Source organism: Apus apus, chromosome Z (assembly GCF_020740795.1).
Source record: "Apus apus isolate bApuApu2 chromosome Z, bApuApu2.pri.cur, whole genome shotgun sequence".
Classification (NCBI taxonomy): domain Eukaryota; kingdom Metazoa; phylum Chordata; class Aves; order Apodiformes; family Apodidae; genus Apus; species Apus apus.
Window position 1 is genome coordinate 27,331,328 of NC_067312.1, and position 117,674 is coordinate 27,449,001.

General features: G+C 38.1%; 2 protein-coding genes and 1 long non-coding RNA gene across 10 annotated transcripts in view; 1 reads left to right on the forward strand and 2 right to left on the reverse strand.

The window, feature by feature from the left end:
• TMEM171 (transmembrane protein 171) overlaps positions 1-3,017 on the reverse strand; it is a 14,186-nt gene extending 11,169 nt beyond the window's left edge. Inside the window, exons 1-2 of one of the 5 annotated variants that reach the window (XM_051643230.1) lie at positions 2,660-2,702; positions 1,021-2,153 (exon numbers count right to left, since the gene is read on the reverse strand). The gene's annotated coding sequence lies outside the window, so the exon portion shown is untranslated. Of the gene's footprint in view, positions 1-1,020; positions 2,523-2,659; positions 2,703-2,875 lie in introns of those variants that run through there. The other 4 variants (XM_051643233.1, XM_051643234.1, XM_051643235.1 and 1 more) reach the window with 4 other exon arrangements.
• Positions 3,018-3,060: 43 nt separating this feature from the next.
• Positions 3,061-4,597, forward strand: LOC127395820 (uncharacterized). 2 transcript variants are annotated; one of them, XR_007891855.1, is made up of 2 exons: positions 3,061-3,462; positions 4,263-4,597. It is a non-coding gene; the product is annotated as an uncharacterized LOC127395820 (long non-coding RNA). The 2 variants fall into 2 exon arrangements; XR_007891854.1 differs by having other exon boundaries at positions 3,061-3,324.
• Positions 4,598-22,136: 17,539 nt separating this feature from the next.
• FCHO2 (FCH and mu domain containing endocytic adaptor 2) lies at positions 22,137-111,052 on the reverse strand. Of its 3 annotated transcripts, XM_051642292.1 has the most exons (27): positions 110,930-111,052; positions 103,617-103,708; positions 100,039-100,113; positions 98,782-98,923; positions 98,535-98,687; positions 93,644-93,748; positions 86,686-86,784; positions 85,493-85,589; positions 67,097-67,141; positions 65,283-65,355; positions 61,679-61,703; positions 53,977-54,034; positions 51,607-51,782; positions 50,568-50,592; positions 49,789-49,831; positions 49,009-49,103; positions 44,864-45,373; positions 43,234-43,337; positions 41,165-41,294; positions 39,612-39,671; positions 36,635-36,746; positions 35,868-36,023; positions 33,244-33,376; positions 29,598-29,797; positions 27,790-27,854; positions 25,362-25,526; positions 22,137-25,145 (listed from the first exon to the last, which is right to left on the reverse strand). In XM_051642292.1, the coding sequence occupies exons 1-27, from the start codon at positions 110,954-110,956 to the stop codon at positions 25,123-25,125; spliced, it is 2,988 nt and encodes a 995-aa protein (XP_051498252.1). In that variant the 5' UTR covers positions 110,957-111,052; the 3' UTR covers positions 22,137-25,122. The 3 variants fall into 3 exon arrangements, with proteins under 3 accessions (XP_051498252.1, XP_051498254.1, XP_051498253.1); XM_051642294.1 differs by lacking the exons at positions 39,612-39,671; positions 44,864-45,373 and adding an exon at positions 51,004-51,015; XM_051642293.1 differs by lacking the exons at positions 39,612-39,671; positions 44,864-45,373 and adding an exon at positions 51,004-51,018.
• Between the last annotated feature and the right edge of the window lie 6,622 nt (positions 111,053-117,674).

The following is a 117,674-nucleotide window of genomic DNA, read 5'->3' on the forward strand; positions in this document are numbered from 1 at the left end:
CAGGAAATAACATCACAACTTCTTGTCCTTCTTCTGTGTAACACTTGTAATACAACTTTCACATTTTGCATGACTCCAAGAATTTTAAAATGCAAGTTTTAATGATGAAACTAGGACTTCTTGACTTCTGTTTCAACTTTCAGAGTTCATATTGCCCAAGATTTCCACTGCAAACACCAGGGCTATAAATTTACTCTGCCTTACTCATATGAAATTTGATAGCCTCATGCAGTCAAATGAAGTTAGGAACTGAAGATTAAAAAAGTAATGGGAGAATTCAAATACTGCTGTCTGTCTGTTTTATGTTTCCCAGACTAGGCCCCATTCCTGCTCTTTTGCTTGCCAAAGCACCCAAACCACTTAATGAAGAAGTATCAGGTCTAGCATGTGTGTTATTTCAAGAACTACAACACTCTGTCACTTTGTGGTCCACAATGGAAACCCCAATAGAAGTAACAAGCCCTCCTTTTCAGGAGTTTTCTGTTTAAGTGTTTTCACTCATACTTCCAATTTTGAACAGCTACTGGGAAGTTGCCACTGTAACTGTGTGATTTTTATTTTTTCTTCTTCTTCTTCCCAGGTTTCAAACTAAATCACAACTCCTGACAGAACTAGCTACCAGGAAGAAATAGTCCTCTCAGCTTGATTCATTTTAACTTCCACATCAAAACATTAAATGGCTCTCCACATACTCTCACTCCCTGTATCTAATTTCCCCCTCCATTTACATCTGCCATGGCAGGCATACCATTTTCTGTTATTTCTCATATCAAAGATGTCCTGCTGGATTGAACTCTTAACTTGACATTCAGCAGAAGAACCTACCCATCCGCACTGCAGGTTAAACTAAGGTGAAACCATTGTCCGCTGTCATTCCCACACTTTCGCCTGCCTGTGGATTTTTTAATCACTTCTATTAAGAGCTTCGGGGAAAAGCCCACCAGGATGCACTTTCAGTTTTCTACTTTCAAGTACCATTAGATCTACAAGCATTGACAAGTTCTGAGATGCTAAACTTACCCAGTTTGACCTTTGTGTATGCAGTCTCTGAATGCCTGACAGTGCTCTCATCTCAGAGCATACAACTCTGGTATCCCAGGAGGAGGATTTCCAAGACTTGCTCCCTAAGCAGGGAGCAGATGCCACAAAGAAAACCTGTCCATATGTGTCAACAAACTGATTGTGTTAGCTCACAGTATAACAAAGGTAATGCTAGCCTGTTCTTTACAACCACTGCAGATGGGGCAGGAGTCAGTGAAGAAGTGCTGGAAATCATCAGCAGTATCAGTTTCCAGAAAACTGGATGAATTCTGCCAGTCTTCAGACATTTGTGCAAAGGGATCCTTCTCGCCACAAACCAACAGAGTCAGGGATTTTGATGAGTACCAGACAACTGCACCCTGTGAAGAAGCTGCAACTACTATCCCTGTGGGTTTCAAGAGAAAAAAAGCTAGAGTAAGAGTTGGTCCACAAATGTTTCCCACTCAGTTTGGCAGGGAAGAGAGGCCTCAAGTCACCACAGGATGTGAAAACCCTGAAAGGTCTGGACACAGAGAGGAACTTGCAAAGCAAAGCTTGGTAGCCCATTGGCTGGATGTCATGCAGGCAACTAGGACAACAACTGAATTCAACAACAGGTTCTGAAGGGTCCCATGCACATGGGTGGGATGCTTTTTACATGACACACTGGTAGCACACAACAGCTAAGACAAATCAGCTCCTATTTTCTGCAGTACCTGCAGGGAGACTGAGGAGAAGGTAGACAACATAGTTAAAGCCATTTTTCAACCAGGTAACAAGACAGAGCAATTTCTGGGAAGGCCTGGGAAGGTCTGTCCCATGGGGTTAATGTATTTCAAAGCAGCAAAAGGCACAGAAAAAGAGACTTACAGATCTATGACAGGATACAACTGTGACCATCAGGAAGATGCAGGACTTCAAAAGCTGCCAAAAGCTTTCCTGACCCAGTTTCTTGAGGTTGTACAGAGCATTAAACCACAGCCAACGCATGGACTAACAACTAACCTCTAATCCACCTGGGAAAGGCAGCATCCTATGCCATACCCGTCCTCACGCACGAGCCCATCAGGCATGCTCTCTTCTAAGACACACCGAGGTCTTCAACACGACGCAGTGCCTGAAAAGCACAGCTCCTGTGCGGGAGTGGGGAAGGGCAGCCAGTCCACCACCTCTCTGCGAGGAAGCAGCTCCTGACTCGCAGGGGTCAGCCCTTCACCCCAGCCCGTGCCTCCTCTGCTGTATGCCACCAGCAGCAACTGGAGCCTCCTATGGCAGCAGAATGACCTGTAGAGGCTCCCCCAGGGACACCCCACCCTCTCACCGGGATGGCACAAAGATCGCTGCCACGAAGCAGCGTGGCAGAGGTGGGATCTCCAGGAAGGAGATGAAGAGGCTCTTTTCACCCCAGGACATTTATGCCCTAGATCAGCAACACGCAGAGGCACATCCCTAGCCTCCACCGGGACGGGGAATGAGACAGACGGCAACGACCGCGGCCCAGCCAGCCGCGCCGGCCCGCCCGCCGCAGCCCCCTCCGGGAGCGCTGGACGAGCGGCCCTCCAGGCCGCGCCCGCCGCCCGACACAAAAGCTGCCCATCCGAGGTGGCCCCTCTGCCCCCCGCACCCTGCCTCCCCTCACAGGCTTCCCCTCCACCCCTGCAGGAGCAGCCGGGACCGCCCGCCATCTCCGCGCCCTCCTCCTCCCAGCGGCGGCGGGAGCTGCGGGGAAGCGGCCCCGCCAGCGGCGGCCCGGCCTGGGGCCCGGCCTGGGGCCCCGCCAGCGCCAGCGCCCGCCCCCGCGGGCAGGCAGGGGGAAAAAGCCGGTGCCGCGGAGCCCGCAGCGCACACCCCTTACCTGCCGCGGGGCCAGGCGCTGCCCCGGCGCGGCCGCTATTTAACCACCCGCGCCAGCACCCGGGCGGCAGCGGCGCGGGCGGGGCGGGGCAGGGCCGGGCAGGGCCGAGCCAGGCCAGGCCAGGCCAGGCCAGGCCGCCCGGGGGCCAGGGCCGCGGCGGCACCGCCTCCCCCGCTGCCCAGCGCCCCGCCCGGCAGCGGCCTGGGCCGCTCGGCTTCGCCGCTGGGCAGCCCCGCCCGCCCCGCGGAGTTCCGGGCGCTCCTCGCCCTCCCGCGGCCCACGGGCCCGGCCCGCTGGGGCGCTGTGCCGGCGGCCGGGTCCTCGCTGGGGGCCTGCCCTGGCAGCCGGGAGGAGGTGGGAGGCCGGGCCGCGCCAGGGCCCCCGTTCGGGGCGGCGGGGCGGTCGCTGGGCGCTGGAGGCCGGGCTGAGGAGGCCCGGCCGGCTGGGCGGTAAGCTGGCCGTGCGGGCGGGTCTGCCGCCCGGCCCGGCTGGGGATCTCCGAGCGGAGGGGCTGGAATGCAGGCACAGGCCTGTGTGCGTGGCCGGGGTCTAGTGTGCACCTGAAATGCCGGCGTCCTGGGGGTGAGGTGGGTGAGCAGCCTTGTCAGGGAGGTTGTGCCGCGTCTCCCGGGTCAGGAGCCCTTCTTCTTGTGGTCAGGTTAGCCTTACTAACTTCAGCCGTGCTTTGGCACACTTGGGAGCTTGATAGGCGTTAAAGACAGGCCAAGCTTAGATGGGACCCACGTCCTTCAGCGGTGAGCCCGTTCAGCCAGTGGAAATGGGAGAAGACCGTTTTGTCTCTTGCTTGGTTGGTGCGAGCGGCGTGGAGGAATAAGCTGGCTTTGGCAGCAGGAATGAGAGCTGCAAAGTGCAAGGAGCAGCTGAGCAAGAGGCTGAGGAGCCAGGGAGGAAGGTCATGATGTGCCGCCTGTGAGTGGGTGTAGTAGCAGTAGAACCTGAATGACAGCGGGACTAAAGCTTCCCTGCTGGTGAGGCACAGCCTGGTAGCTAGTGAGATGCGAGGGAAACGGCCTGAGTGTGAGAGTGTCAAAATGAGAGGAGCCAGAACAGGGATGAAAGGTGGAGTGATACTGAAGAAGCAGGTGGCAGGAGGAAAAGGGAGTGGATTAAAGTCTTGCTGGACAGAGATTGGTGAGACAATGGCAGTGGGGGAAAGTGGGACATACAGGTTTTCAAGGGGATCTGAGTTTGGTTGGAGAGCTAGGGAGAACTTGGAATTGAATGAAGAACCAGAGTTAAAAGAAAATACATCTGGGATATAGGAAGGAGGGTGTGTTGGGGTAAAAGGCTTTAGTCTTTCCAGAGTTGTAGGTTCCTGAATGTTAGTTACCCTTTTCTGTCTCGACTGTTTCATGCCCTTACTCAGCTACCACTAACGGCTGTGAAGAGTCTCGCAGTAACGAGAGACTGGGATGTAATGATTCCTGTATTCTGTGAAGTGTTTCTGTGAAGAAAAATAGCAGGGAATTAAAAAAGAGCCTGAAGAGAACAAAAGAAGATGGATGCTGTTTGTTATGAACAAAAACTGAAGTCTTGCGAAGAGTGAAAGAGCATAAAAATTTGTATCGGATTATTTTATTATGTGAACTTATGATGTAATGACAGTGACACCAGGAGATTAAATTCTGTTTATATGGTAGTTTTGCAGTGTTTGATTCTGGTTCTGTTGTTCTTTCAATATAGACCTTCAATAATTAAAGAACAAACATTTCTGTGGTGCTCATTTCTGTACATAGTATTTTGTCAGGCTAAACTTTCTGATACTGTATGATTGAACCACTGCTCTGATACATGTTCTTTTTTCTGTTATGTAAATACTTTTTTTCCTTTTATGTAAATATTTCTTGTACTAAGCATAACAGGTCCTAAGAATTTAAGTTGGTTTGTTTGTTGTTTGTTTTAAATCAGTCTTCACTGAAGTTAACAAGCTTGTTGGTAAGCATCTGCATGCAAATTATTTGTCTGTCCCGATCTTGTCATCAACTTCTCTCCCCCATCCACTGACTGGGTTTCTTACAGTGTAGAGCTTCAATATTTGATTCATAGATGATGAAAGAAAGGCTTTCAGGAATGTCATTCTTCAGTTTGTGAGATTCTGACTCAGCCTGGTGAGAGTTTTTGATGGATTAAAGTGGATGTTGATTCCTGTCTTATGACTGCAATCATAAAACACTAATTTTGACACATATTTTGTTATTTAAGAAACCACTTTAAACTTTTTTAAAAAAACTTTTAATACAGTAAATGTTTAACTATGACTAATGTGTACTTTAATTGCAGACCATAATTGGTAGTATTTGGCAAAAACTGAGTTGAAGTGTTTTTCGCCATACAGGAAAGTGCTGAGACAGCTTTTTGTGTCAGGTGTGTACATAATTGTATGACAGTGCTTTTTGGATGTTGATGCTAGTAGAGAAGATAAAGTCTTTTGGACTGGCATGGGAAACAGTCCTAGAGCTGTGGGAAGCTACAGTGCATTTGCACTTGGAGTATGATAGGGAATCCAAAACTACCAAGAAATAATTGCTTTTCAGGTTATTTCTGGAGTCTCAGTGAGTAGCACTTGTGAAGACACTGACAAGATTCCCATTTGGGATCATGAGCAGAGAAATACAGTTGCTGATATTTTATTCGTTGAGAATTAGTCAAGGCTGTTTTGCTGTAAGCCACTACTTATAGCAATAATCTGATTAAATTTAAATTAAAAAAATCCTAGCTTTGCATTATTTTTTTTTTTTCCTTCTTTAGTTAGCAAACATGTTTATAAGTGGCAAAGCCATTTATGTGGTTTAGATTTAATTTAATTAGATTTAATTATCATCATTAATCATGATGTTCTCCAGAAACAAGGGCACAACTGCAGTAACTTAAGACAAAATGCCGGTCATTTCTAGCATAAAATTCCGCTATGCAGAAGATGTTAATCTGTTACAAGCAATATGAAACTGGTCAATAGAATCAGAGCTGCTAGAGTGATTTTTCTTGTTTGAGATTAGGCATGTGAAACACTGAGTGATGCTTCAGATCAAAAACACTAAATGTGATCTGCAGGAAATGTTGAGATGTTTGAAAACATGGTGAGAGAATCCAGACCGTCTTGATGAGAATGCAAGCTCTAGAGAAATATCTAGTGTTTGTAATTCACAGCATACTTGGAAGATTTTCTGTTGTGTTTTTCTGAAGTGCTACAAGATCCTTGAGTCAAGGCTTATGGCTACTTGCTTTGTTTCAGAGAGAGCTTGACCTTTTATTAGTATGCTTTGAAGCAACAGCTGCTGAAGAATGCCTGGCAGTAATGCGTAGTATGTTTTATTTTATGAGAGAATGGCTCAGAAGTTAAGAGTGGCCCAGTTCTCTAATTCCCATTAAGTTCTGTACACAGCACGCTTGCACAGCAAGCACTTGGTGTGCATAGAAACTGCAAAGCTCAGCTGAATAGCTAAGAATTGTGTGGTTTGATTTATTTAAGTTTTGGTAGACTCAAAAAAGCTACACTTAGAAATATCAGGATATAAAAATGTTTGTCTTATTAGAATCACCAGTTAGTTCATAGGCTCAGAAATTACAGAAGCATCGCTGCCAACATTCAGTAAGCTTTTGAACCAACCTTAATTAACCCTGAAATAGTTCTTTGCAGCTTGGCAGATAGCTACAAAAGAGCCACAGAGAAGGGTATCATACTGGCTGTACTGGAAGGGAGGGTGAGCTATGCATTGACACCCTCCCCCCAGCAGAGCAGCTGCTGGGGCAATGGCATGGTGCTCATGCATCATATGCTAGTGACCTGTGAAGATCCCTCCTCCAGGAGAAACTGCCAATAACAAAGACCCAATAACAAACCCAGGAGGACTTCTTGCTTCAGGGCCTGACCATGCCAGGACTATTTATGGCTTGGCTGGTGGTCACTGTCTACTCTTCCTAAATCTTCTTTCCCACCTTTCCCCCCATCCCTCTCAAAAGTGTGTGAATGCAACAGTCTCTTTTGAAGGTCATCCAGTCCAGCCCTTCAGCAATGAGCAGGGGCATCTTCAAAGAGATGGGGTTGCTGAGAGAGAGTCCTGTCCAACCTGACCTTCAATGTTTCTGGCACAGGACATCTACCACCTCTCTGGGCAACCTGTTCCAAGGTTTCACCACCCTCATCATAAAAAAACCTCTTATATCTACTCTGAGGAGTACCTACCCTCCTTTAATTTAAAACTCTTACCCCTTGTCCTGTTGCAACAGCACCTACTGACAAGTTTGTCACATCTTTCTACTAAGCCCCCTTTAAATATTGAAAGGAAGTTAAGACGTTTAGAGAGAAGTGATTAAAAATTAATAAAATTCAAAGAGGTTATGCATTAACCCTAATAAAAACCAAATAGTTTTGTTTTGGCCAGGAGAGGTAGACTCGTATCTCACATCTGCATCTTAATTTGTTGGGTTTGCTTATTGTGCTTGCATTTGATTTTTAAGAGGAAGGCGTAACAGGTACTTCAGCTGGTGGCGCTGGTGGCCCGTAACCTGTAGCACTGCACTGTGATGCCGCTGGGAGCAGGAAACAAAGGTGAGGCCTGCGAGTGCTCCTGCGTGCTGCAGCTGCCCGTGTGGGGGCTGCAGTGCACACCCCTCCCCGGGTGGAAGGCTCGGCTGCCTCTCGAGGGGAGGAATTGAAGCCTGGAAAAAGCCAGCTTGGTCGTGCTAAGGAAGGACACAAAAAGGGATGCAAAGCTCTTCTAGTTCTTCTCATCCAGTGCACACAGAGACCTAGTTTGTACTTGATGAAACCTTTCTCTGTGAAAGCTGCACATTTCTAAAGCAATTAAAGTGCCTGTAATTTTCTTCTCAAGAGTTCATCATCAGTTCCCTTATTTAAAAGGAACAAAAGGCCAGTAGGTTGAGTATACGCTCAACCAAGAGAAAATGCATGTGGATGATGTGTCATTGACTGAGTCCAATTAACTTCTAAATGTGAGTAAGCAAGTGGCCTCAGTCGAGGAGAAAGGACTCCAAGGGCTGAATGTTTATTTCTAGGCTACAAGATCAGACTGCTTGCTTTCTGTGACCTGGGAGCCTTCTGTTTTGGTTTGCCAGAGGTCTGCATCTGTGTGTTTCTGTCCTTTCATCCTACTATATTTCCCAGAGCTGTAGGTGCTGGTTTTGCGTTTGTCCAAATGACATCAGAGCTTGAGCAGAAGAGAAATACTCACCTTCTCAGACTGAGCACAAGTCCCAGATGGGAGGTTATTTGCAGGTGAGGATCTGTTTGGAAGTACACAGTGAGGTTCACACTGCCAAAAATGCTTGAACTGAGTGGCCAAAATGTGTCGCTTTACATCTATCTCAGTGAAAGGACCAATATTTATATGAGAGAGATGATGACACTATGTCATCAGTGTGTGACACCAAATCTAAGGATGCTATACTGAGCCCTTTCGGATTGACATGTGCTGAATGGAAAATAACACATCTTTTAAGGCTACAGAGCAAAACCTTGCCACGTTGTGTGCCAGATATTATCGGCTGGAGGAATATTTTGAGCACTCTTTTAATTAATCTTCTGTGGTTAGTATTAACCAAAATTACATTCTGAGTACAGTGTTAGAAAATACTTTTTGTGCTCAGACATTCAAGTGGTGATGCATAGCTGATCATACTGTACTTTGTTTCTTCGTCTGTCAGTAGAGCATTGAAATTATTACTAAACTTTTGAGTTACAATCTGTAACATATACCTGTGCAGGGTTTTGGCTGGAAAATAATCTGTAAAGGTAAAATTTTGTGTTGAGGTATCAAAAGTGCAGGACTTGCTGTTTATAACACATTGGAGGCTTTCTGCACATCTGGCACATTTCTTAGCTGAGACCAAATACTTTATCAGAGAAAAAAAAAATAGTGCATTTAATTTGATGTTGTGGTGCTGCAACTTGAAGAAGTACAGACTTCCTGGAGTGTAAAAATTCTTTCCTGGGGGAAGGAAAGATCAAGTCTTAATGAACTGTGATTAGTTCAGCAGCTTTTTTCCTCCCTTTTTTTACTTCTTTCCTTTTTTTTTTTTTTTTCCCTTTTGTAACATTTGTAATGATATCTAATTTCTTTTTCGACAGAAGTTACTGGGCTATTAGATCATCAGCTTTTACTACTTTTACCACAATTGGCCTGGCATTTTCCATTTAGATCTCACAGTTTTGGTGTTCAATCAGTTCTTGCACTTTCCAAGCAACTTCTAAGTTCTGAGCATGATGATATTTTAGCTTTGTTTTCATACTTCCACTTATACAGGGGAAAATCCACTTGGCTTTTTGTTTCACTTCTCTTGAAGATTTGGGCTTGGGTATATTTGAAAAGACAAACCTGGCTAGCAGTGAACTGTGGTGGGCGAGGTTATCAGGTTGCTGTTGAACCTGTGTTCTCCAGCCGTCTCCCCGTAGCTGCAGTAAGTGCCCTTTACATGCCTAGAGGTCGTAACAGCCAGGTAAGTCAAACAAAACTTTTAGGTGTTCCAGGAGTATAGCATGTGAGTGGGACTTGAAGGAGGTGCAGTCTTTTGACACATGAACAATTTTTTCTGCAGTCCTTTAATGGACTACTCCTTTTAAAACCTACTTTTAAGTAGAACATACAGAATATACTGGGGGCATGTCAGTGTAGGCTATGATTACAGAGCTCTTCTTGCTTCCAGCTGCTTATACTTAGGAAGTTCCTGAGAGCACAGGCTTTTGCATGAAATTCACTGCTTCATGAACTTACCAAACAGTTAAGTGATGCATGTAGATGGGTTGCTTTCAAGCAATACATTTCCTTTTAACCAGCCTGCTTAGTATTTAGAGAGGAGGACTTCTGTGAAATTCAAATTTCATTATGTTTTGTTGATCAAGTTTAATTGATTTTTATGGATCAATAAAATGAGTTATACAAAGTTTAGTTTGCCTGCTGAAAACGCCAGGTGACATATCAAATGAAGGCTTCATCATACCAGGCATGCTTTCATGTAGAACATATCCCTGAAAAGGTTTAATGATTCTTCTAATTAGATATATAGACAGCTGAAGGAAAAGTAGGAATTCTGCAAGAAAAGTATTCTTTATGGTGCCTTAGTAATGCAATTTTCACATACTATGTCCTTCTCTTCAGGTTTGTTTTTTTTAAAGGAGGCATGCGTAGAGTGTTGTTTCTGTTGTGTAGGTTACTGATCCAAACTTAGGGCAATGCTTTCTAATATTGTTTATGTCAGCTTACAAATTAATATTTAAAGGATACACATCTCCAGTTTCAAAATAAATATGAACTGCATTCCAATGGATTAGCAAATGAAGAAAAAACCCAACAACAAACAAACCAAAACCAAACTACAAAGAATCTACAGATGTTTTTCTGATCCTTCAATAAAGAAGTTGTAGTCTTGGAAGGATTGTTTATTGGAATTGTATGTAAGGTGGTTCTCAATAACTGTTGTTCAAACATACAGCTCATAAAGCACCCCAATTTCCTAGTACAGCCTGTGAAATGCAGGCTGTGGAACATTCCTGTATCACCTCCACCTTGAATTAGAGCATGTCTTGAACAGTTACACAGTCTTTGTTTTAAAATCAAGTAGCTAAAGAATCTAGCACAAACCCTGTTAGTTATACACATGTATAGTTCACCTTTCCCTGACAGTGCTGTTGCCACACGCAGAGTGCAAGTGCTGTTTTTCTGACTGTGTCTGCTTCAGCCGTGATGAAGTCTGTGCTTAGACTTTGATAGTATAAAATCAGCTGTGATCACTGGTCTCCTCTTCCACTTATTTTGCAAGTCCCAAAGCTTTTTATTTAATACTTTCCATATTCACTTTGAAGTAAGTTAAATGGAGTGATACTAAGATTATTTTTCATGTCTATACCTTTGCTTTTTACATTTTAGTGCATCTTGTTTAAAAAAAAACAAACCACAACAAACAAAAAACCAAGAAACAAGGAGTGATAGCTTAATCATTGCCAGTAATTTCACATATGATTATAGATGAAATATTTGGGTTTTCTAGAGAATTTTTTAGGGGTTTTTTGTTTTGTTTTGTTTTTTGTTTGTTTTATGTAGAGGCACCTTGCCTAAGCTGATTTTTTTGGTACTGTTTTGCTTGCTTTATCTAATTATTTTGCCATTATAGATGATGAGACACTATTTCTGTGCAATCTCAAGGATTTTTCTCCTATACTGTGGAATTAATCACTATAGAAGAGAGGCTGGCTACTGAGTATTCTGAGTGCTATAAGTGCATGCCTGTGCAGGATGTATCAAGGCACAGGAGCTGAAAGCCTTTCTCCAGCTGATGTTACCTATAGGATGCTACTGCCAGAAATAAGATTCTTGTCTTTCATTGTGAAAAGTGATTTAAATTGCTGTGTGACCCCACAGTCTGTTGAATTCTCAAACTCAGATTTCTTCTACTTGTTCAGGAAGCTTGTATCCACAGCTAATTTCTGAAATGCTTGAGAGAGAAAAAGGAGAGGGCTGGGTTATGTGCCACAAAGAAGTGTTTCAAAATATTTCTCATATGCTTTTTCTGGTATACTGTCTAAAGGCCTTTTTATACCATGAGTGACTGCAAGCAGAAAGTCACTGATAACCTTGGATTATCTGGATAAAGATTCCAGAAACAGAATAAAAAAGTAACTGGGAGACTGTTGTATCTTCTCTCTATGGTACCTCGCTATATCATGCTGTATAAAATTTAGATCAGCTTTGTGGCTAGAGCTGCTATTTAAGGAGATAAACATGTTTGACTTGATCCTTTACTCTTGGTAAAGAGTGTTGCTTCTGTTGCAGTTGGACAAGATCTGGGACAGGATCTGTGGAGATGTGGTTTGGACAAAGTGAAGCTCAGAAATTGTGTTTCAGTAGGAGCTTTTGGTCAGTCTGGAGAGAACCTTGACTCCAAAAGTCTTGTATAGGCAGATCTGTCACATTGGCCTACAACTTTTCCAGTAATTCTAGTGGAAGTAAAAGGTGCCAGATAGCGAGTTTTACTGAGGTGGAAAAAAGTAAATTAAAACAGAGACTTACCTCATTATTCCATTGAAGTCAAGAGAGTAAAATCAGCGTTTCTTCGGGGGTCTTGTTTCTTCATAGAAGAAAACCTTGAAGAAAGATGCTGAGAATGGAGCTTCAATCAAGTGGCTGTGAATAAAACGAGGAAAAGCCTAAGGTAAGAGTGGTAGTTAAATAGATGTTCACTGAACTAATGGACCAGAAAGCCAATATAGCCTGGAGAAGGTTGTATGGTCAAATGGGGGAATATTAGTTCCACAGAAATCACTCTTTGTTTTTGGACATTTTTGTTTTTAAAAACACATTTTGATCTCTGAAGAGATCTCTCTCCTTAGTTTGATGAAACTTCAGGTCTTTGTCCTTGTTTTGAGTGGGGGAAATGCCTAATCTCCAATGGTCCCTTCTAGACTCAGATCTCTGTGATCCCATTAAGATCTACAGATTTGTTGCTACCTGTTCTAGCCCTGGATGTCTTTAAAGAATATTTCAGAAAAGTCACAGAATCATAGAATACTAGGTTGAAAGGGACCTCAAGGATCATCTAGTCCAACCGTTCTCAGTAATACTATAGTTTATATGAGATGGCTCAGCATCCTGTCAAGCTGAGACTTAAAAATGTCCAGTGTGGGGGAATCTACCATTTCCTTTGGGAGACTATTCCAATGGTTGATTGTCCTCATGGTGAAAATTTACCTCATGTGTCCAATCAGAATCTCCCCAGGAACAACTTGTGCCCATTACCCCTTGTCTTTTTCATGTGACTCCTTGTAAATAGGGAGTCTCCATCTTCTTGGTAGCCACCCTTTAAGTACTGGAATGTTGTTAATAAGGTCTCCCTGAAGTCTTCTCTTCTCAAGGCTGAACAAACCCAGTTTTCTCAGCCGCTCCTCATATGGTAGGTCCTCCCGTCCTCTGATCATCCTTGTGGCCCTTCTCTGGGCCCTCCAGCCTGTCCACATCCTTTCTGTAGAGCAGGGACCAAAACTGAACACAATACTCCAGGTGTGGTCTGACCAGTGCCGAGTAGAGTGGGATGATGACTTCTTCATCTCTGCTGGTGATGCCCTTGTTGATGCAGCCCAGCACCCTGGTGGCTTTCTTTGCTGCTGCAGCTCACTGCTCACTCATGTTGAGCCTGTTATCCACCAAGATCTCCAGGTCCCTTTCCACAGGCTGTTCTCCAGCCAGGTGGGTCCCAGTCTGAACTGTGCTCCTGGGTTACGTGTTCCCAGGTGCAAGACCTTACACTTCTCCCTGTTGAACTTCATAAGGTTCCTGCTAGCCCAGTCCTCCAGCCTGTCTAGGTCATCCTGGAAGGTGGCCTTCCTTTCTGGTGTGTCAGCCTCAACACTCATCTTGGTGTTGTCAGCAAACTTCCTCAGGGTGCTCTTGATCCCAACATCCAGGTCAGTTACTAAGATGTTAAACACCATTGGGCCCACTATCAATCCCTGGTGGACCCCACTTGTGACTGGTTGCCAGTTGGAGGAGCAACTGTTTACTGTCACGTTCTGGATATGGTCTGTCAGCCCCTTCCCCACCCATGACACAGACCACTTGTCAAGGCCATAACAAGTCTATTTCTCCAGGAGGAGGCTGTGTGGGACCATATCAAAAGTCTTGGAGAAGTCCAGGTAGATGATGCCCACCTCTCACCCTGCATCAGCTGAGCAGGTTACTTTGTCATAAGCCATCAGCTTTGTCAGGCACAATTTGCCCCTAGTAAATCCATGTTGCCTTCCTCCAATCACATGCTTCAGTTGACTTGTGACAGTCCCCAGGAGGATTTGCTCCATGACCTTTCCAGGGACTGAAGTGAGGCTTAATGGGTCTGTAATTACCTGGGTCCTCCTTTGAACCCTTCTTATAGATGGGGGTGACATTTGCCGTCCTCCAGTCTTCAGGGACCTCTCCTGATCTCCATGACTCCTCAAAGATTATGGAGAGCAGCTTTGCAATGACATCAGCAGCTCTCTCACCACCCTAGGGTGGATGGCAGCTGGACCCACTGATTTGTACAGGCCAGGCTCCTGCAATAGTTGACACATCAAATGTTCTTTCACTGACAGCAGGTGGGTGTCTTAGTCAACCGGGACCTTTATTCCTATGGCCTGGGACCCAACAGCACTGGTAAAGACAGAGGTGAAGAAGGTGTTGAGGACCTCTGCCTTTTCAGCATTGTTGGTGACTAGTTCACCTCTCCTGTTTATTAGTGGGCCAATATTATTCCTCTGTTTCTGCTTGTGGTTAATGTATCTGAAGAACCCTTTCTTGAAGTTTTTGACATCTCTGGCCAATGTCAGCTCAGGCTGAGCTTTTGCTTTCCTGACTCTCCATCTCTGCATACCCTGGCAATGCCTTTGTAATTTGCAGTTGGTAATGCTAGACATTTCCACTTCTGCTACATTTCCCTTTTGGTTCTGAGCAGACCCAGAAGCTCGCAGTTAAGCCAAGGGGGTCTTTTGTCCAACCTGCTTCCTTTGTCTTTAGAGGGGATTAATTGTTTTTGTGCATCTAGGAGAGTGTTCTTGAAAAACTCCCGGCACTGACTTGCTCCTTTACCCTCCATGGAAGTTTCCCATAGGATCCCTTCCATCTGAGCCCTGAGTGAGCTGGAGTTAGCTCTTCTGAAATCTAAAATGTTTGTCCCAGAATGAACCTTCATCATGCTCAGCAGGATTCCAAACTCCACAATATTGTGGTCACTGCAGCCAAGTCTGTCACTGTCGTGAGCCCCGTTATCCCACTTCTGACACCAGATGTCGCGAGCCGGTACTGGGGGCTACCGGCTGTCAGGTGCTTTTGCGACTGCCCCTCCCAATGTGGTTTTTGAATAAGACCGAGGGTCACACGCGGCGCTGCCTCTCACAGAGGAACGGCCACCGCGGGACCATATTTCAGGGTGGTAGTTAGAAAGCACCCCCACCCCACCCTGCTCAGAAATTGCCTCTAAAGCCAAGGTTTACTCCACAAACTGATTGGTTTATTAAGGGTTAACACAAGCTGAGGGATGATGTTTTGGGACAATGTAAATGGCGACCAGGGATATAAATATGTATGCAGTGAGAAAGTGTCCTTTAGGGAGGCAATGCAAAAGGTCCAGTGCTTTTGAGGGAGAGGGTTAAGGACCAAAGGGAGGAGGGAAGGAGGGAAGGAAGCCTGACGCCGGTCCTCCTTAAGAGGTCACGCTGTGTGTGCGAGTATGAGGGGAGGAGTGTGTGTGTGTGTGTGTGTGTGTGTGTGTGTGTGTGAGGTGGTGTTACCCTCCGGCAACTTGTCCAGCGTCAGTCGGTGGCCGGAAGGCAGGGCGGCAGGTCCGTGGTGTCGGAGGGGCGGCCTCTCGGCAGCGGGTGCAGCGCCCGTTGGTTTCCTCTCAACTGGCAGCAACATGGGGAGGGGCCTCCAGCCCCGGCCCCAGGGCTCGGGACCCCGGCACGCTCGGTGCTGAGGCTCAGGCTGGACCCGGGGCAGGCAGGCAGGCAGGGTCCCAGCACCAGTGCCCGCAGCAGGGGGGTGTCCCACGCAGAAAGCGTCCGAATGGGCCTCAGGGAGGAGGGAAGGGCCCACCTGCTACCCTCGCCCCTTTGATACCCCCTGACCCACCTGTCCCCTCAGTGTCACTGCCCAGAGCCAGTGAGCGTCCATGAGCCCCACGTTAGGGTGGTGACTGCCAGGGGCACAGGATGGCTTGTCATCCATCCTTTCTGTCCTGGATCACATCTGTTGTTTTGGGTTCAGTTGTCCTTGAGAAGCAAGTCTGTTTTAGTCCGTTAGCTGAGGATAATCAGGAGAGGCCTTCGCTGGCTTAAAAGGCATTTTGTTTAGACTTATGTGGGGAAGAAGAGAACAGTTTCCCACCGTCACTAACTGAGATATTGCAGAGCAGGTTTCCTTGGTTAGTGAGCAGTAAATCCAGCTGTGCCCCATTCCTGGTTGGCACATTCAACATTTGTGTGAGGCAACAGTCTTCTACACAGTCCAGGATGATGGATGTCAGGTGAGCTGGAGCGTTGTTCATCCTGCAAATGTCTGGGTAGTAAAAGTCTCCCATAAGGTTCTGTTGACCCAAAGCTTGTCTGAGCTACCCCAGTGTTGCTTCATTGGTCATGTTGTCTTGGTCTGGGGCTCGGTAACAGATGCCTACTGCAAGGTCACCCTTGGAGACAACGCCTTTAATTTTGACCCAGAGGCATTCAGCAGGGCTACCACAACTACCATAGCTGACTTCTATACATTCAAGGTTTTCCTTAACAGACCATGACTCCACCACCTCTGCCTTGCCTGTCTTTACAAAACAGCCTATAGCCATCAATCACGGTCCTCCAGTTGTGTGATTATTCCTATTATCTAATAGTAATCTGACTGGACACAGAGCTCCAGTTACTGCTCTTTATTTCCCAGGCTGCATGTGTTAGCATATGTACACTTCAGGTGGCTGATCTTTTAGTTCTCATTTAAGAAGACAGCTGAGGCACATTTAACACTACTGTGGTTGGCCTGGTTTATTCCCCAATCGGTTGTAGTGGCGATGGTGGAATGATCATTGCCATTTTGGATCCCACCCCCCAGGTCCTTCAGTTTAAAGCCTGCCTCACCAAGTTGGTGAGCCTGTTGCTAAAGATTCCCCTGCCTCTCTTAGAGAGGTGGATTCCATCCCTTTCCAGCAGGCTGTAGTCATTGTAGAAGGTCCCGTTATCCTAAAAGCCAAACCCTCTTGGATACACCAGCCTCCTAGCTGACCTGCACTATGTGGCTGTTTCTGATTGCCCCCAGTCCTCGAACCAGAAATATTGAAGAAAAAGTAAGTTGGGCACCATAATTCTTGACCTTCTCCTCCAGAGCCTTAAAGTCTTTCTTGATGCTGCCTAAGTTTGGCCTTATGGTGCTGTTTGTGCCCACATGAAAGAGTAATAGGGGATTGTAGTCTGTGGTCTTGAGAAATTGTGGCACTGTCTCGGCAACATCATGGACCTTAGTTATCCCAAAGTGATAGGTTATTTTGTCCTTATTTATTTGATCCTAAAATCTCTTTCTGCTATTTTGTGTGTTGATGGTAAAAAACTGTTTATACATGAGATCGAGCTTATTTTTTTCCTTGTCCTGTCTTTTTTCATCTGGAAAACTTCCAATTTGTAATATCAGGTAACTGGAAAAATATTAAAAATATTGAATACTATGGAGTCTGCAGAAATCAACCAGAAATGTGCTTGAAGTTGATTCCAGTTTAGCTACATCTTTTTAATCTAAATTTTTAATCTATCATGTTCTTGCATTGCTCTGGTTATAAACCAAGGTGTTGTGTACTGCTAAATCAGGTACCTTACATAAATCTTTTTTCTTTGACCCTGTTACTCTTATGAGGTTTTTTGTTTGGTTTTTTTTTTGTTTTTAATGATGCAGTGTTAGGTTCCTTCTAACCTTTCAATACGTTCCAGCATTTTAAGATTAACTGAAATAAAAACTAATGGTCCGCAGTATGGCTTATTCAACTTATTAAATTCTTGGATGGTGTTTATCTGATCTGCTGGTTTAAAAATATTTAGCTTAAGTAGATGATGCGTAAACATCTCTCTTTAGATACTGTTGGATTGCAAAGAATTTTCACCATGCGACTACATGATCTAGATAATCGTTAAGAAACATGTCAAAATATTTGTCAAACACATTTCTCTCTCCCTGTTCTGTGTTCTTACTCATTCTGGTATTTCCAGCTAGTAAGGGTCCTGTAACACAGGGGAAGTCAAAGAGGTTTTGTTGTTGCTTTTTGGACCAAACTCCTTTCTGTCACTCTGTTAAACTATTACATGGACTTCCCAACCCCCTGTCTTTATTTGCTTTCTTTATCATTCTTTTAGAGCTTATGATTTCCGGGTTTATAGCCACCATTAAGAGAACTCTTCCATTACATCACTGGAGCCACCTGCTTTTAGTTCCCTTGTCTGGCTGTGGTTTAGTTAGCAGCTGAGCTGGGCCAATCATGTTTTGCTGACAATAGGGGGAGATTTCATTCCCTACCTCTTCCCTGCTCTTAGTTTGGGAATTCCTATGCCTGATGTTTGCCAAACCCTGCCACAAGCTGGCTCAGTTGGCTTAGTTTAGCATAAATCTTAGGATAATTTCCCCCCCACCCCTGGTTTGATGTATGTCTGCTTGCTGAGTTGACTCATAAACATGTATGATGCATGCTAGAGCTGGTTTAAGGTGTGGTGGAGGATGGACAGTATGGCTTATGTCTATTGGCAATATTGAACTCTTCAACTACGTCATAATGAAGCTGTATCCTAAGCCAGTTTGGTTGTTTTCAATTAGTGTAGGCATCTCAACCGTAGGATTATTGCTTTATGAGCAATGAGAAAATGTAGAAGTTGAGCTTTTGAAGTACCACCTGCCCATACTATTTATATAACATGATTATAAGCAACAAATGCAATCAAGTATTCATGACTTGGTTGACACTAATACTTGGCTGTGCAATCCAGCCGGGCAGCTTAAGATGAGGCATAATTTATGGTTCTTTTTTTGGCGACTCCATCAGAATGTTTAATTTCTTTTTTTCCACATTCTCCATGCTCCAAGCTCCAGTTCTGAGCTCAGTTTGAGACACTATAAATGCTCATAACCTGCTCACAACCAGGAAGAGTGGGGGCTTCTGAAGAGTTTAGGACCCTCCTGGAGGAAAGGAGCTGCTGTAAAAAATTAGCAGAGCATGGAGTTTCTTAACTCAGGAAAGTGACAGGCCAAAGGCAATTTCCAAGATTAGACATGGCTGACAGCAGATTACTCAAATGCTAAGAGTATCTCTCTAAATCAAGGAGTTATCTCTCTATATCAAACTGTGAGCAGACCAGTAGTTCCAATATGGTCACCAGCAGCCCTGTGTGTTTCTGATTTAGAAGTACATTTAGACTACAGCAAGAAGGTCTCTTGAGTCTCAGTACAGTGTGCTTCATTCTGGAAGGATGGCACCAGTTTATTCACTATATAAATATTCCAACATTATTTTTAACATATTCCTTGCCTTGACCTCATTGCTGCTATTTCCATAGTTGGGTTACAGAGATGACCGTGGACTGTGCTGAAAGTATGCTCTGTAGAGCCGGTAATGTCTGGGGACAACGCTGGAAAGATGTAGCTGATGTGATCTAACATCCGTTTTAATCATTGTTTGCAAATGTCTGGTTAGATCTTGTTGTGTATCTATTGCAAACATCCAATTAATTTGTGTCTTTAAATATAGCTAATGGCAGCAATAACAATAAAAAACACTACCTTGCTGGGAGAGAGGCGAGGTTTTGCCAAACATTCATGGTGGAGATCCAGAGGCAGGCACAGAGTGCTTTAAAATGTCTAAGGGAATAGAAAAGCCTTTAACTAAAGTGTCCAGAAGAGACTTAAAAAGAATTCTAAAGCAGTTGGAGAACTCTGGACTGGACACATGGGTGATGGCATATTGTTCACTATGAACACTACCCAAGTTCTTAAAAATATTCTACTGGTTTCATAATTCCAGAAAAATAAAAAAAGGGAGGGCCGGGGGTGGAGGGGAGAAAAAGATCATGGGGGTTTGAATATAGTAGCAAGAGATTTCAAATGTTACCAGTTACCTTTTACAGGATTGATGTAGAAACCAATCTTGTGTCCAGACTGTGTTGTATACAGGCACAGTATGCTGTGAATGCCTTACAGCTTCTGTGACGAGGACACAGTGGGCTACTGGTACAGTTGGACATCGGAGCAAGGTCTTAAGATTTGCTCTGGATGCTAAAATAATGGCTTGTAAACTGTTGTGAGTAGTTGAAATAGTGCACATGGTTTCTGGATTGACAGCTCCTGCTATGTGTCAGTACAAAAACATACTTGCCTTTACTGGTGATGTGAATAGGAGGTATAGTTGACAATGATTCTTGAAGGGTAAAATTCAGCACAATTTTTGCTTATAAACTGGTGTCCAGGTAACAGTCACCACTTTAAGAAAGATGCAACAGTTTTCAAAAGCTTCTTTTCAATGTGTAGCAACTGTTGGCTCTTGCTAACCATCAATAACGTGAAAAGCAGGAGGCTGAGGTGAACTGTGCTCCCCATGCTCAGCCAGCACTGGGGGCAGTAATGACAAGTTCTAGCTCATAGCTACAGGGACAGCACAGCACTTCTTGAAGGAAAGGACATCCTACATGCTTGCCCACGGTATTAAAGACACAACTTCAGTTTTGAGAAGGTTGAGGGTCTCCTCAAATATCTTGCAAAATGACATGAGAATAGCTGTAATGGCCCATCACCTTGAATGTTTTGGGGTTTTTTTGCTGTTTTTGTTTTGTTTTGTTTTTCAATTTTCTGCTCCTTTATGTGTAAGTTGTATCAAATACATATTCTCCCCCTTAATCTAAAGGGAGCACTGGAGCCCTCATTTGTTTTCCCACGTAATTTCCTTACTCTGTTTCCCTTGAGGGTAGTGTTTGCTCTATCTTAACTAGAGAAGTTATGACAGAGTTAACAGTGTGTTCATCTGAGGCCAGCTTTCTGGTTCTATATGTACAGGATGCAATGCTTAGAAGCAAGAAGCGACTCATGCAGAGGTTGAGGGATGCTGAGATGTGGAGGAGGAACTTGTGTTCAAGAATGAGGTCAGATGCTTAGTCAGGGGCTGAAGGTTGTGTGTCTTGATTCTCTGTCAAAATCCACAGTCCTGTAAGGCTCCAGAGAAATGCAGCAACACAAGTGGAAGGGAATAGTGTTTGAGCTTCGTTTTTTGTAGTTTGGGTTTTTGTTGTTGTTGTTTGGTTTTTTGTGGGTTTTTTTTGGTGTGTTTTGTTGTTTTTGTTGTGGTTTTTTTTTTGTTTATTTGGGTTTTTTCCTTCTCAAGTTGTGTTGATGCATCTTGTCTGCAATGCCTTTTAAGTGCTAATGCTGGAACAGCTTTAATATTTCTGAATTACTGATGGCTATTCATCTAGCCTACCAGTGACAATATTGGGAAGCGGAAGGGGAGGCTGTGGATATTATGTAAGGACTTTATCTAATTACAAAGCAGGAGGGAACACCTGAAAGGGAGACCCTGCAATTGTTCTAAAAATGGTCTGCTTCATTCAACCCCAATGATGAACATTTTACCACTGCCAACTTCCTGGAGCATAAAACATGACTTAGGAAATAAGAACTTCAAGAGGCAGATTAGGTGATGCTGAGAGGAAAAGCTGACTTTGGTAATCATAGTGGTGAAGTTAGCCTGAATTATGTCTTGTGATTATTAACCTATTTAAAAAAAAACAAAATGTTGAGCTTTAACAATAGAGGAAAAAACCAGCTAAGTTACAGAACAAGGCTTTTTAAAAGAAATATAGCTGGGACAACGCCAAACAAAGTAACACTTTAGGTTACAATAATTAAAATAGCCATCCCAGATTTAAATGCAGAAAGAATGGATTCTAAGGGAAGCAAAAGCAGCCATAGAAAATACAGAATTTGAGTATTAAATGTTTAATAAGTAATCCAGAAGAGGGTTCTTGTGTTTTTAAGATTATTTTATTCCTTAAAGACTGTATGTTTTCTATTGGTTATTGAATGAACTATGGGAGAACTTAGAAGTCAACATGTCAGTAAACACAGAGGTCAAACTGAGCTGAGAAGGAATCCTTGGTAGTGTAGTAATATGCAGAATTGAAGATAAACAGTAAGTTTTCAATTAAGAAGCCTGGTAATCAGTCCAATCAAGGGCACTGTACAGTAAACATGTTAATAGATTCTTTAATATCTTGAACTGTTTTTAGCTTTCTCTACCCTTGGAGGAATTTCTGAGGTTTTTTTCTTGCATGCTTTAAAGTAAAATTGCCATTTCATGACATCTGAAATGGAAACCAATTATCTAGCAATTCTAAGAAAACGAAAGGTACACAGGCATTAAGATGCCTATCTTAAGCTTCTCAAACACACAAGACTTGAAATGTGATCCTTTTTGGCATGATGCAAGCCCTTTCTTTTTAGTTAGATAGCAAAACCCACCACACTTCTAACTCCCATACTGTTCCAGTTGATAATCAAATATCTTAACTCCTTCAAATACTTCACATAAATATAATATGGCAGTGGTAGAGGCAGTCAGTTATCCCTGAAAAACTATCTGATCATGTACTTAGATAATCACAAACCTGCTTAAGCAGTATAAATCCAGTTTGTATTAGCTGTGAGTAGTACATGGGCACTGGCTTACAATAACAAAAGTCAAATGTTAACAGAAGTGCCAGAGCAGTGGTCTCTTTTATTCTTCCAAGTACAGTAAAGACTAGAATAACTGAGCAGTGCTTTTACATTGCTAAGCAGAAAATGAGGATGCTGGCAGCATGGAAGGGAATTGGCCTGTGAACTCTCAATGCCACAGTCTGTTGTTTGGCCACTGTTGAAGCCAGACTGCTGGGCTAGGTGGACCATTCAGTCTGACAGTTGTTCTTCCTGCCTTGCAGCAGAAGCATCATGCCCTTGGACTGTTGCTTTCCAGCCTGACAAGAATGGTACTTACTGCAAAGATACCCAGCCAGCTGAGAAAATAAATTTAGTAAGTCATAACACAGGCTGTGGAATTAGTAGGAAAGAAACAGATTCAGACACATTTGTTCATCTTTTGTTTCTGTGCTTGTAGCTTAGAGATTTTTCTGATAAACACCCCACAGTTTTGCTTAATGCAAGTAACTAGTGAAGCACATTAGTAAAGACATTAGCCATTGCAGACACCTCAGGCACTCCTGTTTAGTAAAGATGCAACTCTTTGCAGAAGTTACCTTTCCACCCACCTTCTCTGTAGTGCTTTTTAAGTATCTAACAAAGTTTGTATATCCTCTCTATCCTTATATTTTTAAAGTCAAATAACACTTGAAAAATGTTCAACACAGGCATATTTTTGCTGTATTATCTTATTGCTTAGAAGCTCTGTGAGGCTACCTGCAAAAGTATAGGCAATATAAATCGATATTTAAATTATATATTACATGTTTATTATGGGTGCAATTTTTTAAAAAATTTACATTTTATGAAAAATCAGAACTATTTACAATTTTTGTAAGATAAAATTGTATGCTCTAATTTACAGTTTGACGTAGTAACAATTCACAAAGATTAAGATCCTTTAGAGTTGTGTTTACAAATTAACTTTCTTAGGAGGCAGCTACAATGGATATTGCTGTATACACAAGCAAGAACCAGCTTGCTACATATATTTGTTCCTTTCTTTATCAGATGCTACACATTTTTTACATTGTTTTTGAATTTCTTTACAAAACTTGTATATAAACTTGTATGGCTTCAAAATTGTAACCTGCACCCAATGCAAATGTATGTATAATCACCTGAATGAAGGCTAGTTTAAAAGTGCTGAAACATAACTACTTCATTTAAATCAGAAATGAAAGTAATATTTGATAAAAAATAGCAATACATTTTGGGTTTTCATTAATAAAATATTGTCATGTTAAACACAGGTTGATAGCAAAGCAGATTACAATTAAAATTCCAGTAAACAAGACTGTATCATTTTTTGAATTAGAAATTTACCATTCAGTAAGATTAGCAAATTAAGAGCCACATACACTCTTCAATCAAATCTACACTACAGTATGTGCTTAGTACTAACAATGGAACTCTTGTCTGCAAAAGTGTGTAGTATACAGTGGAATTTATGAAGCCTCTACCAAGCTTTATTTCTTGTAAAGCTTCAGCAGTCCGCTTTATTTACTGGTTTTGCATTAATTAGTTCAAGCACATTTTATTGTTTTAATAGAGCAATTGAGACACCAGTATTCAAAATAGTCATATGAAATCCCCATGTGCAGGTTATTCAATTACTCTGCCCCAAATACTTTTGATTTCAGCATTGAAAAAACAATTGATAATACAAATACACAGAAGATTTTCTAAATTAGTTACTAGCATTAAAAAAAGTCACTTCTCTGTGCTTAGGCTGTAGCAAGCAGATTAGATGACAATACACATATTAAAAATGGTGGTTATAGAAAAAAATTAAACTAACAGAAATGGAAGTACTTGTCATCTTGCTGCTAAAAAAAACCCTTCCAAAATGCTATTCCTCCCAAAGCACTATGTTTACATTCACATCACACAACTCCAAAAGCACTCAAAGACCAAAGACTTGCAGTCAAAGTGAAGGGAAATGCTGTTTGCTTTTAAAAGTTTACTTTTACCATCTTCAGTGATTTTTCAGGATTCTCATCTTTGGAGACATTACAGTTAACTATCTCAAAGTTTCCAAGTTCTGTATGATGCATCTCCCTTTACTACAGCTGCATTTATTGCCATTACCCCATGAGGAAGTAATCCAGTATTTTAAACGTCTTTTAAAATGATCCCCAGTTTTTGCAAATCTGCCTTGTAAATAATTCCCAGTCAAGGGAATTTTTGTGAAGTTGTTTGTATTACAGTCACCGTGCTTTTGTGATTAAGAGCTCAATTTTTAAAAAGGAAGTGAGGCACGTGAATGACAAATTCAATAGGCACAGGCTTTTTAAAAGGCACAAATGTTATGCAATTCATATAAAAATAAATTAAATCTACAGCATTAATTCAAACAATCACAACGCCCATAGAATTTACTAACTGCAGAAGTAAATCTCTGCTGTGTTTTGCAATTTTGTAACACATTGCACTTAGGAAAAAAAAACCCTATATAAACCAACTTATGTGTTAATAATATATGATACGTGGGCATGAAGGTACATATTTTTATACATCTCTAACTCAGCTGGTTTTGTGGCAAGAGTAGATAGAAGAACTACATGAAACTTTGCCTCTGCTTTCTTTAAAAACTGGCAATTAAAGAATCTGACAAATGAATATTACTTATAAAAAGCTCAAATATTTCTTACTCGCTCTCCTACATTTTTAGGTTTAATGTTTACAGTATAGCATACCATTTCATACTTTCATTACAACTATTGGTTAATATTTTGACTTCATCTATATAAATTTACTAACATTTCAACAAATTTTCCCAAATATTGCAGTTGATCATTTACAGACAGTGTTGAAGTTAACTTCAGTGCTATTATAAAGTAATAAAAAGTTTGCAAAATGACTTTTAAAAGTGCATTTTCTGTTCTGTAGTTCAGACTCAAAGTAGGTCAACATATTGAAAAAATTAATGCATGTTAAAATAGTGTTTGTAGTAGAGAGTGAGCTTCTTGCACTCCCTTTGATCCAATGACTTTCACAGGTACATCAGCAGTCTGCCATATACCATCCTGAAAAATAAACACAGCTTTTTTTCAGTCAGAAGACAAAACAGATTTTGTCAGTATTTTCCTGGAAAACCAAAAAGTCAGTGCAACAGCTTTTGGCCATGTTTTAATGCAAAGTAACTATTTATGCATTACTTATTTAACAGTTTACTATTTTATAACTTAACAGTATAGAGTATACCATATTAATTTGAATATATAAGCTTGTCAGTGTCTTACCAGTGGCAAACCTCTTTTTGAGGAGGGAAAGCCGATAGCCAGTGCCTACGAGCTCTACATCTACTCCTGAAAGGGTGCTTCCTTCACTAATGAATTGCACTGCAAGTGTTGCTGGTATACTGGGTCCCTCTGAAAGTTCAAATTTCGCCCTGAGGGACCCAGAACCTGTAAAAATAACAAAAGTGAAAAGTTGGTTGTTTTGCAAGATTAAGACGATCTCCTGATATTTTTAGTAATAAGAAGTGAAACTAAGATGGTGACCTTTGCCATCTATTCCTAGCAGCAGTCCTACATACATATTCAGAATAAATTGTTTTTTTCCAATAACAATGACAAGTGAATGATTTAAAGAGAAACTATAATAATTTCTGCAAGATTATACAGAATGTGTATCAGACAGCCTGGTAATCTCTTACTACTTGAAATATCTGATTGGTCCCAGTAATCATCACTTATGCTTGCTGGTCTGTAGGTACTTCATACCACCTATCTCATATGTCATACTTTTCATTAGCAGACCTGAAAGTACATCAGAATATTCAAATGTTGTCATGATCTGTCTGTCTGGACGAATGTACAAGAACAAAACCATTGGAAGAAATGCTGCTGTACAGTAATGTATGTACCCAGAGGAAAGATAGTCTTATTTTTCTAATAAAGACAGGGTCAGATTAAATACTTTCCCCCAGAAAGTTCAGCTGATTTTTCAGAGACAGTGATGATGTCATCACTTCAATGCTATTATAAAGCAGTACTAGTTAAAAATTACTTTAAGAACATTTCTGTGGTTAATGGAAGGCATTAAAAAAACAACTTGCTGTTCCTAGTAAACAGAATTGTTAAATGACAAGGAAAGTTAGTTACTGGAGTACAAGTGGGAACTAATGAAATTATTTTATGCAGTGGCTTGCTCTTGGTAAATTTGGCTTAGAATCCATTTAATTTCTTCAGTAGGCCTGTCACAGTTTGGGTGAAATGGAACTTCGTTCCGTTTTAAGTATGGAAACTCATACATCCAAGTGCTTTGAAAGTTTGTTATATGATTTATCGCTGTCTGCAGTCGACAGCTCTCATAATGTGTTGGACCATAAAAAAACCCCCATAAAATTTTACCACCCTGTATGCAAGAATAAAGAAGACTTCAATAATTTGCCCTAATATTAACAGTGTGTGTGTAGCTTCTCCCTTTGCTTCTCCCTTTGCAAGTGTAAGACCTGCATAGTATTACTTTTTCTTAAACACTGAATTGTGAGTACTATGTGTTTATACTCCAAGAAGAGGGGAAGAGAGATGTGGGAAAAGAAGGGAATATAGCAGAAGCAGTGGGGTATGTGCAAGTCTGCTGAACCCACACAAGATGCAAATCTGCATCACTGGCAGCCCATTTTATACCGCTCTGCAGGTATACAGTAGCCCTCCATCTAGCTGTATTTGTGTTTTAACACATTTTTTCTTTTGAAAGAAGCTCCACAGTGTGGAAAACAAAGCAACAACAAAAACCAACCAACAAAAAAAACCCAACAAACCACAACAAACAAAAAACAAACACAAAACAAAACAAACAAAAAACCCCAAAAAACCACAAATGAATTAGGGCTATTCCTGCATAATCATAATGGAACACAGATGGCAAAGAACTGTGAGGTCAGTGGAGGACAAAGTACACCAGACTACAGCAACAACCTCTGGCAGATAAAACTCTCTTAGTTTGAATGATGACCACAGCTTTGCAGCCTTTGAGGAACAAAAGGGCGTTCCCTTTCCAGGCATATTTAAATGCAAGTATGTGTTTTCATAATGCCCTTCACTAAATTCTTAAGAGGGCGAACAGCCCTCAAAGCTAGAGGCTTGGAGAATGAGAGGCCTCCCTTTGGCTCCTGTTTTTCTGTGTCAGAAAAATATTGCACCTGGAGAGGCTGCAAGGGCTGTGCCACCATCTGGATCTCAGGGAAAGATAGCTGGGCAGAGGACACCGGTACGTTACAAAATGCTATATAAATTACAACACAAAATGTTGGTCAAGAATCATCTTCCCCCCAGTTCTTCCACTTACCATTTTCTACTTCTTTTCAAAGGTCAGCATGAGGAATGACACAGATATCAAACATATTTTCCTTTGAATAACTGCTCATATCCAAATACCATTGACATAATAATTTCCTACCCAGTCTAGACTCTAATTTAGACCTACTAATTGCTTTCAGGGGGCTTACTATTTTTCATTTTATAGCTAATTAATAAATCTATGTTTTGACATCTTACTGTTAATGCAATCTCTCAGGTGGAAATCAAGTGAGAAGAAGGTGAACTGGTCAACATGATACAGCATGAGAGGTAGTGTAAACAGGCATGAGGGCATAGAGACTACATTATAACCTTTCTACTGTTAAAATTTTTCTGTACAAGAAAACAAAAGAGTTCAACTTGCCTCCATTCTCAGACTTCTCTGAGATACTAGATATTTTCCAATACGCTTTCATATGGTCTGCATTCCTGTAAGAGAATGGTAGGTTAGTTACAAGCACCAGTTAGTATATTATTTCCCTAAATTTACATGGTATATTACTCTCTAAATGGAGGTTTATAAAAATACTTGATCATTTTAAGGTCAGTTTGTGGAAAACTATACAAAGCAAACAGGAAAAGAGAAGAGCGTGTCTGCATTGCCCCAGTGCAGCAAGAGTTCAGAAATACACACTACCTCTTATAGAGTTAACACTGTCCTGTGCCACAGAGCTAGCTACACAACTCAAAACCTTGTGTAGTCTCAAAGGGTGAGGACAACCCTGGAAGCAGTTTGAAAGCTATGTCCTTATGCCTCATGACAACAGTATGAGGGAGTATGTTGGTTCCTCTCCCCTATGTGAGACTCTTGGCAGCATTCACTTTATTTTGTTTCCATTCTAGTAAAACAAGTAACATTTGGCACACAGGGTTCAAGCTAACATCTCATGCTGCAAAGGGGCAGAAAGGGCACCAAGCACCAGAGTCTCTATGCTGACAGTGCATTTTGACTCCTGGAATGGTTTTTAGCAATTCCATCAAAGGAAAGTCAACACCCTAAAGCTGTGAGCAGCATGAAGTGCTGATGGGTTTGAAATTGCTTTTGGTATTGGTGTATCATAAGTGAAATGCTCATGCAAGTAACAGAGGTGGTAGCAGTTACTTGCAGGATACCAAGGTATAAAACATCTATTTTTACAAAAACAAAACCCCACCACCCAATCCACTAGACCAAACAGGTAGCACAACAGAAATACTAGAGGTGCCTGGGACATTACTATTTTTAGGTTTGTTTGTTTGGTTTTTTTTTCTTGTTTTCTTTTGGTCAGTTTTCCAGGCTCAGGTATCTGGCTTGGGTCATTGCATAGGTGAAAGACAGAATCTGGACTCAAGTCCCTTATTCTGATGGATCTGTAATGAAACTCAGATTTGAGTATTCCTAGCTAACACCAGGTGTTCAGGGTGGTGTTTCTGCTCCTGCTCAGGCTTTCTTACAGAGGAGTCTGTGAAAGAACGCTTCACCAGATGTTCTAGTCTTGTTGTTCAGATCAAACCACAGGTGCAGTGATTTAATTCTGCTCAGTGCTTGCTCCATGGATGTGCTGCTCTGCCTAGTCCCACTACCCTCTCCTTTTTTTCACTAACTTGTAGAAACACAATTGCCTGAGACCTGTGTCTCACTTTCAAGTGCTCCTGTAATTGCAAGCTTGGAAAGTGGTGCCAAGTAGTTGTTAAGTCAGGTAATGATCTGCATAGTGCTTCAATTGAGAAACAATGCTACCTGGATTATAAAGAACTCCTCAGTTACAGAATCACAGAATTATTATTGAGGCTGGAAAAGACCTCTGAGATCATTAAGTTCCTTCTACTCTCTCTGTGTAATTCATATATATCGATTTATTTATAGCCTTATACAAAATGTTTTTTAACAGTTATGATAATTTGGTTTCAATTTACTATCCTGTTGGCCAAAACAAAACAAACACTGGAAGTTTCACAAAGGCTTATATTATTTCACAGTTGGAATGGGTGCATTTTGTCTCATTTTAGTTCATGTGAATTGGTTCCACATGATCTGTTTGGGACAGAAAATGTCCTAAACATCTGATACTACACATTTTATCAAGACAAAAAAATTTAGCTGTTTCTTTCAGTGAATTTTTTCAGGCTGTGACACTAATGAATACACTGTAAATGAATCTGAAACAATAAAAAGGAAAGTATTAATACTACCATTTTGCAGGTGGGAGTGATTGCATGTTTGTTACTCCACCATCTACTGGAACCACAACCTGGACATTAGACAGTATACTAGGCACATTCATAGACTCTGGATTGTATTTATAATCCACTCGCACATCAGTAGTGCTAGCACTACATTTCCAGTAGGTTGCAAGATTCAAGGGAGTGGACTGGATGCCATTTGAAGATACCTGTAAAAGAATAAACCATTGAAAGAAGCTTAATTAAAATATTCCTCTTCTGACAAGAATTATGGAATGATGGCAAAGAATATATCTTTAAATCCTGACAAAATATCAAGTGAAAAATTGACTTCTGATTTCTTAATTCTGAAGACTGCTGCAGCGTAAAGCAATTCCTGTTCTTTTAATTTTAAATTAAAATAATTACAAGAAAAGATTTAAAATCCATGTGACCCCCAAGGGTCCTTCCTGTTCTGGCATTTTATAGGTCAAAACAGTTTCATTTTAGTCTCATGTTCTGCCTCCCATCATAAGCATGCTTGTGCTAAGATGGCTTCAACCTTAGCAGCTGTGTGCCAGTTCAGCTGCCCCAGCAGACAGCAGCAGAGGGCAATACCTGTCATTATGGGACAGGCAGCCAACAAAACAGTTCTCATCTATTCAAAGCATTATTTTCCTGCTGCAGGAGGCTTGCTCCTGTAGCCGAGCTGGTGCTACTGCCCTGCTGAATCTCTACCACCTTCCTAGCCTAGCTGAGGAACATTCCAAGTCTTGGTGCCCACAGCACAGAGATTTTTCTCTCTACCAAGGTGTCTGCATGCCAATGCCTCATTTTCCCTGATGGTAAAGATCTCAAATAGACACCATTATTCCACAATACTAATTTCTGCAATCCAAAGTAATGTTTTGTTCTTTCCATCTTTCTCAGGAATTCTGTGTGCCTTACAGGCATTTTCTAGAACCAGTATGCCAAGATATTAAACTATAGCGAGAGGATGTGGAAACTACAATGGTATTAATAACTGGATGGACAGGTTATTTTGTCCTTTGATAGAATCACAGAATGCCAGGTTGGAAGGGACCTCAAGGATCATCTAGTCCAACCTTTCTCAGTAATACTATAGTTTATATGAGATGGCTCAGCACCCTGTCAAGCTGAGACTTAAAAATGTCCAATGTGGGGGAATCTACCACTTCCCTTGGGGGAATATTCCAATGGTTGATTGTCCTCATGGTGAAAATTTACCTCATGTGTCCAATCAGAATCTCCCCAGGAACAACTTGTGCCCATTACCCCTTGTCTTTTCTGTGTCTTCCCTCCTTTTAAATAGGGAGTCTCCATCTTCTTGGTAGCCACCCTTTAAGTACTGGAACATGGTAATAAGGTCTCCCCAAAGCCTTCTTTTCTCAAGGCTGAACAAACCCAGTTTTCTCAGCCACTCCTCATATGGCAGGTCTTCAGTCCTCTGATCATCCTTGTGGCCCTTCACTGGACCCTCTCCAGCCTGTCCGCATCCTCTTTGTAGAGCAGAGACCAAAACTGAACACAATACTCCAGGTGTGGTCTGACCAGTGCCGAGTAGAGTGGGATGATGACTTCTTCATCTCTGCTGGTGATGCCCTTGTTGATGCAGCCCAGCACCCTGGTGGCTTTCTTTGCTGCTGCAGCTCACTGCTCACTCACGTTGAGCCTGTTATCCACCAAGATCTCCAGGTCCCTTTCCACAGGGCTGTTCTCCAGCCAGGTGGGTCCCAGTCTGAACTGTGCTCCTGGGTTACACATTTCCAGATGCAAGACCTTACACTTCTCCTTGTTGAACTTCATAAGGTTCCTGCTAGCCCAGTCCTCCAGCCTGTCTAGGTCATCCTGGAGGGTGGCCCTCCCTTCTGGAGTGTCAACCTCAACACTCATTTTGGTGTTGTCAGCAAACTTCCTCAGGGTGCTCTTGATCCCAACATCCAGGTCAGTTACTAAGATGTTAAACACCATTGGGCCCACTATTGGGCCCGCTATCAATCCCTGGGGGACCCCACTTGTGACTGGTTGCCAGTTGAAGGAGGAAGTGTTTACTGTCACGTTCTGGATATGGTCTGTCAGCCCCTTCCCCACCCATGACACAGACCACTTGTCAAGGCTGTCAACGAGTCAAGTTCTCCAGGAAGAGGCTGTGTGGGACCATATCAAAAGTCTTGGAGAAGTCCAGGTAGATGATGCCCACCTCTCACCCTGCATCAGCTGAGCAGGTTACTTTGTCATAGGCCATCAGCTTTGTCAGGCACAATTTGACCCTAGTAAATCCATGTTGCCTTTCTCCAATCACATGCTTCAGTTGACTTGTGACAGTCCCCAGGAGGATTTGTTCCATGACCTTTCCAGGGACTGAAGTGAGACTGATTTAGACAGTTGTTCCAGGTGTTCACCCATTTCAATGCAGACCTAGTAAATCCCTGTTCTCCATCTGAGGTGAGTTTATGCACCTTGAATTTTTGTGAAGATTTTTCATTGACTGCCATAACATCTTCTTAGAGATTCCCCAAAATAGTTCGAGTCAGATGGTACCTCTGGAGGCCATCCAGTCCAACCTCCTGGTTCAAGCAGGTCTACCTTAAGGCAGCTGCCCAGGACCATGTCCAGATGGCTTTTGAGTATCTCCAAGGATGGAGACTCTACCACCGTTCTGGGTGATCTGCTCCACTGCTTGGCCACCTTCACAAGTGTTTCCTAATGTTTAGAAGGAACTTTTTGTGTTTCCATTTGTGCCCATTGCCTCTGGTCCTGCCACTGAGCACCACTGGAAAGAGCCTGGCTCCAGCCTCTTTATATCCTCCTTTCAGGTGTTCTGTGTACATTAGTAAGATCCTCTGTGAGTATTTTCCAGGCTGAAGTCCCAGCTCTCTCAGCCTTTCCACCATCATCTTTGTGGCCCATTACTGGACTCTCTCGAGTATGTCCATGTCTCTCTTGCAATAGACAACACAGAACTGGACACATTACCCCAGGTATGGCCTCACCAGTTCTGAGCAGAGGGAAAGGATCACCTCCCTTGACCTACTACCAATACCTTGCTCAATGCAGCACAGATCATTTACTGCCTTTGCACAATGGCATGTTGTTGGCTCATGTTCACCAAAGCGTCCCCCAGGTCCTTTTCTGCCAAGGTGATTTCCAGCTGGATGGCCCCCAGCATATATTGGTGCATGGGGTTGTTCCCCCACAGGTGCACCTCTTCTTGTTGAACTTTATGAGGTTCCTGTCAGTCTGTTTCTGCAGCTGGTCAAGGTTTCTCTGGAGGGCAAAATGACCCTGTAGTGTATGCAGAGGGTCCTCTCAGTATGGTGTCGTCAGCAAACCCACTTAAGGGTGCTCTGCCCCACTATCCAGATCATTAATGAAGCTGTTAAACAGGACGGTAAACTCAGTATTAACCCCTGGGGTATACTGCTCTCCAACTAGACATTCCACTGACCATCACCTTCTGGGCCTGGCCATTCAGCCAGTTTTCAATCCACCTTGTCCAGCCTGTACTTCACCAGTTTCTCTACAAGGATGCTAGATGAAGAATGACACTTCATCTGCATGCCAGCAGGCAAGGAACAATTCTTTTAATTTCTGTGTAGATATCAAATCTTTCAGAGTTCCTTAAAAATTTCCTAAGGTAAAAAAAAATGTTTACCTGATACTTTAAAACATCCACATTGTAATAGGATGCAGATGGATTCTGCTCTGATAATTTCTTGAGGTAGACAGTTATAGCTTGCATGTTCATCCAAAAATCCTTAGTACTGGAGTCACTTTGTGACTGATCACTACAAAGAAAAATAAAGGTAGGAGTCAGAAGGCAGTGAGTTTTATTAGTTCAGATACCTAAAAGATAAAATTAGACCTCTCCCCTTATTCACTATTTCAAGCAAGGATTTATTCTAATGCTGTATAACTGTCCTGGTTTGAGCCAGGATTAAGCCAATTTTCCTTTTTACTGATTTTTTTTTCCTTCAGTGAGCTTTCTTTTAACTAGCAACACTCTGTTCTAGCTAGCCTGATAAGACATTGGAATGTTTTTCTAACTGCTGGGGCTTCAAGGTCGCACCTTCACTCTGCCGGCTCAGACACTACGGGGAGATCTGTGACCCCCCACAGGAGGCTGAATTAGACAGACAGCAAAGTTGGCCAGAGATATTCCATTCCATATATCTACGTAAGCTCCTTCCTGCTTCTTCTTCCCTTCTCTTCCATCCATGGCCGGTGTCCGGGGAGGACTCCGTCCATCCATCACCATTGACCCCCAGGCTCGAGCTCTCCTGACCCTCCTCACTCTCTGCTCTCTCCAGCAGCAGCTCCGGGATTTCTTGGAACTGTTCCAGCTCAGGAGATGCTGTGGGAGTTGCTGGGGGTGGGGGGGAGGCGAAAGGCTCTTGCATATACCTGAACAGATCTGTATATAATTGTATAGATTTTCTTTTATCATTGGTGTTTAATTAAAGCTGTGTAGTTTAGTTTTCAATCCAGCCAAGTCTCTCTCTTTTTCTCTCTCTCCTTCCCTACCTGGGTGGGAGGGGGAGGGGATCGAGAGCGTTGTTGTCGGACCTGAGTCAAACATTAACAATAACATATGATTGTACCATTTTAAGTATTAAGATAAAATTAACTGCTTGTTTTATCTAGCAAAATTCTCCTTCCAGGTTGTGGAGTAGTGATGAACTGCATCACAAGATGGAGTTAATGCTGATTTTGGATTTTACCTTCAATAAAACACAATTTTAGGAAAATTAGGTGCCATGAGGAAGCATGGGAGATGGGGATGAAAGTGGTATTTGAAAAGGTATGTTACCCAATTTAGAATAAATGCTAAAATCATAGTTAGCTTTGGTTATGACATAACTTCACTAATACACTAAAATAAGAACTGTGCTTACCATACTTTCATATATTTGCAGAGAGTGTAAGCTTTCACATTTTTTTCCATTAAAAGTGATTTTCAAATTATTAAAACACCTGTCTCTCGGATACGTACAGTTGCATTCATTTTAAGTAACAATTTATTAGATGTTTTATATATAGTATATACTATTTTATATGTAGATAAGGGCACACGTGACTGCAGAAGCAAAATCCTGTTTGGGACCTACTGGAACATGGTCTGCAGATAAAGAATATTTGCAGCTCTGGTCAAAAGATTATTTTGAATAACGATGAAGCTTTTAAGGTCTGGTTAAAACCAAAATTGACATAACTTAAGATTCAAAGACCTCCTCTGAATGTCTGTGGATACAGTAAACAACTGCATCCATCTCTAAGGAGGAGTGTGGAGTGTGCCCGCAGAGTGAAAGCTGACAATGAGCAGCTGGAACACAGTAATTATGACTGCAGTGGTTTGAATGTCCTAGAACAGTGACTTACGTACCAGTAGTCTATCCAATCTACTTAAAGTTTGGATCTCAGTACACTCTTGTCATTCATTAAAATTTCATTTTCAGTAAAATATATAAACACTTGCTTATCACTACAGAGACATTCCACAATTTAAATAAAGGAAAGCAGAAATAAAATCTTTCTGCTGCTCCACAACAAATTCAAATCAGAAATTCTGACATCACTGCAAATATCACTTTATAAATACCAAGCAAGTTATACCCTTTGCAGTATATGATGAAAAGTAAAATTATTACTATATAGGTTTAGCTTCACAAACATCCATTTACAATTATGCATCCTTTCCAATAAACAAAAGTGTTCAGCTGAAACAGATCTCTGCTGAGTAACTACAGCTTTCATATATTTTTAAAAAAGAATTCCAAGTGCTATGATTTCAACTATTATCCTGCTCAATCAGCAGCCTTTTTTCTTAAGAATTCTCTCAAGCATGTTGCTACATATCTGAGACTTACAGTTATGTAAAGGATATGATCTATGGTAGAAATGACACGGCTTCAAAATGCACTGAGAGTGAAAAATGAGACTGTGTGTAGCTCCTACTACTTGTTTTCTATTTGAGGCTCATGTTTCATCACTTATTACTGAATAAAGAAATAATTTATAAATGCATGTAAAAACACAGCTACATTTACTAATTTTTATGTCTCATGTTATATTCAGCATGTGTTTTGAGTCCAGTAATCACTGAGATTTTAACAGTGGCAGTGGAGAGAACTGAGCTGAACAAGATTATCTTGAGAAATTAAATTAGGTGTAAGCAAATCAACACGACAGCAGTGAATTCTCATTTACATACACACATACAACACTCATATTTTACAAATCATGCAGTTTAGTATTATATATTAAGAAAAAATACAAAACCTGTATACAAGTTGTGCATTTGGAAGAATCTGCTGCAGTTTGCTTGTGTTTTTTACCCTAAAGCAGAGCACAGCTGGAGATGGGTTGCTGGTGAAGACTTTAATAATCCCACTTGGGAATGACACTGTCATATCACCAGTAATCTTCACAATACATCTAGAAGAGAATGAAAAACGTAAGTTCATTGCAACTCATTAACTGCCTAGTCTTAATACTAATTTTAAAGCAATGACTGTACTTTCATAATCTGATCAATGGAATTAAAAACAGAAAATTGATGTTGAATGAGGTTAATGTGACAATGAACTGTCACTTTCAATTTGGAAGTCAGATGAAATAAGTAAAGAAAAAACGTTTAAGCTGGTTAAGCATACAGTAGTCTTGGTGAATATTTTTCAGACTTTGGAAATATGGCACAACTATGCTTAGGCAAGGCCTAAGTAGCATAGCATAGGATACAACAGAAGGAATGAGGTGCTTTTAGCTGCTCAAATTTACATGTAGCACCTATCTGACTATGATAAAAACCCTTATCTTTTTCAGTGCTCACACTTAACACCTTTTTGTAAAGCAGGGATATATGAACTTCCACAGGATGCAAGCCAATAGAGGGCAATAAGCCACTGTTGTCACTTATAGCAGGGAAAAACATCCTTTGAATCCCCCTTGTAACGTATAAACATTTTCCCCCAGAATATTAAAAGTAAACCCAGCAATTTTTGTTATTGTAATTTATTACATTCAAAACAATTCACTATTTAACTAACTTCATGGGATCTGCTCCTTTAAAGTAGGCGTTAACAGATTCAGTTAGGGCTACTGCAACAGGCAAGGTGTCCTGGTTTCCAAGGCTGACAGGGCTGGGACCACGTGAAACACCTAGAATACATACAGTGTATAGGTTTAATTCTCAAAAAGCTTAGTAGTAGATTTCAGAACGGTTGATTACATCTGTAATTTTCACAAGAGGTGACTACCATCAAGGTCACAGTAGTGTCTGAACATACCATCAAAAAGCACTACTTAGCAGCCTAAGAAAACAGGACTATCAGTCTGACATTATGTAAATGGACAGACACAAGGAAATACGTATGATACAGAGGAACACTGCATTAAAATGGCACCTGATGAAAGTGAAGCCAACAGATCCAAAGGAAATTAGACACTGACTAGAATACTAAAAAAGCCATACATATAATCCCTACTGTATGCTTTAAATGGTCACAGGAAATGCAAAAAATTCACTTACAGCATGCATGAACTTCAAGGCAAATACATTATTATCACCCTACATAAGTGAACTGTTTAACATTCTTTTAATTATTTCAGCCAACAATTAGCCAAGTATTTCCCAAGCAGAAACTACTGGAGAAGCCTTCAGAGATGCCTGTGCCAACACAACACAGTTCCAATGCATAGCTATAAAAATAAACTCAGACCTCATGCTATGGCTTTTTTAAACGTGTCTGTACAATTGATGAAATCAGTTGTCACTGGATTTTACTTTTCAACAATTTTTTTTCATGTGTATTAACTACAAAAGAAAATACTGGAAGTATTTCAGTATCTTACCGATTTTTTGTACCACTGCTGAAATGGCCTGTATCGCATAATACTACCTATCACAAAGGAGGCACAATCTTTCTCATTCCATGAGTAAAATGAGAATTTTTCTTTCATACCTTAAAGTTGAAAGAGAATGCTTCTTTATAGTATTGCTCATAGCGAACTAAACCTATTTACTCTAAAACAGTAGCTGTACCTTTTGAACTCTTTCAGAAGCAAAAAGGAAGTTGGAATCTTGTTTTTCACAGGAAGCCTAATATCACCTGTCTTCAATTCAGAGGTAAGTGAAAGGCGTAGTAACAATAAGTGAGTAGAAGACAGGATTTGGTCTAATTCTGCTACTTCATACATCACCTGCCATCATGATTTCTTGCCTAAGGCAGTAAAATGTTCAGAATACTTCTCAGCACCACAGAAAAAAATCTTAGTGCAACATTTAGGCCTCCTTAGATAGAAAATTATACTCTAGTCACAAGTGCTTAAAACAAATAAATTCTTAGATTAATTAAATTATAAAATTGGCTACAAAACATCATTTGATTTATTTTTTCAATATGAACAGTAGGGTGGTTTTATATATTCTTTCAAGACAATACATAGTGTTGCTTCCAAAGTTTTATTTCTTGCTCTGAAAACTACCAATAAAAGCTGTAAATCTCAATAGTCTCAGGAATCCAGAAATCATTATTTCCAAGCACCAAATGTGTAATAAAATAGTGAGTTAAGAACCAGAAATTATATTTGGTGAAACACTGAGCTCCAGAAGTATCCTCTGCTAAAGCCAAAATATGCACACAATATATATGGCACTATGGTTGCCAAAGAAATTTCTTGCCCTTTTTCCCCAGATTACTAAGGTAGAAAAAATAACTGCAGGGCTGGTAGGAGGTGATTACCTTCTATTAATCACACCAGATTGTTTACAGATGTATACATTACTTTAAAATCTTTTACTTATAGTGGTCTTGTGCATTTTTTTGTATTGATATTTGAAATAATGAAAAGTAATGTAAATATATAAATTATATTCCTATCGGTAAAAGCCAAATACTGATTTATTGACTGAGGAGTGAAATGCATTAGGAACAATACTATTTTTACTTTTTTTGGAAGGAACAGTAGAATAAATAAATAAATAAATAAATAAGTATGTATATACATGTCTCTGAGATGTATTGGAGTGACCACAAATGAGACACTGTCTTTATTTGTTCTGCCCCCACTGTTAATCACCCTGTCATTAATAAAAATCTATGCCTTCTCCTAAAACAAATAAATTGAGACTAACATAACTGGGTATCCTATGGAAGTCATGGTTTTGTTGCCTGGCTGCTGAAGATACAATGCAGTGCAGTAACACACAGACTTAGGGTCTTCCACACCTGCTGCGAGCTCCCACAGGGATGGGACATCACAGAGCTGCACCAAGGCAGCCTCACTGCATCCTAGGATGCAGTCCAGCTCAAGACTTCAGTTCTAGCAATTTCAGCGGTGACAGCAGAGTCAGCTTTCATGCTCTGTCACCTGCCTCAGCCCTTGCTGCCATTAGCAGCAAGCAACAGCCTTGAGCTGTGCTGACACAACCATGCAAACAGTTGCACTGACACACTCAAGAGGTTGCCAAACTGCAGAAGAAAAGACTGCAGCATTGGTCATAAAAAGGGGCAAATAAATAAACCTGATCAAATGGGCTTAGTTTAGTTTGGTTTAGGAACAAACTTTCAGACAGTTTCAATATTAGCTAAACAGCTGTCATGAAAGTAAAATTTATTTTAAAAAATATTACTTCATTTTTTTGTATCTTCAAAGATTTGTATTATGTGTAGATATCAAAACATTTTTACCTGCTGGTCTTAGGAGAATGAGGATTGTCAAAGTAAAAATGTATTCACTTGAAATAAAGTAGTAACCAGAAACCCATGGAACAAACCCAAGTTTCAGCCTGTTTGGGTGGGGCAGGGGGGACAGACAGGAGATTACATTAAAAAGAAGTGGTTATATCAAGTTTTGGTGATTTTAACAACATATAGCTTGTTCAGTAATTGACTTTTCAGGCTACTTGTATCTGCCAGATACCAGACATAGGTAAAGAAACTTATTTAAAAAGAAATACCATTTTATTAGGTGTAGTGTATTAGGATGATTAGTTAACATGTAAATCTGCTTTGTGTACAATACCTGCTGGTGGTTCACAAAGCTTTCCAATTGTAGGAAGATTTCCAATCAAATGATCATCTTCTATTACATTTAAACAAAACATTGCAAGAAAACAAAATATTTCAAGCAAAAATAGATGTTAAAAAATAAATAAAAATACTTTGCAAATTAAAATAAGGCTAAAGCATAAAAGAAATTTTCAATTATGCATGCCTTAAAATTCAGTTTGAAAAATATAGATAAGAGTCAGCTCTCCATCACTGAGAACAAATGGGGTAAGGGAAACACTGGATTGTGCAAAAGTCAAAAGAATACAGACAGCAGCATAGAGTATATCCTCATGCCCCATTGTCATTCAGTCATCTGCACTGTCCTTCCCAGCTCCCCAGGACTATTTAATTCCTACAGCCAGTGCAGATGGAACTGGCTTTGGTGTCAGCACACACCTCCTTTCCTCATCCTTCACCTCATGACTTCACTCTTACTGTCTCAAGCAACATACATGCTCAGAACTGGGGCTATTGATGCTGCTACCAGCTTTTGGTTCCTGCGCACTAGTGCTGAGGCCTGAGGATGTGAGTCTGGATGGGCTTTGGCAACCAAAATAACACTTCTCTTTCTGTGATGCTACTCAGCATTTGGGAAACTGGTGGATACTGAGCTGTAGCAGCTAATGCTGAGTCCGGCATAGGGTGGAAACAGCTGCACTGCTTTCAGTGCAGAACTCTTGCTAGAAGATGCACACATGCTCCCCTTAACTGATGAGCCTGGAATCCCTGGCATCCTTAGATAATTAACTCAAGAATCTGATTTAACTTGAGACTAAGGTGGTAGTAGAGTCCAGGAATGAAATACTTCAATTCTGCTAAAGAAAAAAGTTAAAATGTCTTTTAAAAAATACAAAACAACCCAAAAAACCCCATACAAGTCTCCTTTTCATTTGTTTTAACCAAATGTAAAAACCAAAGAACCTTCTTTTAAAAATATAAGAAAACATTTTGAAATTAGTAGCAATACATGAAGGCTAATTTGCTTTTCATCTTCATGTTATTGTTTGTTTTGCTTTTACTAAAGACTTCTATTCAGCTTATGTACTTCACTAACTTAAAGAAAAAGATGCATTAATTATTTTGGAAACTGCAATTAAGGACAGCAAGCAAAATAAAATAACATGATAATACTCAATCTTGTGTACATTTAAATTAATTCAAATTGATCAGTATCCCAAAATATTTCTGCACTTACACAGTAACATCTTCTGAATAAATACTTGATTACACAATGTGTTTGATGAATGTATATACATGCATAGCAAGTAAGAATTCATGGGATAATAATTTTGAAAAATATTTCCTAAAAGAACATACCATAATTTGAACTGTGGTCTAATACAATTAAATCCACTGTCCTGCCTCTCAATGTCATTTCGAAACAGGTATTACAAAGCATGCTTGAAGTACCTGGACTGGACTCATGGAGCAACTAACTCCAACGAATGGTTTTCCTAACAGGTGGAACCTAGTGACAGGAGTATGCTATTTCTAAAACAAGTTAAAATGCTTAATTTAACTTACCAACTGTAGGTGTGTTTGCTGCACTGAGGGAAGCAGAAGAGGATATTGAGGAAATGCTCTCTGCACGTGCCAAGGGTGCTGCAGGAGGGGGACTGGAGTTAGAGGTCAGTGGAGGGCTGAATGGCCTAGGCTGAACAAAAGAGATTAAAAGAGTATTACATAGAGTGGTTTTAAAGAAATGGAAAAAGAAGAGTTTTTCATTTCATGTCCCAGTAAATTTCAGTATTTCTTAACATAGTTCCTTTACTGCTTTATCTACTCTAGTTTGTATTGTAAAACAGAGAACCCATATTTTCCTTTGGAACAAATTCCATTATTTCATAGATTAGAACTATTAATTTTTTACCTGGGTAGTTAAGTCTAATATATTTAATTATGTAGCCTGCCAATAGTTTGCTATAACACAGTAGCAGAACATAAGCCTACAGCCCTTTGTAGGATGTGGAATTACAGGGCTAAAGGAGAGCTGCTATTAAAATGGAAGTGAGTCCAGCAGAGGGCAACTAAAATAGCTGGGACTGAAGTAGTGGAGAGGGACAGGCTGAAGAAGGACCTGGTTTTCTTCAGCCTGTAGAACAGAAGCCTGAGCAAGCCACCTACTAGAAGGTTTTTACTAACTAAAAGAAGACAGAAGCAGAGTCAGGATATTCTCAGAGATGCAAGAACTACAGCAAAGGAAATTTCAGCTGAATTTAGGAAAAAAAAAAAAAATCTTTCTTGTAACCTCATGGTCAAAACCTGAGACAGGTTGCCCAAAGAGACTCTAAGATGTGCCTATCTGAATATTTTCAAAAGTCAGCCTATCTCTAAGCAACCTGATGCGATTTTGAAGTCGGTCCTTCTTTGAGCAGGAGATTGGCCTACAGATCTTAAAAAATTCCTTCAATCCTAAATCTCTGGATGGCTTTATGAATCACTTATCTGTTAAGTTATTTAATTGACTGATGATAATTTTGGAATTAACCTATCCAAAATGTACTGGAACAAATGAAGCATCTGTTTTGGCTGGCTAACTGTCTAGCTTTTTAATTTTGGTTCTATCACACTTGTCACTGAGTATGTGGCTTTTATACAGACTATGTGAATCCTAAAATGACTTGATGTATATTGAGAACAACTGTCAGTCTCCCACTTGCAGAAATCATACTTTGTGATGCAGAACAGCACCAACTAAATTCTTCTTTTGAATTATTATGACATTAAGAACAGAACCTTTAGTCTAAGACCAATTACTACAACTTCATATTGGGACTAGAAAAGAATTTCAAAACAAAGCCTATTCTGACCTTACAGAAATGCAGAAGTTTAAAAATATTTCAGTTTGTCAAAGCACAGGACCAGAATTTTTTGTGTAAAAAGAATATGGCAAAAAGAAGATCATACCACAGTAAATTTTTCCAAGTCAGTAAGTCAAATGAAACTCAAAGAATTCTAATATTCACAGAGGAGATTAAGCATGGCTTGCTCTGCTGTGCTGTCTGGGTATTTGCATTCTTTGCCACATTCCTTATCGGCAGGTGGACCTGCACTGCAGGCAGTGAGCAAAGACCAGGCACTGTGCAACCTCTCGATATCTTGACGGGCAGCTGCTGCAATCTGCCACCTCCCTTTTCCACCAACCAGCACCAAGGGCAGGGAGAAGTCACAGCAGGGCTACTTGTGTCAACACATGGCTGATAAGGATCAACTTAATACCATTCATTCCCCAAAGCTTTGGTGATATTCCTAAATCAATGGAGCTTTGTTAATAACTTCACTAGTAATTCACATTTTGAAAACTTCCATCTCATACACATGCTACCCTTTAATTATCTAATTATTGATTCGTTCAATTAAAAACATTCAGCCAATGCAAAAATTATGTTTTGGACCTTTGTAGTTTTACTAAGATTTATTTTGTTACATTGATATTGTTATCAGGAACAACTTCCATGCCTATCTGGCAACAGTGAAAACTGTATATGTGACTCCTTGAACACTGGCTGGCAAGTATCTCCACTGTAACAGTGTAAATTAATGATATATATGAAATCAATGGAAAACTAAAAAAAATAAAAAACAATACATACTATTTCATTAATCCCACTAAGTTTCCCGGTAGACAGCTTTGGTCTTGAAGCAGGCCTTGGAGGGGGTACAATGGTGCCTACAGAAAGAGGAGTAGTGGGCCTTGCTGAAAGAAAGCAAATTTAAGAACAGAAATATTATCAAAGTCACACTGAACATAAACACGTACTTTCTTTAGCAGAATACTTGGAAGTTATGTTTCTATGAAAAGTTCCTATTTTACAAGTTCAATTTTGTAAGATGCACCACTAATCATAAATGCATTTAAAATAGGGCGATGTGATACCCTGAAAAGTGACTCTAAAAATGGCACCATGGGCTTCCTCCTTTCTCTTAAATATGTTTATACTAGTTATTCTTGGAGGTTTGTTTGTAAAAAGATGGTTTTACCAGAGTTTCCTTTTGTGTATAAACTGTATAGATTCAGAAAACAGGACAGTCTTTTATGTCTCACCACAAATTCAGCAGAAATTCATATTTGGTCTGGCTGACAATGGCATAACTGTTTACACCAAATTTTGCCCTCTGAAATCCCATTTACTTCAATAAGTATACACCAGTATAACAGATAAATGACACTTGATTGTAAGAGCACGCCAACTCATTATATTTTAACTGAGCCATTAGAAGTAAAAAGCAATAAAAAACATAAGACAGCCCTCCTTTTCTTCCAAACTTAAAAGAAACAAGTAAGAGATGGTGGCAGCAGTACTAAGATGCCAGTTTTACGAAGTCACTTTTCTGAACATAACAAATAGAACTGTGTTTCAAAATAAATGTTAGATGCCAATGAGTATGCCAGATCTAAAATTGACTTCAAAACAGATTGAAATCCTAGTATTTGATTATGTTGTTCCAGCACATCTTATTATCTCCCTCAAATTATTCCCAATGGCTCTTTTTTATTTAAATCAGTTTATATTATTTAAAATGCAACTTTTAAGTATGCAGTCTTCTCAGGCATTCAGCGTAACTCGGCTGTTTAAGTACATGAGTTTCATCACTGACTTGGGAAGACAGAAGTTAGGCTAATACCAATTACATGCACCTTAAGAGTTGCAAAATCAAATGTCCCCAGATAAATTAATTTCTAAAATACCCGTAATTCTTTTAAAATTCTTAGTATGCTGCAAGAAAACAATGCATGCTAAAAACAGAGTAGTCTGCTGCAGTACCACAGGTATTCGGTGAGTCATGTTATACTTGCCCAAATGTGCTTTTATTTGTGCTTTTAGTATGTAGCATTACCATGATACTTATCCACATTTTAAAACATTGTGTGTTTAGAAGGAACAGTTTTAAATAAAATTATTTAACTTTACTTAATCTGAAAATATCTATACAAAGCCATTTGGGAATAGAAGTCTTTTTGCAAATGCAATCACTTAATCTTCAAGAGCTCACTACTCTCAAATTCTTTTAGTTCTTCTAATTTCAAGCTGAATATTTTCTTAATTGTCTTAACTTCCAAGGAAATTGGTGCCATCAGGCAGTTTAGTACATTCTAAGTAAGAAGATGAGTTAAATTTAACATCAGGTGAACGATAATAACAAAAAGAAAAATGAGTCCAAAGCTTGATTTTTAGAGTCAGTTATTAGCAAAGAGCAATACACAATGCATGCTTGCCATACCCTTATTTGTATGAGCACAAGAAGACACTAAGCTATATTCCAGTAGGGTTGAAGATGATGCAGAAGAAGTTTCAGCAGCATTGCCAGTTTCTTCAATGAATAATTGTTCATGACATACAGTATTATTGAAAAGGTCACTTTGATCCTCAGAAGCACAGCTGTTGGAAGAATTCCCAAGCAAAGCAGAAGAGGCAAGGCAGGCATTTTCACTTTTAAAATGCAATCTCTGGGGCTCCTTCTTGTTTGCACTTGTGTGTCTAACTGTAAGAAGTTCATCAGCAAAGGAAATCCACTGACTCTGAGACTGTGAAACACAGGATAAAGGACTGGTGCTCCCTGATGGAGCTTCTGTAACACCAGATTTGCACAAAGTGCTAATGATAAAGTCTGGTGAGGATGGGCTTGTAGACCCAGAATCTGTCTGGTGAACAAGCAAAGACTGAGATACTCTATACCCCAGCAAATCAGTGGTAGATGAGGAGGAGCTCCTATTGTGGTCTTTCAGTGTAGCTGAAGGAAAAGGGAAGAATTGAAACTAAGACCAACACTGAAAAGACAGAAATTTCAGTATTAAAAATATATTAAATATCCACTGCAGGAGGGTTACTAACCAGCATAAAAACCAACTTCTCTCCTCAGCTGACAATATCACCACTTACCAGTAAAAGAAAAAAACAAACCAGCCTACATGTACTCCATTCATACAGCCAGTCACGGCACTTTCCATTTCTAGTAAGCCAAAAATAATGTGTTTCTCTCCATTTAAGGCCTACTTCTTATGATTTTCCTTGACTTCCTATCATGGTTTAACTCCCTCACATCTTTGTCTTTCCTTTTGTGTGTCCTACTCCATTTTTGTTTCCTCTCCACAGATTTCTGTTTTGAATTAATTTAATCAGACCTATCCTATCCTGTTCCTTCCAAACATTTCGATCTTCTTATCCTTCTGTAATGGAAAGGTCCAACATAAAGGGCTGTTCAGTGAATGAATGAAGACTGCAGTAATGAGATCCTGTTTGATACTCCTCTGTCTGTATCAACCTGTATCTAGTGAGTAACTGTGTATAAGGCATCACATCATCCAACCCAGTAGATTTCCTCTCTCATCCTATAGTGATAAGGCTGCTGGAAAACAGTAGTTTTCCACAAATATTCCCTGCATTTGGTGGTTGCTTTTTGGAGTAAATGACAACAGAAGCAGAAAATGCAAGGTTAGTAAACTCTCAACATCTTGTACATTGTCAAAGCTAGGAGCAACAGCAGAATGACATACAGAACAAAAAATGAGAACAACACATTTAAAAGTCTGGATCTAAAGTAGAGGTGTCCCCTCTATGGTGGTCCTTTTGCCACAGACAAGTACATTCTCTAAGCCTACATAAACAGAGTTTTGCCTGTTTATGTAGGCTTAGCTTTACCATTCTAACAGATATTTTGCATATCATTCACAGGCTTTAAAATATTACTATAAATCCTATCCAAAAACCGATGCGGAAAATTTAAAAACTATTTTAAAAATACATATGGATGAAAATGAGGAAGAGAAATGAAAATAAGCATTCTTACAATATCAATAGCTGGCTAAAAAATGTCTGTTGTGTTTGTTCAAGATAACAAAGTCATCTTAAATGTCTAATAAAGCAAGATTATTCACGGATGACCAAAGTTTACTTCTGTGCTGCATAAACCGCTTATTTACACCACGATTGCTCAAATACCATAGTAGTTTAAGTGTCTAATGATTAATACAGAGTTATGAAACAATAGCTAAAGAAATTTTTTAACAGTAAAAAGAAAAAAGGTAATGTGGGACATGATACATCATGATATGCAGATATACTGTATGAAATCCAACTAATTATGTAACTTCACTTTTTGATTAAGATTTTCAAAAGCTTTAAGCATTAGCTTACCTACATAAACCTTCAAGTTGAAGATAAAAAAACTGATTTAAAGGAAAATACAATTAGATCAAAGTAGTAAGAAGTCTTTAGAATGAAGCTGCAGGTTAGTGAGCATCAGAACTTGATTTAAACAACACTATGACCTACAAGTCGGACTACATTGATCCATACTTTTTTTTTTAATTAGTAATTTGTTATACTTTTGAACACTCACTTTTACTTAACTCCATGGATCATTTCACAAATGCAAATATTTTAATTAACTCCTAGAACAACAGTCCTTTAAACACCTTTAAACAATTATCTGGCAGAAACACTTTGCCAAATCACAGATACATTTCAAATTGATTTATGCCCTCAGGACACTATATTGCACCAATTTCAATGAAATGCAGGGCTCTGTGCATGAACTTCTTTTGGTTATGAGAGCTCAGGTAGATTACTACCCCCCAGATATGGCTACAAAGGATGTTATGGATTCCAAATACCTGTCACTACTCATCAACCAGAGACTACTCTCTCCCCAGTTCTACTGCTAGAAGGGACCCTGAACATTTCCTAACCTGCTTTGGCTGCTCATCCAGATGTAGTAATAAACAACTGGATACAACAACAACCACCAGCACAACAAATCAAGTATTTTCTGCCTTCCTCTACACACTCCCAACACGAGACCAAAGCTAGCAAAACAGACTATTTTGAGAAAGCACCACTTCTTTTTAGCATATTCCAGCAATACATATCTCTATATAATTTATCTTTAAATATGTTAAAAATTTGGGTCCACTAGCCAATAATCTTGCCTGGTTATCTAAGTGAGGAAGAGACAATCTAATTATTTCCATAAGCTAGATTTGTTAAAAACCTACCTTTTAAAGAACACAAATTTGTAGGAAAAGAGTAAGTTCCACGAAAAACCTGAGGGGTTACATAGCAATGCTGGTTGCTGCCAAAAGGACATTACCAAGGCCAAGAATTAACACTAGTTCTGCTGAATTCTGCTGTTGTGCTGAATTTCCCTGTTGTACCCTTCCTTACTGTTTTATGATCAAGCACACAAAACATCTAGGAAGCTATGACTGGGAAAAAAGAAGTGAGGTCTATTACAATTTTTGGAATATGAATAGCTAAAAGAAACAGTTTACACTTTCTTTTTCAGGCATATGGAAGAAGTGTCTCTACATTAAGACAGAAGAAGTTGGAAAATACACAGTAGGAAGCCTAAAAAGAACTACGGAAACAGCGTATCTCCCAATGTCAGTAAACAGTAGATAATCAATGCAAATACTAAATCATTTACATAATTACATTAATAAGCAGGTCCCAATAGCCATAGTATCTGTTTTTGTTTTGGACTCTCCTTCCTTTTTCTGAACTAGTTTCTTAACATCTCCTGCTCTCAGCCTCTTCAACACACATACTCACTCATTTTATTATTTATTTTGCCTCCCTCTCCTTCACTGCCTTTTCAATTTAACAATCAAGATTGACTCTTTCTATGATTTTTTAATTTAATTCAATTTCCTCAAAGACCAGGTTTCAGGAAAGCAGTGTCCTGCCCACACTAATATGCTGCAGAATTCTGCATCCCAAAATTCTCATGCATCACCTGCCCATACTCCTGAGCTTACCCTTTTCCTCCAAATGCTCCTGCTCTCAGGTGGTGCCAGGAAGTCCCCCTTAATTCTAATCTCAGTTAGAGATCCTGCCATTTTTATCCAGTTCCCTGTGGATTATGGCTGCAAATCTCCTATTAGAATCCTAGTTTCTTACAGGAAAAAATTTCCTCACAGCAAAGCTCCAAGGTGCCTTTTTACTACACAGATCAACAGGCTTTCATGGAATGAAGAAACCGATCCCTACTCAGAGTGCAAGCTCACTTTGTCTCACTGATGCTGGGACAACATCCATTTCATCTCCCAGGCCTAGCAGCTGAAAAAATAGGATTATATTGCAGATAGTGACAGTTCTTTTGAAAAGTGTGACAAGGTGATAAAAAAAGGCAGAAGCAAGACAGAATTCTCCTAAAGTTTCTAGTGTTCCCCCTCCCCCTTGCTCTCTAGCTTGAAACCCTGGCATATGGCACCCTCAGTCGGGTACTACTTATAAGACTTTATACGGCTTCACAAAAGTTTTTCAATAGTCAAAGCACATAATCTTGCAATAACTAAAAAAAAAAAAGCAACAACAGAACATCCTGAAGAATACAGAGAAAACATTTTCTACTATTAGATTTTTTACCTGAGGAGGATGAGGATGCCAAGGAAGCTGAAGAAGAAGATTCAAGAGAACTGTTGAAGAGTGGATCCCATGCCAGGAGGTCACTGTTCCCCTTTCTATATTAAGAGTCAGAATTGGAATATAAACAAAAGACACATATATTCATAAAAATCAAACTACAACTTCAGTAGTAGTTTGATAATATAAAAATATGATACATAAATATGATACATTAATCTTGTTAGTCTTTGCATCAAAAAAAAAAAAGTACTTACAAATTGGAGGTCAAGGAACTGATTTACACATGAGGCTATCTGAACTGACACTTTGATACAAGTTCATGTGTGGATATACTTAATAATGTCAGTTGAACGGTTTTCATTTAAGGAGGGATACATCATCTTCAAATCCATTTTTTTCAGTATATCCATATATAAGCATTGTATACAGACCTGTCCAACTCTGGAGCTTGTACTCCTAAATCCTTTACCATGACACACTGTAGGATAGAAACTAAACCTGTCTTATTTAAAACCTGAGATTTTAATAAAACCCAGTATTTTGTAATCATGTAATATAAATAACAGCTGAGGCAGATCACAATGAGGCAAACACATTACAAGGGGAAAACAAATTAATGGAAATCTCCATTGTTGCATAATCACCCCTTAATTCTTATGATGCAATAGATGCCCAGTTTAAAATAGCAGGTGGTATTTGCAATGAGTTTCTGGGTATTAGATCAAAATAAGTCCAAATTACCACAAACTGAATTTGACAGAATTCTAAATTTTAACTTACTCATTAGTTGGAGCAGAAAGCTTTGATTTTGCTAGCTCTTCACCTAAGCAAAAGACACAGTATTATCACCAGAGCTGTGGCTGTCTAAAATAAAAATTTCAGCTTAATTATAAAAAGACAGAAAACATTAACTTCTTGTTGTAGTTCAAGAATAATTGACAATTACTAACATGGAAAAGAGAAGACGCAGTATTTCTAGTAATACACATTCAGATACTCCTGAAACACCTTCTAACAGGAGAGGACTACACAGAGCAATGCATTTTGGGAGGAAGTGTCATTCACTTGAAATATCTTCCTTAATTTGCACTATTTACATCAATATTATTCCTCAGCAAATCTGACTCAGTTCCCACTGAAACAAAACCCCTACCAAACAGAGGCTAATGCTGTGTCCTCTATCTCCATGGCCACGTTTTATGTGTTTGACTCTAAAACTGGTAAAAAATGCTTTGTTGGTTTGTGGATCCTATTAAACTTGAGTGGGTGGAAGGGCTTTAAGAAGTTCCACAGGAGTCTTTTACATAGGATTCCCCCATCGGCTCTTGAATGTTTTCCTCATCACTGTCAGAGACAGCTTCATTTACTTTCCCAGAACAGGGAACAGCCAAGTATATAGGAAAAAAATAAGGTATCTAAAACTAACAAGATAAATATATTTTTCTATTTAAAATAAAAATACTCAAGAAATTTATTTCTTCAACAATTAAAAAAAATTTAAAATATTCCATGTTAGAAAACTAACATAAATAGACAAAAAGTTAAAGATTCACACTTACTGGATGAATTTCGATTCATTTGTGCCTGAAATGGGGAAAAAAGGTTAGGAATAAATTCTTTTACTATCTGTCAAATAAAATGCTTAATAGTCCCAGAGTTCTTATTTCCACTCAATTTTCTATGAGATACTTTGCTTTCAGTGCTAGACAAAACATTCTGAGCTTGCAGAAGACCAGAACGTGAACAAGGACAGAGCAACCAGTGCCCACCTGCCACATCAGTAAGAAAAGGGAGGAACAAACACTGTAGAGCTGACAAAGGGAGCTTTATTACTAAATCCCTTTACAGACTGGGGCAGTAAAATTAAACTGCTTATGTATCACATGGTATATATGGAAATAAACATTCCTGAGGTTTTCCCAATAACTCCTCTCACATACTACACTTACTTGGTTTTAATCTAAACATGGGAATTAAAAGCCATTCTGTACTTACAGGACTGTGTCTCTGCTTTCAAAACATGAAGGGGGGGGGGGGAAGAGAAAAATAATAATTATAATTTTAATATGTTATGTGCAATGTTTTCCTTAAAATCAAAGTAATTCTTACTCTGGTCTAATATTGTACTAGTGAACTTTAATACTATTTATTTGTAATATCACCTCATGGCATAAAGGATAATTTTATGGATTGCAGAATACATTAGTAAAGCTACACTGTAAATGTTACATGTATCCACATTATACGATCTATTTTAAAGGTTTGTGTTATTATTCAATACTAATTAGTAAAATGTGTTAAAAACCATGCTCCACTAACTCCAAACTGTATTAAAATGTTTTGTGGTGGCAACAGCAGAAAGACAAGGACTGAGCACTCCCAAGACTCAAAGGAAAGTTAAAATCTGAGAAGAGAGAATTAATTAATGTTACAGTGCAATGAAGTGTACTGAAGATGACCCTAGTACACAAGAGAAAAAGAATCATTGAACTTGAATCTAGAATAAATTCTGAACAACAAAATATATGTTTACACAGAAGATTCTTTACTGCTTTTCTCTTACTACACATTAAAAATACAAGGAACAAAATAACTTACAGATATTGCTGGAGAAAGAGTGATGTTTCCTATAGATACTTTTAGTTCATCCAAGGAAGGCATGGTATATTGAGAGCTATTATTTGGCTGGACAGGTTTTATTTCTACGTGGAACCTCCTGGGTTCATCATCTTCAGAGTCAGAATCACTGGATGAATAGAAATGGTTCTCTTTGGTATGTTTTTGTCAGTTAAGGTGGAAATTAATCTGCATAACTGATGTTATAATTATACTCTACAAAATGCTCATATTAAGTGAATGCCATAGATAAACAATGCTGCCTGACCTCTTTGTGCACTTACACAGACACTTCAAATATATTCACTGTCCAAAATTCACAGCACAGAGTTAAAATTTAGTTTTTATATTCCATTAACCTTCATAACAGTATTTTGTTGTCAAAAGCACAATGTAACTGGATATTGTCTATCTGGACCTCCCAGAAGCATATGACACGGTTCCCCATAGAACTCTCATAAAAAACTGGCTGCTTATGGCCTGGATGAGCACATGATCTGTTGGATCAAGCACTGGTTGGACAGTTGGGCCCAAAGAGGGGTGGTCAATGGGGTCAAATCCAGCTGGGGTCAGTCACAAGTTGTGTTCCTCAGGGCTCAGTGTTGAGACTGTTTCTGTTTAACATCCTTACTGATGATCTTGATAAGGAGTATATTATCAGTAAGTCTGCAGATGACACCAAGCTAGGCAGGAGTGTTGATCTGCATGAGGACAGGGAGGCTCTACAGAGAGACTTGGATAGATTTGATCATTGGGCTAATGTTAATGGTCTGGGCTTCAACAAGGCCAAGTCCCAGGTCCTGCATTTGGGCCACAACAACCCCAGGCAAGGCTACAGGCTTGGGGAAGTGTGGCTGGACAGTGTCTGGCAGAAAAGTACCTGGGGGTTCTCATTGACAAGCCTCTGAATATGAGGCAGCAGTGTGCCCAGGTGGCCAAGAAAGCCAATGGCATCCTGGCTTGTCTTAGAAATAGTGTGACCAGCAGAAGTAGAGAGGTGATTGTGCCACTGTACTCAGCACTGGTGAGGCCTCACCTGGAGTATTGTGTCCAGTTTTGGGCACCTCAATTCAAGAGAGATATCGAGGTGCTGGAGCGAGTACAGAGGAGGGCAACAAAGCTGGTGAAGGGCCTAGAGAATCAATCTTATGAAGAATGCTGGAAGGAGCCGGGAATGGTTAGTTTGAGGAAGAGGAGGCTGAGGGGAGACCTCATTTGTCTCTACAACTACGTGAGAGGTTGGTGCTGGTCTCTTCTCACAGGTAATTAGCGACAGCACATGAGGGAATGGTTTCAAGCTGCAACAGGGGAGGTTTAGATGGGACATTAGGAAAAATTTCTTCACAGAGAAAGTGCTTAATCACTGGAACAGGCTGCCCAGTGAGGTGGTTGAGTCACCATCCCTGGATGTGTTTAACAGATAACGCAAACTGCTTTTACCGGTACAGGAATCTTCAGTGGGGGCAAAGCTGATGAAGACAGAGAAGCTATGGTGATGGACTGGCCCACTTTAAGGTGCTGTTAACTGCTTAAAAGTTTTCAAAATTTAAGGTAATTGCATAATGTAAGATTACCTTTTATCTGCATTACCAAGACAATTCAGTTAATACATTTCCAAAAATGAGGCAATATCTTGCCAAGGTATTAAGCTTGCTTAGATCTACAGCTCTTAAATAGAGCTTCCTTGTGTTTCCAATGGGAGGAAAGAAAAGGACAATTTTTTTTTCCTTCAAAGGAAGAACAAAGAAAACTCAAGAGCCTGCATAAAAAATGGCTCATAACAAAAATCTATTATGTATATCAAAGCTATTATAAAGACAAGAAAAGCTAGAAGCATCAATTAGAAATAGCATGTGGTATAATGACTTAATTAACAGAAATTCTATTTCTAGATAGCTGGAGCATCCAGTCTTTTCAAGGGTGTTAAGAAAAAGTGGGAGGGTGCATATATAGAACAGATATCCACTCCGTATGCTTAAAAAGTTTACAAACTTTACTTTATGAACTTTCTCAAAGCTTTTCAAGTAGAAAGACCTGCATGGTGACCTTAGAGCTTTTGTTCAGATTTTTTTTGGTGTTGTTTTATTTTGGTTTTTTTTATTGTCAGACAAAAAAACAACCTCTTCAAGTTCCCAAGACATTTGATCTAATAATTAACATTTGAACACACACAAAATCAAAGATAGACAAAATTTTGTACATTTTGCAAAAGCTATGAACATAAGAATACAAGGTAGCAACGTAAGCATGAATGTCACTCATCTACCCTTGCTTAACACTTTAATCAGTATTTATTCTCTCCAAACAATCAAAATAACATCAAGTAACTTGTCAAAATAATAGTAAAAAGGATATCCTGTGTTGTTTCTGGTTTAATGCTGAATCCTTCATCATCTACATCAGGAATGTTCTAAAAAAAACCAACCCAACAATTATTATTAACAATTATTATTAACTATTGACAAATAGCTAAAACCCATGCTTTTAAATAATGCCATTGGCAAATTAAAATTTGATCGTGACAGCTCATGAAAGTAATATTTTTCACCATCAATTAGTACAGTTATATCAAGTTATGCTCTGTGGTTCAGAAGTAACATGACAAGATACTTAAGGAACAGAATGCAACAAAACAAGCTCCAGATTTCCTTTGAAAACTGGCAAGTTTTAATGCATTTGCTTTTACTGGTCCTCTACCAAAAAGATTAGAAACCAACAGAAACATTTCAGCTTTACTATTTAGTGTTCAATAAGTCTACAATCCTCTTGGCCCCAGGTGTTTTCCCAATTTCTACTAATTCTCTTAGCTAAATGGCTCTGAATTCTCTTAGCTACTGAAGGCTCTGATGGTACAGCAGCAAAACCTTTAGTAAGAGCTAGTCAATATTCTAATAGGTGAGTAAAGCATTCCAGGTTGCATCAGTTACAGCTTCCTCTCCCCTGCAAAAAGGCAGCAAGCCTCACTGTTGCTTTAGCAAAGAATATCCACAATAATTAAAAGACATGAATGAAACCTGCTACAAGTGCTCAAAATCAGGTTCCAGAGTTTTTCTTTACACATCTCCAGCAACATTCTAGATTTCCAAAGTTAATAAGCATCTGGGAACTTCAGACTCGTTCAGATTTTAAGTTCTTGCAGGTAATGAAATATAAATTGAAGGCAATTATGTTAAAATAATTTTGAATGCTTAGCTAAGCACTTAGCTTCACGAAAAAGCTTTGGGGCAGAGAGAAACAAGTCTTTAATAATATAAACTTAATTTTAAAGACGTGCAAAACCCCACACTCACGTGTATTATATATAAAGGGATACACTTAGATACACAGATACTTTACCCACTCAGAACAGAAAAGCCCACTCCTGGCTCCATATGCATAATTATTCTATGTGAACTGCTCAAATGCCTCCGTAAGTTTTTAATAAAAAACTGGCCACTCAAATATCTTAAAAATGTAGTGTTTTCACCAGTTATGAATTACTTATAAAAACTGTAAGATTAATATAAAAGAGCAATTTTGTCTGGTGTACCAGTCAGTTTATTTTACCAGAAAGTAGGCTCTGGGAGGTAGTTTGACTAATAGAGATATATAATTAAAAGCCAAAATATACCTTGCTGTTATAAGTCATGAGATATAACAAAATGACTTACACTGGAGACATCAAGTGGACTAGCAAGCAAACACTTGACTTCACCTAACATTTGAAGCCAAATTTAAAGAGATATTCACTTTGATTAGCTTTTGAATTACAGAGGAAGATACACATAAAAATGTAGTTGTCCCACTATTTTTTATACAGATATCACAAATGGGATGTTTGATATTTTACTAAGAAAGACCATCCTCTGTACAGATCTCTAATATCAGAAATTTAATTTTTAATTAAATGCAATGGATTTAAACAAAGATAATGCTTTCTGCTAAAAAGAACAAGAAATACAGTCTCGTATAGGAGATGTAATACTGTATCCAATTAAATAGCACATCAAACTAAGGCCAAAAATAATCTTTAAGCTCAAACCTTAAAATAGATACAAATGCAACTTCTTGAAACACTTGTAAGATGTAGATTTCACTGCTATTTGACGGCTAAACAAACCAAACCGAAACAAAAAACAAACAAACATAACAGAAAAGGAAAAGAACTGAACAAAAAAAAAGTAATAAGAGTAGGATCACACGGTCCAGTACCTTAGCTCTACTTGCTCAAATCAGAGTTCTTAGCTACGCTTGACCTCAGGCTGACCTTGTTTATATACCAAAAAACACTAATGAAACTTGACATCAAAGTAAACAGAACAAAACCATACAGCTAGAGGGTAGGTACATTTTCCTACAATACTCCAACTTTTGAATTCTGAAATTATTTTAGTTGTCATACTAAGCAATTTTCAATAGATCAGGATCAGGCATATCTGAGATTAATTGAAAACCAACCAAAACCTTTAAATATACAATATTTAATTCTTCTTCCAGCTGGGCCACATATGTAAAAGATATTATTGTTGGGCACACACAGGATGCAAAATACAGCTGGAAAATCTGCCTATTTTGATAAAAAATTGTGAAATAACTTTGCAAAAGTTATTTCAATTGCATTATTTTTTAACTTAATGAATAAAGTCCAGGATAAAGCAAATCCTTAGAAATACTGAAGTTCCTAACTTATTAAATATTTCTTAATATTTTCATGATAATTATTTCCGATCTTGAAAAAGGTATTTGAATCACCTATTAATCAGCAATGGCACTTTACCATGTAGCCTGTATTCATAAGTTCAGACAAAAAAAGTCAAAGTTAATATTCACATAACAGAGATGGATGCTTTCCAGCTTAAGTTCTGAACTGAAATATTCCTTGTTTCTTTTTTAGCAGTCATACACTACTGCTTTTCTGTAGCACTGTGCAGAAAACTTAATTTGTACTTCTACTTTTTTCCTATTTCTAAAACTTAAATATGTGTAATTTAAGACATCTGACTCTACACAATGTGTACAAGGTCAGAAATAATCCACTTTATATTTCTAGCTTTGTCAATGATTCAGATTAATCTTGTATCAATTTGTGATCATTCTTAAAATACCTTTTGCTTTCATTAATGAGATGTTTCATTTATATTTTTGTGTAAACCAACAAAAGTAAAGTCAAAGATACAATCACTGTTCCATTGTATTGACAAATTGTGTCACATACAAGCAAAATAGTACCACAAAATCTTATTTGCAAGTTAAGTAATTATTGTTTTCAGTATTTTCAATGGTTGAACAGGTGAATGGTTCTGGTTTCTGAAATATCAGAATTTCATTTACTAGTTTTGCAAGACTGGAAGAGGACACAGCATTTGGAAAGAGATACATATTCACAAATCTGATGTTAATAAAGGCATTTATATTTACTTGACTAATTCGTACTCCCTTTTTCACACTCCTGCAGTTACAGATCTGTATCTAACAGTGCATCTTTAAAGTATCAGCACACAATACAGACAGGACTTAGTTTGCCTACCATGGTGATCATAGATAAAAACTACAATATTAATGTATGCATGTGTCACTTTGGACTTTAAACACAGAGACGGACGATCTTTGCAAACTTTGTGTTTCTGTAAGAAGTTACAAATATGACAGGGATGAAGGTCACGAACACATTATTTGTAGTTTTTGCGGTAAAAAAAAGCTCAATATGGATGTGAATTGAACTCTGGAAGTAAAGGGAAAGGCAGACTTCCTTAGAAGAAGGTTTCACATTCTCAGAGGTAATTAAGCAATTAAATGTATAGCTATAAAGACCACAGAGGTGAGATTGCCCTGTGTTTGCAGATGTAATACAACGTATTAATAATTAAGGTATTATATATTTTTAAATATACATGAAAAAATAGGACTTATAACTCGGCCTTTGCATTAGTATCTTTTACTAATCTTCTGGGGTGAATAATTTTTTTCCAGAAATAAAGCATAAGGACATAATAAATAACAAAATAAAACTGCCTATACAAAAAGTATAAGGACTAAACATTCTACTGCCAAAACTTATTTTTTGAGTTTTAGTGAATACTAAAACTCTCAGTTTCCTTGCTCTGTCCTGTCATCCAAAAGCAATGGAAAGAAGCCACACCATTACCATGTCACTAGTTCCTCTGGGCCACATACAAAGGACAAGAAAGGAACACGTGGAACATATTGCAATCTAGCTGCTTCATTTGGCCCTTCCTCAGCAACATTAGTGCTGTTACAGTGGGTAAGAAGGAAAGAACCTTCTGTACATTTCAGCTTGATTTCCGTCTGTTCTCTCTTCTCCTGGGATACCTACAGTAGTTACGAGAGCTCCTTACAAAGTTTTTGTCAGCATATACTTCAGGATAGAGTGCAGCTGAATGGCTGTTTCTTTTTCTGCCTGATGAACTTTATACCATTTTACTGAACTGGACTGATTTCCTGTAATTTAGATGAGAACTGAAAGGAACTCAAAGCAGGTGAAGCTCATAATAGCCTGGGACAAAAGAGAAAAAGTCTCACCACTTTTCACATACTTGAGTTGTAAATTTGACTCAGGTGTTTCCTTAGGTTAAGGCTAATTTATTACATACAGCAGCTTCCTCTCCTTAGTGTGCCTATTAACTCAAAATATATGGATCAAGACAGTAGCCAGTCAGTTTCTTCCATTGCCAGAGATGCAGAAAGAAATAAAAACAGATATTTAAAGTGCTCCTGTCTTGTTCTGTGACTACTAAGCCTTGTACCTGCATCAATGGCATATATTGAAAATATGCCAGAACTAAACATTTCAAAAATACAAATAAAAACATTTGAATTTAACTAAATACAAGGTAACGCTTGTGTGCCAGTGGAGTCTGATCATTTCAAATGCATGCACTCTCCAGCAATAAAAATTATGTATAATACTACACAACCGTAATTATGCTACACTCATATGTAAGAGGTTAGAAGTTTTTGATGCCTCGATATATTTGTTTACCTTCTGGTTTCCTGTGAAAAGAAGTTTCAGCATTATGTTCTCCGCATCTGTGGTTCTTCATTACTTTTGAACTTACTCAACAATTTCAAATGGATTTGACAGATAGAACAGAGGACTCAAAGATAATTACATTACTACAGTCTTCATGAAAATAGGCAGTCAAGTAGAAGAAAGAGATCTGCAAGTATCCCAGTGAAGGGAAGAGCTGCAATTCTAATTCAGATTCTACTGGACACAAGTTGAACCTTGTAAGAGCTTTCCCAAAATAAAGTTTTCTACTAGAGCTTTTATCTTCCTACAAACCATCCCTTGAGACATGGCAAACCCATGGGAAACAATACAATTAGTTCTGCCTTCGGAAAAACTTTGTAGGCAACAAACACATACAGAGTCGGATTTCAGTTATTATCCCCTTCTAGAGTACACATAGTTAACTCTCTACTTTTCTTAACTACCAAGGCTTAGCTTAATGGAAGCTACATGTGTGGATTGACACATAACAGAAATTTTTAATCTCACAACATAATCTCATACATACTGTAATCTGTATTTAAGCACAGACTGCTTATTTAAGTGGTCAATCTTTTAAAAAAATACCAGCTCTCAGCTCACAGATGCCTTCCTACTCATGAGCACACAAAAACCTCTTCTGATAAGAATTCTGACAGGAATTAACAATTCATTCAAATGCATCACATTTCCCTGTATATATAACCTGACAGCTACAAAAAGGATGCGCATAAGTGGATGGCTTGCCACAGATAAATTTAAGAACTTCCATTTTGGTACCAAAACCATGTTTAGGACCATCTGACTTTTTTGTTTTCTGGAAACAGAGAATACAAGTTTCAACTCACTGTATGATACACTTTGCAGTAGTGAGAAGGCCCTAATCGTGCTGAATACACAATGTGTATTAGAAGATTCACAATATCATGTAGAACTGGTAGACAAAGTTTTGAAGTCAGTTCTTCCCAGATCCTTAACTTTTAAAATCTCAATATATATAACTCAGGGCTTACAGTTATAAATAATTCTAGAGTTGTTATCTCTTATATTCCTTTCACACAACTAAAGTTCTTGACAAATAAACAAAAGCCACCTTTAAAAAAAGATCATATTAATAATATAAAAGCCAGACAGAGATTTTCTTTGAGTGACCAAAGCAATAATCGAGACACCTCAACCTTAAATAAGAAGAATTTTCTCAGGGCTAGTCCTCTGTATTTTCTAGCAATGAAACAAAAATGATACTTGATTTTAATTTATTATTATTTTTTTCCACTAAAACTTTTCCAAGATCATTTTATTGAAACGTGTTATTTATTGCGAAGTTTCATACAAAACAAATCCCCACAGAGATAACACTATAACTATTTAGATCAAAATTGAAAAATTAATCAGAGATGAAATTTTAAAGTAAAAGGCAAGCAAAATTAAAAACATTTGAAATGGGACCTTCCAGAAGAGGATACCAACCTTAAAATGCAAAAGCACTCTGGAGTGCTTGTTTGTAACGGGTGAAATTAATCTTCTCTATGGTAAGCTGCATAATTTTTTATGACAATGACAGTAATGGCTCTGCCATTGAAGCATTCTACCATTTAGAATAAGTGTTGCTTGTAAAAAGCAAAAAAAAATGACAGATCAAATTTTAAATTCCCAGTGCAGTCATGAAATTTAAATTGGGCTTTAAAAAAAAAAAAAAAAAAAGAGAGAGAGAAAATGCAACAATAGTATCAGTTTTGTTGTTACACACTGAAAGTTAGAGGTCTTTTTTTTAACCAAGTATAAATTATATGTAGAAAGAACAATTATCTTAGATGATCATATGGCATGCTTCATGCAGCCATAGAGAATGTCTGGCAATTTACTGTTCCGTTCTTTTAACTATTTTAAAAAATGATAGAGACCAAAATAAGCAACGAAGACAATAAACACTGCAAGTCAAACCCAGTTGTGGTTCACTCCAGTGACTCAACCTGAATTGTCAAAAGATATTATTTCTATCAAAAGCCTGATTATAGGGATAATTCTAAAGTTACTTTAATTGTGCACAAGGAAAGAAATTTGCTCTAAATCAAGACGACTTTGCACAAGATAAAGTAACTGTCTCAATTATGCTCACAAGGCTGTTCTTACACATCCAGTTTTATTATGTGGCAAAACTTAGTTTTCCTTATTTAGAAGAATGGTTCTAACACATTTTTAAACCAAGTTTTTCAAAGGCAGATTTAACACTAGGTATTAAAACTTCCAATTATTAAATGCAAAGAAGAAAATCCACAAAATAGGTGACCTTGGAAACAAAAATTGTTTAATATAATTGGCATCTAAATAAATAAATGGAAAAACAAATAGGTCTACAGAAACACACTTACATTATTTTATAAATTAATCCCTGCTAAGCTACAGGGAGCTGCAATCTCTGTTACATATAATTGAAGACAACATACATGTTGAAATAAAGTGAAAAGGCTCAATTAAGGAAATTAAAAAAACAAAACAAAACATACTGGTTTAATTTGCACTGTCACTTAATTGAACTTAATACATAAAATTGTAAGATGTATCACAGATCAAACTGACAGCAAGGAGAAATGGGCCATTATTGCAGTGTGCATAGAGATACTGCATTTAAAGCTGTATTTTAAGAAGTATATCCCTACAGTCTATTGCCACTGATAAAACAGAACTCCACTATTATAAGGATTTCTCAAAGGACACAGTAGTAAGTAGAGGAATATGATGCTGCAAAGGTCAGTCCACAATAAATAGAATCTTTTTCTTACTTAAAATATATTAGACAAGCAATTTGAACTATTAACATGAAAGATAAAGAAGCAAATACTTGCTGTAAACCCACCTTGTTTAAACTGTTAGGAAATATACACGTATTATTGGCACGTATTTGCATATACTGCTAAAAAATTATGTACTGAGCAAAATTAACACTTCAATTATGTTATCAAAATACTAAATCCTGCATCAGATAAATAATGCATTGCAGGGACTGTATGTGGAGTTCTTTACAATATTAGTATACACATTTATTTTGGAAATAAGTCTACTTACAACTGAGTCTGCATCTGGACATTCCCTATTAGAAAAAAATAAAGAAAATATACAATTATAACATGCACAAATTATTTTATTTGTACAGTTCTGGTACATCTTTTAATGTTTTCAAGTAATTTGAAACATTGCATTTGGCTTTTTACCTCTCACACGCTGTTAAAATTTTCTCTGTAAACAACCCATATTAAACTAAACAAGATATAAAAAAAAGCTGGAAGTTTATGCTTGAAACACCACAAAAGAAAAATTAGAAGAAATGCAGAAAAAGCAAACCCTCATCATAGTGAGAGGGGAAAAAACCAATCAGGAATACCATGCTGTATTCTGGATGAATAAACTTGATTATGCACAATAAGTAGAAGTCACCAACCCTAATGAAACAGTCCACATGCAACTGGCAAAACATTTTGGACAATGACCAATTCCCAAAGAAATTAAGACTATCCTTAGATGAATTCCCTCTTCTGGAATTTCATTCTTAGTTTGTGTTTCTCAAGCACAGTTACAGTCAAGCACTAGAAAATGTTGGAAAAAAAATAAGAGTACCCTCCTAACAAGCACTATTTTGAAGGAAAAAAAAGAAAAAAAAGAAGAAAAAGTCATCATCAGCAAGGCAGTGATTGCAAGCACATTCTTCACAATTGTTAAATTTTTTCACGATAACTTTGATTTAAGTGGTAGTATTAAAAAATATGAATGACACTGACTCTGTCTGATGTCTGAAAACAGCAGAAGCAATTACATTCACAGAATGTGGGAATGCTTGAGCAGTATAAAAGTCCTCTCTAATTTTTTATTTTATATAATAAAAATGAACATCCTAAACATGGACATAGAAAAAGAGAGGGAAAACAAAATAAAATTTATTGCAGTCTGAATCTTCTTTGAAGGGTTAAAAAGGTTAAATATAAAAACTATGGTGTCTTTAAAAAACAGGTACAAAAACGTGCTAACTTGAAAGCATTAATATGAAATTCAGTACAGCCCGTTAAGGAACTGACAGTGAGATTATGGATTCAGTCTCCTCTGAAAGGCCTCACACAAAGTAAAACATATGTGACCAAGTTTCTATTTGACTTACATCTTACCTCCCTCTGCTGGCTAAACTGAATTAATAGCAATAGAAAGAGATTTTTTAAAAGCTATTTTACAGTGAAAAGAGACAAAGTATTAGACTTCTCTCAAAAGATACAACAAAAAGATTTTCTGATGTGTTTTTTAAAAGTGCCTATACTCAAACGAGACAGCTTAAAGCCCACAACAATTAAGAAATGTGAAAGATGTGAGGCAAGCTACAATGAAAGCAATTCAGCCCATAATGAAGATTCTTAAAATCAGTGAGCTAGAAGATCTCAGAAAGTAATGGCAGATCTAGTATCATTCAGAAGAGCACCACCAGCACCTCCCAGATCTGTTAGCAAGATACAAAGAAAAATTCAATAGTTTGCGAGTACTCGTGAAGTAGAAAAGGAGGACATCAAGTTTTAGACAAGTGTGCTTTTCCATTGCTAGATGCACGATCTTTCTTTTAAGATTAAAGATCTAGGTCATGCTTCTAGTGTAAGGTAACATTTCAGCAAATGGGGATTCTGTAAGGCAACTTAAGGATTGTAAATAAACACTAAAACACAGTGCAAAACACTGGTTAGAAAAGCAAGTTAAACCCTTGATTAACCTGTACAGCAATATGTAATAGAATACACTGTGTATGGTGTTTCCGCTGTAAAACCATTACTAGACACAACATTCAGTTTAGGTGTCAACATTTAAAAACTGTATTGATAAACTGAAAAGCCTACAAACCTTGAGAGCTTTTCTAGATGTGGAAAGCCCACCCTACACAAACTAAACAAGCTTAGAGCACACTTTAACCAGAGTAAGAAAGGACTTGACCTCTACGTGCACAGAAATTTCTGAAGATACAGAGTTTTATGAAATACAGCCTGTAAGAGGATCATCAGCTAAAGATGAAATCAGACAAAATTTAGACTAGCAATAACATTTTTCACAGTGATCATAACAAATAGAATATTATACTAAACACGTAATGAATCCTGTTACTTATTTTTGCTGTTCTAGTTAATGTAGAAGCTATGGATTAATCCAAGAATCTCTGTAAAACTCTATGGCATGTGTTACATAGGAGGCTAAAATCATGCCATCATACCTCTTTCTGATCTCAGAATCTATTCTTTTTTGTATTGCTTGTAAATAAAGAAATGAACAAAACAATACAAATCCAATTTCAGTCCAACTTGTTGGAAGCAAGGCAAATTATTTTCCCATCTCAGAATACCTAAGCTGATTTAATGAATTTTTTTAATTATTATTTTATTTTATTTTTTTTCTAGGAAGAGACACTGTTATTATTATTCAACATTAAATAAAACATCTTTAGTAAAAAGCAGCTTTTAGAAAAGTATTCAGATACTACAATGGGTAAACATACAAAGGTAGAAAGTCTTTCACATAGTACAGGAGCCAGTTTTCAGCCCTCAATGCTTGAGAAAATTTTATTTCTGTAACAGGTCAAAAGAATACTTTGAGTCATACACCTGGAAAGAGTTAATTTGGAGCTTCCAGGCGTTTACTAGCTCCAGAAAAGGACTATTAAGAGCCCTAAATCTTTGCTGGGGCCAGATTACATTTCATCATCTGCCAAAGAATGGATGGAAGGAGATGTTTGCTTTGCAACAAACCTTATAATATACATGAGATTAGTCTAATTATAAATCATGTGGTGGCAAAAGAATTACTTTGTTGGACAAGAAAAGCTGACAGCTACAGAATTCAATCCTACAACAGCATTCAATAGTATAAAAATCACTACTTTGCAGTTAAGAAAATGCAAGACAAAAGGTAAATGTTTGCACACAGTTTTTTCTACTGTTTGATACAGTTTTGCATCATAAAAAAAAAAAAAGTGTAGTAAATAACTTTAAGGAGAGGATGTTTAATCAATTGCTTCTATTGAGAAAACAGATCTAGAAATCAGGAAAAAAATACAATGAAATTTAGAGATCTTAACTACGAATGGGTAGACTGCAACCAATCCATGTAAGAACTTTTACTCAAACTCACTCCTGGAAAACAGAGCACATGCAATGAATAAGGCAAAGGATATATAGCTGGGACATCAGTCATGAGTTAGAATGGTGGTCTTTCAAAACATAGCGTGTACACGATATGCTGACACAATTTGATACTGTACACAAACATTTTTCTAATTACAGCAAAACTGAAGATTCAATCCTGCAAACACAGTCATCCAGTACTTTTTCCATGTACAGAGCTATTATTTCATTAGGAATACACAGGAGAATCACATTATCTACAATGTTCAAATGTAGAACAAGGGAGAACTACTTACCTATGTATGGGAAATAATGAAACATGAGTAGACCACTATGAATACATTTCTGTTACTTCCTTAAAATCCTTAGTTACAAAAAATCTTAAACAGCTGTGCTATTTTCATATTCATAGCATACGTCTAAACTTCTTTTATAAACCTATTTTTCATTATCATCAGGTAATATTTATCCCCATACTTTTACTAGTTTTTGTACAAGACAATGCTTTAGGATGGTTATATACTTACACAGATTCAGTATCTTTTTCTTTTTTCATTATTCCTGATAAACCAAAAGGCTTCCTCTTCCGTGGTTTTATCCCTAAAGAACAGTTTTCATTTAAACATCAAATAGATAAGCATGTATTTAGTACTTTCTAACACAAGCACATACCAATGCCAACATATTTTAAATGCTGCCACAAGTGATACAAAAAACTAACAGTGGGGATAGGTATGAAGCCAAATTAAGGGAACATTATTTCAATTTGTTGTTAATTTATATATATATATATATATATATATATATATGTGGTTCAACACATTAATAACATAAGCCCTTATAAAACTAATTTGCATTGTACATCCAACTCTCCACTTGGGTACGCAGACTGTCACTTTTTTTTTTTGAAGATTAGTGTACTGCCGGTTTTGAGGAAAGGAACTCTGCTCATAGAAACTCAACAGGAGGTACCTCTCCTGTTGAACAGCCAGTGCCCTTGGATCAGAACTGAACCCTGCCTCTCCCAGCTATTGCACCTCAACACCCTGTTGTTATTTCCCTGCATGTTCCCGGTAGCTGCAAGCCCCGGTCCCTCCTAAGCGGTAGGATCTTGGTCCTGTGAAAAAAGAATGCTTCTTGCTTTCCAGCTGATGTTGAGCTCATGATTTCCCAATGTTGTAAGGCTGGCTCTAACCAAGTCTGGAATCATGCCTCCCCTCTTGTCTCTTCCTCATTTCTAGCACTGGATAGATAATAGCTATAGTAAAGGAAAAAAGTTTCATAGCAAAGTTTAGTGAACTAAAATTAAAATATATTTAAACATTCCAGCAGACTTTCTGTTATGTCTGTTTCTCTCCCTAGTTTTTGCTGAAGCATAGTAGACTGACAAACAAAATTACTATGTCCAAGCATCTGATCCAGTGAAGTCTACAGTTTTGTTTCGAAGCATGATACTACTGACAACATGTTTTTTATTAGAACGGTGGAAATAATTTGGTTTCTAAACTTCAATAACTGACAATTCAAGCACATAATTAAAAAAAAAAAACAGCAAACATAATATTCCCCTTTACAGAAATAGATTACACAGCATGCAAGGAACCTCTCCACTCTTAGAAATTGTGAGGTTTAAATAACAGAAAAATTCTCAGATCAAGTAGCTGTGAAATCAGCCATAGCTTCTATTTTAATAGAGACAGAATTTGCTCCAAAATTATTTTTAAGTGCTAGTCTGGGCTTTACTTCTTTCATGTGCCTTATGCAGCCCAAAATAATGACAAATGGTGAATGCTAGTAATTCCTGGACATAGATCCTCCTCTGCTTCAGCCAAACAGATCTCAAGTCTCAGCTGCCAGCTTTGCAACTTAAAGTTGTTGGCTGCTATAGCTATACTGTCAACTCCTCTGTCATAAAAGCAAATATACAGCTTATACAAATAAAGCAGTTCTCAAACCAATCCCATTAGCAAAATCAGCTATGCCAACAAAGAAAGGCTGTGTGACCATTACACTGCATTTGACTTAGTATAACTAATGTTTTGACACTTGTAAATTAAGTTACAGCAGTCATAAGTGAACAAAATCCAAACCTCTTAAAAGACACGGTCTCAGCCAAAGTGTATTTATAAAAAACATTAACATTCTCTGACCTGTGTGCATTGGATTAATAAAATATCATAGACCCTATTTTCATTGAAGTTGGTTTCTCAAAAGGAAAACTGCTTTATAGTCTACTGCAAGACTTTAAAGCTATACAGATTAAAACACTGAATACCCTTCACCTCACACTTTCAGGTCCTCATCCACAGCATTCTTACATAACCATCTTACAGCAACTCACCTTCTACTGCATTGGATGTGTTACATTCTTCAAAATCAATAGGGCCTTGAAGAAATGAAAATGAAGAGAAATATTAGGTGAAATTTAATTAAAGAACTTTTAATAAGTATTAGCATTTCCTGGAAATACTAGATAACCTAATTATAAATTTACCTGGTACCTGAAAAACACAATTACCTTGATAATGCTCACATAGACTGCAAAATCATACATGCACAGTGAATCATCAAATATTTTCACACATACTGAAAAATTAAAATACCAGTGCACACTGTCTAAATATACTTCAATTGCCTATGTTATTACAACCACATGAAACATCTCTAATTTGCGTCCTCATTCAAATTTGCATCTATAATTTGCATGAGTGGAAAGTTTTCAACTCATTGTCTTTTAATAAAAAAGGGCTATATAAAAAAAAAATAAAGTAAAAAAGCACAGCTATAGCCCTGATTTTGAGACTCACACTTGCTAACTCTGCATTATTAGTTTTTCTGTTTCCTGTTTTCCAATAGCCAATTGCCTAGAGAGTGAAAAGTCCCATGCAGAACCTTTAAAATAGCAATAAAGAGTAGCAATAAAGAAGATAAAAAATTGTAAAAAAACATTAAGACTACACCTGGCGGGGAGAAGGGGGTGGAAGCAGAGAACACTATAATACTATTAAAGTGCTGTATCTAAATAAATTCATTATTACTTCCTTTTTTTTTTGTAGGGCTTTTTTTGGGGAATGGCAGCAGCACACCAGCACTTCAAGTTCTGTGTGATAGCACTGCGACATGGGGCTTACTACTTATCTTTTTGTGATCATTTTGAGGGGTTACACACAATGTTATACATAGGCATATTACAGATAACAGAGAGGGGGGAAAAAAACTCCACGCATTCCCAAATCTATACCTGAAGTCAGCCAAAATGCCCCCTCTCCCCACACTTATGCAACTACATCAAGTGAGAGTTTTAAGTTTTGAAAATTTCCATTAAAACTAACTGCAAATTAGGATTATTTGTGAGCACCCACCATAAAATCAAGAGCTGTGCAATTTTCAGGGTGTTTTAATGTATAACAAAAGGTGTAGTTGAAAGCATTTTCCAGGATTATAACTTGTATTCTTTTCAAAACTATTACATCATATTCTTAACTCTTAAAATCAATAGCTGATATAAACTGATCTCAAGGACAAGAAATTACAATTGAGATTACAAGCTTCAGTTTGATTTTAAATAGTACACTGTAGAAAATGATTGTGCTGCAATTGGAGATGCCACAATGAAGGCAGAACATAATTTTGCTGTTAATTAGCATTTAAATTACACAACTGGGATTAATTTGTATTTGCTTCATGCAGCTATGTACCTCAAATGGTTCTATTTGTAATGTAACCACCAGTATGTATATTTAACTCTTGCAGTGCAAAATTGTGTTTAACTCAACATAAACACTACATTTTGATAACATTTCTCTAAACTACAAATGAAAAAGTATCCTTATGCTAAACAAACTAAAAAAACAAATGAGAAACTGATGATGTAACTCAATACTCACCAATGTTAAGTAAATTTAATTATTTTACACGTATCAGATAAAAATCTACTAGATATTTTCTTTGAAAGGCTGCAGACTTCTAATTATTTAAAAAAAAAAAAAGTAATTACTTGTATTTATCGCAGTCTGAAAAATCAATACCCCAGTTATGATAATGTAATTGCTTGGCCTGCAAATGAAGCTCTTGAGAGCAGAATACCAAAAGAACAAACTCAAATGGTCAATCTTAACTGCCTCTCAAAAACTAACAAAAAAACCCCCAGAAAATTAAATTTGGAGAACTGTAGATGCCTACATAGAGTTAAAGAATCATAGAATTGTTAAGGTTGAAAGGGACCTTAAAGATCATCAAATTCCAACCCCCCTGCCATGAGCAGGGAACCCTGCCACTAGATCAAGTTGCACAAAACCTCACTCAACCTGGCCTTAAAAACTTACAGGGATAGGGCATCAAAAATCTCCCTGGGCAACCCATTCCAATTCCTCACCACCCTGATAGTAAAGAATTTCTTCCTAATATCTAACCTAAACTTCCCCTTTCTCAGTTAAAAACCATTATCCCTATCACTATCTTCTCTGATGAAAAGCCCCTCCCCAGCTTTCCTGTAGGCCTCTTCAGGTACTGGAGGGTGCTATAAGGTCTCCCCAGAGCCATGTCTTCTCCACGCTGAACAGCCCCAACTCTCTCAGCCTGTCTTCATAGCAGAGGTGCTCCAGGCCTTGGATCATCTTGGTGGCCCTTCTCTGGACCCTCTCCAACAGGTCTGTATCTTTCTTGTGCTGAGGGCACCAGAACACTCCCACACTGATTCCACTAACATTTTATTTTAGGAATTTAAACTCCATTGTTCAAAATGTACTGAGCAAGAAATTCAGAAAAATACCATAAACCATAGAAGCTGAAGAACAAATCCATTACTTTTCAACACTACTTCAGACAATACATATTTCATCACTTTGCTAAGGACTCAACTATTTCTGTTGCTTTCTTCTATACATATTCCCATTTGGCCAGGAAAAAAACCCCAAAAACCAACAACAACAAAAAACAACAACAAAAGAAATGCCAAACCAACCACAAACACTCATCCTCAAAACAAAAACAGAAGGAAAAACTGTAAGTAACAGAGACTTGAACATATTTTTAGAGAAAAACAATACTCAAGCTTTTCCAGAATACCATCTTTTTCTTCACTCTTTCCAGCTACTAAGGCTGATCTCCTCAGGCTTTTAAGACTTTTATCCTAATGACTGAAATAAATATTCAAGGCTCAAGTAATACTAATCTTTATCTCAGATCAGTATCTTTCACTTTTAACACAAGCAGGAAACAAAGGTTTTCTTTAACAACAGAACCAAGTTCCTTTATTTTGTCCGTCACACTCGCCTAGTATTTGTCTTGGAAACTGGGTTTCTTTACAGCCTGATAAAAACTTCTTATTTGAAGAGAAAAACATTCATGCTTAGTACAGGAACACACATGTAAAAACCAGATAAGCACTTTCAATTAGATTTAACAAAGGCCAGTTTACCCCTAACAATTCACTCTCACAACAAGGTATTCTTTTCTCATAGAGAAGACTATAGTTACTGAAGAACTGCCAGAGAAAGCAATGAGATACAAGCTACATTAAATATTTCAGTAAGCAGGTCCCATTTTTTACTAAGGCATATAAAATTAATGTGGAAATTTTAAATACACTTTCCTCTTAATGATACTTATTACCTTGGTTTATGCTTCACCAAAATGAGCAGAGTTATCCTAGGAGTTTCTTCTCCCTCTACATGCTCTCTTTGCTTCTCCTGAATCTACCAGGAGCTTTACGGCAGCAAAGATAAATATCAATCACGAAAATACCATTACCTTACAACAACTTGTGTCAATCAGTTACAATTCGAAAGGACCTTTTGATCCTAACTTACTCTTCCTACTTGACCCAAATCTCTATAGTGTCCCCCACCCTTTGGAATCTTGGAAGTTCAAGATGCCAGTGGCTGGTGCCTAATGAATCCACAAACATTAAATAATTAAGTTCAGCATTTTCCAACAATACCAATGCCCAAAAATGTTTGCTGTTTTTTGTAACATTTGTATTTAACCTGCCTCCATCAATATAACACACACATGTTGAATTATTTGCTTGGAGCAAAGGCAAAATCAGACATTTTCCACTTTTGAGTAGAGTGGAGTGAAATTTGTAGCCGTCTTTGATTTTCTTAGAGCTTTGCTCTGTAACTTCAGCTCTCCCAACAGTTCTGCTTCCTATGTGTCTGCTGTAAAAAGTAACATGTTTTGCCCGAAGAGTAGTATTTTTAAACCAAAACAGTGTTACAGAAAGAGACATTTTCTGTGGCACTTTATGGTGAACTGAGTCAGGAAGACAGTTGTGATGAGCTTTTGGTAGCCCACATAAGAGATGGAGTATCCTGTGGGCAGATGTCCTTGTGCCCAAAGACGTAATAATGCTGTTGCCCAGCCAGAAGTGTGTACTGTAATCACATTGTCTCCTGCTAGAACCAGCTGCAGTCTCCTGTCCAGCCAAAAGGCTTTAGGCACACACACTGCTATGGGAGCACGACATCAATAATGAATTTGGATGCTATCTTAAGAAATTCCCCTGCATTGTCCTCTATACTTCTGTATATGGAAAAGCATCTGCACTATCGCTGCAAAAAAAACTCAAAAAGCTTTCTTCTCTGAATCACTGTAACATTTTTCTGATTCCTGATTCATTAATCATTGAATGGTGTAGTCAAAAACTCCCACTGCATTGGTGTTAATGGAGATTGCCAGACAGGTATATTACACAGATGTAAGTCAGAGCATGCAAACTCATGTGCTGGTACCACAACAGCTTTAATAAGAGCTGCACAAAGATTTTAAGGGGGATGCACTAGCACTACCTTTTTTCTGTGAGGCAGAGAAGTTTTCTTATCAGACTTTTGCAAAATTATTGAAGTACAGACAAAAGCTTAACAGCAACAAGAATTTCAGCTCAAAATTTACTGTCCATTGCAATGTTTAAAGAAAGAAAAGCAGCTGTTTCAGATTTAAGGGGTATTGCTGATTTTGGGGACCCAAGTAATCCCCTGAAGCAGTCTCGAGGTTCCCTGCCACATGGTATCTCAAAACCCCAAAAATGACAATCTAGATGTTGCCACACCACAATAATGACAATAATAATAATGATAATAATTATGATAATAAGGACATTCTGCAACACTACACTCATCGCATTGAGATGTCCTTTGTTCTTTTTCCCATAATAAGATAACAAAACAATGCAAATTGAGAAGGAAGTCTTTTCTCAAGCTTTCATATGAACACAAAAGTGCATGCTAGAACTACAGCAACAGTGTAAAAATAATAATTAAAAAAATATTTTAAAGACTCTCATTAGACTAAGAAAAAAATTATAGCTGAGATCCAGTCCAACCCTTGCAAAAGTCTGAATTAATGTTCTGTTGGGTTAAGAATGTATAGCTTCATGCTCAAGATAACTTTTTACAATCTGGTCTGCCTGTTGTTACATGCATCAATACAACGGTAACTACGGCTTAAGCATCTCAAATACATAGACTTGAAAGTATTTGCTACTGTACACACATAGAATAGAAAAAATAATAAAGTGCATAAATTAAGATTAGCCTTTAAAACAGAAAGAAATATGAGTACCTAGTGTGGTTTCAATCACTTCATGATACATACCTAGCTATTGGGATGCTAATGAGAATTGAGTATTTAATGAAGGGAGCAGACCTAAAAGAACCTGTAAGCTCCTTTAATTGTATGTAAACATTCCCACCAAGCGTCAATCTAGAGTATTTTTCAAGGCAAGCTGCTGCAGCCCACAGCATTCTACCAGCTGGGACAGAGATGGATGAGAAGAAAAGGCAAATAGATGATGGTTTCACAGACACATGGGAGCAAACAGCTTCTATTTGACAAGAGACTGAAGCAAATCAAGAGTGGGTCAGTTTGTGGGCTCTTGGAAACAGGGAAGCTTTGGTTTGTTAGAACAGAAAGGCAAAAGGTAATTTGAAACTTTTTCTATTTTAATTAACGTAATAACTTACAGTAAGTGGCATAAATTAAGCACCAGTGACTGTGCAGCTCTGGATGCATCTCCTAAACTACTCAAAAAACACATGTACTGTTTTCCTTTTTACAACAGGCATGTGACTATGTGTGCTTTCATGACACTAAGAGGCAAAGTGGATGGCTAGCAATAAGGAGATACTGATCTTATAAAAAGATAAAAGAAGAAAAATTAATTGCACTGTAAATTATAACACAGTATATACTATATATTTAGCCCATGTCTCTGTGAATAGTATTTTCAGAGTATAGACAAGGCATCTACAGAATAGACCTTATAAATAATAACCTTACACCTGCTACTTAATTTATCTATGAAGTGACACTAATTATTTTGAAGACAATCAAGTTTGTTGTCAACTACCTTGGAAAGAGTTAGAAAACCTATCTCCACAAAATCCTAGAGACAGGTTTTCTACACAGTTTGTGTACATCTTACACTAAACCTCTGTGAGGGAGACATTGCAATAATGTTTTCTTAAGGCAAAAACAATAAAATAGTTTGCACTTCTTTTAATGTGTGTATGTGTGGAAGTTTTACTGATTGAATTCTTAAACAAACAAGGCAAATACAAAAGCCAAATAGCATTACTAGGAAGGAAAATATAGTATTATGTCATACCCTGAAAAAGAGCTCCCAGTAAGTATATCAATGAACTGTAAAATCCTGCAGTTTAAAAAGTAAACAAATCAAGAAGTCAACAAATCAACTAAAAACTGCTTTGTATTTGCATCTGCTTTTGGAAACTGTCGCTTTTCTAGCTTAAGGGGAGGTATATTTTCATTAATTACACTTAATTTTCAATAACTGGAAACACTGAGACACTGGAGGGGGGGGAATCTGCCCTTCCCCCCATCCTGAGGAATCAGTTTACACACACGCATGCACACATATAAATATTAACATATCTGTTTCAAGCAAAAGCTTTTAAAAAAACTCCATAAATCTGTACTTGTAGTTACAAATATGATAACAAACCATATTCTTGTTTTTGATAAAAACAAAAGTTTCTCTCTTTGAGTGTAAATCATGCATAAAAGGAGGACATTTTTTTTTTTCAACGGCATATGCTTCACATGCTGCTTCAAATGGCAAAGCTTTGCGTGCCTGGCTCAGTGCCAGTTGACAGCTCAGCTGGATATCAATGCACATTCTGACCCCCCTTGCAGAGTGTCACTTCTGAATTGTTTCCGCAGTAGAAAGTTTATTCAACCTCTCTCTCAAATTCAGTGGACCGACCATCATTCTGCTATTTAATCATAGCAGAACAGGTTATTTTTCTGACAGCACTAAAGCCAGACAGCAATTCCTAATGAACAGCTTGATACAAGTGGAATTTCGACTGTTTTAGCCTCAATTAATTCTGCTGTCAAAACAAATGACTGCTTTTAGTGTTTAGATGTTAAGCTGCATCACAAAGGTCAATTTTGTATGTACACAAACACATAAGCAATCTTTTTTTTTGCTATCATCTGATCCTGTGACATAAAAAAATTATAAGCTTTCAAATTTAGAAGGCAGGAAGCTAAAATATATTTTCTCAACATTACTGTTTCTAAAACTAACTTCTCGGTTTTATTGCCTGCCCAAAAAAAGAGATGTGTTTATTTAAAAAGATAAGGATAATTTTATTTCCCCCCACAAAAAGACTTCTTATTCCAGATTAAAAATAAAACAAAACAAACAAAAAAACCCAACAGAAACCCAAAACAGAAACAAACAAAAAAAACCCAACAAACAACAAAAAATCGACTAAATTAATGCATATCTTATTTGTAGGAATGCAGACCAAAGATGAACAGCTGTTACCATCTTTGAGGCACATAATGTTTTTTTGTTATATCTATCATGTAAGTAGCAGATTGCCACAAGCAAGCACTAGTTGGTGGATTTGGTCAGCTCTAGTTTGCCTAAAGTAAGGGGAGGAAAAGGGACAGAAAATATAACTGGCCTGTTAACAGGCCAATCTGAGGGAAAATATTTAAATAATACTGGTAAAACTGTATTCTTTTATCTAATTCTGCAAATATGTGGTTAAAAATAAAACCAAAACTGAACTTCTGACTACTCTTTTTTACATCCTCAGGATTATATATATATATATATATATATGACCCTAGGTGATATATAGCCTCAAGAGTTGCTTAAGACTTCACTGATCTACCTTTTTAAAAAAATAATTCATGTTGAATAAAGAAAACTTTCGCATGGTGGTAGTAATCCTTTTGAAAAAAAACCATAAAGACATGATAGTGGCAGCATAAATGATTATTATGACTAGAAACACAGGTGGCACTTCCAAGGACTTTTTTTTTAGATTAAGAAATTAACATAGAGAGAGAGCATCTACTATAGAAGCAATCAATAATAACCCCGATTCTGTTACTAAGCTCTAGCCCTGCACTCAGCTCACCAGATCAAAGGAAATATTATTAATCTCAAGCTCTTCTGGTCCTGTGGGCACAAGACTCTGTGAATCCAGCAAGTATACTGCTCTCAAGGGGCAGTATTTCCATGTGGCTTATAGAGCAAAATCAAAGCAGAAAAGGATCATAATCTGAGTAGCTTTAAAATAATTATCAGTTAAGATGTTTATCAGGAGCAAGAAGAAAGAAGATTTTTTAAAATCTAAGCTAAAAAGGTGGCAAACATATTCAGTTACCAAGAAAATATTTTTATTGCTCAGATAATGCAGGAATTTTCAACAAGAAACATTAAACACATACCCAAGGCAACATTTCAAGTTAGAGATCCAACCAGCCTGCAACACTTGAATATGACAACAAACACTGAAAGTTTTAGCCACAATTTATGAAAGCATGAGGTCTGTAAGCAGAAAAATTAATGCTAGCTAAGACACCTATCTGCAGGGCACTATGTTCCCTGACTCCAGTCTTCCACACAACTCCCAGCCTCTTCTCTCATCCTTTTCTGCTCTTCTCCTGGTTTATACTTCATCTTCACTCTGTGTTTCCTTTCTGGCTGCATAAACAACAGGATGAGATGTGGCTGGTTTTGAGCTACCGACAGGCAAAGTGGCTGGCCAGTACACATACACACATACAATCATACACATGCTCAGCTGCTTCCCGATTCTCCAAATTAGTAAATTAAATCCCTACAAATGCCTTTTCCTTACACAGCATGAGTAGTTTGTGTCCTTCTCTACCCTACTCCTCATTTTTATAAATTCTTTGAAACCTCTGCTTTTCCATTAAATTGGTTTGAAAGTAGCAGTGTCTTCTGAAAGCTATATAGGTGTGTGAGCAATAATAATAACAAGCAGCAGAACTGCAAAAATCTAGTCTATAAATATAAGTATCTGAAGAAATGCCACTTCCTAACTGCACAGTGCATAATTCACCTGCTGAAGGCAGACCATGCAAGTGTGCAGTGATAAAAGAAATACGCAGAAAACATTTAAGTGTTTTCTTCTTAAAGTAAATTCAGCTAAGATTTTGGAATACCAGACATTGTAAATATGTTAACATATAGCCCTCATATTTAGAGATTGCTTCAAAGAATCATGTCTTTGCTCCTGTAATACAAGAGAGGTATAGATTCTTCCTGAAGTTCTGCACTTAAACCCATTAAATCATCAAAGGTTAAGATGTTCGATGGACCCTTTTCCTATAGACAAAAACAAGGATAATACATTTTAAAGCACCCAGAATTTTTCAGACAAAAAAATACTTTTTTTAGTTACACAAGATCCTCTCCATGGGAATGTTTTCCTGCTTTGTAGTGCTTTCCTGTTTACTTGGACAGAGGATTAATTTTGTGGAGAAAGGAAGTATATGTGCTTAACCTCTCCACCCCAACTATAAAATGGGAAGTATTGATTAGCATATGACAGTTGCCACACGTGTGCCATCAATAAGCAAAGAAAGTCAATGTAAAATTCTTCCTGATGTGCTTTTCCTGCAGCTTATGGTATGAGACACTTCTTTGTGGATGAAGTTGAAAGTACAGGAGTAACACTGAGACACATGTTATTAAGGATTACTACAAAATCTCCCTTCCCCAGGTTTATGCTCAAAGAGCTGCCTGGACCCCAGACTGTATAGGTTTAACCTTGAAATACGTTTCAGCACTTAAAGACAATAAATACACATACTATTATGCAATATCATCCATAACAGTATCCAATTCAGTGGTTGCAAAGATGACAAACACATGGGACAAGACCCTGATTTTCCACTCCTGTCTGATCTGATTAAGCCTGGGCTTAGGTCTGCACATTTTCCTTTTTCCTGCCCCCATACTATTCAGGCAACAGGTCAAGGGGTACCCCACTGCACTTTACATTGCAAAAATGCAGACAAATCAATAACCATAATTTAAAATGGAATTGCTCACACAGAAGGCCACCCAGGTGATCTGTAACAATTAAGACAACAATAAAAACATAGTAAAGACAAAGCAGAAATAATTCTGCACTTCCTGAGAATCACCATGGACACACAAGGTCAAATCATAAGTCAAGTGAGAATTCATTAATTAAATTAATGCCAGAATAAATATTTGTGTTCAGGAAAGAGTATGACATACAGACCTAGTTGACCAAACAGCCAATTCAATGTAGAAGTTGTCTAATGGTAGTTTTGCCTGGTATGAAGTACTATCATGTTGCAGTATTATTGCCAATGAAATTATGAGTTAATTAGAAGCAGGACCCTGTGCAACACAACTTAGTGACCACTAATACTATAAAAAGTTTGTGTCACTTACAAGCTTGAGTCACAAGACTCAAGCCATTGATCTTCTCTAACATTGTAGTCTATTAAGAATGAACTACATGTACAGATGCTTATAAATAGGTTTCCAAAACAGGAAAGTTTTGTTTCTTGTAAGCTTTATCTTTTGATAGTAAAAATAACAGAGGAAAAAAATACACTTCTTCCTTCTGATTTTGCTTAGTACACTTCCTGTGAAAATTTCATGTTTGAAAAGGTCATTAAATTAATGGCCTGGTTAATTCTGTCTAAAGAAAATTTCTTATCTTCAAAGAAAAATATGTCTCCAATAAATAAATTTAAAACTTCAAACCTTTCCTTCAGTATTAATTACATATAAGGCTACACTCTTAATTAAAGTACAGGTCTTATTTACTTTATTAGCATAAAACACATCTCAGGATATTATTTTTATTCTCAGGTGTTTAAAGGCTCAGTATCTTTTTATTTTCATGGCAGCATCTATCCTGCATACTATTGGATTTTCTGAATACTATCACCCAATTAATATACTTTTCCCACTGAAACTACTGAAATGGACATTGCTCCCCCCCCAGTTATTTGACTTGGTCTGCAAATACTTTTGTTCATTTTTAACAAGAAAATTCAAGAGGACCAAACAGTGCTTCATCTTACTGAGTGTCCAAGATCATTCAAAACCCAGCTTTTGCCCTCATGTATCTACAGATGTCGTATGAGTTATTTTCCTCAATGCTACTAGAATTCTGCTTGCATTAAGACACTTTTTGAACAAAACTTGCACAATTACAACTCCTCAAACCATTACAAATTTAAAAACCCCACAATCTAAAATAAGTTTGAAGCTTCGGTATATGTATTTCTTACAAATCTGTGCTGCTAGATGAGACTTTCTAAAGTCCACATCAGCTTTGGCAGGTTTGTTGTTTTATGAAAGGATCCAATTTTTGCAGGCAAAATAAAAGAAGCATCTAGGACAGAAATTAAGATCCATTTGCTGGTACAGCTCTTGAGCTTGCAGCTCCTCACTGAAAACAGAGCACTACAGGATGGTACCTTTGAATACTTTTTTACCTGCCTCAAGTCCAGCTTATCTTCAAAGGTATCCACATTTAATTTCCTCCATTAACTTCTGAAATATAGCAATGGTCTGCTTTCCTTTACAAAGAGAACTTCTCTGAATCCTTTGGATACTGTCAATGTTGATAAACTGAACTCATTTCCCCCAGTCAGCCTTCTGTGTAGTATTACATGTGGGCACAGGCTTTGAGATACTGTAACATTTCAGGCTATTTATGCACCTAATCACAAGTGTCGGCAGCATTAAAATATTCAAAATATTTACAGAAAATATAAAGAAAGTAATTTATAAGAGCATAAAATGAATAGTTGCTTTGTTACACCTCCTTGGGGAAAAAATGCTCAAAGATGTCACACAGAGCTGTTCAAAAAATACTATTAAACATTTTCAGTGTTTACTTCCATCTACGTTGTCGCTGTTTAATGTCCTAGAAAAGCATTTAAAAAAATGCTTTAAACTATTATGCTATCAAATAAACCCATGGAAAAAATAAATGCCACACCCAGCAGTGTTTCAAGTCTCTCCTCAAAGTAGAATTCATTATTCAAGCACATAAAAAAGCTAGTAGCTTTAAATCAAAGCAAGCTTCAATACCACATGGTCCTTGTTTTGCCTCTCCATCTCTGGGAAACAACTGATTTGTTTCTAAAATTTCTTAGGAGTAATGCAGTTATTCTTAACCATTTTTTCCCTATGTTATTGACATGGATGCCAGGGTATCATTTTCTATTATGTGCTACCTTGTGAGGCAGCAGAGATCATAAAAAGACTATTAGTAATAATTACAGACAGACCATAGCTGTCCTAAATCACTGATAAATTTCTCAACTCTAGACTATCTGACAGTCTTCCCAGAAAGAATTTCAAAACTACATTAAAAAAATTCCTAAATTAATGCCTCCCTTTGACAATTTTTTTCTGGATGGGCAATTAAAGCAAAATAGGTTTCAGCAGCTCCAACAAGCAACACAACAAAAATTATTTTAACCAGTGCTGCTGATCAGTTACTGGCAATTTCAGGATTTGGTGGAAAGAGGAAACAGTAGGGATTCTACATCTGTCCTTTTCTGAATCTTGTTATCTATGGAAACACCATTTGATTAAAAGGACTTACAGTATTATTCTTCAAATCTAAAAGGACAAGGTGGACGAAAGTAAAATGTTTTACTATACGTGCAAGAGCCAGTGACAGCTAATCAACAGCAATTGTGGATAATGAACATTGTAAAGTAATTTTGTTATCAGTTAATCCAAAGAGCTGATGGATTGCAGACATTAATTTTACAATGTTTTAAAAAAATGCAAACTTCTAGCTCATCCATAAAGTTTAAATTTTTATGATGGGTAATGAAAGGAGACAAGAAGTATTTTTATGGACTTGGGTTCTCCATAGCCCAAATTCTAGATTATTTTACTGGTACACTTAGAAAACAACTTGCATGTGACTACTCCTCTTTGCCAGATCTTTCTCTGCCTGCTTCTCGGTCCATCCCTATTCAATATACTCATCAGTGACTTGGACAAAGGGATAGAGTGTGTCATAAGCAAGTTTGCTGGTGACACAAAACTGTAAAGGGTGGCTGACACACCAAAGGGCTGTGCTGCCTGCCTTCCAGCATGACCAGGACAGGCTGGAGAGCTGGGCAGGGAGAAACTTAATGAAATTCAACAAAGGCAAGTGTAGAGTACTGCATCTGGGAAGGAACAACCCAATGTATCAGAACAGATTATGGGCTGACCCTCTGCAGATCAGCTCTGGAAAGAAAGACCTCAGGGTCCTGGTGGACAACAGGCTGACCATAGGCCAACAATGTGCCTTTGCAGCCAAGAAGGCCAATGGCATCCTGGGGTGCATTAAGAAAAGTGTGGCCAGTAGGTAAAGGGAATTTGTCTTCTCCCTCTATTCTGCCTTGCATCCAATTCTGGGCTCACAGAATCACAGAATCGCATAATGTTAGGGGTTGGAAAGGACCTCTGGAGATCATAAGAGTCCAACCCCCCTACCAGAGCAGACCAAAACTAGGGCAGATCACTCAGAAAGGCATCCAGACAGGTCTTTAAAGTCTCCAGAGAAGTCCAGTGCAGGGCTACAAAGATGTTTAGAGGAATGGAGCATCTGCCCATGCTAGGGCATCTCAGGAAAAGGCTGAGAAGGCTGGGGTGTTTAGTCTGGAGAAGACACTGAGGGGGGATCTCACAAACACTTAAAAGGGCGGATATCAGAAGGATGGGTCCAGTTTCTTTTCCACAGTGTCCAATGACAGGACAAGCGGCAATGGCACAACCTGGAGCATAGGAGGTTTGAGTTAAACATAAGGAAACACTTCTTTACTGTGAGATTAACAAAGCACTGGAGCAGGCTGCCCAGAGAGGTTGTGGAGTCTCCTTCTCTGGAGACATTAAAAACCTGTCTGGACATACTCCTGTGTGATCTACTGCAAGTGACTTGGCTCCAACAGGTGGATTGGACTGGATGATCATCAGAGGTCCCTTCTGACCCCAACCACTCTGTGACTGTGAGTGACAGGATGAGTGGGAATGGCTTCAAACTAAAAGAGGGTAGATGTAGGTTAGATGTTAGGAAGAAATTCTTTACTGTGAGGGTGATGAGACACTGGAATAGGCTAAGCAGAGAAGCTGTGGATGCCCCATCATTGGAATTGTTCAAGGGCAGGCTGGATGGGGCTTTGAGCAAACAGGTCTAGTGAAAGATGTCCCTGCCCATGCAGGGGCTTGGAACAAGACAATCTTGAAAGTCCCTTCCAACCCAAACCATTCTATGATGCTACTTGTGTGTTGCAGTTGCAAATCGTGTTCTGGTTTACTGTGATTGTGAAAGATGTGTCAAACTAGTACAAAACAAAATACTTTAAAAAAACCTTACAGCTAAAAGATGACCCAGAACCTCTCTTGCACTGAATTATGGCACAGCACATGTAATAACTGCCACCTATCCATCATTGTTTCATTGGAGGGCTAAGGAGACAGCAAAGATTATGGCTTTCCATTTTTTGTCTGCATCACAAATATTTTTATTTCCTCATTTTTTTAATGCAAAAAGAAGAGGAACATCTTAATAAATTACAAAATGCCACTAACAATGACACTAGAACAAATTAATGAAAACAAACAGTTTACATTTGGCTTTTGTTTCTGGTTTATTTTGACAATGCAGCACATGAGTCTTCTCATATGGCCTTCAAGGCACCTTCCATGTTAACCGTGTAGTGAGCAAAAACTAATACAGGGACAAACACCCTCAATTCGTTTTCCACATCTGAGAAGAAGGCAGAGTAATTCAGTAGCTAAAAACCAAAACTCAGTCATAACCAACTATAGCTAAATAGGCATTCACTAAGTTCTTCAAACATGTTAAGATATTATCCTGTCAATTTCAGTTATAAGATCTGAGTTTCTATTTCATGCAGCTTCAACTTTTCATGCTGAAACAAACCAGTCTTTTTACAAGTTTTACAAGATTAAGTAAATAAAGTTAGGACTCATTGATATGTTATTAATCTGGAATAGACATTATTGACTTAACCTATATTTTGGGTGGAAGAAAACCAGACATTTTCTGTCATGCAATAAATGAAATTTACAAGGAACATAGAGCAATGGCCTTTCACAAACAGAAAACTGATTCAGAAGTGGCCAAAAAATTTTTATGAACATTGGAGGGGACCATGAAAGAGACAAACTGATGGTATCAAATCTGCAATTAGGCCTAATAGCAGGAACATATCAAAGAAACATAGAATAGTTTGGGCTGGAAGGGACCTTTAAAGGTCATCTAGCCCAATGCCCCTGCAGAGAGCAGGGACTTCAACTAGATCAGGTTGCTCACAGCCCTATCCAACCTGACCTTGAATGTTTCCACCACAACTTCTACCGGCAACTCTTTCAGCATTTCGCCACTCTCACTGTAAAAGACTTCTTCCTTACATCTAGTCTATAACTACTTTCAGTTTGAAACCATTGCACCCCTGGTCCTATTATAACAGGCTCTACTAAAAAGTCTGTCCCCGCCTTTCTTATAAGCTTCCTTTAAATATTGAAAGGTCACAGGCAGGTCTCCCTGGAGCCTTCTCTTCTCCAGGCTGAACCCCAACTCTCTCAGCCTTTCCTCGTAACAGAGGTGTTGCATCCCTCTGATAATTTTTGGGGCCCTCCTCTGGACTTGGTCCAACAGGACTATGTCTTTCCTGTGCTGAGGACTCCAGAGCTGTATGCAGTATTCCAGGTGGGATCTTAACCAGAGCAGAGAAGAGGGAGAAAATCACCCCGTGGACTTGCTGGCCATGTTTCTTCTAATGCTGCCCAGGATATGGCTGGCTTTCTGGGCTGCAAGAGCACATTTGCTGGCTCATGTCCAGCTTTTCATCCATCAGTTTCCTCAAGTCCTTCTCCACAGGACTGCTCTCAATCCTTTCATCCCCCTGTACTGACACTAGGGGTTGCCTCAACCCAGGTTGCAGGACCTTGCACTTAGCCTTGCTGAATCTCATGAGGTTTCTTTCTCATGGGCCCACTTCCCAAGCTTGTCCAGGTCCTCCTGAATATTAAAAATGGTTCAGAGAACATATTAAATTATGACCTGAAGCCTTAGTGGTTATTGCAGCTTCTGCCAGCTCTCTGTTTTTCAATGTTTTACAATAAGCAATGTTTTCTCAGTTAAAATTATAAGAAATGCAAAAGGATACATGTGGCTATTTTTTTTTACACTGAATGAAAGTGGGAAAACAAGTAACAAATAAAACCTATACAAATATTTTGTTACTAAAAATTGTAAACTAAAAACTAAACTAAAAAAATATTTAAATTCAGTAAGAAGCAGGTGATAAAGCTGACTAGATAAATTATTTAGGTAGCAGTTAAAAAGCAGCCATTAGCAGTCTATAGATAAAGTTTAAAAATCTCACAATTCATTACTGCTTGAAAGAAACATTATTTGTACTAGAAAACCAGTGTTAAACTCTAGAAACCCGTGTATATCACTACTCCAGGTGACAGAAATTAGCCACCAGAGGGAGCCCACATAAGCTGGTAGAAAGGACATCATTGTACAAAAAAAATATTCAGATATACAAATAAGAGTTTAATAAAATAATTGCCTACATATAAAAAACTTCCCTGTATGTTGTTTATCATCCACACAGCAAAACATGTCTTCTTAATACTTAATTTCATATTAATTCTATTTTTACAGATAGAGAAAAAACAAGTGAATTCTGCAATGAAGAACTGTAGCTTGAATATACCAAAATAAGTTAAAATACTTTGTTGTGCACTACATTTTTAGTTTATTTTGTTATCAAAATTCAGTATTTCAGAAAGTGACCCACCATCTAACTTAGTATACTAGTCCACAAATAAAATGGAGGGGAGAAGGCCTACATAGTGCTTGGAAGTTTTAAAGCATTTCCTTCAACACAGATTTAGGATGGGAATTTTAAGCAACAGTGACATCCATAAGACATTTTTCTGAATTTGTTCTGTATGCCAAGTCAGTATAATTTTTACATTGAATATTTGGACTTATCTGAGCAGCCTTCTCCAGCCTAATTAATAAATACATCACACACAGAAAGAATTCTTTTCATCTTTCCATTTCATTATTAGAAGGCTGATACCACACTTTGCCTTCCAAGTCTTTGTAATTGTCAAAGCTGAATGATTCAAAGTTAATATAATTAACATAACAGAAGCAGTAACTTTTAATTAACATCACTAGTGGTCCATGTTTCCAGTCTTTGACACTTCACAACATCTTGTACATTTGTATTCTTTTACTGCTGAATTTGCCTGTGCTTTCCCTCCCATGTAAAACATGACTGTTTTACAAGTTGTTATTAGTGCAATAATTTAATACCATAAAACTCAAACTAGTAACATGGATGACAAAGTACACAGTGCTCTAGGATACATTAGCAAGGGTCTTTGTAACTCAGGGGTGCAAGATGGAGATCCCCAGTCACAACATCTTGGCAATAGCTATATAAAGAGGCCCGAGCACTGAATTTTCATGTGTCTTTGTCCTGATTTCAACCTTACCTCAGCTCACACAGATACCAGTACTGGTGGACCACAGAAATAATATGAAACAATGTTATGTTAAAAACATGTCATAGAGGCATTGTAAGATACCTAGCAATCATATTTAACAATTTAATACAAACTCTCAAGATCTACTCTCTTATGTATATCCTTGCCCTGAAAAAATCCTTTGTGCTTCTATACTAGAAGACAGAGATGCTAGTTAGGACTCCCAGTGCTGAAGAAAACAGTACTACTGAATTGCTGTATTCACACACCTAGTGACTGTATTTATGCCCAAATTAAAGTGAACTCCATTTTTCTTGTAATGACAGATTCTGAGTACTGTGAGGTTCTCTTTTTATGCCAGTCCAGAAAAGTTACACGGCCCACCCAACTAGCAATTCTTTCAGAAAGTACGGCACATTTTGCAGCTTAGTAAAGAAACTGTCTACATACAATCTATTGAAATGGATAATTTTGTAAGTTAACCAGATAAAATGATGCAGTTTTCCCAAAAAGACATCTATTCCGAATATATCAATAAATATACATTAAATAAAGCTTTGAAACATAATATATGCAGAAAGACACAGCACACAACACAGCTTATGCAAAGAACTTGTTTCTGGACAAGTATCACTGATGTGCCAAGGAGCAATATAGTTTAAAAGCTTCCTTGAAGTATACATAGTGGGACTCAGAGCAACAAATGACGGATTATGAACACAAATACCACATGTACATAATAAATTGTGTGTTATCAGTTTCTATTAGTCATTTAGTATCAAAGACAATTTCCAATTCTTACATTAAAAATACATCACATTAAGAAATAGGGTGTTAAACTTTTATTAGGAGTGGAAATCTATGGTTTTAAAATCAACATTTCCTACTCAGTCATTTTTAATCTCTTACCAGGTCTTTCCTTGCCAGTTCCTTTCGAATCAGCAAATTTCTGTATTAAACTCTCAACTGTAGTATTTGTCATGTTATTAATAAACTCTTCATGCACCTTCAAAAAACATAAAAGGAATTTAAAAACCAGCAACTGAAAGGAAGCAGCTAACTTTAAAAAATGGGTTTCTCTAAAATACATTACAGGGCTTTCAGAAATCAACAGGCATTTTACCAAGGAAATGTCTTCTTTGCTTTAGTATTAGCAAGTGCGTGTACAATACACACATGAACTAGGAATGAAAGAATACAGCTTGATGACGGGTCGAGTATTTACTTCCATTTCTTCCATTTAAACAACTGGTATATTTATCATTTTCTTAATTTGTCAGCGACGTGTCCCACCCCAATGTCAGGAAGACAAGCAGTTGCTTAAGCCAGCACCAGTTGAGGGTGTGAACTGTTTCTACTGTATTATCACAGCTCCCACCTGTTTGAGTAAAAGCATTGTTGCTATGTTTTGCTCTGACAAGGGAACAACCACATGTTGTTAATATAGAAGTTTTTTTCCAACAGGGCAGTATGTGCATACTTTAGAAATAGAGAACATGGCCCTTACAGCCACCATTCATTAGCAGAAAAAAACACAAACCAAGGAAAGCAGTGACTCTAAGTATACACAAATAAAACTACAAAATATCTAAAAATTAAGGCCTACTTATAAGGATTATTAATTAAACCAACTTACACCGAAAGAGAAGATACTATAAAAGCTTCTGGTATTGAAGATCTTTTGCTCATAAAACCCAAAGTGTATAAAAAATTTGTAAACTTTTCAGAGTGATAAAATTTCAAGTTCCAGTCAAAGAAAAGCATAAATATCCCCGTTCTGAGTTAAATGACTGCTAGTTTAATATCTAGGGAACAAAATTTTGAAATACACTAAAAATTCTTTGAATTGTCAAAATATTTTGTTTTCTCTTAAGACAATGTATTTACTTATTTTGTAATTTCTGTGATACTGAACTTAAAAATGCAACAGGAAGTCATAAACATTTGAGCTTATGTTGAATTTACAGTCATTTGAAAGATGAGACCTTGTAATCACCACAAACACAGTAAGAAATGCTCCACTTAGTAGTTAAGAAAAATATGTAGATTAATCCAAGCAAGCACATGATGATAAAACAAACACATGAGGATATAAAAATTACCTCTCCTATTTGTAAATGAATTTCTTTTATGGTATTTGACAATGACTCTATAATCTCTTTCATACGAAGAAGATGTGTTTCTTCAATGTCTTGAAATTTCTGTAAACCAATAAAAGCTATTAATAATAATGAAAATATTTATTAATAATAATTAAATTATAATTATAAACATTAAATTTTAATAATACACTAAATGTGAAAAAAAAACAACAACTCCATTATTGTTTTCTGATCTTGAGCACAGTAATAACAAAGTTTAAGAAGGAGTGGAACTCACAGAGTTACAAAATTATGTACTTTAAAACAAAATAGCTCCTTCTGGAATCATTATCCAATTTTTTTAATCTTTAAGCCTTCCTCAATATTGATATTTCAAAAAAACCCTACCTATTTCCATTAAAAGAAAATAGGGTTAGAGGGTATTAAAAAAATACATCTATCTTCTCCAATACTTTAGGGTCTCTTTCATCTAAACCTAGAAATCTTATTTCTGGATCTGATTTGCCCTTCCTTCTCAGCAACCTTTCCTCCTGCTCACAACATACACATGCTTTCTCTTTTTCTAGGTAAATCTATATCTTTTGCTTCTTTAAATGTTATTAATTTGTTTGATCTTTAAACTTACCATATATATCTCTGCAGCTTGTTCCATTTTACCAAGACTTCTAGCTGGCAGCCATTTTAAAATCACACCAATGTTTTCAATTACTCCAGCCAAAGATTGGAACTAAACATGTCCTCCTCCTTCCCAGTAGTCATCTGTAATTGTCTTGAAATTTTTGTTTACACTTGCTCTTTCCTAGTTCTCTTCCTATTTCTGTAACTGCTCTTTCAAGTGTATCCAAACTTTGCAGCACCACTTAATCCTTTCTCCAATTGTAAAGGATTCTCTGAAGACTACTTCTCCACATTTTACACCTCCTGCTACGATGATTCACAAACGCTTCTCCATGCAGACCAACTTCTAAACTCTAAATCTTTCTTTAGCCATACTTACATACTTCTCTAGCCACCAATCAAGCAGATTAATGTTATTTTTTGTTCTCTAGAAGCCTTCCTCTTCATTACAGAGGATATGGTCATCTTCTGTAGCCTACTTTTCTACTGATTGCCTTATTATCAAAACCATATAATTTTGCTTCGTATGGTCCACCTCTCTGCTCTCTGTCTCAGATCTGCTCTCAGTGACTGTCAGGGTGTCAACACATGGACATGTGTCCTTCAAATGTGTGCCTGTTTCCATAACTTAATTTTAACCTAGACAAAAAGACAAGCTGAAATTATACCAATCATGCTTTCTTTATACTTGGTTTGAGCTCTCCATAAAACTTTTGGCCAAAATGGTTGACCATTCAGATTTTTTTTGTCCCTCATGTCAGTGGAAAGCATTATCCTCCTCCAGTTGTTTCCTTATTTCTTATTTATTGTTTTATACTTTAGATCTAAAGTCTTTGAAGAAGTGCCATCTTGGCCTTGTGTAACACATAATACTAAGAAGTTCTGATAAAAGAATAAAGCTAGGCACTATAGTACAATCATGTAATTCATATCACAGATATAATAATGAAATTGTTTACTTTCACTTTGGAAAGATCAGTCATTTTAAAAAGATATACTGAAATGACTCAGGAAATGCAAGCCACTTTTTAGTCTTTTAAGCTACAATGCCAATGAAAAATCAACAGGATCTTTAGCTGTACAACTTATAAACTGTGTGTATACACCGTTTAAGTGAGTATTACTCCTTTATATAAGCATGTATGTCTTCTAAGTTTTGCAATTAAAAAAATAGAAAAAATTCTACTCATTCTTGAAATGTATCTATATGGTGGCAGTGTTCAAGGACAGGTTGGATCAGGCTTTGAGCAATCTGATCTAGTGGAAAGAGTCTCTGGCCATGGCAGGTGGTTTCGGATTATATGGTCTTGAAGGTCCCTTCCAACCCAAACCATTCTATGTAGCCTGCTCAACAGCAAACTCATCTGTACTCAACTCTACTCGGTTATAGATAAGACTGAAAACTTTTAAAAAATAATTCAGCACTTTTCAGCTATTTGATCCTTTCCAGCTGAGTTTTCTACATAATTTTTTAAAAGCTTCTAACAAAGTAGAAAAATCTGGTAAATAAGACATCATGTTTGCTTAGCAACTGCATAGCAATTGCATAGGACAGCTATAACTTTACCCAGAAAAATCTTTCAATGTGAGGAATTTCTGTTTCATCCAACTTCTTAATGACAGTCAACTTTATTTTCCTACTTCTTTGATCACAATAAAACCATCCATGTTTATCAACAACACAAATCACAATTTGAAACTCAAGGTTAGGAAGATCATATGTTTCCTAATTCAACCTCTCAAAATAACATTTTGAAAGTTGCTTCACTTTGATTATTGTAGGTTTAACTAAGAAAAGAGGAGTGAGGACATTATTAGATGATTACCTAGAATAACTCTGTAACAATCCAAGCTGTTTATCCTCAAAAAATAGTATGTGAACAATATGACAGATTTCAGTTAAACCAACTGATTTTGCACCGAATCAGATGACAATGTTCACACTTGTCATTAATTTTGTTTTCAGAACTAGAATATTTTAAGTGAAATGTACTCTAAGCTAAGATAATCTAGGGTGGCCTTCATGAAGAAGCAGGCTTCCACATATTCATGGGTGTTTTTTTTTTTTAGTGTTGCATCATCCTTAAAGCAGACCTCCTGCACCACTACACTTAAAATTCCACAGGTATCACTTACACTAGCAGAACAGCAATTTCATTTTAATGTGGACAGGTGTGGAAAGCTTCCAGGTGTCCATTACACAATAAGTGAAGAATTAAATTTGCAGAAGAGTTGTTTCAATTAAGGAACTTAGGACATTAGACAAATATGACTTGTAGTGAGAGGTAGCTTTGTACCACCTTTGTATTGGGAAAAAAATTACAAAAAAAACCAAACAAACAAAAACACAGACACACAACCCCCCCCCAAAAAACAACAACAACAAAATAAAAACCAAAGCAGTCCAAAAGCATGGTGAGATTTTCCCAGCTGTAACATCTGATGGCAATATATCACAGCCTGGTATAAATACATAATATCTCCCAATAAAACAAATAAGAAAGCTGAACATATTCTGGTCTCTAGATACAAAATAAGCTGTTATCTTTCTCAATCTTTTGTTGCAGTGGATCGTTCAAAGGAATTATTATTTTTTTAGTACATAATGAAAAGCCCAGCCAGTTTGCTTGCTGAAAGCCTCTACATTTCCCTTCACTAACTCACTGACAGTAAAATCCATTTCAAGTACTCTATGTTTACCTTCTGTCAGTTCTAAACAAGAATACCTCATCATTAGTCACAGCTTTCTTGCTCACAGGAGATGAGTTTACACTGTGATTTTTCTGGTTTGGTTTGGTGGGTTTTTTGGTCTCAAGTGGCTCTGGTAAGAAGCTGAAAAGCTCCCCCCACTCCAAAACCAGCCAAGGAACCATTAGAGGGACATTAGATGCGCCTCAGTGATTAACATACCAAAGAACTGAAATGAGACCTGAGCAGAGGAGCACAAAAGGGAGAAGAGATGGGTTGGGGAAGGAGAGCCCTGCTGGTGGTTGATGAGGAAGAAGTTTCACTGCAACCCATGGTGAGATGGCAACTGTCCCCCTGCACTCGTGGAGGAAAGCAGAGGAACATTCCCTGAAGGCACCAGGAGGGATGAACTTGGCCAGTGGACTTGGATTTTGTAGCCAGTGGGTTTGCTGCCAGTGGACTCTTATTACGCAGCTGTGGAAGACCCTGGCGCCAGGGGAGGTGGCTGTTCCTGAAGCAGCCCGTGACTGTGTGGAAAGCCCAGGCTGGAGCAGCTCCGGACCTTGTGGGAAGGACTCATGAAGGAGAGGTTCGTGGAGGACTCTCTCCCATGGGAGGGACCCCGTGGGGAAGCAAGGAAGGACTGTAAGGAATCCTTCTTGCTGAGGAGGAAGGAGCAGCAGGAACCACCAGCCTGTGAACTGACTCTAAACCCCATCCCCCGTTCCCTTGTGCCGCTGGGGGGAAAGAGGGAGAGAAACTGGGAACAAAATTATTTGGGCCTGGGAAGAAGGGAGGGGTGGGGTAACATATGCAAGCCCTTCTCTTTGTGTTGTCTCTGTCCTGTGTGTGTTTGATTAGTGTGAAATTAAATTACTATTTTTTCCACAAGTTGAGTCTGTTTTGCCCAGGACCTTAATCAGTGAAGAACCCTCCTTGTTCTTTGTCTCAACCCATGAGCTTTGTCCTCCTCATCCCAGAGTGTTTGTGTTTGGGGGGGCAGTTGAGTGAGTGGCCATGGGGCTGGTTCTTTGTTGTCATGTTGTCCCAAACCCTGACAGTGATTTAGCAAGGCCAGCTTATTGAAATATTTTTTTTTTTTTGGTTATTATTGCTGAGAGCATTAAGTCAACTACTATAAACACAGTCTTTTTCTTGTAAGGTAAGGAACAGACAGCAGACAGCTTTTATGAGTCTAAATAAAGACATAAAGTAACTTGATTGGACTTGCTGTGCAGTGGATCAGAGGTATTCAGAATCTGTTTCAGAGGGGGTTCGGTAACTTCCAGAGCAATGTAAATAACAGGGTAGGAACTTCTTGATGTGGAAGAGCCACACTTGTATATGATGCAAGACAAATAAATGGAACCATTCAGTACTTCTTTTGGTATTACTCAATTCCTTTGTAGCTACAGGTGGGGTCAACAGCAATGGTCAGACTGAATTACAATTTATAAAAACCACACAATGATGGAGTTACTGGAAGGCTTACTGAGCAAATACAACAGTTACATTAATAAGAACATTAAAACATTAATTAGTTACATTAATAAGAACATCAAAAAAGTTACCATTTGTGGTAGCAGCAGACTGTGTTCACTGTTTGATCCCACCTACACTTATTTCTGAAAATTCCAGGAGGAATGTTACATACACTTCAATGATTCTTTTGTTGCTATTATATTATATTTGTTTCCAAGAAATGCTTAAAGATACATATTAGTTAAGTTTAAAAAGGTTGCCTAGTCCTGAAATTCTCAAGTGATTATAATTACACATGCCAATTCCAGTCCTAATCTCTGTCAAATTGCCTAGGTATCACTTATAAGCAAATATTTAAAGTTATAGTGAGAGATACACAATGCTAAGGCACCAGATGTAAAAGTGTAAGGTGGAAGTGCGTCCAGGCCAGTGTCACATGTTAACCACATTCAGGAGGCAATTCTCTACCCTTGGTATCACATTGCCTCTGCTTTTGTGCCAGTACAAATGCTTGTGGTGATCTCTTACTAAACCAGACTGCAGGTCTTTTCTGAGTTAAAGCCAACCTTTCTTCAAAAGCCAAACTTCCTTCATACATCAGTTTTAGCTGAATTAGTTCTACAAGGTATTTCCTCACACAAATACTTGACAAATGAAGAAGCATGGAAACAGAACAACTGCAACGTTTGACAGCAAGATTAAACTAAAAAGTATATTGAAAACTTCATACAACAGAGATGAGAGAAAAGTTCAATAGGCCTTATGCCCTAGACCACAGTACCCATTAATTTTTTGTTGAACCTTTACTTTTAATATATCCTTTTTGTACTGCTGAGTAATTGCAATCATCACTGTTTCACAGCCCACAACAACAACAGCAGCAGCATTTAAAAGTCACAGATTTTTTGAAAGGAGGGGGAAATAATGTACATAACCACATTTAACTAACTCAAGGGAGTGCAGCTCCTTCAACAAGAACTGAGTCACAAAAAGATGCCTTCTGCAAATTCTTCATGGGAAGGCTGTCAAGACTCCTAATATAACAGATATTAAAAGCTACTTTTTCAGTAGCATGCCTGGGCACTTTTTTGTTGAAACTGCCTAGACTGGAGGGTAGGAGGAAAGAGTTCTTATATGTGATATTCTTCCCCTAACACCTGTGTCAAGTATCTATTCAGCGGTGAACTAGATAAAATTCTAATGAAGTTCTCGAAGTAGGAAAGAAATCTACAGTTCAGGACAGGGCAGCTTTTTACATGTCAGCCTACACAACCCCCAAGCTGTGAAATCCTAATTTCCAAGGACTTAAGGAAAACCCTAACACTCTCCTACTTATATGTAAAAAATACAGTTATGACTTACTCTCCCTACTAATTAAATCTATGCTTAAAATTTAATCTTTGAAACTAATGAAAAGAGCAAAAAACTTTTAACCAAAATAGAAAATTCCTATACTGTAAAAGCTTTACTAAACCAAGAAACATATATAAATATGCAAACCAGTTCTTAATTAACTGTTACTACTAAAAGCTGAAATGAAGTTTGCTTTTTGAAATCTGGGGCAGTAGAAAAGAGTCTACTATCAACAGATTTGAAAACGTAATTTTAAAATACAACAGGAGGCAGCATAAGCAATGATACAGAGAACTTGATGTCCTCTGGAATACAAATGAAAAGACTAAAAAGAACCCCAGAAATTTAAACAAATGTAAGGGCTCTTCACAAGCTCAGGTGAACCCTGGAAAACACTTTTACAAGCTGTAACTAAAGCATTTTGCCAGAATGATAATGAATAAACCATGATGGATCCTGATATTAAAACTCCTACAAATGACTTCTGGGTGTTCAGGAACTCATAGGGTTTCCCACATGATCACAATGCATCTACGAGACTTCCAGAAGTTAATTTTATTTTATTCCTTCAAAAAGTCTTTTTAGAGTGTTAGTGCTTGACTGACTATGCCATTCAAGGACAGTGGCATCACAACACACAGAGACAGCATTTGCCTTTCAAACATATTACTCCTGACATTATTGTTCATATCAGTTTCCAAAGGAGACCGTTCTATCTTGAACCAATTTTTCAGAAGTTTTGTTTTTAGGTGTCTTCAGATGTGAAATAGCCTATATTAACCTATTTCAAAAGTAACTCATTTAATATAACACTTACCTGTGCAGTTTCTGTCATTTTCTGTTCAAAATCAGATTTAAATGCAGCATATTTCTCCACATATAGTTTATAGGTATCTGTAGCTTTTTTTGATTTAACTGCTGCCTGTAGATCAGTACAAAAAAGTGTCAACTGCCATACATACAATCTGATCCAAGGTTTTTAACATTACTGTTAAAAGTAAGCCTGGGATGATCTACAAAAAATATTCAGGGGCATATCAAAACAGTGAAGTGTCATAACAACATTTCACCACCAAATAATTCAGATTCAATCCATTAGAGATTTCTATTTAAAGATGTATACATAAGCCACATAAAAAGGTAACAAAGCATTTATTTAATCTCAAGCCCTTCCCCTTATCACCAATAACAAATTCATAACATACTTATTTTGAAGTCAGATTTTTATTGCTAAAGTTAACTAAGTAGGTCTTGTCAAATATTTAGGACTACAACAGAAAAACAAGATGAAAGTTTGGTTGGAATACAGAGCAAACAGTTATTTGTGCAATTCTGAAAGAGTTAATGGTAAAACCAAACCAAACCAAAACAAGAAGGTGCAGTTCCCTATTAGAAATGAAGGAAAAAATTCAAAATTGCAGGAGTTACATCCCTGGAAATGTTACGATTAAGATATATTTGAAAGTGAAGTTAATGCAGAACACACTAGTGGCCAGATCTATGCAGCTCAGGAAAGTTTTTTTCCAAGTTTACAGCATGACACACATGAAATGGAGTTTTTAAAACCTTTGATACTCTTGCTACTTCCAAGTTAAAAACTAATGAAAATAAAAGTTTTATCTCATTGAAATTTACCATTAGTTATAACTCAGAAGTATTTCTGAACTGTAATGACAGTAAAGATATTTGTAAAGATATTTGTGTATTTACTGTTTGTTCTAGTTCTGAATAGCTGTCCTCTCCTCTTTCAAATTTATTTAATCTGTCCTACAATAAAAACAGAAACTATTTCTCATTTGCAGTAACCTGTAAAGCTGACCAATATCTACAACTTTCTCCTTACAGAGAGCATTAATTTGAAAGTTTCATTCTGCAATTTCCAAGAGAAAAAAATAAATGAAAATCAAGAGTAATAACATTATAGCATTAGCACTTGTACACCTGGTGAAATATCAACCAGGACTTCAGATGACGAGGAACCAAAGCTACAGTTTCACTGTTCCAGTTCCAAAGAAAGCTTAAGCAGATCTTTGCTAGGTAGTCTGCTAAGTCCAGCATTTCAGAGCCTGAAATAAGTCACTGTACAAAAAATAAGGAACCTTCAGGCATTAAAAGGAGAATATGACAAGTTGTATCAAACCCATCAATTACTTGTCCTGAATTTAACTTCATGATTCTCACTCTTCCACATTCACATAGAGAAATTACAAAGAAGAAAACAGTCCTATCTTGTTTTCCAAATACTATTTACTATGCTGAAAGTACAAATTAGTCTATGAACACTTGCTTTTAAAGATAATTCAAAGTGCTTTGCAACAAGATGATTCCAAATTTAACCATTGAAAAGGAAGGACATGTCAAGTTCAAATATTTAAAAAATATATTTTTTTTGGTAAAGCATTATTATTATGTAAATTATTATGTAAATAGAACCCCATATGCATGGGATTTTGACAAAACCAAATGTTCTCTGTCTTTTGTGATCATATTTAATGATTAGCAGAATCTGAGTGTTATGTGCTGAAAAGCATCTACAAAACCCAACTACTCAGCAGGACAGACAAAATGATAAAACACATGAATGGTGTACGACTAACTAGTAATCTCTTCTGAAAACAGGGAGTGTCTATTCTCAGGTTCAGCAATTGCTAGAAATCTATTTAGTAGATTTACAGTAAATGAAAGAACAAGGAAGAGTCATGATTTTTTGTCAAGTCACTATAAATAGAGAAGTTCACATGTCAGAGAACAACAGGAAATTATTTCACAAGTTAACATTAATTTTTGGCTGCAATGGAAATTACAAAGTCTCAGATACTTCCCTCACATTCTTCAGTATTTTTCTAATTATCTGATTTTGTGATAAGTACTTAGCATATTGATGCAGATCCACTGCTTTCTGACAAAGTAGTTATTCTGTGATATTGACAGAAAATATTTTTCATGTTGTGCTAGAAGTAATAAACCTATTGTCTGCCAAAGGAAAAAAAATATACAGTCTTTGTCCTAGTGTTTCTGAAGCTACCAGTGTAAATCTGAATGAAGACATGACTACAGAGATGTGATGGTCACTGTTACCTGCTCCCACTGGAAATATGTTTTAAGTACTTGCAGAGCATTCAACGATGGCCTGATTGTTCAACCAGAAATATCTAGGGATGATGCATAAAATAGTAAAAAATTGCACTAATCCTACAGTGCTTCCTTTTCTCACTTCTCCTGTAAACGTCAGTCAGATGGAACATTTTTTTGTTTCCAGCTGAACAAATATAATGTTACCTCTTAAAAATAAGCCTTCTATCAAGTCAACCTTTCCTACTGAAACACTTCAATGTGTTTAGAAGAACTGAGAAAAACTACTTTGAATAGACTGGCAGGAAAACATCTGCTAACCCACATACTTCTGATTCATTTCTAGAATCCAACATTGACTGCCATTTGAGAAGAAGCTAGGAAAAATGCTAGATTTATATTAAATATTTAACAATCAGAACACAATAAACAGGATCACTTCTGTCATCAGTGAAAAAACAATAATTAACTCTATTTGCTCTATCAAGATAAAGGGCATAAAGATTAACGGGTATAAAGGGCTCTAAGATCATTCTAACTAGAACAGAGTAACACAACTGAAATGGAAATAGTAGGCAGAGTTATAAGATATAGCTAGAGACAGGGAAACATGACCTCTTTCCTCTGCTACTTAGTTCCCTGAAAACATTAGTTGCTCCAGCAGGTTATCCTTCCCTTCTACTCAGCATTCGTGAAGCCACATCTGGAGTACTGTGTCCAGTTCTGCATTTTCCATTGCAAGAGAGACATGGACTTTTTTTCCAAAAACATAATAGATGAGATAGATCAGTTCCTGTGGAACTGTGCAATAAAGAAGCTCAAAGAGCACAAGTCCACAGGACCTGACGAGATCCATTTGTGACTCCTCAGGAAACTGGTGGATAAAGTTGCAAAGCTGCTTTCCATCATATTTGAAAAGCTGTGGCAGTCTGGTGAAGTTCCTACTGAGTGGAAAAGGAGAAACATCACACCCATTTTCAAAAAGGGAAAAGAGGAAGACCCAGGGAACTACAAGCCAGTCAGTCTCACCTCTGTGCCCAGCAAAATCATGGAGCGAATCCTCCTGAAGGCTCTGCTAAGGCACATGGAAAATGAGGAGGTGATTGGTGGTTATCAATATGGCTTCATCAAAGTCATATCCTGTCTGACAAATTTAGTGGCCTTTTACCATGGGGTAACAGCATTGGTGGACAAGGGGAGAACAAGTGATGTCATCTACCTGGACTTGCGCAAAGCCTTTGACACTGTCCCACATAACATCCTGGTCTCTATATTGGAAAGATATGCATCTGATGGATGGACCACTTCATGGATAAGGAATTGGCTGGATGGCCACACTCTAAGAGTTGTGGTCAACAGCTTGACATCCAAATGCAGACCAGTGACAAGTGGGGCTCCTCAAGGGTCAGTACTGGGGCCGGTGCTGTTTAAGACCTTTGCCGATGACATTGCTGGTGGGATTGAGTGCATCCTCCCAGGTTTGCCGATGACACCAAGCTGCGTGGTGTGGTGGACACACTGGAGGAAAAGGATGTCCAAAGGGACCCTGACAAGCTTCAGAGGTGGGCCCATACAAACTGAATGAAGTTCAACATGTCCAACTGCAAGGTCCCACACCTGGGTCAGGGCAATCCCAAGCACAAATACAGGCTGGGTGGAGAATGGATTGAGAACAGGCCTGAGGAAAAGGACTTACGGGTGTTGGTTGATGAGAAGCTCAACAAGAACCAGTCATATGTGCTTGCAGCCCAGACAGCCAACCATGTCCTGGACTGCATCAAAAAAAGTGTGCCCAGCAGGTCAAGGGAGGTGATTCTCCCCTTCTACTCTGCTCTTGTGAGAACCTACTCAGAGTATTGTGTCCAGTTCTGGAACCTCCAACACATGAAGAACATGGAGCTGTTGAAGCAAGTTCAGAGGAGGGCAATGAAGCTGATCAGAGAGCTAAAGCACCTCTCCTACGAAGACAGGCTGAAACCATCAGTATGTTTTAACCTGGAAAAGAACCTGGGGAGACCTTATTGTGGCCTTCCAGTACCTGGAGCGGGTCTACAGAAAAGCTGGAGAGGGATTTTTTACAAAGGCATGTAGTGATAGGACAAAGGGTCATGATTTTAAACTGGAAGCAGAGAGATTAAGGTTAGATATTAGGAAGAAATTCTTCACTGTGAGGGTGGTGAGACACTGGAATAGGCTGCCCAGAGAAGTTGTGGATGCCTCATCCCTGGAAGTGGGATGGATGGGCCAGGTTGGATGGGGCTTTGGGCAACCTGGTCTAGTGGGAGGTGTCCTTGCCAATGCAAGCGGGTTGGATCTAGATGATCTTTAAAGTCTTTTCCAACTCAAACCATTCTAGGATTCTATGATAGATGTTGAAACAATTATATGCAATATCTGTAAAAAACACTAAATAAATTTATCATATCATGCAGGTATTTCCAAAATAAAGAATTAGAACAGATAAAGAAGTTTAAACAAAACATAACTAGGTACTCAAATTATGTCAATTATTAAACAACCACAACTACTACTTTTTACTGCTTTTAGATATTTCTGAGCATTTCCCTTACTCGTGCAAGGTGAATGTGTTACTCATTGACAGCACAATGAATTAAAGTAAGATGTCAAAGTACTACCTTATCAACTTCTCTCTGTGTTGCTCCTTCCTTTTTCAAACGTTCTTGTTCGACACACTTTGCATTGTAGTTTTCCTTTGATTTCTGTAAGGCCTGAGTGATACTTTGAATATTTTGCACAGCTTCCAATGTTCCTGAAACATCTTCTTTAGTCTGCCAAGTATCACATGGTTGTAAAAACCAAATAATGTTAATTTTAATGCTAACAAGTCATTAGACATGCATAAGAAAAAAAAAAAATAATAACCTTTTTATAGGCTTTGATTTGTTCATCTCCATACTTGTGAACTTCTTTTATTAGCTCTTGTAATCTTCGCACAAGATCCAAGTGACAGCTCGCTAGTTTTTCTGTTGAAGTTTTGAAAACATCCCAAACTGGTGCAAATGTCCTAAAGTGAGAAAAGTATGTAATGTTCATATGGATTTTTCTACTTGGCTATGATTATCTTTTAATAATACTAAAGTATAATTGATAATTTTAAAGAAGTCAACTTCTGTTTCTAAAATTAAAACAAACAAAACCCTAACAATTGCTAGAAATGCTCACTAAATTTGTTTTAGATGTACTTGGAATAGTTTCTACTAATTTTTTTCTATGTTTTATGTTTTACCTATATTGGTTCTAATGAGTAAAACAGCAAGTTCACTTAATCTTCTCTGTCATCAGCACACAATATTGTCAAGTGGTATTCCTAAAGATGATGCAAGATCAGCTCAAAATAATTTCACATGTAGAAGAAGTACTTTTACGTGCACACTTGAATAGTGTGAATAGATCAGAAATTACTTGGTTGGTTAAGTTTTTGTTATGTTACATCATTATAGCCACAAGATGCAAGAAAATACATTGGCAAAGATGGTCTGCCACTGAAAGGGATTACTGATTAACAGAGCTTAACCATGGCAAAAGAACGCGGAAGACAGGTCATTCCTCAGATTCAGATTTCTATACTGAATGTACTTCTCCCGCTGCTCTAAGGATATACTTCTACCTCAGTTCCCTGGTTAATGCTGCTGAAAACTCAATACTATACATAGCCTTTAAAGGTCTGATGTTCAAACTAATATGCAGATACAGAACCTTTAAAGAGCAGCAACAATTGGTATCAAATTATGTACTGACAAAAGCTCCCCACATCTCTAGCTGTGATTACTACAAATAAAAGAAAAAATCTATCCTCATTTAAGAATCTGTGTTCTCACTGGCATCTTTCTAACGAAAAAACATCCATTAATCATTTCAGTTTTAAAAAATATACACCATGTATAAAACTTTCATTAAACTATGGAATAAATCTAATGAAAAGTCTCATTTTTCACATCTATGGGGGTGGATAACACTCCAGAAATCAGAAATAATATAAATAAATATACTTTTCATTGCATTTGCAGACTGTTTTCCTCAGAATAATTACCATAGGCTTGGGAGCCTATGACATTTCAAAATTAATTTTTATTCTTAACATGTATTGAGTTACGTATTTCTTTTATTACACTTACTTACCCAAGTTGTGTGTAATTGCTCGCTGATTTGGCTAGTTTTGTCATTGACCTTGAATATGCCTCCTCTATTGTAGCCCTGTCAAAGAAATCCATCAAAAGCATAATTGAAATTTTGAAGATATTTCAATATCTAATATTGAATATGCATTCTGAAGTTGCAAAACAGAGGACTACTTCTAGGAATACCCAGTTGGAGCAGCAGATAGAGTATAGAAATATTATACTACTACGAATTGAACACATTAAAAACTTTTTTCTTTTTTTCAGATGAAACAACTTTGCAGTTTCAAAAGGTCCTCACAGAAGTTTTGAAGAAAAACTTTATAAAATCCTTAAGCTGACTATAATTAAAAAAACCCACAACCAACACACTTTCACACATTCTACATAATCTTTTAATTTTTTGTGGCTATTTCTAAGGCTGGAGAAAAGAGAACAACGGACTTCTCTGATTAGGCTGCATACATCCAACACACTATTCTGAACAGTACAAGTAACAGAGATTGGCTTAATACATGCATGTGTCCTTTGTGCAGTAGGCAGTCTGTACATCCAAACACATGCTCAATTATCTTTCTTTTCTCTTTAAGATGGAAAAAATAAAAAACAGGAAAAAAGAAAAAAAGACAACTTCTCTGGCTAGTCTGGAGACTCCAGCAATCCTGACTAACCAGGTGATTATTGTCAAACAGTACATATAAAGGTTAAATGCTCTAACTTCTTGAAAGCACTATCATCAACTCAAATCTGTTTCCGCCACTGCAATTTTCACTCTCCTGTGACTTCAATTCTGAAAAAAAGGGCCACTATGTTTAACAGTAACAGAAGGGTAGATATGGACAGTTCAAACATAGTTAAGTCTAGTTTCCATAGCAAACAGTTCAGAAAAGCAGGTACATAAAATCAGGGCATAAAACCACCAAATGTAGGAGGCTCATAATAAATGTTGATCACCCACTTGCATATTTCTAGCAGCAAAGAGTACTGCAAAAAAATAAATACATCAGACTACACTCCACAGAATATGGAGATGAACAGATAGCCTCTTAAATTCTTTGCAACATGCAAAATAGTACACAGTCAAGACAAGTGGACTGTTGTAAAACACTGCTGAAATACTGCTCAATCCGATTTCTTTTGAGATCACAAGTTTGACCCATGTTTCCCAGAAAATCAGCTTCACAACTTCACAACAGCTGTGATGGGCTTCACTGCCTAGATATGGACAATTGTAAACATTTTTATTCAAGAGAGGATGCAAAATATGTAAAGTCTATTATTTTGAAACTACACACCACATGCCAGAAACTACCTCTAGCTTAGACTGAGACGGATCAGTGAGTCACCCCTCACTTGAAAAGTACCACCTATTCGGCATTCAGTTGCTTTTTTTAATGGCAGCCTGGCATACTGAGATGCATTAGTAAAGCAGGGATGAAGAAAACACACTGGAACAGATAGGATACAACGTTTAACATCCTGAGAGGAGGAGGTGACTGGAAAGGAATGAACTTACTGCTGCTGGCTTGTATTACTGGTAGATGTTTTCAAATCCCAGTGGAAGTTGCTTTTAAGAAACTGTATTGAAGCCTTGTCAAACAATTGAAAATCTAGCACTAAGATTCTAGTGAATCTCAGTGTGCTAATGAGAACTGAAATTTGTCACATATTTTATGAAAAATGCTGTAAGATGGCTGCGTATCTTTGTGGCAGATGCATAAGAACAATATCCTTATCCATGCACAATAACAGAAAATAGATTTCTTTATTTCTCATTGAGGATAAAGTAACCACGTGGATCCTCATGTATTCCTACATGGCCATTAATTTTTAGTCTTTAAATGTTATTTAATCTTGTTTATCTGGGAAAAATTTTTGCTTCCTTATTGACAAATCAATAAAATTAGTTAGCAGAAAATTCAGATGAAACATTTTTAGTATGTGGAGAAAGGTAAAAATGTTTTATTTATGGATTGCAAAGGCATCAAAATTTAATTTGGAGGAGCTTATAGTGAGAAAAACTAAAACGCCATATGCTTTACTAGGTATTTTGTGAAGAATGAACAGTCCATTTTTATTTATGCCACTATAATAAAGCAAAGAATCCAGGTAAGAAATAGCATGAGGTTATTTTTGTCTATTTACATTAGACTTCTCATCTTAGAACCAGTATGAATAAAATTAATCATGGCCAAAGAATACCGCATAAAGCAGAAGACTCAGTTCTCAGCTAAATATGGAAGTAAACCAAAATGTAACAGATGTAAAACTAATAAAAGTAAATGTGTCCAGGTGATGCACAGCTTAGGTCTATGACTTATCACTGTAAAAACTAGTGATTCCAAAATTGAAAGCAGATTTTAAAGGAAAGATCCAAGCACTCACAATGATAACACAAGGGAAACATTAAAAACATTTAATATTAAAAGTGCAAGCTTGTGAAGCCTTAAGCATTTCATACTAAATAGGAACAGTGTAATGTCCCTCCACTCAACTCAATGCCAAATTTCACTGGAACCCTGTCTGGCTTCGTAATGTGTTCTCTGGAACCAGGGATTCTTGGAAGGTTAGTTCCTTGGGTTGTGTAGTCCTTCCAATAAGAGACTACCTATCACACACAGATTCTACAACTCACCCGTTTCTGCTTAGTGGAAAGGTCTTTGTCATTTTTTCTAATTCACTTTGAAACCATGCAAATTTGACAAGATTTGTGGAGGTTATATTTTCTGGAAATGTAAAGTACTTTTTTGTTGAGATCTATTTGAGGCCAAAACTGAAATTGTGATGCAAAACTCCAGAAAATAAAAGCTGGGGTTTTTGACAGCTTTTAATGCAATAAACCTTCACTGAAACAGGTCCTCAATCTCTTGCAATTTTTTTTCACGCATCATCTGGTGTCAATAACTTAATTAATAAAAAATTCGGAAGCAGATCTTGTCCAGAATGGAAATGGCTATGTTCAATGTAGCAGAAACAATATTTTTTTCATTAAGAAGCAAAAACAGCACAAGGTCATCTGCTTTGGAAGCTGTCACATCTGCAGATGTGAGCTCTGCCCCTTGCATTCCATAGAGAAAAACCCGTGTTATCTTCTGTGTACTATTTTTGTGTTCCTATGAATCACTTCCTCTTCTTTAACAAATTTAATTTCTTAACATCTTAATCTGAAAGTATAATTTTTTTTAAAGATCATACAAGTAGTTGCTAGTACCCTAATTTTATATTAATTATCAAAAACTTTGTAGGACTGAAAATTTTTGATACTTTTAATTTCTTCATTTCTTCCAAACATGATGAGAAAATGCGATAAATTTAACGAAACTGCTGAACATCTAATGTGATTTTTAATTTATTTTTTTTTTAAATCACAACTGAAAAACTAGAAGCTTTTTATTAATTGTCACTTAAGACTCACTATTCAGTTCTAAGTGAATGGAATAAACTGGATTTTCTTGTAGGATATACTTCAAAATTCTCCTTTTACATATTTTGCATGTTATAGTTAAACATAATGATAAACTTAAATAAAACCCACAAACAATATTTTTAAGAGCCAGATTACCAAAGAAGAATAGTTACCTTTCTCTTATAAAGTCTGCTAAGTCTTTTGTTGACAAATGTCCATGTTTCATGTTGTGATAGAGGACATCAAAGCCATTGTTCCTTTCCCCCTAAAGATTAAACAAAGATGGTAGAACTATGAAACACAACATGCTAAAACAATTACAGAAGAAAGTACAGAACCCATGCATTTTGATAACTGATCACCATTAAGTGAAGGATTTCTAATGCTTCAGCTTTTTACCAGTTGTTCTTATTCCCCTTCAATCCCCTATTTATAAAACAAACTAAAATCACTCCAGCCATTACTACTATAATTTTATTTACAACTCTTCTATGACGTATTTCTAGGCTATATTCAAAGCCACTTCTTTTCTAGATTTCTACAGGTCTTGTATTCTTTTACTTCCCATCTAATTAAACACATACTTAATATTGTACTCTCTCTTCATTCTCTCACATCTTTCGTTATTTTACATGAACAGAAATTCACACTTCGGGATCACTGGATAGCCTGCTTCCCCTATTCTTCATACTTCATGTATTTTCCTGCTTTATGTAAAACTGGTTAAGAAAATTAAATCACTAATATTTTTATTCTTACAGGTAACTTCCCTTCATCTTAAGTTTAGTTTTAAAACTTAAAGCAACCTCTTGGCAAAAAAAGGCTGCCTAATGTCCAGTCTAAGCTTCCACTGGTGCAGCTTTGAACCAATCCCACACAACCTGTCACTGGGCCCCTGGGAGGACAGATCAGCACCTCCCTCTCCATGTCCCCTACTCAGGAAGCTGTAGAGAGTAGTGAGGTTGCCCCTCAGCCTCCTTTTCTCCAAACTGGACAAGCTCAGAGTCCTTAGCCTCTCCTCATAGGACATGCTTTCCAGCCCTTTTGCCAGCTTTATTACCCTCCTCTGGATGCATTCAAGGATCTTCACATCCTTAAAATTATGGACTTTTCACAATGGCAGCTCTGCATCTCCAGTGAGAGGAGACACTCCTCCAGACATTGATAGAACAAGAGAGAATGGTTTCAAGCTGCAACAGGGGAGGTTTAGACTAGATATGAGGAATTTTTTTTTTTCACAGAAAGAGTGGTTAGACACTGGAATAGGCTGCCCAGGGAGGTGGTTGAGTCACCATCCCTGGATGTGTTTAAGAGTCATTTGGATGTGGTGTTGGTGGATATGGTTTAGGGGAGAACTTTGTAGAGCAGAGATGATGGTTGGACTTGGTGATTCCAAGGGTCTTTTCCAACCTGCATAGTTCTCTGATTCTATGATTTCTGTCCTTTCTGCTCTGGAAAAAAAGTGTTTATACAGTCATAAGGTTCACCTGATTGAGGCAATTACACAGCTGAAAAAAAGAGCTGGCAAATAGAAAGTTCAGTGATCCAGATCACTATGAGGACACAAACAGCTGCATTGCTCAGCAGAAGTGGTGGTGCAAGGGAGGAGAAAGACAGGCAGGGACTTGCCAGCTTAAGTAAGCAGAAGCAGCCATGGGTGGACAGAAGAACTTCACTTAAATAAACCTACAATGAGGCATTGCTGACCAACTTTACATGAAAATTAAATTAAGTCAGGGAAAGCAAGGGCAGCCAGTCCTTCCATTTCCCTTCATCAAGAACTAACTGTAACGATTTTCTCATGGAAATGAAAGCAATCCTGTCAGCAAATGTGAAGTCAGAATTCAGCATTTCCATTACTTGTGCATAACAGGAAACAGGTTACAGGAACTGTTTTACCAGACTACTTAATAGACTTTTCACATTTTTAAAAGTAAGCTTGTTTGTTGCATGTAAAGACGATTCTGAGTTTAAAATCTACATTTGGTAAAGCAGCCAGAAATTAACAGCAATTGAAGAAATATTTGACAATAAGCGAAGTCCTGTAATCCAAACTATGCTTTCAGAACATGCATTAGCAGTGGTTAAACATGCACGATCTTTCCTTCAACCCTTTAAGCAGGACCACATCACCACATTACAAAGAAGAAATTGAACAGACCGAGAAAACTGCAATAACCTGCCTAATCTTTTAAAAAGAGTTTACCAAACCCACAACTTACTCTCCAGGAAATCGGCAGATAAATATTCAAACTGTAACATTTGGAAGCGGTACTCCAACTTAATAGCCGGATTTCTTTTTAACGTTAACAAAGTTTAGGTCCCTAATTTACTTCAAATTGTCATAAAATGAAAACTGGATCATCTCCAAATTAAGTTTCCAAATTTCAGTTACACCTTACAACGGCCCTTGGCAAACATGATATAATGATCAAATATAACTAACATTCTTCCACCTTGTTAGATAAATGCTGAATTGGAAAATCCTAGAAAAAGAATAAATGTGAGAAACAGAATAACTCACAATTTGGGGGTGAGAATAGAAAAATTTGTATCTTTTGCCTCTTGTTTTGCTCAGGTCCAAAGAAACTGTTCTACAGCTAGCTTTACTCTTAAATCATTGTTCATACTCTGCTGTCAGATATGAGTATGGAAAAACCATACTCCTAATCAACAGACTACGCATGTAAGAATCCTAATACTGACAAATCACATTGGCATCAAAGCCTTTTTAGTAAAAAAATAAAATAAAATAAAATAAAATAAAATAAAATAAAATAAAATAAAATAAATTAAGGATATTACAGAGTTGCCTTGATATGGTGAGTAACAACTGAAGACAATCCATTAATGGGGGACAGAGGAGCACAACTCCTTCATACAGGTGAAAATCAGTATTTGCTGAAACTAGGCACAACTGTTCAGCAACTGTGAGATTTTATTTATGCAGCTTAAAAGACACTTTATTTGAATGGTTAATACAAACATTTTAGTGCAATAAAACAACAGACACTGGGTGTTCATTCCTGTAGCTCTAAAATGAAAGTTCCAAATATTAACCAAAACAAATATTTTATTTCCCCACAAACTTAAGAAAGACACATACTCTTCATTATGATCCGTCTATTTGTAGTTTCAGCTTCTTTTCATTCCCTCATAAGGGAGTAAGAATTTAAAGAAATAAAGCAGCATTCTCCTGAGAGAGATGTGAACTCATTTTAGATGCTCTGAAAGACACTGTTGTCATTTACTTTTAAACTGTTACTCCTTGTTGCAGTTTCAAATAAGTAACATATGTTTCATCTTTTCTACCTAAGCAATCATTTTACTTAATGGGCCTTGTATACACAAAAATACTTCTGTTACTATTGCAGTGTCACATTTTTGTGACACTAGCTATCAGTAAAGTTCAAGTTCTGAGCATCTGAAAGAGCTACAGAAAACTGTAGCTCGTGATATCAAAACACGGAAAATGCAGCCACTTGCTGTTTACACAGGCAATATAGCCTCTTCAGTTCTAGAAGTTTTTGAGAAGTCTGAACACAAAGGCAACCGAGCAATTTCAATTTCCTTCTTCCAGCTTCAATACATTAAAGATCAGCACCAGAGAAGCTCTACATATATGAGGAAGGACACTTTCCCCTATATCTAGATAAATAATTTTTTTTTTTTTTAAAGAAAGATGGAAAGTTGCCAACTTATGCTAGATGCATGCACACATAGGGACAAGACAAAGCAAATTCTGCACAAAGACTCTCCTGAAAATCAGTATCCAACTGTATGCCAAGCAGAGGAGTAGTACTGTAAACATATGAATGGAACTCCAGATGGAAGCACAAATCTCAGTGTAACTCATATCACATAAGTGCATTAGACATGCTTCCTAGAGCAAGCCTCTACACAAAGCTAAAATTACTAACCCTGGCTACTGCCAGCCTTTACATGTTACAAAAGCTCTTGAAAATAAAGGAGTCCTCCTCACATCCATTCTGATAAGCTACAGGTAGCACAAGTGATTAATAAAAGTCAAAGCCAATTTAAATAGTTTATATTCCAGAATTTTCAGTTAGTAAGCTCAGTATTATAGAGACCAGTTTCAGCTATACACAAAACTTCCAACAGTTTAATCAAATTTAAAAAGACTGACTCAATTAGAAGTGACACAGTTGACACAGTTTAATAGACTTACAATTAACAAAACCATCACCTGCATCAGACAGTTTAAACACAATGTCAAAGCTTATGCAACACTTCCTAAGCAGTGTTAAGAAAGCAGTACACCAATGATAACAAACATTTTTTATTCTACTATACCAGTTTGAGTGTACTCAGTGACAAAATGTAGCTACGATAATGGAAATTACTTATGAGAGTGCTCCCTTTAAATTACATCATTGTTGTGATGTAGCACATACATAGCAGCAAGCACCCAGTGTTTTATGACAACATCCTAATTAGGAGTTGGGAATGTTTGGCCATGTGACTTTCATGCCTAAAACTCAGTCATAAGAATCAAAGCCATTTATAGCCTGTACTACTAGTTCATATTTTTTGATATCACAAAAAAAGTAACTGTCTCCTACTGACTTCGAAAACTGCTGCTCTAGAGTGCTGTGCTATTAGCAGAACCCTACATTTTTTAAGTTATAGTAAAATTTGTCAAGTAGCAGTACAGGTCTCTCTGTACTTCAGCTTTACACATCCTGAAAATAGTTTATTTCACAGCCACCTTTTTGAAGCAGTCAACAAATGCAACTATTTAAACACTTCTAAAAGCAGCACAATTTGAAAGTCTTATCATAAGCTTCAAGACTATTACAATCAAGAAGCTAACATTTGTTTTGTTTACACAAGCACTTTTAGGAAGTTCTTAAAAGACAGCAGCCTAAATAGTGTGCAAGAAATGAATACACACTGACATATATGTCACTCCTCTTTTCTGAAGAAATCTGTTAAGCCCCTAAGCATTTTGTTTATTTATGTGGGGAAGAAGAAGAAGAACTGTTTCCCACATCTCCTAAAATTTCTGATATCTTTTCCTGTCAGTTACAGAAAATTATCAAATCAGGAGAGAGAACGCTACAGCTCAAGATGCCAACTTCCATTTTCAATGCACAACTTCAGCTGCAAATTGATGACAGCACATACACAAAAAAATGAAATATTAACTACATTTTGAGTTAGTTTTGACATCAGTGCTTTAGAAAGTATAACTATCTCTTTCCATAGATGACAAAAGATTTTGCCTGGTGTTACCTAGAAGGGCAAGGCAAAAGCAAGAAATAGAAGACAATTCTTCCAAAGTTCTACACACTACCATCTTCCCTTCTCCTTAAGGATTTTTCTTCTTCATTTTTAGTCACTATGCATTCAGTGCATTTTAACAGCAATCTTCTAATTTCCATCTTAACTTTCTCACCACATTTCAAAGCCTATATAGATTGTACCCAGTTTTCTAAAGCACTGCAGTAACAATTCTGAACAATAACCTATTCCAATAAGTCACAAGGAATGGGGAAGCTTAATGATTAAAAATTCACAAGCCAAAAATGTATGCTTGGTTCTGAAGACATACAGAAATTCAATAGTTTCTCACTGGAAAAAAACATCATATTTAGATATTACAGTTAATCTGGAAAGCAACTTACCCACAATAGCAAAGGAGTAGTCCCTATTCCTCTGTATTTTACTTCTGCACAAAATAAAACTCTGTCCATGGTATTACAAGGGTTTCTCTGTCAAGTCATATACATTTAAGACCCTGTCTAATATCTTTGACATCACAGCAAGACAAACAAGAATATACTTGTCCCGCTTTCCATGATTTTTGGAGGTAGAGGAAAAACCTGCAGCAACAGAAGAAAACCTCCTTCTCCTGGTATTCATCGCTGACCTGAAAGAGGATTTTTGCCAGCAAAGCTACAAGGTAGAGGCTTTGTAGAGCAGAAAGACAGAATGGAAGTTTGGGTAGACGTCTACTAAGTCATATTTGCTGGTAGCATTTATGAAGACACAGACAGGGAAACAGAATGTTGGGGAACATCCAACTGCCTTCACTGATTTAATAAAATTATTTGCTTACTAACAAAATAAAATACAACCAATCACACAAACAGTGAAATGTACCATAGTACATAACATAGCTAAGTAGAAAAGTGTTTGATCTCAGTTGAGATAGCTGAATAAAAAGCTTCTCTTTTACTTTAAGCTTAGGTGATAGTAACTTTTCCAATGAAAATATCACATTTTGTATTAATTTAAATCTTATTTTTATGAAAGACAAAAAATTTCTACATATTAATTTAATACTGATCTCCCACTTTGAGGCTTCAAATTAAGCAGACTGGTATGACAAGAGAGCAAATCTAACATCTCATTTAAATAAATTTTAATATTCTGTTGAAAGCAAAACTTAAAGAATCAAAGTTAAACACAATGCTGCAAACAAAACATGGAACCCAGCTTGAGCTATGGCTTATATTCAAGAATTGTATATTATATTTGTAAAATATTTTTTTTCCTAAACATTAAGGATAACTGTTGCTTATGCAGAAAAAAGTAGACACCTAGAAGATATATTTCTTTTCTTTTGTTTGTTTGTTTTAAGTCTCAACAAATAACTCTGTTTATGTTTCTCCTATTAATTGGTAGAGAGGCACATTCAAAATCACACATGCAGAAAAGTAGCAACATTGTAAACAGCCCGACGACTACAAGAACTTACTTAACGTTTCAGACCAGCTACGGTTAAAATGAACACAAGTTTCATTTGATGGGAGCCTGAATAATAACCCAAACCCCTATTTAATTTTTTTTTTTTTCTCTAAATATGTCTACCCACTCAAAAACATGTGTCTGCGCAGAGATGACGGATAACTTGTGTTTCTAAAAGGAACTGGCAGGTCTGCTGCTTCCCCAGCCGGCTGCTGCTCAGGCAGTACCTCCGCGACAGGCAGAGAGAGACAAGTTACCGCTACAAAAGCACAGAGCTCCGAGGGGCGCAGCTTTGCGTTTGCGTGACACAACTGTTAAGCTGTTGCAGTCGGTGCTATTTCCCCGAACAACGGCATTGTTCGGGACGCTGGGCGAAGGCAGACCGGACCGCAGCCCCCCGTGGCGGTGCCGGCCGGAGCCGGACCCCGCGCGCAGGGTCTCCCTCGGCCCAGCGCCCCACGGCCACCAGCCGCCCCGGCCCCCGGCCCGAGGGGCGCGGGGCTGGGGGGCCGGGCAGCGGCTCGGGCGGCAGCTCCCTGCCCGAGCGCAGGCAGGGACCCGCTTCCCGCACGGCCCAGGCCGACAGACGCGAGCCGCGGCGGCCGCCTTCGCCCCGCTGCGGCCCCGCCGCAAGGCCCCGGCCCAGTCCCGGGGGTGGCGTAAGAGCCGAGGCTGCTCCCGCGGAGGGGACCCCGGCTGCGCCGTGCCCGTTTCACCCGGGGGGAGGTGGGGGGGGGGGGTTAGGCAGACGCGGCCCGCGGCGCTTTCCTACCCAGAAGTTCTCCACGAAGTACGCCATCGCCGCCCCGCCGCCGCTCCGGCCGGCCCGGCCCCGGCCGCCCCAGCCACCGACAGGCGAGGGAGGAAACGGGCGCCGCCGCGCGCGCCGCCCTTCCCGTCCCGGCGCAACCGCCCCCTCCCGCCGCCCGCGGGCCGCGCATGCGCCCGGCCGCCGCCCCGGGCTCCCGCGCAGGCGCGCGGCGCCGGCCCCGCCCGCCCCGCCGCTCCGGCCCTGCTGCCCCGGGGCCCGGCCCTGCTGCCCCGGGGCCCGGCCTTGCTGCCCCGGGGCCCGGCCTTGCTGCCCCGGGCCGGCGTCTCCCGCCCTCCGCCAGCAGCAAGGTGCCACCGCCTGAGGGAGGAAGCCCTGAGCCGTAGAAAGACAGACATGGGTGCGGAGGGCAGACGTGGAAAGCTGGAGTAAAACCGCTCGAACGTAGCCAGTAAGCAGGAGAGAACGGCTGGAGCGAGTGCTGCAACGCACGGAAAAGTCGTGCAACCAAGCACCTTTCCCGCCAGGCAGGACAGGATCCTTTAGAGAGGACGATGTCGAGCTCTGCTGGGAAGTGAGATGGCGAAGCCTGGCTTACCCTCCCGACTGCCGCCTCGCGCAGGATTTGCAAGTGCCAGTGGCACGCTTCTGAAAACAACGCTCTTCCTCTAAACCCAAAGAGTCAGGAGAAACAGTTTTATCTCGAGCCTTCATCTTCAGTGACAGTTGTTTCCAGACCCTTCATTTACTTCAGGTAGACTGTGTAGCCAGTGGGAGTGACACTGACTGCTGGGCCAGAACACGGAGCCAGTCACACAGGGTTCTGCTGGTCAGGGGGAACATCTTAGTACGTTCTTCATGGCACAGTCAGCACCACTGGGCTCCTTCTGGGACCCCAAGGAGCTCCTGTTCTACCTTAATTCAGTTCTTCGTTGCCTTAGACAGCAGTTAGGTTTTTGTAATTGACTAAACACAGAGGGTCAGCCCTCAGCAATGATGTGAAGGGCTGCAGCTAGTTGTCTTATGCAAACACATGGCAAGTGCTTTATCATATCTTCCCCCCCACCCCCAGCACACTTGTTCTATCTATCTTAGATGAGTACTAAGAAACTGATATTCTATGCCAGCTGTTCAAGGTCCTCCCTTCCCCCTCATGGGAATTCTCTCAGTGCTGGTTTGAAAAATCTCACCTGCCTCCACCTTAATACTGATGTCCTTTGACCTTAGTTCAGTAAAATACTAGGTAAGGCATAGAGCAGAACATTCAAGTAATCCCTAAGAACCTGTCGAGTTCACCAATTTTTGTCCAATTTATGCCAATTAAAGGCTTCCATGAACTTCAAATGGTAAGGGAAAATGTAGTTCAGAAGCTTGCAGAGCTATAGAACTCCATTAGGAAAAAAAAAAACAAACCCACAACTACTTAGGGCAAACAAAACAGACAAATCTGTATTAGTCATAGTCATAAATACAAATTGGTGTGATTCATTCTGTATTACAAAATTTCAAGCACCTTTACCAAAGATGCTTTCATGGCAGATGAACAATATAACTCTGAACTGGTATTACAGTAATTTTAAACTGACTGTAGCTTTAGTCCATCACTTTGCAGTTCCATGGTCAGTTTAGGAGTTTTTTTATTTCCACCAGTGTTCTCCAAAGATTCAGTATATGCAAAGCTTGCTAAGTTGCTAATGCTGAGACAGAGAAAACTTCTGGACTCCTTTCATAATAAAAAATTATTTTAAGAGTCAAGACTATTCTGAGTCTTTTTTTTATACTAGTAATAAGTATTTGCACTGTAATTCTAAACAGTAACAATATGTAACAGTAACAGGTCTACACTGAATAAAAAACTACTTTAGGCTTGTGTTTACTTGATTTAAGTAAGCAGTCTGCATTATGATCTGAAGATGGGGACATAGCACTTTCTGCAGTGTGCATTGCTCTGTTAAGGAGGTACATCAAGGCACACAGTGAGATAAAAGCTGCATGATTAGAGCTGGAGATAGAAAAATATCTTTCACAGGGACAGATACTATGGTATGATGGAAGGAGAGTCAGGTTCACACGTACATTTCATAGAAAAGTTCCCATTTCCCACATTTTCAAAGCTATATAGTAATCTGTTATTTACTGTTACATCTGGATGTGAAGCAACTGCTGCAGTGCTGCAGCAATCTACCATCACACAAATATCAAACACATGCTCAGGCTTTCAGTAAGTTTTCCACAAAAACGCAAATGAAATGTAGTCTTTGACCTGAACTTTAAGGCACCCTGTACCATAGGAACCGTTATACAGAAAACCACTTTGATAGGGAAGATGATCAGGAACAATAGTTACATTCTTAAGGTACTCTGGAATTCCCCACACTAAAATTGATTTCTTAAGAGTGAACTTTCTCTTGAAGTCCATACACTATAATAAAATGAGCTCTAGCAACAAAGGGCTGTTGCCTTGGGCTGTTGACTAAACTGTACCATCTGACACACTGCATGTCAATCTTGTAACTTATCTCTTAAAGTAACAAATACTGAAAAATCCTTATTAAGAACAGTCGTGTTCTGCATCTTCTTCAGAGACTGGCTTGGATAAGAAAATCCTAGATTACTGATTATGTCACTTTAAGTGTTGCTGGATATTCTGTACTGAACACGACTGAAGAATCAGTCCATGTACTGTGCCAGTATGACAGCAATATCCAGTCAGTGTTTCTACAGTTTTTCAGTCATGCTTGCATAATACCCAGCAGCAGGTCTTAGCAGATAATCAGTGTTTAGTACCTTGCATTTGAATTTAAAATTCACTGTAAAGGTGTGATGGGGAGGTGATTTTATGGGGATTGGCTATTTATGTGCTCGGTCAATATCCAGACAGTTTATTAAGGTCAAGGAAGGACTGATCTCTTTTCAGGCATGCCCTGTGACAGGATGAGGGGCAACGGATGCAAGCCGGAGCACAATTAAGTTCCACCTCAACATCAGGAAGAACTTCTTTACTGTAAGGGTTACAGAGCACTGGAACAGGCTGCCCAGAGAGGTTGTGGAGTCTCCTCTACAGACTTTCAAAATCCATCTGGATGCATTTCTGTGTGACCTGCCCTAGGTTCCGTGGTGGTCCTACTCTGGAAGGGAGGTTGGACTTGATCTCCAGAGGTCCCTTCCAACCCCTAACATTCTGTGATTCTAGAGGGTGACAGACTCCAAGTTAGGTTCACATAAGATCTTGAGGTTATGAGACCAGTCAAATACGTAACTTATAAGGAAGAAACCAATACTCAATCATACTCAAAACAAATCGTTAGACATACTAGGAAAGAAACAGAGTATTGAATCCAGTGTATAAACCTGTATGTGTGGGCACCTGCACCATGAATACTGTGCACAGTGCTGGTACCCCCTTATCTTAAAAAAACCCAAACACTCCTTCCACCCCCCACCTAATCCGCAAAATAAAAAACCCCCAACATTACAAACAAAAAACCCCAAAAAACCTGAAAAACAAAACAATTCAGAAGACTGAGATAAAAGCAAGAAAAAGGAATCCAAGATATGGTATCTAACCTCCACCAAGTAAACTAGAATTCGTCAGACTGGATAAGAGATGAATAAGAAAATACAATACAGAGAACTCAGAAGTAAGCACAGCGGAGATGAATTACAAAATAAAAATGTCTTAATGAAAGCACAGGTAGATAATTCAGTCAAGAGAGAAAGAGGAAACTTAACAGAGTTCCTAGGTTTCTCTAGATAGATAAATCCATAATGGATTACTAAATAAAAAGACAGTATCACTTATCCTGGAAGTTCCTGATCTGCAAGTTAGCGAAGTCTGCAAGAATACTTCGTAATAGTATCATTTATAGCACTTCAATCTTAACCTCTTCCCTACATATTGGCTGCCAAGGTCAGGATATTGGGGTAGGTGGACTCTTTGTCTACTTAACAAAAGAACAATTGTTCTTTTGTTCTCCTGGTGTGATGGGGGTAGACAGAATAGAACATTATTTTGATAACTACAACACAGTCCTGTATAATAAAACAAGCACTCTCATTGCATATTTTCAGAAGCTTTCATTGAAGATCCACATCGTTTTCCAGATTACTAATTTTTAGTAGAGTTAAAAAACCTAATTCCTCTCCCATTTTTGCAACCTACATGAGTGCAAGGTTGAAGAACTGCAACAATAAACCTCACAGGAAGGGTATAAAGAACTAAAGAGACTTCTTGGCAATAAGAGTTAACAGATACATGTTATTAATATAATAATTTTTGAAAAATTACTCTATTTGCCATTAATATGGATTGCATCTTGGAAAAGTATCCCTGATTCCACAATTTGCTCTTGGTATCTCAGTTAACCCACTACCCCATATTTACAGCTTCTGTTTTTATACAGCTTAATATTAACTTATTTTCAACATTCAAATTCTTGTAAAGGGTGTAGATCAGCTGAGATGTGACATTATATACAATAAGTTGTTATTTGAAAGAACTTGTAAAATATACTAAAGTGCATGTAGACTAAAGACATTAATATGATTGAAACATAAAGATAGTATATTTTGCTGTATGTCTAAGTAATTTGAAAATGGATTATGAACTCTAGGTAAAACAACTGCATTCAATAATTAGTAAAACCCTTGATAAATAAACCTATAACTGAATGCACTATACTAAGATGAAAAGAAAGAATAAAGAATCCAAACATTGCAAAAAATAATTCAGATTATTAATTACTTAATGTCATAATGAATTTCAAAAGAGCCAGGTGATATCTAAAGCTCTTTCTAAATTGAAAAAGGAGTAAGAAACTGGTTCAGGTAAAGCACATAATCTAACACTGCACTTAATTTTAAAGAAGGTGGAGGTGGAGCCATTTTATAGATCATATATTTCATACACATTTGAGTATATGCTTTGAAAAAGATATGTTCCTTTTCTCACTGTCCTTGTTCACAAATAATCTTGGTAAGTAAACAGGAATTTATACTGCCAATTGAGGTATGTCCCAAGCATTATGAGCACCAGGAGATATAAAAAGCCAGTTGTCTACCATTCTCATGGAGAAAAAAAGATGGGGAAAAAAGATAGGAGTAAATTGTTAACCAAGTCCCTTTCAAGAGTGATTTAACTTCGGTAAGTGCTGTCAGGTTACTTTGTAGGATTTAAAAAACCACCAGGATCGAGTTCCACCCAAGCAACTCTACCTGAATACCTGCAGACACTACGCAGAAGTTTAATAATTCACTTGCTTATGACCTACAAATTACCTTTGTGATTGGACATTTATTAAAACCTTTATATACAAAAATTGTAATGAAATCCCGGAAACAGAAAATAAAGCTAGAAAAGATTAGTGAGAAAAAAATCTGGCTAGGAGAAAGAGATTATGAATTTAGCAGCAAATACAGCTAACTTGAAATAATTTATGCAAAGGGTATTGGTGAATTCTCCAACACAATATTAACACAGGCTAGGCTTTTTCTGAAATACATGCACAAACTCAAATTGTGGTCTGGTAAGATACGACTGGTGAGATTATGACCTGTATTACACTTCTGGGTAGGATGGATGTTTCTAACATCTTTTCTGAGTTTAAGATAAAAAAAATACCTATGCATAGAGTTAGTTAGCAACATTTATTATAGCAAGAGATTACCTGATTTTTTTTTCCAACTTCACCGAAGTTCTTTCAAAGCCAGTAATGATTTCTGACATCTTTAACGAGCTCTGCTGAAGATCTACAGCAAGTTTTAATGACTCTGTTTTCAACATCCCTGGAATGATGTACCCCATTAGGCTGCATCATCTGACTCGCTGTATACTTAAATGCACAGTTCCGTTGATCTAGTCACCAGGCTTGATCGCATCCCATTCATTACTTCAATTACTTAAATTATGAACCCAACAGCATTGTTCCACAGTGAGTCACTTGGTGCCAATACTCCACCTTTATTACTCTTCTGCTCTGTTGCTGCCAAAAGCATGTTTCATCAAATCAACCTTCTATCAAATGGAAGGATTAAAAGAGTGAACATTAGTAATGACAAACTGGAAGAGTTTAATGGTTGTAGATTCCTTTTTGACTTCTAGTCACACTTCAGCCCTGCATGAAAAATTCTGGGAGATCTCGAATATATTCAGGAAGTGCACTACTACAGAAACACCACACTGAGCTTTTTCATCTATATTCTATATAAGATGGGGAACTAACATGATAAATTACTACAGTATAATACTGTCAAGAATACATTCAATGGTTAGCTGAATTTATACTGTTGATTTATCAATACAGTTGACACTGCGCGTTTTAGGCACTTACCTGCAAATACATCAAGCAGTGAACTTGAAGCAGCTTATTTGCAGTCAATTAGTAAAAATAACATAATGAAAATAAGACTGAAGCATTTATAGCATTTGAAAAGCAAGGAAACCTGAAGTGCTCAAAAGAGCAAGCTCTGATTGTGCAACTTCACTTAGTACCAAAGTGCTCCATAGTACCTACCACAGAAGCAAGATGTGGTGTCCAGATCACAAAGATCATCTCCATCCTATTTAGTGTACAACAGAAACAGAAAAGGTGACTGGTGGTAGAAGGGTCTGAAGCCAAGATTACATGGTATCTCAGGAAAGTATTCTTAGTACAGAATAGTGGAACAAATGGTGCCTACATTCTTAATCAAACCCAATACTGCTTGTAATTTTTAACATACTAACAAAGAGGAAGTGCAAAGGCTTGTG

Bases quoted from the DNA above. Each gene is read 5' to 3' on its own strand.
- FCHO2 (XM_051642292.1), bottom strand. From the start codon at position 110,956: ATGGCGTACTTCGTGGAGAACTTCTGG. The intron at 98,924-100,038 runs GTAAGTAAGTGT...TTCTCACTTTAG, and splicing joins AGCAATTACACACAACTTGG to GACATTTGCACCAGTTTGGG. The intron at 61,704-65,282 runs GTAAGTATATAA...TTTTTCTAATAG, and splicing joins GAAAAAGATACTGAATCTGT to GGAATGTCCAGATGCAGACT.